At 43.3% G+C, this 130011-nt stretch overlaps 3 protein-coding genes and 2 long non-coding RNA genes across 10 annotated transcripts; 3 read left to right on the top strand and 2 right to left on the bottom strand.

Annotated features, from left to right (window-relative positions):
- The first annotated feature begins 10527 nt into the window (after positions 1-10527).
- On the top strand, positions 10528-35556 carry STAMBP (STAM binding protein). 2 transcript variants are annotated; one of them, XM_060657441.1, is made up of 10 exons: positions 10528-10634; positions 12460-12677; positions 22390-22465; positions 22752-22847; positions 23919-24285; positions 26625-26749; positions 27627-27764; positions 32541-32653; positions 33432-33531; positions 34895-35556. In XM_060657441.1, the coding sequence occupies exons 1-10, from the start codon at positions 10554-10556 to the stop codon at positions 34949-34951; spliced, it is 1371 nt and encodes a 456-aa protein (XP_060513424.1). In that variant the 5' UTR covers positions 10528-10553; the 3' UTR covers positions 34952-35556. The 2 variants fall into 2 exon arrangements, with proteins under 2 accessions (XP_060513424.1, XP_060513435.1); XM_060657452.2 differs by having other exon boundaries at positions 10633-10708.
- Positions 35557-65081: 29525 nt separating this feature from the next.
- Positions 65082-87268, top strand: ACTG2 (actin gamma 2, smooth muscle). The gene is made up of 9 exons (XM_060657468.3): positions 65082-65200; positions 73014-73175; positions 74011-74139; positions 79112-79222; positions 79470-79554; positions 81068-81229; positions 82006-82197; positions 84467-84648; positions 87047-87268. Exons 2-9 carry the CDS (start codon positions 73050-73052, stop codon positions 87188-87190), a joined length of 1131 nt encoding a protein of 376 aa, XP_060513451.1. The 5' UTR covers positions 65082-65200; positions 73014-73049; the 3' UTR covers positions 87191-87268.
- Positions 87269-92485: 5217 nt separating this feature from the next.
- On the top strand, positions 92486-122539 carry DGUOK (deoxyguanosine kinase). Of its 5 annotated transcripts, none has more exons than XM_078444609.2 (7): positions 93275-93501; positions 104512-104624; positions 112531-112718; positions 116176-116323; positions 121052-121167; positions 121777-121876; positions 122315-122539. In XM_078444609.2, the coding sequence occupies exons 1-7, from the start codon at positions 93360-93362 to the stop codon at positions 122339-122341; spliced, it is 834 nt and encodes a 277-aa protein (XP_078300735.1). In that variant the 5' UTR covers positions 93275-93359; the 3' UTR covers positions 122342-122539. The 5 variants fall into 5 exon arrangements, with proteins under 5 accessions (XP_078300738.1, XP_081651376.1, XP_078300735.1 ...); XM_078444610.2 differs by lacking the exon at positions 104512-104624 and adding an exon at positions 106814-106912 and having other exon boundaries at positions 93395-93501; XM_078444612.2 differs by lacking the exons at positions 93275-93501; positions 104512-104624 and adding an exon at positions 92486-92794.
- LOC132694288 (uncharacterized) lies at positions 100916-104517 on the bottom strand. Its single transcript, XR_009617243.3, has 3 exons — positions 103855-104517; positions 101615-101856; positions 100916-101031 (listed from the first exon to the last, which is right to left on the bottom strand). It is a non-coding gene; the product is annotated as an uncharacterized LOC132694288 (long non-coding RNA).
- Positions 121604-128301, bottom strand: LOC145715360 (uncharacterized). Its single transcript, XR_014137412.1, has 2 exons — positions 128184-128301; positions 121604-121838 (listed from the first exon to the last, which is right to left on the bottom strand). It is a non-coding gene; the product is annotated as an uncharacterized LOC145715360 (long non-coding RNA).
- Positions 128302-130011: the final 1710 nt, after the last annotated feature.

Here is a 130011-nt window from a genome sequence, read left to right as displayed (position 1 = left end):
ATTATGGTAAAATGTACACAACACAAAATTTACCATTTTTTAGTACACAATTTAGCCATTTTTAAGTACACAATTCAGTGGCATTAAGCACATCCATGATGAGGTGAAACCATCACCACCAACCACATTTAAAATAATTATGTCAAAAAATTGAACAGGACTCTAGAAAGATGGAACCAGCAGCATAGTTTTTGGATGTCCCCAGCCATCTCATGGAAATAGATAAAACAAAAACCAAATACCATTTCCAGAGCTTTTTTATCACCCCAGACAGAAACTCTGGAGCTATTAGATAATAACTTCCCTCTCCTTCCCTCCCTCACTCCACATTCTTTCATCTTTTACGTTGTTCCTTCTAATATCTTTTAGCTTGTTGTGAATTTTTTTCAATGCTTATTTTTGAGACAGAGAAAGACAGCGTGAGTGGGGAAGGAGTAGAGAGAAACAGAGAGGGAGACACAATCTGAAGCAGGCTCCAGTCTCTGAGCTGTCAGCACAGAGCCCGGTGTGGGGCTCGAATCCGTGAACCGCAAGATCATGACCTGAACTGAAGTTGGACACTTAACTGACTGAGCCACCCAGGGACCCCATCTTTTAGCTTGTTTTGAAATAGCATGTTCCAATTTTGATCTGTTTTGTGGTCCTGTCTTTTTGGACTTGCTTTCATTTTCTGAAGGGATGCTATTCTCATTTTCTTATGCTACCTTTAGAGGCCGCTTTTAGACAACAGGCTTGAGTGATGGAATGTAGAAAGGGCCCACAGTGACCACCTGGCGAAATAGAGACAAAAGGGCCCACAGTGACCTCCAACCCCTGGGCTGAATACAGACTGGCCCATCAGGTGACCCACATCAAAATATCCATAGGCCCTAACTAACATGTGGGCTACTTACAACCAAGCACAGTTAGCAAAAAGGAAAAGTTCCATATGTCTCCATACCTCCTCACCTTCCCCTTTTAAATACAGCCCCCACACACTGTCTCCTTGCAGACAGTCTCTCTTTTGCTGTCCTGCCCACTGCTCCCTTGTGATGTGTTCAATACACTTCTATCGCCTTTGTTCTGCCTCAGGTGAATCCTTTCACCTCCAGTGCCACCGGCTTCCACCTGGTTGTTGTCCCACATGTGGAGACCCCCCACCATTCTATTGTGTAGGACTTGATCTCAATCTCATTTCTGTTATCCGCTTTTTAAGTGAAATCAGTATTTTTTTTTTTTAATTTTTTTTTTTTCAACGTTTATTTATTTTTGGGACAGAGAGAGACAGAGCATGAACGGGGGAGGGACAGAGAGAGAGGGAGACAGAATCGGAAACAGGCTCCAGGCTCTGAGCCATCAGCCCAGAGCCTGACGCGGGGCTCGAACTCACTGACCGTGAGATCGTGACCTGGCTGAAGTCGGACGCTTAACCGACTGCGCCACCCAGGCGCCCCAAGTGAAATCAGTATTAATGCACTTTGAAAAGGAGTTGTGGTTGCGGATCACTTTCCTAACTTCACAGAATTTGTTTTTTGTTTTTTGTTTTCTCCGAATGTAGCGTTCAAAAATGGATGGCTTCTTTCTGAGGTTTCCTGGCTCTGTTCCCTTCTCCAGACTTTTATCAAGACATTTCTCTTTGTGTCTGTTGTTGCTGTGAGAAGTTTCTCCTCTGGGTGGGTCACATCTGGAAGGGAGCTCGGGCTGCTCCATTTCAAGACAGAGGTGGGGCAGGGCAAGAGCACCCCCAGTCCTTTAGACCCCCTCTGGGGCTCCTTGTACTTCCTCACTTTGTGGGTGGACAGGACTGCACCACCAGGTCTCAGCTGCTGTTCTCAAATTGCGAGTGAGTACCTGCTGGCAGGTTGAAGTGTTCCTGCCCTCAAGGCCATCAGATGCTTCCTCCAGTCTGCGACTGCCTCTGGTGCAGACACCAGAAGCGGGCAAGTCTGTGCCTGTTGATGGTACTCTTCCCCATTGTTGTGTGTAGGTCTCAGCCTGTCAGTAACCAATGTGGTTGAATCAGTCCTCTGGTTCTTACTATAATTTCAAGATGTCCTTTAGCAGCAACCACCAGGAATGTTTGAAAAAATAGAGGTTTATTCCTTACACAGTACACCTGGGGCCACACAGTGAGGTCTCAGGTAGAGACAGAGTACTGGGACCAGGGGTTCAAATCAGGACCAGGATCAAGGGTGGGGGCCTGGGGTTTCAAGGGCTCAGTCCTTAGTGGTGAATTTAAAATAGGAGTGGATGGGCATGAAGCCTACTTAAAAAAGGGGTGCCTGGGTGGTTCAGTCAGTCAAGCGTCTGACTCTTGATCTCAGCTCAGGTTTTGATCTTAGGGCCATGAGTTCAAGCCCTGGGTTGGACTCCATGCTAAGTGTGTAGCCTCCTTAAACAAAACAGAAAACATGGGAGTGGGGATTTAAAACACAGGGAGAAAGAAAAGACAAGTGGTCCCAAAAGTCAGTTATTGAAATTGACTGAGATTTCTACGTCAAAGAAGCCTCAGTTGGGGGAAAGTGGCCTGGCTATTTATCCCATGTATGGCTAGCACTGTGTTTACTGGGGTAGCTGTCTTTGAAGTGGATGCCTCTTTGAAATGAACAGGCAATCAAAGCTTAAGTCAGGCATTAACAAAAAAGGAAAAAAGCAACTGTTAGGGCTTATGTTACACCCACCCTTTTGTTTTGGGGAGTTTCTAATTTCACGGTAAATGCTACCAGTGGGCCTTTGGTTTTGATCTATTTCCATGAAAGCCTTTGGGGAGATTCAAAAACTACGCTGCTGCCTCGTCTTTCTGAAATTCCACTCCATCATTTGGCATAACTATTTTTAATTTGGGGGTTCTGTAATTTTCAGCTCCTCAAAGGAGAGCCCAATTTGCCCTATCCTCTTTAGGATTCTGGCTCGGACAAGGCTTTCTAAGTCTCCTCTGTCTAACATGGAACCTCATGTCTGTATTTGCTCAGTCCACGTTTGGAATTAGAAGTCAAAACATGGGTGGAGGGACATTTGACCACCATGAGAGTAGAGTAAGCAGGTGGAGGGTCTGGCGGCAGGCCCTAGTTGGGAATGCACGTATTTTCCTTCCCTTTTTTCTTTCTTTTTGTATTACTTCTCTAAACATGTACAAAACGGAACCACCAGTCTGCACGCGTCCCCAGCAAAAATTCTGGTCCGTGCACTGCTTTCTTCATCTTCATTTCTGTTTCCAGAAAAAGTATAAAGAGACTTTGCGGTCTCTCTTTCCCTTCCAACTGCACATCCAGAACGTCAGCACACTCCATCTGTCTTACCTTCAAATTGTATCTAGAACTTGTCTACTTCCAACCGCTTTTCTCCATTGCCACTCAAGTCCAAGCCCCCATCATTCCCTGTCTGGATTATTGGCAGAGCCTCCTAATTCAGAGGCTCTCAAACTTTATATATTCACAGAGCCCTTGGTGTCTCACCTATAGGCTCAAAGAAATACTTAACAGTCCCATTTATTAAGTAGTTAGGTGCCAAAAAGGTAGTAAGGATTTATGCCTGTAGTAGGCTAGATAATGGCCACCCAAGCTGATCAGGTCATAATCTCTGAAACCTGTTAATATCACCACCTTATTTAGAAAAAAAGATCTTTGTGTATGTGAGTAGTTAAGGATCTTGAAGAACGCCTAGGTTTAGCGGTTCCTGAGTTCAAGCCCCACATCGGGCTCTCTGCTGTCGGTGCGGAGCCCACTTCAGATCTTCTGTCTCCCTCTCTCTGCCTCTTCTCTGCCTCGCACATGCTCTCTCTCTTGCTCTCTCAAAAAGAAACATTTTTTAAAAAGGATCTTGACATGGAGAGGTTATCCCAACTTAGCAAGGTGAATCCTAAATGCAATCACATATGTGCATTTATATATGTATGATCTCTATGCCCAATGTGGGGCTCAAATTCATGACTCTTGAGTTTAAGAGATGCATACTCCGCTGACTGAGTCAGCCAGGTGTCCTTCACGTGTGTCCTGAGAAGATTGAGGCAGAAGGAGATTTGATACAGATAGCAGAGGAAAAAGCAAGGCGACCATGGATGCAAAGATTGGAGTGTGACAGCCAACAGTCACAAGAAGCTGCAACAGGCAAGGAATGAAATCTTCCCTAAGAGCCTCTGGAAGGAGTGTAGCCCTGCTTACACCTTAATTTTGTCCCAGTGACACTCGTTTCAGACTTCCGACCTCCAAAACTGTGAAAAAATTAATTTCTGCTTTACGAGGCACCGGGTTGTGGCAATTCATTAGAGCAGCCACAGGAAAAATGCTCCAGTAACACAGCACATTGTACAATAAGACAATGCTCCAACAACCGACTATTATTCTGAAAAATAATAGCTGTAGGAGAAAAGAAAGATATTCTAATTTCACTCTTAAATAAGCACATTTACTTGCTGATGGAGGGTGCGTGACTGTTGGGCACTGCACAACATCTCAAACCTCGGAGTTAAGTCGAACACTGCCAGCCTCATCTCCTGCTCCACATTGATTTTCAAAGAGTACTGGCTTTTTATTACAGGTACTGCCGAAAACCCAGCTTCAGAAAGATATGACAGCACTGAAAGGAAAATAGCATGACCTAATGTTGAAACTGTGAACCACCCATTAGCTGGAAGCTCACATGGTGTCTGACAGATGTCAAGTATTGCTGTGAACCCTTCAAAAATTTAGAAAATCCCGCTACACCCTGATGAATTTGCTGTGGCATCCTGGGGGCATCCCAGCATACCTTATGAACACAGTCCGTACTGGCTTCTCAGCTAGCACGCTTGCCTCTCTAAAATTTGTCAACACAGTCACCTTAATGATCCTTTCAAAACATAAGTCAGATCTTGTCTTCCTTCTGTGACAGCCCTCTCATGGCTTCCCATTTTTCTCAGAGTCAGACCCAATGTCCCCACAATGGCCTATAAGATCCAACCTACATCAGGGGTCAGCAAACATTTTCTATAAAGAGCCAGACAGTAATGTTTGTCTCTGTGGGCCAGATTGTCTCTGCCTCAGTACTCTGCGGTTGTAGCAGGAAAGCAGCCACAGAAAATATGTGAGCAAATGGGCATGGCTGTGTCCCAATAAAACTTCATTTACAAAGACGAGTCACAACATAGTTTTCTGACTCCTATCCTACAGGACCTACTGCTATGGCACCTTTTGCTCATCTCCACTCCACTCACTCCGAGGCCTCACTGTTCCTTATGTACACCAGCAAGCTCCTGGCCCAGGGCCTTTGCACTTGCTCTTTCTTCCCTGGAATGCTTTTCTTAACCTCCAAGTCTTCACTCAAAATTTTTCAATGAGGGTTTTCCTGACTACACCATTTGAATCGCAACTGCCTCCCTGTGCTTCTCTTTTCCTTCAGTCTGTTCCATTTTCTCCCATAGCGCGTAGAATCTTCTAACATACAATGTAATTTACTTGTTTGTTATGATCATTGTTTATAATCCATCACTCCCTCACCTATCACTAACGTGTAAGATCTTTGAGGGCATTGATTTCTGCTTTTTGTCTGCTTTATTCACTGATATATGTCCAAGGCCTTGAGCAATGTTTGGCACATAGTGAATACACAGTAGATATTAGTTGATTGACTGAATGGATACTTTTCAGAGTATAAACATAGGGGCATGCGATTTTTAATCTCCCATTCAAAGTTATAGTGCCGGTTATATGGCAGTATTTTTGCAAAGAAATGTATAAACCAAATACAAAATGATAAAATCCCTCAACCTAAAGTGTCCAATTCAAATAGCCCTATAATTTGTTATGTGATTTAGCCTTAGTTGAAATTTATAATCTTCAGATTGTCAATCTTAACCTAAAACAAAAGGCTTTGGGTTATTAGGAACCAAATTATATAACTCACAGTTAACTAACAAATACCAAAGGAATAAAATATGTCTAAAATTGATCCCTTATGTATAGATTTAAGCATTAATTATAACAATACACACACATTAAAAGCCTTTTCAAGCATGCATAAAACTCATTTTCCCAACTAGACGTTTTTCTTGGCAATGAAGATACCAGTCTTCAAACAAACTATAGGTGGCGCTCCAATCCTCAGATTCAGCTTGATGTTACCAATTTTACCACAGCTGTCTTCTCAAGGAACACCACTTCATCAGGTGATTCCAACTTCAGCTCAAAAGGAACACAATTCGCATGCATGTGCAACGTTGCGTATGTTGTAATGTGTAAGCTTTAAAGATCCCGGTACACTTGCTGCATTCCACCCCCCTTTTTTGGGAACACTTCTTTCTACATTCTACATCTTAAAAAAAAAAAAAGTATTTACTTTTAAAATTCTGTTTGCCATTTTATATCCCCAATGGGTTCACAGCAAAAATTTTAGCTGTGAACAATTTGTCTTTAGTACACATTCCATTTCTGCTTTCAAATCACCCCCATTCCCTAGCAATGCTCAAGATAGGCTGCTTCAGTGTTTCAGTGCATGGAGTTCACCTAGAATCCCCTCGAGAAACTTAATCTTTTAAAGATTTTTTTTTCTCTTCTGATGGCTTTGGGCTCTCATCCATGAGGGCCTTAAAACAACAGAAACTGAGTTTTTCTTGTTGTTATTGTAGACTCATTGCCTGACATAAGATTCATGAACATGATACATGCTCAATAAATATTTGCTCAATTAATGAAGGTGTCTAGCCTTGGAGGTTTTCTGTTCCTAGTTCTTCTTTGATGTTTATTTTTGAGAGAGAGGGATAGACAGAACATGAGCAGGGGAGGGGCAGAGAGAGAGGGAGACACAGAATCTGAAGCAGGCGTCAGGCTCTGAGCTGTCAGCATAGAGCCCGATGCAGGGCTTGAAGCCACGAACTGCGAGATCATGACCCGAGCTGAAGTCAGACGCTCAACCGACTGAGCCACCCAGGCTCCCCTCTGCTCCTAGTCCTAACTGCCTTTTAGAGAAGACTTGGTCCCAAGAGCATAATGGCCACTGTTTTTCATTGTTAATTTCATTATAATTGGCCACCCATCCTTGTAATTAATTTTGGGGACAGTGAGACAACATTTATTTTAACAATATTTGAACATTCAGCAATCTTTCTTGAGTGTCTTCTGGGTCCCCAAGCTATTCTAGGTACTGGGATTACATGTGTGAACAAGTAAAAAAAAAAAAAAAAAAAAAAGCTCCTATATTTCTGGAGATTATATTTTAGGGGGGAATTAAAGACAATAATCAATCCAGACCATAAAAGACCAAAGCAGACAGTGGTAAGGACTACAAAAAGAATTAAAACAAGAGTGAGTGGTAGAGGGTGATTGGGTGGCTACTTAGAGTGTGTGGTCAGAGAACATGACATGTAAATTGATAAGTGAATGTTAAGATGGAGTCAGCCAAGTGAAAATCAGGGTAAGAGCAGTCCAGGAAGAGGAAACAGCTGTGCAATGGAACGGCAGATGTTCAGACAGTGTGGTGGAGAGCAGTAAGCAAGAGGGAGAGTAGAAGATGAAGTCTGAGAGACAGCAGGGACTAAGTCACTCTATAAACCAGGGTGAGGAGTTTGGATTTTTTTAAAGTAGGTGCCACCCAGCATGGACCCCAATGTGGGGCTCGAACTCACCACCTTGAGATCAAGACCTGACCTGAGATCAAGAGTCAGATGCTTAACTGACTGAGCCACCCGAGTTTGGATTTTTAATTCCAAGTGCCATGGGAAGTAATTGGAGGGTTTTTAACCCAGGAGCAACAGAACCTGATTTTTGTTATAAAAGCGTATTAGCTGCTGCTGTAAGATTGCACTGAAGTAGGTAAGAATGGATGGCATTCCTGTATTAGTGAGATTGCCCCTCTAGGTATGTGACTCACCACAGGGGTAACAAGGAGGCAAGTGATACGTGCCTAGAGTCTTCCTTGTTTTTATCTTTCCCAGAAAGCCCATCTGGACATTTTCTCTCTACCCTGAAGCTATATATTGAGGTAAGAATTTTGCCTTTTAGGAGACTTTTGCTGCTACCCAGGAATGAGCAGTTAGGAATAAACAAACAGGAAGGCAGGAGTCTGTGACACCGAACTTTGCACGAGGTCATATGGAGAATGTTATATTCAGGGAAAATGTACTGACTAGGTACATCTGGGCACCAGAAAGAACGACCACCTCACTTCCTAGTTTGGCCTTGGCCCTCCACGTGAGCTGCCGAAGCCTAATTGCTGACAGAATAGCTTGATGCTTAGCCTCCAATCTTTGGGGCAGGAGTCCTCCTCAGTTTTGCCAAGAACCAACGGAATTCTTGTAGCATTAATTTCCTGGATGCACATACAAAATCGTCCAGTTTGTAGCTTTTCCCGTTAATCAGGAATGTCATGAAGAATGTCAGATGTTCACCTTGGCCAGGGTTTACTTGCTGTTTCTGATACGTCTAAAGCCAAGAGTGCTGACCAGTTGCCCCAGAGGCCAAAAATTGGTCAATATTTACAGATTCCCTTCCTGAATGAACCAGATCCTGCTTACTACATCCTCTCAGCCATTATCTTAAGAATTGCCATCACCTGGGTATATCTCCTTTCTAATATCAAGGACAACCTGTGTGTGGTGGTTGCTGTGTTTGTGATTATGCGCACCCCTCTCTTACGTGCTTCCCATTCATGGCTTCTTAAAGGCTTCTCATCATAGTCTTAACATATAGCATGTTTGTAAACTCTGTTAACTTGTTACATTAAACATTACAAAGAAAAACCACCACTTGGAAACGGTGCTTAATGGCAGCAGCTGCCCCTGTTCCCCACCCCACCAGCTCTGCTTCTGCCTGTACTTGCACCATAACAATATCCACCTACTGGATTTGTTCACTGCTGTATCCCTAACAACCAGAACAGAAGCTGGCACATAGTAGATACTCAACAAATATTTACTGAGTGAGAGATTGAATGTGTTGGATTTTGTCCTGTGTTCGCTCCTGCCAAGAGTCCAACTGCACTGTATGCCTTCACTATGACCAGCACCCTCAGTGCCTCAATTTCTTTAGGCTCTACCCACTATGTTTACATTCTGAAAGGAAAGAGTCAGTAGAGAAAGAGTTTTGAAGACAGAATAGTGCCCTTTACAACTGTCTTCCCAGAGTTATCTTCAGAGGATCCAGGAAAATTGATAGTGGATCCTTGCACTGACATGCCTATTTAATGTTTATTATTTTTGAGAGAGAGAGAGAGAGAGAGAGAGACAGAGACAGAGAGACAGAGAGCAAGCAGGGAAGGGGCAGAGAGGGAGACACAGAATCAGAAGCAGGCTCCAGGCTCTGTGCTGACAGCACAGATGCGGGGCTTGAACTCACAGACCATGAGATCATGACCTGAGCTGTAGTCAGCCGCCCAAGTGACTGAGCCACCCAGGTGCCCCTGACATGCCTATTTATGCTTTAAGGGAGAAAGAATCTGGCAAGTGCTTTCAGCCCTAAGTCTGGAAAGCCAATGACCACATAGAATCACTTTGGGAAAATCCCAGACACAGATACACAACAGAGGGCCAGAGAAATTAGAGATCCGGACACTGACCTGGTAGAAGGGCTAATACCGGTGCAGGGGCTTTAAGCTAGACTTTGAAGGATAGGTCAGGTCATCACATTAACGAACTTACAGACAGGGTCCCCAAATTTGGTGGGTAACGTATCCTCAGAGAGCACAAAGTTTCAGAGTGGTGATATAAAAAGTCTCCTGAGAGAAAATGAATAGCAGGCTTGAAGAACCTCTTGGGAAAGAGACTGTGCATATATTCATACATACACACATCTGTATACAGAATATGCCACTGTTTGGTGTAAATAACTGGTGTGAATAACTGCCTGTCCTGGCTGTAGGGGCAGGAACTGTGTCATACAGATCTTTGTGGCTCCATTGATTTGCACAGTGACCCTTGTAAACTAAACACTTGATTTCAATAAATTGTGTTCTAACATTAAAAAGTTAGTCTTGGGGTGACTGGGTGGCTCAGTTGGTTAAGCAACCGTCTTCCCTTCCAGTCATGGTCTCACCGTTAGTGGGTTCGAGCCCTGTGAGGGGCTGTGTACTGACAGCTCAGAACCTGGAGCCTGCTTTGGAGTCTGTCTCCTGCTCTCTCTGTACCACCCCCCCCCCCAAAAATGAATAAACGTTAAAAAAAAAAAAAAAAAAGTTGATGTTAAGGTTTTTTTCTAGGCAATAGAAGCCTGATACCTCACACTATCAATTTTGTGTAGGTAGTGACAAAAGCAAGCTGAAGTTTTAAGGAGTTTTTCTTTCATGGATTTAGAAACCCTGGTCAGGGTTTAGCCAGGTACTTGAATCAGTAATTCCCTCCTTGAATGTTGATTTGTGAATTTGTGTGAGTGTGGTATGGGGGCTATCTGGCAGGAAACTCGATCCCAAATCATTTTAATTCTAAAAACATAAGTTAGCTTGGCCATTGGTTCCTTTAATTACTTGGCTTTCTCTTTCTTCCTTGTTGCTTTTCCTTTACCAAGATGGCCGACGTGGAGCCCTCTTCTCATTGGTCGTATTTTCGCAGGTGGCGGCTCTAGCCCCGCCCACCAGCTTGCCGCCCTGGATCCGGTGTTCCTGAGAGTATAATGAGTAGATCAGCGGGAGTGGGAGGGGCGGGCGCCGGATGTGACGTTTCCGGAAGCTCCGAGTGTCGTCCGCGGGGACAGGTGGGGAAGGGTCCTGGGAATGGGGTGGGGTTGGGCCACTGAGCTTGTTCGGACTCTGAAAGGGAACGGCCGCCGTGAGTGTGGGGCCTGCAGCCTTCTCCCCCCGCGCCCTCTGCCCGGTCCGCCGCGCGCGAGGCCACTGATGGCTTCTGTCCCAGCCAGGCCCAGTGCATCCCTGCCTGCCGCGCTCAAAAGACCCGAAAACCTTGGATAATTTTGCCCTGGGTTGGCAGCTTGGGTTTGAGGGCCTTCAAGAAGCGGGCCTCAAGCAGGTGTCAGGAGGTCCCTCTTTACTGAATACACCACCTCTGCGCATTCCTGCTACTTCCCTAGATCTCCTCCTCTCTTCCCCCTTGTTTGCGGGTGCCGCATCTCCTCTTTGGAGTGTTGCTCAGCCCTGTAGTACTGCTGGCCTCGGGAGGGGGTTCCATCCGCCTAAAGATCCTCTTCTCAAAGCTACTGAGGCGCAACAAGCATCCTCTGCTTCAGTTGGTTTTAATGGGCTCTGGACTGAGTTTACTAATGAGGCAACCTAGGAAAGTTTTAGCAGCTTTCTGAGCCTCTAAAAAGGCTTTGGGGAGATGGAATGCCTCTGCATCCTTGGTCGTCCGCACAGCTTTTGGACTACTCGTAAGGGTGTCTAGATAGGAAGCTTGGGGGAAGTGTGACCTAGAGATAGAATTGGCCAAGAGAGACCTCTTGGGGAGGGACTGGAGTGGAAAACAGAAAAGCAGTGGCTAGACAAATGAAACAAATGTGTGGATTTCTGGACAGAATCCAGGACAGAATCCTGACTGGAGGAAAAAGATCTCTGTTGGGAAGGAGCAAATTTAAGATCGAAAGCAAAATGGGGCCAGTAGACTTAGGGCCTTGAATTCTAGTATATACAGTTTGTATATACCAGAACGTGCTGGCTAGGGTGTGCTGTAATTCAATGTGTAACAAATACCCAGATTCTTTTTGAAAGTGATGGTAGAGTGTTATCTGATTGGAAGTTGGAATCTGATTCTAACAGCAGAGTATCTAGAAAGATTGTAGAATTACTGCGGTTTGAAACACAGGAAGGGAAAACTCTTGGGGTTTTTGTTGATTTGTTTTTTGCATTCCCAGTTACCTTTGTGCCTGTTTGTTGTTTGAAGAATGTTTAGTCTTTGAAGATAGATTTGAGTAAATTGTTTTGTTTTGTTTAGATCTAAATTCCTTACCCTGATGTGATGAATGATGTTGTGGGTTGACTGGAATAGTGGTTTGGTGAGCAGAACTAGGATTGTGAGCGTTTGTTCCCAGACCAGTTCCCCTCACCTTGTATTCAGATGTGAAAAAGTACACCATAGAAAAATGTCAGTTACTCTCATTAAATACAAATGATCAAAGTTGAAATCAGTTAAAAATCTTCATGAAAGTTCATTGAGCATACAATGTCAGGTACTGGAGTAGATGGAAATGGGTAGCCGGTAGGAGAAATAATGCCAAAAATATAAGATACCATCCTTCCTTTTATGGCAGGGCCACCTAGTGGTAGAGAGAATGATTAACTTGAAGAGTAGAACCGAACACCCATTATAGTTTACTCCTTGTACCACGTAATTATGGCACAGAGATTGTAGGCTTTTGAGTCTGCCAGTACTTCTGTCATTGTGATGTGGGCTTCCTTGAGGGTCTCAGCTTTCCTGTAGGAAGGAGACTTTCTTTGATACAAGCCACAGCATATGGTATTTTTCTCTTAATTTCTTCATAAGGTAGAAGTTTGTGGGATAACCAGTTACTGTGTACTAGGCTGTGATGGGGACCATGGTGCTGATGCCACCTGTTTTTTCTGTCTCAGAACTTCTTGGTCCTGATGTCTGACCATGGAGACGTGAGCCTTCCGCCCGAAGACCGGGTGAGGGCTCTCTCCCAGATGGGTAGTGCAGTGGAGATAAATGAAGACATTCCACCCCGACGGTACTTCCGCTCTGGAGTCGAGATTATCCGAATGGCATCCATTTACTCTGAGGAAGGCAACATTGAACATGCCTTCATCCTCTATAACAAGTATATCACGTAAGACACCTCCAGGTTCCTTTTTCTTTTCCGGTGACTGATGCCTCACTCATTCTGCTCATGTGCTCATTTATTCTGCCCAGAATTGCTAAAAGTAGAGAACTTTACAACATCATTAGCATTAATCATTTTTGCAGGCAGCTCCTACATACCGACTGTCCTTGACATAAAGAGTCATGAGTACTGAAAGTGTTATTTTCATGACTCAGTGATTTCATGAGTAAGAGACCTAGCTTTTTTGGCCTGTGCCCACATAGCCCAGCTGTTAGACAAGGGAGATGATGGTTAAACTACACATGTTTTGTATTGATGAGTGCTTTTCCTGTCCTCTATTGAGGCAGCTAATCATAGCATTATTGCTGAGGGGTAGCAGAGCCAAAATTCCTCACCCCTACTTATTTTGTCACAAATTGAGTGATTCAAGAAAAAGGTTTTTCTTCTTAACCTTTATTATAGTCACGCAAATCATCAAATAAGTATTGACCGCCTACAGTTCATGTGACTCATCATAAGACCTTTCCCTTGAGGTACTTAGCTTCTTAGGGTAGGCAGCATAAATAGATGTCAGTATAATTAACAGGGGACAACTTCTAAATCCCCAGTGATAATGAAACGATGTCTAATTTAGGAAGGGAATACTGTTAAAGGATCTCATTTATAATCTCTGGTCTTGTTCTTTTATAATAATACCAAGGCCTTTAAAAAAATAATAACTATAATGTGTGTGTATGGCTCTTCATAGTTCCTAAGGTATTTCACCTGCATTATTCCATTTGATCTTCATAGCTGTGTGTGCATTGAAAGGACACATTGTCCTTCCATTCTACATGTGAGGAAACATACTCTGGGCTTAGTGATCTGCTTTGTTCCACACTTTAGAGTGACAAAACTCAGATTTCCTAACTCTTAATTCAGGATTCGGTCTACAACATAGGCCCTGTTTTTGTTTGTTTTTTTTTTTTTGGTAATGTTCTGTGAGTTGAAGCTAGAGTTGAGACCATAGTGTTGAGCCACACTGACTACTTTTGGTTATTTTTAGGTATTTTTTGAAAAGGTAACATGTACATGTGGTGGAGAATTCAGAAGGCACAAAAGGATATATATATTTAAAAATGAAGTCTCCCGATCACTTCTCTTTTCCCCAAAATCTCAGTGCCCCTCCCCAGAGATAGTCACCCTTACTAGTTTCTTATATGTCCTCCCAAAAGTAATCAATGTAATTCAATTGTATCATGTTAAGTTTTTGATCCCATACTACTCCGCAGCAGGGTTTGTCAACCTTGGTATTATTGACATCTGGGGTGGAATAGTTCTTTGTTGTGAGTACTGCCCTGTGCATTGTAGAGTGTTTAGTAGCATCCTTGGTCTCTGTCCACTAGATGCCAGTAGCACCCCTCCCCCTCACTGAATTGCGGCAGCAGAAATGCCTCCAGACATTACCTGATGGTCTCTAAGGGGCAAAATTGCCCTGGTTGAGAACCAGTACTCTAAAGAAAACTAGCACAGAAGCAGACTTCCTGGGATTCGTACTGTGATTTTAGAGTCCCTTTAGTAGAAAAGGGACTGCTGTTGTCTATTTTAAGTTTAGAAGTAGTGCCTGTGTCCTCAGAGATCGTGCAGTCCATCCATGCCATCGTGCCCTGTTGTGTGAACTTAGTGTTGATAAAGTTTCATAGAGTTATAATTGTATGTAATAATAATATATAATTATAATTATAAATTTTGCCTCTCTTTTGCTATTATGAGTTTTTTTATTCCTTGGCACAATGGGCACAAAATTTGTTTTCCCGAGAAATCTCCGTGACTACTGTCCCTTTCTTTTGCTGCTAGTAGAAATAATATTCCTGAATATTTCCAGTGATTTTGTGGAGAGTTCTTCCAGAATGAGGCCCCTGGGCACAATTCTTCAAAGAATCATAATTGAGAAAGTTAAGTAGAATCACAGAATCACTCTACCAAGTATTTTCTGAAGGACCTTCTGGATTCTGTTGCCCCTTGCCCTCAGGCCATATTCATTCAACAAATATATATTGCATACACCTGCTACCTGCTTGGCACTGCTCTAGGTCTTGGATATATAAGAAGTAAAATGGCCCCTGCCTTTACTGGTGTACCTTTCTAGTTATAGGAGAAGACAGTAAACAGGTAAGCAAATAAACATCTAGTCTCAAAGTAGGGCAAATGCTGTGAAAGGAACAAAGAGAGTGCTGTGACAGAGAATAACCAAGGGTGTCAAATAGAGTAAGGTCTGTCTGAGAAGGTAAGATTTAAACTGAAAGTTGAAGGATGCCATAGAGTTGGTCATTCCAAGAGCATACACCAGAATGTTTAAAGCAGGTGTAACTGCATTCAGAAGCTCTTGGGTAGGAATTACCTTAGTGTGTTCTAAGGATTGAAAGAAGATCATCATGTTTGGAGGGTAGCAGTTGAAGGGGGGAGAATAAGATGAGGCTGAGGGCAGGTGGAGCAGAATCATGCAGACCACGGTAAGGAGTTTGTATTTTATCTTGACAGCGTTAGAAAGCCATTGCAAAGTTTTAAGTTTTAAGAGAGGTTATGACCTAATCTTACTTATATTCTGAATATATAAATTGGGGCTGCCATGTTGCAAATGCTGAAGGGTGTGTTAAGAGAAGGCAGGGAGATTAGTTAGGATACTCTTAATGGCAATTTAAGAGAGAGGCTGATGGCTTGGAGTGTGGCAGCATGGAAAGAAGCAGGTGGATTTGTATTCTGGAGGTAGAGTCTATGGGACTTACTGACAGTTTGGGAGGGATGATGGTATCAAGGTTGATCTCAGGTTTCTGCCATGAGTAACTTAGGATGTGCTGGCCCATTCACTGAGATGGGGAGAACGGTGTAGAAAAGGGGTTGAGTAGAGAGGATATTCAAGAATTCAGGCCTGGTTTTTTTGACATGTTAAGGTGTTAAGTTTAGGAAGTTGGATGTACCAGTCTGAACTGAGGAGAGGTCTGGGTTGGAGATACAAACCTAGGAGTCCCCTGCATATAGACGGTTCTGAAGCCATGAGAACCGCTGAGATCTTCTGGCATATAGGTCTTAATCTGGGGTCCAGGAACCCCACAGGGATTCAGAGGTAGAATTTGGACTCCATGAATTCGGTTGGGAAAAACTTTTCTTGTTTCCACTAACCTCTAACTGAAATTCAGCATTTCCTTCAATTTTGCACAGTAATAATAATATTCACAATGTCACCAATAGAAATCACTATTTTTATATCACATTACAATTGATGCTGTTACCTCGAAATAGCATTTAACACTTGCCACTGCTTCTGAATTACAGTACTGTTATTGAAGCCACAGTTAGATCCTTTTAAAAATGTATTAATAATATATTAATAAAGAAGCACATGTTACAATTTTTATATTTTGAAAACTGTATTTCAGTAGAATTGGCTTCTTTTGTAATCCTTTATGTTTTGTATTATATCTTTAAAAAATTATTCTGTGGGGTCCATGAGCTTCATCAGATGCCAGAAGGATTCCTGACACATTCAAAGATCAAGAAAGCTTAATAATAAGACTGTAGAATAGGGGCTCCTGGGTGGCTCAGTCGGTTGAGCATCTGACTTTGGCTTAGGTCATGATCTCACCACTTGTAGGTTCGAGCCCCGCGTCGGGCTCTGTGCTGACAGCTCAGAGCCTGGAGCTTGCTTTGGATTCTGTCTCTCTCTCTCTCTGCCCCTTCCTAGCTCATGTTCTGTCTCTCTCTATCTCAAAAATAAAAACATTAAAAAAATTTTTAATAAAAATAATTAAAAAAAAAAAAAAGACTATAGAAGAGACCTGAGGTTGGTTGGGGAGGGAGGGCGGGCCAGCAGAAGAGACTCAAAGGGAGGTTTGAGAGGCAAGAGGAAATCCAGGAGAGAATGGTGTATTTGCAGGAGAGTGGCCAGGCTGTGTGAGAAAGGGTCAGATGGGATGGGTGAAGTTTTGGGTTTGGTGTCGTGATGTCATTGGTGATCTTGGTAAACAGTTTCACCAGAAGGACTAAGAAGACATTAGATTGGAGTGGGCCGAAGAGTCAGTGGACAATGAGAAAGTAGAGACCGTGAGTCCCGTCCAGAGGTGGGCAAATATTTTCGTAAAGGGCCAGATAGTAAATAGTTCTGGATTTGCAGGCCATTTGATCTCTGTCACAACCTCTGTCTTGTAGTGTGAAAACAACCATTAGATAACACATGCACGAATGGGTGTGGCTGTGTTCCAACGAAACTTCATTTACAGACACAGATGGCAAACCAGATTTGACCTATTAGCTGTATTTTGCCAAGCCCAGGCATAGATAACTCTTTCGAGGAGTTTGGTAGGAAGAGTGAAGTGAAAAAATGAGGAAGTAATTGAAGGGGGACAAGGAGTATGTGAATGTGTGGTGTGTATTTTAAGATGGGAGATTCTAGAGCATACTATTTGCTAATGGAAAGGAGCCTGTGAAGAAGGAGAGGCTGATGGTACAGCACAAAAAGAGAGTTTAACTATCGCAGTAAACTCTTGAATAGGCAAGAGGGGGTAGGATTAAGAGTACTTAAATTGATATTGTTCTGTGACTTGGGGTTGCTTTGAGTGACATGAATATCCATGTTAACGGCAAGATCGATATGGGGAGTCTGTCCCTGCACATGGTGCCCACTTACAGGACCATTTAATATGATGAAGTAGGCCCTGGAGGAGAGCTCAGTGGGAAGATGGTGGCATGAAGCAGCTCATTTACTTAATTTGCTAGATTCGGAGTTTAATTTGGGACTTTGTTGGATTGGCTTGACCTGAAGCGAAACGTGTAGCTACCTTCATTTTTCTTGCAGGTATCTTCAAGACCCTAATTCTGATTCTGTGAACTGACAAGCTGTAGGAGTTGCAAAAAAGTTCTGGCTTAATATTCTCAGTCTGTTTTTCCACCGCATTTTACTTGGTTAGATTCTTGTCAGTAACAGTGGCTCACTTTGGCAATTATTACTACTGAGGAGGGAGGAGGGAAGGGAGCAGGCATCTACCTCACCACTCCTCTGCCTCCCCCACTATTGCAAGTCATTGTTCTAGACCTTTTGTGGGTACTTCAATTCCGGATTTTAAAAGGCATGTTTGTTCTTTTCCCTGGGCAGTTCAGGCATCTTAATGATCTGAAGCACATTTCCCCCCCAGAGTAGGCATGCTTTGCCTTTTGCAGACCCCAGTATAGCAGGATCTTCAGCATATTAAATCAGTACATATTTTCATGATGAGCACAGACAATAATCCAGGCGGTGAATTCTTTCACAGCTTTTTATGGTCATTGACTAGGCTACACAGAAGGGAGTTACAGAGGACTTAGGCACTTCTCGTCTGCTGTGTGAACCTCCTATAACACAGACCTGCTTTCTGAAAGTCGTCTGTCACCTGCATTGACAATGTTTTCCATTGGGATTGGGGCTTACAGACTGAAGAGGGTTTTCATCTGTGATCGTGCTCACTTTGCTCAGTAACTTCTAAGATAGGAAGAAATAAGAGGAGAGTCTTTTAGCCATCCACGTTACAGAATTTCTGCTTGGCTTTTTAAATTAGTTTTTTTCTCAAACTATCCAGCGAGGGAAATATTAAAGCAAAAAGAAGAGTCACATCCCCCAGAGGTGACCACTGTCCTTTCTTGTGTGTCCAGGAAAATGTATATGTCTGTGCAAGCACATAGGCTCACACGTTTATCCTTTTTTTCTTAAAGCTTGAATGAGATCATACAATATATTCTGTTCTACAGCTTGCTTTCTTAGCAGTCATATCTTTCCATACTAGGACATACTGATCCATCTCATTCTCTTCAGGGCTATTTCTTCTGCCTGGAACGGTCTTGTCCCAGGTCTCTTTATGGCCTCCTCCCTTCCAGTCCTTAATTAAATGCCATCTTCTTGGCGATGCCTTCCTTAGCTGCCCTAAAATCTTACTCCTTCTCCTGTCACTTCCTATTCCCCTTCCCTATTAATGAGTTTCTCCTGGCATTGATTATATATATATTGTTTTGTTTTATTGTCTGTTCCCCCCACTATAATGCACACCCTCTGCTGGGAGGGATTTATGACTGTTCATCGCCAAATCCCCAGCCTTTACAGTAATACCTGATCCCATAGTAGATGCTCAGTAAATATCTGTCGAATGAATGAGTGAATGATTATGTTGTTTTTCACATTTGAGTGCAGCATAATTTATTAAATATTCCCCTATTGATGGGCATTTAAGTTTTCATTTAAGTTTTTCTCTACTTTTATGACCAGTGCTATATTGAATAGTCTTATATCTTTGTACTGTTGTGTACGATAAATTCCTAGAGGTGGAATTGTGAGTTTAAAGGATATACAAATTTTAAAATTTGAATAGTTGTCTCCCCTCCCCACCCCCAAGAAAATTACTGTCCTGTGATAATACAGCGTATTATCAAATTACAGCCCCGTTAAGGGTGTCTAAGGACACCCATTTCCCAACACCCTGTGTATACTGGTTATAATCAACCTTTAAGCCATTGCCAATCTGATATATGGAAATGGTACCTCATCTTAATTTGAATTTCTTTCATTATAAGTAAAGTTGAATACCATTTCATATACTTACCTTTTGTGTTTCCTTTTCTGCATATCTCTTTTTATCCCCATCGTCCTAATAGTTTGCTTTGCTTGTGTTTTTGCCAACACATCTTTGCTTTGGTACGTTTCCCTTTCTAGGCTGCAACCAGATCTAACCCAGAGAACAGTATACCTCTGGGCCACAGGTATTCTACACCTAGAACACTTCTAGCCCTGGTGTTCACATCTTTATCTGTTCTTCTTGCTCACAATTTTTGTTTATTTATTAGTGAAAAACAATCATATAGCATACAGTGCAATCATAGTAGATGTTGGCTAGGTGCAAGGCACTGTGCTCAGCACTTTTTTTTTTTTAATCTCTTTAAGTGTCACAGCAACCCTATCAGGTAGTACTAGTTTGTCTCCATATATATAACTCATATACATATATATATATATATATATATATATATATTATATATATATATATGTATGTATATAATATATATATAATAATATATATATATGTATATGTGTGTGTATATATATATATATATACACATATATATACACACACATATACATATACATACACACACACACACACACACACACACACACATACATATAAAGAAGGGTAGTGAGACTGAGTAACTTGCTGGAATTCACACAGCTTGTAATGGCCAAGCCAGGATTTGAGCCCAGGCAGGCTGCGAACTAAACGCTGAGCGCTATTGACTCCTGTACAGGCAATGGGCAACGTTGCCAGTTCTGTTTTCAAGAGACCCTTCTGCCTGTATGTTCCCCATTCAGAAAATTGACTACAGTTGTGGAAACAAGAGAAACGTATTCATGTACAGCTCTAGAAGTTTCATCTTATAAACTAGATTCCACTGCATGGTTCAAAATCAAAATGATAGAAAAAGGCGTATGGTGAGAGGTTTCACTCCCACTCTTGTCCCATCTGCTCTATTTCCCCTGCTGTCTACTTTCCTTAGTTTCCTGACTTACTGTGTACTTGGAAGTAAATGTATGTGTACGTACACATACAGAATTTTCCCCCTTTCATACTTATAAGATAGCATACTATATGTACTTTTTTATACTTTGGGTTTTTTTACTCAGCTCCTTCAAAGGTTTTAAGACCATTTTATTCCTCAGATATTTATTGAGTGCCTGTTCACCCAGGCACTGTCCCAGCTTTAGAGGGACATGCAAAGAAGCACAAGACACAGGAATCTCTGGCCTCAGGGACTTCACAGTTCTTCAGGCTGATAGCACAAGTGAATATAAAGTGTGGTGTTTATACGACATGGTACTATATTGGCTGATTCGGGCTTTCATACAAAGCACATGTAGCCTGCTAAAGTTATGAACAGGTACCTTGGTCTTTAGGGCCAAGGGAGAGTCATTGAATTATAGGTCTCTTGAACACAAGAACTAGTCTTACTTATCTCAACATCTTCTTCAAGACTCTATTGGTGAACAAACAAATCTGTATTTATTTTAAATATAGACTTCAAGGAAACTTTTATATCTTTTTCATGAACCCAAAGGGAAGTGTTTTAGAATCATTTTGATTTTAGAATTCATCCTTGGCTGAAGGGTCTTGTCAAATTGGATTGAAATAAAAATTTCATGTGCCTAGTATAGAACCAAGGGAGGAGTGCTCATCTAAAAAGAGTTTCCTTTGGGTGGCTCAGTTGGTTAAGCGTCCAACTTCGGCTCAGGTCATGATCTCATGGTTCGTGAGTTTGAGCCCCACGTTGGGCTCTGTGCTGACAGCTCAGTGCCTGGATCCTGCTTTGGATTCTGTGTTTCCCTCTCTGCCCCTCCCTTGCTCATGCTCTGTTTCTCAAAAATAAATATTAAAAAAATTTTTAAATAAAAAAAATGAAAAGAGTTTGCTTTGGGCTCCTGGATGGCTCAGTTAAGCGTCTGACTTCAGCTCAGGTCATGATCTCACAGTTCTTGAGTTCGAGTCTTGCATCAGGCTCACTGCTGTCAGCGCAGAGCCCGCTTCGGATCCTCTGTCTCCCTCTTTCTCTGCCCTTCCTCCACTCTTTCTCAAAACTAACTAAATAAAAGCATTAAAATTAAAAAAAAAATAAAAGGAGTTTGCTCTCGTGGGGGTCATCTTCTTTCCCCTTACTGAGCTGTCCTCCTCTGTTTACTCCCCGTGGGCAGAAAGTAGAAAAGAGTCAGTTAGTCCCAACTCTAGTACAGTATTTTAGAACTGTGGGCAAACTCCCCTCAATTGATTTGTTTTGGGCCTTAGCTTGTATATATTACAACGTACTTCTATTAAAAGACGTCTTTGTTCAGTACCCTCCCCGCCCCCCCCACAACAGTTCTGGACATTCCAGGACCATGTGGAGGCAGTGTGATACAGTGGTTAGAAGAGCAGACTCTGGAACTGGTCTTCTGGCTTTGGAATTCTTAATCTGCTACTTTGGGTTGTGACAAGTTGTGACAAATGCTTCTTTGTGCTTTTACTGTCCCCACATAGACATCATTAATGTTAGAGATCTGTGAATATTTTTCCCACTGAGCTTTACAGCCAGGGACAAAATGTAAAGAGAAAATCTAGCCCTTATATTTCTCTAAGAACTTTTTATCAGGACCATAATGCAAATTACAACGTAACACGCACATAGTATATACATAACACATGTACCATCTAGGCATCTTAGTGCTTAGTATGATGCAAGGAATATTCTGCTTTGAAGGAGGATGGATCCCAAAGAAAAAGAAGCCAAGGTTAAGGTCACAGGGCTAATCATAGAACATGGGTTTCCTGCCCTTGGCTGCCAAACTGTTATTTGAAGAAGAATTTGTGACAGAGGCCCTTTCCTTTGGAAGCCTGTCACTGTAATAAGAAAAGAATCTCTTTGGAGGTATATTTTTGGGCACAAGGTAGGTTTGCTTTTCTCCCCTCATCTTTTTAGTTGTGGGAGTCTAGTGCTTCCTGCGCACCTAATTTGGGAGAGGAGGGAAACATAGGGTTGGAGGTGGGTGGGGAACATGGTCACTGGGTGTGTATTATCCCTCCCCTGAATGTCTGGAAACCCGTCTTGCAGTGGGTGCAGGACAAGGGAGTCGCCTTGCTTCGGAGTCTGTTGGACATTTTCTTTGCATGATAATCATTCTGATCCGTTCCTTTAGGCTCTTTATTGAGAAACTGCCAAAGCATCGGGATTACAAATTGGCTGTCATTCCTGAAAAGAAAGACACAGTAAAGGTGGGTCTTCACTCTCACTGTTGCCCATCTAAAAGCTTCAAAGCAGCACAGACTAACTTCAAGGTAAAAGTAGTGGTGTCCGCATCTGAGCATCAAATCCGGCAACGGGAAATAAGGCCATTTCACCAGATCAGTTATGAAGTAGCAGGTATGGGACAGTAGGGGGTATTCTGCATTGTTTTTGGAAACGTTGTTGCCATTGCCAAGTTGTCTTAAGTCACTTTACTTCTCTACTTCATTAGCTAGGAATGATCCTAATTCTCAGTTTTTGATTTTTGTGTCTCAGAAGTTAAAGGAGATTGCATTTCCCAAAGCAGAAGAGCTGAAGGCAGAGCTATTGAAACGATATACCAAAGAATATACAGAATATAATGAAGAAAAGGTAAGTATATAATAAAAAGGAAATTATTTTGCTTTCTTAGGCTGTGCCCTAGGATTGCGATATGATATTTTAACAGGTCTTGTGATTTTAGTGTCATAGTTTATTTTTTTCAGCAAAGGCAAGAAACTCAAGTAGAACACAAGTGTTTAGGCTGAGGATTCTAACATATTTAGCCTGCTTGTCCTGGAGGGTGATTTGAGGGACAGAAAATCTGTTGCTTATGTGCTATATCTAGAGGGAGAACCTAAGAGCAGTGAAACATTTCACTGAAACGTAAGTTTTTAGATCAGTGAATTTTGGGGTATTGATTCACATTTGGTTATACCTGTTGATAATACTTGTTTTTCAAGCTATTTTCAAATGCTTCTTGTTAGGAAGAGTTAGTTAGAGCACGTGGAGAACTCCCAAGGCACTGCCTGTGGTCTGTGTCAGATGTGAAATTCGCACTGCCGGCAACTCCAGATTATTTTGTAGCGCTCTGCTGAGCCCTGTTCTGGACTCTGATGTTGAAAATCAGCAGAGAGGTAAACAGCTATGAGGCATATATTTCTAAGGTACCGAGTGAGTGAAAACCTTAATGAGGGTGATTGTTACTTGATGTTTCTTGTTAGTTTAAAATGTCACTTCGTACTGAGCTAGTCACCAGCTAAATTTTGGAGGCTTCCTTTTGGGTTAAAATTCTGCAAAGACCCCCTTACTTCGGATACAGAATGTATACATGGTAGAGTTAGAGAATAAGACTGTGTCTGATACAGATTATGCAGCGCGAACAGTAAGTTGCATCAAGATTTCGGTTAAGAAGAAAATGTCTTAGTAAGAGCCATTGGGGAAGGGTACTGAGGGGGTCGGGACCGTCACTGTCCTTGAAGAGTAGGTCTGCCGTGGCCTGGTAGACACAAGCGGTGACCACTTGGGCAGACATGAGCTGCCGAGGGAGGCACAGATTCCGTGTTGGGAAATTGGGCCAGAGCAGGGGCACGCTTTAGGAAATCCCTGCCGCAAAGCCTTGTCCCCCCTGAGATGTGAAGTCATCCAGGTGTCAATTGTTAAGCCTAACTCCTTTCTTTGAAGAAGAGGGAAGCGGAAGAGCTTGCCCGGAATGTGGCCATCCAGCAGGAGCTGGAGAAGGAGAGGCAGAGGGTGGCACAGCAGAAACAGCAGCAGTTGGAGCAGGAGCAGTTCCATGCCTTTGAGGAGATGATCCGGAACCAGGAGCTGGAAAAGGAGCGACTGAAAATCGTGCAGGAGTTTGGGAAGGTGGACCCTGGCCTAGGGGGCCCACTCGTGCCTGACTTGGAGAAGCCCTCCCCAGATGTGTTCCCCGCTGTACCTGCCACGTCCACACAGCCTGCGGACTGTAATACGGCGGGAAGGCCTGCCAAGCCACCCGTGGTGGACAGGTCCTTGAAACCTGGAGCATTGAGCAACTCAGAAAGTAGTGAGTCCGCTTGCTCGTGCCCTCTTCCATCTCAGGGGCAGCCAAACAGAGTGTCATTCTGAGGAGGTTGCCTAAGATTACCTCCATTATCCCACTCATCAGGCTCTGGTCACAGAAGCCCCTTTGATCGGTATTGCCATACTGTGTCCTGTCACGCTGGCCATAGTATGAAGGTGGCCTTTGCTTAAGCCGTGTAACTTACCTGGCACCAGGTTGATATTCGGAAGAGCTCACAATGTCCTTGAAAGTCAGACCCTCAGCTTTTAAGGATTATATAGAGACTCGAAATGTTCAATGAACCAGAGACCACTGTTGGTTCTCTGGAAGGGAAATTTCATAGCGCCACTTTACAATTCAGCAGTTGGCCTTTAAAAAGTGAAAAAGGGTTACCGAATGCTGTTTGCCCTGGAAGTGTTCCCAATCCTTAAGGAGCTTGGTCATGGTAAATACTATATGTAGTCAGCGATAATTCAGTCTAGTCATAACAGCTATTAGCAGTCTTTCCTCCTCTCACCAAAGCTTGCCTATCTGAGAAAATAACAATAGTGGCAAAATGATGATTATACCTTGATTATTAGAATAGATCTTTTGGGGAAGGAATTTCAAGTATCACATGAGGAAGTCAGCTTTGCAGAAGATCCACTTCAAAGGGCAATGTGAGAGTGGGCAAGGGATGCCAGACCCCGAAGCCTGGCCTTTAGGTTTCTCCCCACGTACTTGGCAGGCTAATCTCCCACCACTGCCTCTTCCTTCACATGTATTCCGTGCTCCAGTCAGATTGGACTCTCATGTTCCCGGAGCAGCCCCTGGACTAGCTTATCCAAAGAGGTGTGTTAATATTTGCCCTGAACCGAAAATCTCCTTTCTCTATTTCTGCCTTCCCTGCTCATCTTAAAGTTTTGCCAGGTCTCCTTCCCTTCAATGAAATTGATTCTGTTCTTGAAACTCTCAGGGCTCTTATTATCTGTAATGCAGTTGACATCATTTACCTGATAGTGTAGTCATTTTTCAGTAACTAGATTTTAACTTTTTACTGGTTAGGGCTTGAGTCTTATTCATATTTGTGTTCCCTGGAGGTTAAGCACAGTGTATGCACTGGAATGCACTCAGGAAGTGATTATGGAATTGAAAGGAAAGGACTGTGCCAAGCCTTAATTCAGAATCCTCAGATATTGTCATCAGACTATCATGTGACTGTGTGGTCCCTGGTTTGTTACCTCTCCAGCAATTCAGAGCTCGCTGTTGAATGTGCAGAAACAGAACATCCTTTTGCACTTAAAAAAATTTTTTTTGTAATTTTTATTTATTTTTGAGAGAGAGATGGAATGCGAGTGGAGGAGGAACAGAGAGAGAGGGAGACACAGAATCCGAAGCAGGCTTCAGGCTCTGAGCTGTCAGCACAAAGCCTGACTACAGGGCTCGAACTCATGAATGGTGAGATCGTGACCTGAGCCGAAGTCGGACGCTTAACCGACTGAGCCACCCAGGCACCCCATGTACTTTTTGTTTTTTTTTTTAAATGAAAAGTGACCATGAAAAACACCCCCTAATTTGAGCCTGTGGGCTCTCTCTCTCAGGGCTTCTCCGTGGTGTCCGGGGGCTGGGCCTATCCTTGGCATTCTGAACCAGGCTTATAAGCTGCTCTGTGCATTCATGCCTCTTTTGAGGACCAGAATGTGTTTTTTGTGGTTTTGTTTTGGCACTTTAGCATTCTTCTAAATGAATAAATTCAGCATTAAATAGTTATCCAAAGTATTTTCTGTTACCCAGGATATCTCTGGTGTATTTCTTTGTAAGTCGTACTCTCCAATATTCTTATCTGAGATAAAAGACTTAAAATAAAAATAAAAGCTCAGTGGAATGAGGAGGTTATTTTTTTTATCCTCTGTGTTAGACTGTGACAGAGAATTCCTGGATAGCTCAGGAACTTGTTTGTTTTGTTCTGTTTTTCAGTTTTTGTTTTAGTTTTAAGTAGGCTCCATACCCAGCATGGAGCCCAGTGTTGGGATAGAACTCATCACCCTGAGATCAAGACCTGAGCTGAGATCAAGTGTCAGATGCTTAACTGACCAAGCCACCTAGGCACCCCAAGAACTTGTTTTAAATAGTAGTTTACCCTCGTCTTGAGTGATTAAAGGCTGTTTTCTTAAAGTAATGTACTTGCAATGGCTGTGCCCACAACCCTCTTCCTTCTGTCGTTAGGCTGAGATCCCCACTCACTGCCCATAGTTCGAGGAACCCCAGTGATTTGGCTTTGCCCTCCCAGGACTGCCTACTCTGGGGCCTGCTTGGGAAGCCTCTCCCTGTGGTCTTACACTTTTCTCCTTTCTCCATTACAGCTCCTACAATCGATGGACTGCGCCATGTGGTGGTGCCTGGGAGGCTCTGCCCGCAGTTCCTCCAGTTAGCCAGTGCCAACACTGCCCGGGGAGTAGAGACATGTGGAATTCTCTGTGGAAAACTGGTAAAAAACAAACGTTTTCCTGAGCTGAGCCTGTTTCTTCCCCCTTGGCCTCCTGTGACTCTGGGAGAAGATATCCAGGGTCAGTTACTCTTTGCATCGATCCCTCTGCAGAAGGAACCATGGATAGCATAATGCAATGTTACTTTGGATTTGGTGACCTTGCATTTCATTGATTTTCTCAGTCCCTTGAATCGAACTGATTATTTTAATTCTAGTAGTAAGAAATAGCTAATTCTAAACTTGGAGACCAAGAGTCAGCGTTACCTATATATCAGTTTTTGAGTACCTGCTTTATGGTAGGCCTGGGAATATAACATATGTAAGGCTATGAGCCCAGCATGCGTCCACAAAACCTACCAAAGCATTTTGGAGCAATGGGAGCTACACCCCCAAAGAGAAATAGCATGCTGAATGGTATACGCAGTAGAGCACTATGAGTTGGGAGGAAGGAAAGATCACTGAATAGAGGCACTTGAAGAACGCATTACTAACTACTGAATGAATAAATGAGTGAAGGCAATAGACTAACACTGAGCCTTTGAGGATGAGAAGGACTAAGAGAAACAGTAAGAGGGAAGCTACCCTAGACATGAGCAAAAGAAGAGAAATGGTACTATCCTGGAGCTTCTTGGGAATCACAGGCAGACACTTGTGGCTGCAGCCAGAGGCACCTGTGGCTTTGCAGAGTGCCCTTTGCAGTGCACGTGAGCAGCTAAGGTTGGGAACCGCTGAGGTGAGGGACTCAAGGAGCACGAGGACTCTTGCTGGGGTGGGAAGGGCCTTCGCTTGTATAGATGTTTAACTTACCACAGCTGTGACCACGTGGGGTTGCACAAGTGCCAGGGAGTGGTGACAGGCTGTTTTTCTCCTTTGACAGATGAGGAATGAATTCACCATTACCCATGTTCTCATCCCCAAGCAAAGTGCCGGGTCTGATTATTGCAACACCGAGAACGAAGAAGAACTTTTCCTCATACAGGATCAGCAGGGTCTCATCACACTGGGCTGGATTCATGTAAGCAATTCCGAGCTCTCTGAGGGTTAGTCCTCTCTTCTCTCACCATGTTGTAAACACACTGCTTGTTTCTTTCTTTGAGCAAAGTGAATTGCATGCAGATTATTTAGATGAAGGTTTTTCCCTCCTTCAGATGCAGACTTGACGTTCCTAGCATACTTGACTGCTTCCACTCCAGTATTGATTTCTGGGAACTACTTAGGGCTTTTTCATTTTCTTCATTTTAAAAAAATGGTTTAATGAAAATGAACTTCTTTCCCTAAAGTCCCAGCTTCCTTGTGAGTGTGAATGGTGATAAAATGCTGGCCTAGAGTATATGTGGATATTGACTGTGGAGGTTCTGCCTACTTCATACAAATGGTGTTCCTGAAAATATCCTGAAAATATTTTAATGAACCAAGGAAGTTAATTAATTCAAATGCTTGCATTTGGTCTCTGTTAAAGCATAAAGCAAGCATACACCTTTATGTAAACCAGTAGGGTCCTTAATATAGTGGATTTTCAAGTGTCTTCTGTAGCCTTCTGGTGATATTTAGGTAAAAGGTAATTCTATCCCTAAGGAGTATTTCTGCATTTTCCTTCCTATTCCTTTTCAGCCGGTCACTCCACAAACCAAGCTACTTTTCGTGTTGTGTGATAGGCTTACATACAAGCAAGTCAGCTCATTTCTGGATTTGGGGAGATTACACATACCTGTATGTTACAATTTGGGAAATACTGACCTGGGAGGCAGTCCCCTGTGCCTCTGTCCTTTCTTCATTCTGTGACATTAATACTTGCCTTCTATTGTGTATCTTCCATTATAGTATATGGGAAGTAGAGAACTTTTTTCTTATCTGCTGGGGGATACAAATTTGAGAAAGACACGACTTTAGTCTCATAAAGTAGATTAGACAAAGAGACAAGTCTTCCCGGGAGGCAGAATGTGCCAAGTGCCTCGAGAAGTACAAACAGCACAATCAAATCGAGGAGGGAAGGACTGCACCTGGCAGGATTTACTAAGATTTTGACAAGATAGGCTAAGAGAGAATTCCATATGCAGGGGGCAGCGCTGGAATAAGCAGACTGTGTTCCTAAGACGTTGAGGTCCAGTTTGGGGTTTATGTCAGGAATCGTAGTAGATAAATAGGCTTTAATGTGATACATTGGAGCAGTGTTCTTGGGGGGAGGATCTTGGGTGGATAGGCAGAATAGTTCTGCTTTTTAGTAAGTGGGGAACTTTTAAAGGTTTTTGAGTAGAGCAATGAATGATATGATCAAAGCCATTCTTTAGTATATCTAACATAAAGGCAGTTTTAAAGTAGGTCGAGGCAGGGAGATCATTTAAGAGGTTAGCATGCTGATAAAATCTAATGATGAGAGCTAGGGTGATGACATTGAATTTGGGAAGGAGATGAATGTTGAATTTCAGAGGATGTGGGGAATGAGTGAGAGGATGATGAGTAAAAGCCAGTGATGACAGAGAGCAGGCCTGACTCACAGGGCTGGCAATGATTATCCCATAAGCAGAAACAGGGGCTCCAGGAGGATAGCTTACTTTGGAAGCAGGGCTAATTGTGTGTTCAGTTCTGAGCATGTTGAATTTAAAGTGTATGTGAGACATTTTGTCAGTGGAGGTAGTTATCAGGCAGTTGGCAGTGTGGCTGGCGCTGGGGGGCAGGGTCAAGGTGGGAAAGAGATCTGGGAGACCTCTGCATAGAGCCAACCTGAGAAGCCTTGGCACTGGAGAAGAATGGAGAGCAAGCTTGGGGGCAGGCCACCCAGGGGAGCGCAGGGAATAGTTGGTAATGAAGCAAAGAGGCGTGAGAGCAGGGCAAGGACAGTGTAAAGGCACAGAGCCAGAGGAGGAAGAGCACCGCAAACGTTTAAGAAGTAATGGGGATCGAGGATGTGGTCACGGTGAGATGGGCACTAATTTTTTTTTAAGATTTTATTTTTATGTAATCTCTAACACCCAACATGCGGCTCGAACCCATAACTCTGAGATCAAAAGTCACGTACGCTGCCAACTGCGCTAGCCAGGCACCCCTACACACCAATTTTTTGAAGAGTTTAGCTCACGGGGAAAGGAAGAAAATGGGATGGTGGCTTAAGGAGTAGCCAGGTTGAGAGAATATTTGCTTGATTTATGCTTTACCATAAAGGCTTGAACATGTGTTTTGATTTTGTTTTTTTGAAACCTTTGTATTTGAAATATATAAGAAAGTACATAAGGGTAAATGGATATTTCAGTGAATCATGAAACAAAACATCTGTGTACGTGCATGACGCAGGTCAAGAGATAGAACATTGTGAGAGGCATGGTCCCACCCCCATGCTCTTGCCCTGTCCGCTTCCCCTCTGATACAGGCAGTCTCTCTCCTGACTTTTCCACAAGTCCTTTGCTTTCTTTATAGTTTTACTACCCTAAATGCATATCCCTGAACTCAACAGTTTAGTTTTACCTGGTTTTGAGCTTTATATAAATAGAATTATATGATACATATTCTTCTGTATCTGGCTTCTTTTGCTCAACATTTTCAAGGTTTACTTACATTCTTGTATGTAGTTGTTTCAATATGTTTGTACACCCAGTGAGCCAGCAGAGCTTAGTGGAGCATAGTAGAGCCAGGAGAGGAGATGTAAAGGGGCAGAGACAAGGGAATGCGGAGGTAGGAAAGTATTAAATCAAAAGTACAAAAAGGGGGCTCATCTTCATATGGGGGAGAAAACACTCATCCCTCTGAGACAGAATTGAAGGAAGAAAGAAAGATACAGAGATTTTGGAGGTCTGTTTGGAGGGGTTGACGGAATTCCTTTCATTCAACAGTGTTGCAGTCTAGATTCACTGCCTGGCAGGAGGGAGACGGGTGGTTTTAGGAACTGGAGGAGATGGGGGAAAGTTTGGAATAATCCCGGTTTAGACTGCAGATAGAATTCAGCCGCAAATGAATAAAAGGATTTCTAAATCAGGGTTCAGCTAGGAACAAATTTAGAGCCGAAGTTTATAGTATTTCAGCTCTTTTCCCCTATGATAATTTCTGTGCCATTCCTTCCTAACTGGAGATTAAAAACAAACAAACAAGCAGGCTGTAAGGTTTGCTCAGATCTTAAAATTGGCAAGAGCATTATGCAGAAGATCAGTTCTTCCTTCTCCACTTTGCCAGCTGTAAAATCAGGTTCCCGGGTCAAAAAGTTTGTATGGTCATGTATTGATCACCAACTACTGTGTGAGCCTCCAGTCCAGTATTCGGGAGACTCCTTCATCTGGCTTCAGCCCTGCCTTAGCTCGTATCCCTGTCCTATGGCTGCTCTGCTCCCATCCAGGCACCGAGGCTGCCCCCAGCATCTGCTGTTCTTGTTCATTTCTGCTCCCTTGGTTTATTGTTTTCTCTTCATAAAAATGCCTTCCTCTGTCTCCAGCATGATGGACAAAACTATTTTTTTCAAGAAATCCAATTGTTAAGGGAAGGAGAAAGAGAAAGCACAATAGAGGGGAATAGAGACTCAAGACAGGGTTTTTTGATTTAGTTTAACAATTATTTATTGAGCTTCTATGTATCCCTATATTGTCTTTCTACTTTAGATCAGAGGCCTGGATCAGCTTGTTCCATGGCCTCGTTTGTTCCCAGTTAAAATTCTTTGTTCTAACTGTGGGATGAAAGGTGTTGGCACAGGCCTTTTGTCCCTAGCAGTCTGTAGGATCATATTATTAGGTAGAAACTATTTTTCCTTTGTAGTCACCAAAGTTCTTACCTGCCCCATGAGGATCTGCGTGTGGATTTGCTGTCAGCACTCAGCTAACACGTTCCTGTCCTGCAGGCCTCTTCCACAGTGAGCTGGTCACAGCATTCTGTGGGGTGGTGCTTCTCAGATGATGCTGCACATAAGAATCATTGAATGGCTTTTTTAAATTTCAGGATGGCTATTTCTAGGGGTGGGGCACAGGAGCCTGTGCTTTTGACCGGCTCCTCAGGAGCTTCATTTTGTACATGGCAGGTTTGAAAATGCTGATCAAGTACACTTATTTATTTTCTGTGCTTTCTGTCAGTGAAGGTTGGTGGTCTTTTTGAGTCATATTGGGTCGTCTTTTTCCATTCTTGTTCTCTACAGTCACACCCTTCTAAGATTAACATAAGGCATTATATGGTTATTCATTTGTATACGAAGAATGTGTTCAATAAAACATTAAATGATTGAAAACAATAGAAACTGAATGTACATTTCGATGGTGCTTTAACTGATTACCCTCAAATTTCAGTATCTTGGTCCTTTTCCCAAACAAGATAGGGTCCTTTGTATGATGTAACTACTATTGTCCCCTGCTTCTCCTATCCTTGGATGGTATGCTTTAGCCATAGGACAGCTTTTGTCATTGCCCGTAGAGCTCCACACTCATTCTTGACCTTTTAACACTTCTGTCTGGAAGAGGAATTGTTCATCCAACTGTGGTTTGTTAAGTCCTTGACTTTTATCATTTTGAAATATTGGACAGCATATACCATCTATTCCAGAATGGATGACTCTCCATTGCCCTGAGAGAGCTTGTGAGGGGCCAAATAAGTCTTGATGATCAATTAGAAATTATGAGTTTCCTCTCATACTCATGTTAACCTATATTTGTTTACAGTGCTCAAAAGTAATGAACTTCAGACATACCCCCTTGTGGCTGCCAGTGACTTTGTGCTTGTGAGGGGATTGTGGCCAGCTATTGAGAACCATTTGGGTCTGTTTCCTTTATGGGCCAGGCTTGGCTGTTTCACTCAGAGGGTCTCAGACATGTTTTCCTCTTCTCAGACTCATCCCACGCAGACCGCCTTCCTCTCCAGTGTTGACCTACACACTCATTGTTCCTACCAGATGATGTTGCCAGAGTCAATAGCCATTGTTTGCTCCCCCAAGTTCCAGGAGTAAGTACATAGATGTGGTTCTGGGCATTACAAGGAGACAGTGGGGAAAAGCCTCCAAGGAAAAGTTCTCTATTTGGAAGACCTTGTTCTGTGTAAAGTATATAGACTGTGGTATTAACTGGCTGTTCTAAAAGGTTTCCTTTTAAGCACCATATCCGGATGCTCCTACTATTCTTGTTTAAGAAGATATCAAAGGGGGCGCCTGGGTGGCGCAGTCGGTTAAGCGTCCGACTTCAGCCAGGTCACGATCTCGTGGTCCGTGAGTTCGAGCCCCGCGTCAGGCTCTGGGCTGATGGCTCAGAGCCTGGAGCCTGTTTCCGATTCTGTGTCTCCCTCTCTCTCTGCCCCTCCCCCGTTCATGCTCTGTCTCTCTCTGTCCCAAAAATAAATAAAAAAACGTTGGAAAAAAAAAAAAAAAAGAAGATATCAAAGCAACAATTTCAATGCTTTTCTAAGAAAAGAACATAAGAAATTTGAAGTGTTTGACTTGAAGCAATGGGAATTTCAAAAGACTGATGTCAGATTAGAGAATTTAAAATCAAACAAATTATCTCAGTTAAATTCTTTTTCATTCTAAATCCTGTTATTTACTATGAATTCTCCCAGCAAAACTAGTGTGGTGGCAGTGATGAGTCATTCCCTAACTCTGATTCATTCACCAGAAAAGAGACCTGTGTGCCAGCATAGTTTTGAAGCTGTCTCAAAATGAGTTCTGTGTGTGTGTTTGGGACTGGGTAGACACCTTTGCTTGATTTGGGCCTGCTTTTTCTTATTGCAGAACTGGATTCTTTAAACTAACTGACCATGGACTAGAGGAGATTTCCTCCTGTCGCCAGAAAGGATTTCATCCACACAGCAAGGATCCACCTCTCTTCTGCGTATGTATCTGTGTAGAAGAAATCAGGGCTGTGCTTCAAGCAGGGAGGACGGTCAGAGCTGATGAGGTGCATTGTCTTTTCTGACCCACATAGAAGATCAGCCTCGTCACTTATCTTTGCAAATCTTCCCAATAAGGACATACATGGGAAGCAGTGTGGGATAGCAGTGGATTTGAGTCGTAGCTCTGCCATCGAAGGACTGTCTGACTTTGATCAGACTTCATCTTCCTGGGCCTCAGCCTCTTATCTGTAAAGGGGAATGACAGTGATGGTAATACCTACTTGATAGGGTTATTGAGAGGATTAAATGAAGTAATATCCAGAAAGCACCTGGTGCAGGAGCTGGCTTGTTAAATGTTAGGTTTTTTCCCTTCGTCAACACCAGTTGCTAAGCCTGTACTTCAATAAGGGATTTGAATTCAAAGGAAAAAAGCCATTTAAGATAGGTAAAATATATTTGATTTTGCAATTTTGCTTAAATAATAGGGATTTTTATGACCCTTCTAGGAAGCTTGTTTTCCTAAGTTGTATTCTGTGAATAAAAAGTTTCAGTTGCTGTTAGAGCAGTATGTTTCAATTTGCCCCTCAAATCTAATGTGATAGGCTGCTTCACTCCTTCCTGGCTATGGGGTGTTATTTCTTTTGGGTTCATTAAAAAGTGACCAGTATGGAAAAGGGACTCAGAACCTTGTCACATAAAAGGAACTGGGGATGTTTAGAAGTGAAACCTCAGGGAGGCTCTGAAAACCGGCTTTAAGTTTCAGAAGAATTGTTGTATAGAAAGGTATCGAGTGCATTTCATAGGACTCCCAGAACTAAAACTAAGACCTCGTGGAATGAGTTTTCAGCTGAGCATGAGAAAGCACTTTCTGACAGATCTGTTGAAAAATAGGTCAGTCTGCCTTAGAATGTAATAAGTGTCTAGGTACCAGGATGATGAAACAGAGGCTACAAGAAAAGTGCCCAGGTTTTCTGTTATAAAGGCCTCTTTGCATGCCAAAAGTAAGCGTTCCCCATGTGTCAGTGGGTACGCTGTATTAGCTGGTTGACATCGTGACCCCCAAAAAACTAATGAACTCAGCAATTCTTTCAAATAAGTGTGTATTTTGTGAACGTCTCTAGAATATACATTCATTTGAAAAGTGAATGAAGATATATGGGCCCACATTGATTCAGGCTATGTACAGGTAGGGATTAGAAAGTTACTGATTCCCAGACCCCTTACAATAACTGCCATTTAAGTAGCAGCCTGGCTTCCAGACTGGGAACCACTGGTCAGAATAAGCATGTTAAGTAAGTTTTAAACAAATGACTTCTTAGAATTTTTTAGGACTTTCTCTTTCTTTCTTTTTCCCTGTTGTAGAGCTGCAGCCACGTGACTGTTGTGGACAGAGCAGTGACCATCACAGACCTTCGATGAGAACTTGACTTGAACACCTCCCAAGAATTATAAAACCATACCAGTGTACTGTAGCCCCTTAATTTAAACTTTCCAGAAAGCTCTGAAAGCTTTTTTAGACAGAATTGAAAGTGAGTATCACCTGGGGGAAAACTGATTTTCTATTTCTGGTTTGAAAAAAAAATAATTGGCTGTATTTCTTAGGCAAGTGTGGAGAATAGCATGACCATGCTAAGACAACTTTTCAGTCTGGCTGCAATTAAAAAATTAAGTTGTTAAAATGGTGTGGTGAACACTTACATACCCTTTGTTCTAGATTCACCAGTTGTTAACATTTTTTTTCTTCTCAGCTAGCCTTCTGGTTTCTCTGCCAACTTGTTTATTGTTTACCTTTGGAATTTTTAAGGGCATCTCTGCAGAAATTTGGAAGCCACTTAGAAAATCTTTGGGTTTTTCTGTGGTTTATGACAATATTAATGAAGCTTATTACGTGGATGAGGGACAGCCCACCTTGACCAGATGGTGGGGCTTGAAAACCCTGAAGAATGATTTTTGTCAGGAAGTATTGTTATTTAACAAATATTTCAGGATATTTTTTCTTCTACAATAAAATAACCATTAACTTATTTTGTGTGTGTGTGTGTGCTCTAGAGTGATCTGTTTGATCAAGTGTTGTCTAAACAGGCTAACTGAAAGGTCTGGTTGTTTGGGGAAAGGTGAGGGGAAAATGGAACTTGAGCTGTGCTGGTATTGAAGGTGTGTCCCAGTTCACAGTGAACTGTTGAGTGGTTTTTGTCTGCCTGTTGCATCTTCCAGGGCTGTGAAATTCTCTGTTCTTTTGGTGTTGTCTCAAGTGGGTCATCCCATTCACTTCCTCCGTATGCCCTAAAAGCTTTCAGCTAAAGATAATAGAGCCTTTGTTTGGAGTGCCAGGTTATACCAAATGAATGATTACATTCCCTTGCCACCCCACCCTACCGATTTTATGATGTTGTTTATTCTTTTCTGACTCGGGCAACATTTAGGAAGGGGTTTGACACTGCAGTTGATTCTATATTTTCCTTTCTATGAGCTGAGCCTAGCATTGTAAAGTGGCCTAGAAATAATGGTACTGCTTGTGACCCCTCAGGTGACGGCAAGAGGGTAAATACCTTGCATAAGAGAAACATGTTTCTTTTTATATTAAAATTCTATAGGAAAAATTCTGCAAATGTATGAAGTTTGGCTTCATTTTGAAGTTTTGTGTCCTGAATATATTAAGTTCTTTATCACTTAGGTTAGTGTCCTTGAACTTTTCCCCTGGAAGAACCAAGTCTCTATATTCTTCTTCTGTTGGGTTCTTAACTCCCAGGTATCAGAAATTCTTTTTTCTGTAGTTCCAGTGTAAGTGGGAACATGGGGCCAAGTGACTCTGGGAAGGAGGAAGAGTGCCTGTCCTATCACTGCCTTCCTTTCCCTCCAGCGGCCCCAGAGGCAGCCTGGGCTGTTCCACCTTGCCTTAACAGTCCTGTAATTGCCCCAGTTTGGTACTTTCTCGGAAATTCATCCTTTTCTTTCCATGCTCAGGGCTTTATTGCCCCTTACTTGGACTAGTGCAATAGTAGGTTTTTACCAGGTCTCTCTCCTCTCTCTCTCTCTCTCTCTGGTATTTCTTGACTCCAGTCTGTTCTGCCCAGTACAGTCAGGAGAAGCTTCCCATATTACAGCCATCCTCATGTTTCCTCTCTTGCTCCAAAACCTGCAATATCTTTGCATTGCCTAAGACCTAAATTTAGCCTTTACTCAGAACTTTCTGCATATGGCCACATAACGCTCTTGTCCCTGGCTACACATTCAAATACACATTAAAAAACTACAGATGCTTGTGCTCAACCCCACACCAATGAATTCCAAATCTCTGGGGCGGGGTCCCAGACAGTGTTTTTTGTTTTGTTTTTCTTTTGGTCTCTAAAGCTGCTAGGGTGCAGCCAGGGTTGAAAAGCACTGCAGGAGTCATAGTTCAGGGGCCACTATACCTAAGAATTGGGAGCTCTCTTATCCATCTCTACACTTCAAGGGCATTCTACAAAAGTTTGTTGAAACAAAGTGAACTGAATATGTCATGTGTCACAACTGCATTGATCATTTACTTTTTACCAAATGGCCACTTTTCTTTTCTTTCTTTCCTTTTTTTTTTTTTTTTTTTTTTGCCTCTGCACCTGTGTACAAGAAATCTCAGAGGCTGCCCAGGAGCAGAAAACCAGTCAGCAAATGCCCCCTTTGCACCTGCTGCAGTGTAGCCACTCTGCACAGGGTGATTTCAGTGTCTCTTCTCCTTAGCTCTGGGGGAGAGATGTGGTATCAATCCAGCACCCAAGGAAGCAGGGGGACAGGGCAGGTGCATGAAAGAGAAAAGGAGCCAGAGTTGCAGGGAAAAGGGGAAAGGATTCCATATTGTGAATAAAAGGGAACCAGACCATGAAACCTGAGGAAAGCAGCTTATATTGAAAAAGTAGCAACTGCTCAGTGGAGAGACTGATTCCTGAGCTCCTGAAAGACTTTCTGCTCTCCCAAGCCATAGGAAGGAGCACCATGCATACTGGTCTGGGCTGAGTAGGGAGGGAGGGCAGTGTCTGGTTGCTTCCCAGTTGGCTTCAGAGGCATAGACCCTCCCAAGTGCCATGGGCTGGGTGCAGACAGACTCTGGGGAAGCTGTCCTCCTGGGATTCGGGGCAGGGCTGTTTCTTCAGATGATCATTTTCACGTACTCCGTTAAACATCACCAAAGAGGAAGAAGAAATCACTTAAGCCTTTAAGAAAGAAATCACTTGCTTTGTCGGGTAGCAGTCACCTTAAAAGGCAACATGGGGAGAAGCATTCCCTAGTGGGGCTAGTGTGGTGGATATTTGTTGCTTTGAGAGGCTAGGGTCTCAGATTTCATTTTGGCACCCCCAATTTTAAAATCACGATGCCTACCCCCTTTGACTGTTGATTGCTACTTCAGGGTTTTAGCTGTCCAGGTGGAAGGAAAAAATTTTTGTGTGGGGGTTGGGAGAAATGGCGACCCCTGAGAATGAAGCTTTAATGGCGTGGAATCCCAGTGAATCCTGCAACTTTGGTCTATTTCAAATAGATTTTGAGAACAGTTTTAGGACCAAACCAGTTGTTTCCTAAAAAACATTTGTCAGTTGGTATTGTGTCTCCTGACTCCTCCCCCCCGGTATCTCAGCGTCTTAACGCCACCTGGGTTTGGAGACCAGTTTGTCTAAGGATCTTTCACACTTGTGACCAGGAGTGGAACTTCTGAGTCAAAGCTCATTTCTTTTTGTGAGGAGCTTGGCCTGGGCACTGAGAAGGCCTGTTTGGATCAGGACCACTGAGACATTATTCTCTGGAGAGGAAGTGCCACTCCGAACATTTAAGACCTCACTTTTAGGTCCAGCTCTTTATTCACCCACAAGTCACTTAACTTCCCAGACTTTTTAAAAAATCTATAAAATGGGGTCAGCCTGATAACGCCTACCCCAAATGAAGACAAAATGAAATCCACGTGCAAGCCCGAGAGCCGTAAAATGCTATAAAGATTGAAGGTACCTGTTTTTGGTGTCTCCAGAAATGTTGCTTCTACCTACTAGACTTTTATACCACACGACTTCCAGCTAGAAGACTCTTGAGCCAGATCCGCATTCTTTATCACTGGCTGGACCTAGGCTCCAAATAGCTTAACCTCCCACTTGGTTGTTCCAGCTACTTTTTGAGGTGAAAGAAGAGGAAGAGAACTTTGACCCTCTTCATGAAGTCTGCGTTCCTTAATCCAGGGTTGAGTTTTTGGGTTGACTTTAGCCTACTTGGGCTTAGAAGCGGGGCCGTAGGCTTATAGGCTGTGTCCAGTATCATTCACTGTGCCTGTTGGATCCAGAATCCAGGCCGGTTGCACTGCACAGCCATGGGCTCTTGTGTCCTTCTTTGGCGATCAAACCTAATTCCTGTAGGTCTTTGTTCAAGTTCTGCCTCCTCTAGCTCCTTCTCTCACTGGTAAATTCACTCCGAGGGTTCCTTCTTTGAACTCCAGTGGCATTTATAGGCTGTTTCCCGTAACTTGATTGCGGATTTTTTTGCTGTTTCGCAGTGTTTTCTCACTGTCTTCCTATGTAGGTCGTGTCTGAACTCACGTAAATTCTGTAAGGGCAGGGATCATGCTTGTTTTCCAGCACTGTGTTGAGTGCCTTTTTCAGTCAGCGTAGCACTTCCTTATTTTCTTTTGCTTAGCCCTTCCTTGAAATAGAGTCTTTGGTGTTGAATTGTGTGTTAGGAAGCCAGCTGGACCTGTGCCCTCATTGAGAAGATCTGTCTCCACTTTGCGGGAGGCCATCTTAATGCCTTGCCTCAGATGTTGCTTTTGGGGCCTGTGCTGCCACCCCAGTGTCACCTTGTGCCGAAGGTTTGAATATGAGCAAGAGCTCTCAGCAGAGGGAGCCAGCAGTTGAGCTCTCTTCCAACTGCCAGGACAGATGGTTATCCTGCCCAACAGGCTCCATTCTCTGGGTAGTCAAGAGAAGATGCCAGGAAGGCTGAAAGGGGGGAGGTCAGAGAGGCAGGAGGAGACCAGGAGATAGCGGCACCACTATCTTATCACAGAAGCCAAGGAAGGCAACAGTTTAAAACAAGTGGAGTCGCATGGCGCCAAATGGCTCAGGAGGGGTTTTCTGGGCTAACGACCAAGATGAGTTCATGGGATGTGGCAGTTGGCAGTGGTCTCCCCTGACAACCCCATCTAAAGCGCCTCCACCCCATCACTCCACCACACCTTCCTTTAACTCTCTGAGTAGCACTGTCATTAGCTAAAATCATCTTGTTTATTTCTAGCTTATGTATCTAAAGTATACTCCTTGAGAACAGCAACTTTGTCTTGTCCACCCTTGTATTCTCAGCTCCCAGAATAGTGGCTGACACTCAGAAAGATAGGAATACGTGCACAGACTTGTCCAAAGTCACCCGGCTACTAAAGTGGGACATCTTTGGAGGTGTTGGGGGGAACAGAGCAGTAAATGTGCATATGTTTTGAATACTGATTTTAAAGATTGTACGATTTAAAAATTCACAAGTTAATCATAGAAGATTACCTCTTAGAAGGTAAAAGAAGGAAAGCACGTGAGAATAAAATCTGCATATATAGCCATTTAGTTATTTAGAGATGAATGATAATGCAATATCATAGGTGAGAACATCTGGAATTTCTACAAAGTGTACAGAGTTGGAAATTTAGAACTTTAAGTGCTTTCACTATTTAATAAGAAAGAATAAAAAAAATGAATCAAGCATTTGATTCAAATGAGAAAAAAAGAACAAAATATATAGACCAGGAAAGCCAAGAGAAAAGAAACACATACCATAGCAGAAATTATTGAATTTTAAAATAGGAGAATTGGTAGATACATTCATAATGTCATTTTTTGAAAAAACAATGAAATAGTCAAAAAGGAAAAACACAAAATTAGAAATGAACAAGGGTATACAACAAATGTATAAGAAAGTACTATGTGTAACTAGGTTAATGAATTTGCTACTTAGTGAAATAGGTGATTTTCTGGTAAAAAAAAAATTATAAGTGTGAATGAAACCAAAATTGTCTTAATTATCTTAAGCTAAGTGGAAGACCTGAAAGATCAATAATCAATGAAGAAATGGAGAAAAGTGTACAAGTATTATCTCCATATGCTTCTATGAATGAGTTCTTTCAAACTTTCAAGGAACAGGTAATTCTCATGCCATTTTCTTTATCATATCACCATTCTGATTTATTTTAATTAATTAATTATTTAAATTGAGGTATAATTGACATACAACATTATATTAGTTTCAGGTGTACAACATACTTATTTGGCATTTGTATATATATTGCAAAATGATCCCCACAATAAGTCTAGTTAGCATCCATCACTATAGATTGTTAGAATTTTTTCTTGTGATGACAGTATTATTAATTATAGTTGCCACATTGTACATTATATCCCCATGACTTATTTATTTTATAGCTGAAAGTCTGTATCTTTTGACTCCCTTCACCCATTTCACTCACCCCCCCCTCCTCCTCCTCTGGCAGCCACCAATCTATTCTCTGTACCTATGAGCTTGTTTTGTTTTTTAAGATTCTACATATAAGTGAGATCATATGGTATTTGTCTCTTTCTGACTTATTTCACTTTGCATAATGCCCTCAAGTTCCATCCATGTTGTTAAATGGCAAGATTTCATTCTTTTAAATAGCTGAATAACATTCCATTGTGTATTGTGCATGTGTGTGTGTGTGTGTGTGTGTGTGTATATATTTCACAATGTGTAAATGATTATGTGTATATTACAATTTAAAAATTCTGTTTTGTGGCTGAATAATATTCCATTACAGATATATATGTATATGTAAAGATATATATATATATATATATATATATATATATATATATATATATATGTATATATTGTTTAATCTGTTCATCAGTGAACATTTAGATTGTTTCCATATGATGGCTATCGTAAATAATGCTGCAGTGAACATGGTGGGTGCATATATCTTTTTGAGCTAGTGTTTTCATTTTCTTCAGATAAATACTCAGAAATGGCTGCACTGATTTATATTCCCACCAACAGTGCACAAGGTTCCCTTTTCTCCACATCCCTGGAATAAACCCTACTTGATCATGGCGTGTGATTCTTTTAATGTATTGTTGAATTCACTTTGCTAATATTTTGTTTAGGATTTTTGGATCTATGTTCATCAGAAAATTGGCCTTTAATTTTCTTTTCTTGATGTGTCCTTGTCTGGTTTTGGTATCAGGTAATGTTGAACTTTGTAAAATGAGTTTGGAAATGTTCCCTCCTCTTCTGTTATTTTGGAAGAATTTGAAAAGAATAGGTATTAATTCTTTGAATGTTTGGTAGAACTTACCTGTGCAGATGTATGGTCCTGGAATTGTGTTTGTAGGGAGTTTTTAAATTACTGATTCACTCTCCTTACTAGTAATTAGTCTATTCAGATTTTCTCTTTGATTTGGTCTTGGAAGATTGTATGTTTCTTAGAATTTATCCATTTCTTTTACTTTGCCCTATTTGTTGATATGTAACTATAGTAGTTCTCGTGATCATTTGTATTTCTGTTATATCAGTTGTAACATCTCCTCTTTCATTTCTGATTTTATTTATTTGAACCTTTTCTCTTTCCTCTTGGTGAATATAGCTCAAGACTTATCAATTTTGTTTACCTTTTCAAAGAACCAGCTGTTGGTTTCATTGACTTTTTTTCTACGTCTTTTTAGTCTCTATTTATTTCTGCTCTGATCTTTATTTTCTTTTTCCTACTAACTTTGGACTTCATTTGTTCTTCTTTTTCTAGTTCCTTGAAATGTAAAGTTAGGTTGTTTGAGATTTTTCTTGTTTCTTGAAGTAGGCATTTTTTGCTGCTAACTTTCCTCTTCGAACTGCTTTTGCTGCATCCCGTAAGTTTTGGTATGTTGTATTTCTATTGTCATTTGTCTCAAGGTATATTTTGCTTTTGCTTTTGATTTCTTCACCAACCCATTGGTTGTTTGGTAGCATGTTGTTTATCTCCACATATTTGTGAATTTTCTAGTTGTCTTCTTGTAATTGATTTCTAGTTTCTTACCATTGTGATTGGACAAGATGCTTGGTATGATTTCAGCCTTTTTAAATTTGTGAAGATATGTTTTGTGGCCTAATATATGATCTATCCTGGAGAGTATTCCATATGCACTTGAGAAGAATGTGTATTCCATTGCTTTGGGATGGAATGTTCTGTATATATCTGTTAAGTTAATCTGGCCTAAGTTTTGTTTAAAGCCGATGTTTCCTTATCAGTTTTCTATCTGGATGATCTATTATGTGAGTGTGTATTAAAATCCTCTACTATTATTGTATTGCTGTCTATTTCTTCTTGTAGGTCTGTTAAAATATTTGCTTTATATATCTAGATGCTCCCAGGTTGCATGCATAAATATTTACATATGTTAAATTCTCTTGTTGGATTGACCCCTTTTATCATTATGTAGTGCCCTTTATCTCTTATTACAGTCTTTGTTTTAAAGTCATCTTGTCTGATGTAAGTATAGCTGCCCTAACTTTCTTTTGGTTTCCATTTACATGGTACATCTCTTTTCACCCCTTCATTTTCAATCTGTGTATGTCCTTGCATCTGAAGTGAGTCTCTTGTAGGCAGCATATAGAGGAATCTTGGGGTTTTTTAAATCCATTCAGTCACTCTGTCTTTTGATTGGAGAATTTTGCCCACTTATTTAAAGTAATGATTATTGTGGTAAAAAATCACATAACATAAAAATTGCCATCTTGACCATTTTTAAGTGTACAGTTGAGGACTGTTAAGTATATTCATATTCTTGTGAAACAGATCTCCAGAACTTTTATCACTCCTTTCCTCCCTCTCCCTCACTCCCTGGCGACCACCCTTCTATTTTCCACCTTAATGAATTTGACTTCTTTGGATACTTCATATAAATGGAAGCATACAGTATTTGTCTTTTCATGACTGATTTGTTTTACTTACCATAATGTCCTCGAGATTCATCTGTGTTGTAGCATGTGTCAGAGTTTCCTTTTGAGGCTGAATAATATTTCATCGTGTGTATATATCACTTTGTTTATCCACTCATCCATTGATTGACACTTGGGTTGCCTCCACTTCTTGACTATTGTGAATAGTGCTGCTGTGGACTTTGGTGTGTAAATATCTCTTGCTGTTTTAACTGTTGTAGAGCATGGGAAAATAAGAAAACCAACATAACTCATTTTTATGAACACAACCTAATCATGTACACACACATATATACACACTTCACACTGCACTCAGTAATATAGAATCCTAAATAAAGCACTAATGAATGTATCCTTATAGTAAAGGAACAATAACTACCAGCATTTATTGTCCATCCCGTGATGCATTAGACCTTAGAACACATTAGGGTTCTAACCACTGGGTGGTTCAGTTGGTTAAGCATCTGACTTCAGCTCAGGTCATAATCTCATGGTTTGTGATTTCGAGTCCCACATTGGGCTCTGTGCTGATGGCTCAGAGCCTGGAGCCTACTTTGGATTCTGTGTCTCCCCCTCTCTTTCTGCTCCGCCTCCACTCATGTTCTGTCTCTCTCTCTCTCTCTCAAAAATAAATAAATATTAAGAAAAAACTTAAAAAAAAAAGAACTTAGAACACATTAGGGACACCTGGGTGGCTCAGTCGGTTAAGTGTCCAACTCTTGATTTTGGCTCAGGTCATGATCTCACAGTTGTGAGATTGAGCCCCATGTCATGCTCTGTGCTGGGTGTAGAGCCTGCTTAAGATATTTTCTCTCTCTCTCTCTCTCTCTCTCTCTCTCTCTCTCTCTCTCTCCCTCTCTCCCTGCCTCCCTTCCTTCCTCCCTCCCTCCCTCTCCCTTTCCCTCTGCCTCTCCCCTGCTTATGCGTGCTCTCTCACTTGTTCTCTCAAAGAAAAAAAAAAAAAGAACTTAGAACCCAATACCTCACTCAGCTAGTAAGGCAGCCCAGATCTATCCAGCTCCAGAGCTCTGATGCATTTGGTGAGTTGGTTGAGAAGATAACGATGGCCCCATAAAAGAAATCCATTAATATCACATTTCACAGAAGTAGGTCAAAGGAAAAAAAAAACCAGACTCAAGAGTCTCTCATGGGTAATAAAGTATTTGAAGATGAAAATCAACACTTGTTCTTTATTTTTGAAACTCCCCTAATAAATTAGGAAAAAAAGAAGCTTTATTAACATAAATCTGAAAGAACACCCAGCATCATTCTTTTTTTTTTTAATTTTAATTCCAGCATAGTTAACATACAGTCTTAACATTAGTTGCAGGTGTACAATATTGTGTATAACAGTGATGCAACACGCTCAGGATGCCTCATTCTTAATAAAGAAATAATGTTGTCAGGGATAAGACAGACCCATTCCAACCCCTATTCTCTCACAGTATCCTGAAAGGATAATCGAGCCGATGTAATGAAGCAGGATAAAAAATTTACTACTGGAAAGGAGACACAAGTTTTAGCTGCAAACTAAGTATCTACCTAGAAATCTAGAGAGAATCAATCCTGAAAAATGGTTAGACCTAATCGAGAGCAGCAGTCGTCCCCTGAAAACGTCTAACATAGCTTTCCAAGCACAAGAAGCCACCAGTTGTGACCGAGAGAAAGAAATCTCATTCATCCTAGCAACCAAAACTATAAAATACCTTGGCACAAAATTAACAGGAAATGTGCAAGACATACAGGAAGAAGACTACTAAGCTTTGCAGAAGGACATGAAGAAAATAAACGGGAAGGCAGATAGGCCATATTCCATGAGGGGAAGACTTAGTGCTTCAAAGATGTTCATTCTTTTTTCATTGATCCGTAAATTTAAAATGCAAGTCTATAACAACCTCATTTTTTAAGACTTGGAAATATTAGTCTAAAACTAATCTGGAATAAGTGAAATAACCGTTTTTGAAAATTGAAAGAAGAATGTTGGGGGAAATTTTATTACTAGATAACTTACTATAAACCCGTAAGTTAAAGCAATATTGTCCTGGTGGTAGACTCATTTAAAAATTAGCAAACTTTAATGTTGAAGGAGTTAAGATTTAAAGAGAGAAGTTGCCAAAGACCACAGAACCTTAAATGAATGGTATCAGACTTTCAAACCCATACTCCTAACCACAATGCAATACTGCCTTCCTAAAACATACATAGATACACGTATTCATAAAACAACGAGAAAGAAGCACACCGAAATATTAATATTAGTTATCTGCAGATGAGAGAATTACAGCATGATTATTCTTTTTTTCCCTTTCTATCCTTTTCTTGAATTTTCCAAATATTCTGTGGAGAACAATATTGCTTTTATAATTGAACAAAAAGGACAATGCCTGCTATTTTCAGAAACCAAAGCTCCACTGCCCCTTCAATGTGGGAATTTGGCCAAGATCTTATTCTTGGACAGCATCAGTGAAAGGGCCTTGGGAGTGCTCTTGGGCGCAGCAGCAGAGGCATGTCATATATGGAAACCTTCCATTAGGATGACCTCACTACTGGAACCCATTCAACATAAACCTTGCCTGCAAGAGCTAGCAGAGATCTTTGGACAAAACCTGGAGGGTGGAGAGCTGAGAAAGAACTGACCTAAAGAAGAGAGAACTGGGCTTTTGGCCTGTAGAAGTCCTCTGTATCCATTCGGGCTCAGCAGGTCTCTGTGATTAGTTCCTAGGCAAGGATTACTTTCCCCATCTCACTCTTCTCCAAAAAAGAACTCCTGCAATGGCCAAAGGGTTATTTTGTCTTTTTCCTGGGCCTGAGTGAGAACGTAGGTTGTTACTTGTGTTGGAGAAACAGTAATGGGTTATTAGTGGGTGAAAGAAGTGGAAACATCACCTAGACTAAAGGAAGTAAGACTATTCTTAGATATTCCTCAGCCATTCCCTGTGGTTATTTCCCGATTCCTGGCAGTCTCCTCTCTTTACCTCTCCTTGCCTTCAAAACAGCACTGGTGCCTTTGCCACCTTGAACAGCTCTTAACGGCTCTGCTTGCCATGCTTAAACATCTGTGTCTAGAACTTGTCTCACTCAGCCTAATGTTCTATAATTTTCCCATGGCTTTGGAGTTAAAAAAAATTTTTTTTAAGTAGGCTTCATGCACAGCACAGTGCCCGACACAGGGCTTGAACTCACAACCCTGAGATCCCAACCTGAGCTGAGGTTTAGAGTCAGCCACTTGACCAACTGAGCCACCCAGGCACCCCTTATATTATTCTTAATTGAACCACAGTAGACTCAGGATAAGTTTATACAAATATTTTAGTTCCCAGTCTTAGTGTTGTTGTGTAAGCACAAGGCCTCTGATTATGGCCTTTGGAACTTAAGTGTGGCCTAGGAAGAAACCATATAATGAGAATGGAATCCTGTGTTAGTCTGAACTATTTTCATTCCACTGGCAGAAAGCTCAATTCAAACTGGTGTTCAGGCACAGCTGGATCTAGTGCCCACTGTCATCAAGATTCATTTTTTTGTTTTAAAGATTTTGTCTTTTTATTTTTTTTAATTTTTTAAGGTTTATTTACTTTTGAGAGAGAGAGAGAGACAGAGTGCATGCAGGGAAGGGGCAGAGAGAAAGACAGAGACACAGAATCTGAAGCAGACTCCAGGCTCTGAGCTGTCAGTACAGTGCCCAACGCGGGGCTCAAACTCATGAGCCATGAGATCATGACCTGAGCCAAAGTTAGACGCTTAACCCGCTGAGCTACCTAGGCACCCCAGATTCTATCTCTTTTTAAATGTTTATTTATTTGAGAGAGAGGCAGACAGAGCACAAGCAGGGGAGAGGCAGAGAGAGAGAGAGGGAGAGAGAGAATCCCAAGCAGCCTCTGCGCTGTCAACACAGCCTGACGTGGGACTTGATCTCAGGAACAGTGAGATCATGACCTGAGCCGAAATTAGAGTCAGTCACTTAACTGACTGAGCCAGCCAGGTGCCCCTGTTTTAAAGATTTTGTTTTATTTTAAAATCTGTACACCCAACATGGAACTTGAATTCACAACCCAGAGACCAAGAATCACATGCTCCACCAAATGAGCCAGGTTCCACCAAATGCCCCGAGACTCATTTTGAAGGATATACTCAGTGTTTGTTCGTTTAAGTAAGTTTTCCCAATGTGGTAGCTTTGATGGCTTATATACTCAGTGTTTGTTCATTTAAGTAAGTTTTTCTAATATGGTAGCTTTGATGGCTATAGGTTTATATACTATATAGGTTTATATACTATTGTTTTGGTGAGTCCAACAAGAAAAAGAAAACTTCTGTGTCCAAAAGTTCCCAAAAAAAAGTCCTGGAATTGAGTTGTTGGGTCATGGGTTTGGTCATGACTTCATCCTCGGACCAATCACCAGGGCCAGGGGGTTAGAATATTCTGATTGGCCAGTCCTGAGTCATGTGCCTATACACCATGTGAACCACGTGCACTGAGAGTAGGGGAGAATTCATCCTCCAAAGAAAAATCATGATGACATCAAGAGTAGAAGGAGGAGTGGATGCTGGGCGAGCAAAGATAACAGATGTCTGCAGCAGGTGCCTAGGAGAAAAAGCTAGGGCCTACCTTCACCACTGTGGGCAGTATGACCTAAGGTGAGCAAACTAAGATAGAACTGGAAACACCAAGTGCTACAAGCTTTAGATAATAGCACCAAAATTATGAGGTAGTGACCCCTTCACTCCCAAAAAGGCGTGTCACACATCCAGGCCATGAATCTTTCATTCATTTAATTTGCATTTAGTGAGCGCCTACTTTGTGCAGAGCACTGTTCAAAGTACACAGAAGTAAATGCTGTGCTCTCTGTCTTTAAGGAGTGAATAATGGGGTAAGACAAAGGAGCCGTACTCCCATAAAATAGCACGAGAGCAATATCTTCCTAACTGATGAGCATACACAGGATGGGCAGCCACTTCATGTATGGGTGTTGAGGGGACCCAAGCAAGGAAGAGATGAATGTTTTCACTTTATTTATCCTCTACTTTTATAATTTAACTCATACTCTTTATAATTTATTTGTACTCCACCTTTAACTGTTTCAATAAATATTTACCGTATGCCTACTAAGTGCCAAGTCCCCAGACTCTAGATACCAATAGAAAGGTTTTCCAGGATATGTAAAATATTAGAAAGAGAAAATAAATCGATTGAACATGGGAGCAAGTGAATATAGCATACAAGGACGCAACGACATGGATCCGGTAATAGAGCAAAAAATGTAATCTGTGATCACTTACATTCCCAGTATAGACGAGCCACATGATGTGTGATGTCACAAATAATATTAAAATGTGTTCAATGAACCCAAGCAACACAATAGGGTGTTCTGTTTTGCCATGTAAAAGATGGCACAAGATACAGTAAAATATGTGCATATTATATATATAACATAGTAAGGTACAATATGTAGTAAAGCACAATATATAGTAGGAAGTAATTCTGCTGGAACTCAGGTGGGTGCAGGCATTGGGGCAGTATATAGTTCAGCCCAAACAACTAGCTGTCTGCTAACCTAGCTTAACCTAGATGGTGGACTGCATGAATTTTAAACAACTCCAAGTTCCTTTTCAGTGACATTTTAATATTTAATGACAGTGAACTTGGAATTGTAATCTTTGGCAAGTGCTTGGGGGTGCAGCCGCCAATCTTTATTGGTGGCCGAGTAAGATCTGAGGCTCTCAACTTTCAAACTGTTTTTGTTTTGTTTTAACACAGCTCACCAAAGTTTTAGTAAGACAGCCTGTGGGTCACTTACTACATCGATTCCCCTTTCACAGCAGGAAAGGAACTGGCAGTAACCACAAAGGGTGTCTGTACAAGCCAATATGGGGAGTCAAAATTTGGACTATGTGGTTGTCTCCTTATTTATGAACTTGGGAAAAACATGGGAATACCTACATGGGGAATACCTACCCAAAACCAATCTTCAAGGTTTTGATCTTGTAGCCTTTCTTTCTTTCCATAATTGGCTAGCAGGGTCTGTTGTATATACAAACCATTCTTTGTCTAGGAAAATAAAGCCCTTGTCATCAGAGTAAAAAAGAATATCTTCCTTCCTTTTTGTTTTTTTTTTAATAGCAAGGGGCTATGCAACCGGCCCATCCAAAGATAGTATCAATTTTTTTTTTTTTTTTTTAATGAGTGGAAAAGTACTGGTGTCAGAATTCATCCTGGATCAGCCCTCAGGAAAACTGTCCTCCCCCCACCGCTCTGGCCCATGAAGTGGAATAGCAGTGCTGAATCAATTTGTCCATGGCCCAGACTGAGGAAAGGTCAATAAAAGTTGCAGATAATTTGATATTATTCTTGCCACTGTAGGGCAAAAATTATAGCAGTGACCTGTGGTGGAATTGCTTTTTAAAGCCTATCTGTTCCTTATATCCAATTCTCATCTGAGAATCCTGGATTTTCACCACTTGTTACAGAGCTTTATAGAATTAATAAATCGATGTTTTAAAAAAATTTTTTAACATTTATTCATTTTTGAGAGGCAGAGAGAAACAGAGTGTGAGTGGGGGAGGGGCAGAGAGAGAGGGAGACAAAGAATCCGAAGCAGGCTCCAGGCTCTGAGCTGCCAGCACAGAGCCTGAGGTGGGGCTCAAATCCACGAACAGGGAGATCAGAACTGAACTGAACTGAAGTCAGACGCTTAACTGACTGAGCCACCCAGGCACCCCACGAATCAACTTTTAATTTGAGTTAGAGGATGCCCAGGTTGTTCTCACTCAAGAAAGATAAACTGGATTCTGGGTTTAGCTCAACACAGCTAAGTCCAAAGAGTAAAAAAATAAATAATAAACACAATCAATAAAACTGGGGATGGGAGCCCATTGTTCAAGAGAAGTATTAACAACTCCAGAGCAAAAAGTTGCTCATGGGTGCTTTATTCAGATCGAGTTTTTAAATTGTCTGGGCAGTGAATTTGGCTCTAGTCAGAGATCGGCCTCATATTTATAAAAATTGGGACAGTTGACTTTGTTTCGTGAAAGCCAGAGGAAGTGAACTTCCCAGGTGTTTGGTCCCACACAAACTCAGTTTCCAGAATAACAGCTCAAAACCTTCCCGAGTCTGCTGTTGTTGCCAGAGTCCATTCTCACCACAAGGTGTTATTGAAGTAAAGTATTTTTAAGACGGTGAAAAAATGTATTCTAAACTTTAACTTTTATGAGGTCCTGAGTGGCCTTTTTCTATTTTGGGTTCTCACAGCTTCTTCATTTGATGTGTTAAAGGTTATTTCAGCTAGCCAAGAATTCTTGAACCAAATGTAGGATAAGCAGGACCTGCATTTGCTATAGCATTTTGAAATTAAGACTGATTCTAAATTATCTGCACAGCATTGTGATGAGAGAACCTCATCTTCGGACACTTCTAGTAGTTCTCAGCTAATCCCAGGTTGCAAGTATATTTTTCCCCTCCGCACTAGGGGAGGACGTAATGCTGAGGTTACGAGCAGGCTCCAGAGCCAGACTGACCTGGGATGGATTCCTCGTTTCCTCACTTACTGGCTATGTCATTTCAATAAGTGTCTTATCCTCTCCAGCTTCAAAGTCCTCAACTTTATGAAATGTGAATAATACCAGGAGCAAATGAGAGAATGCATACACACAGAGGCTTAGGACAATTTGGGGCACATAGACGCAACTCAATAAGGGGCAGTATTGATAATAACAATCATAGTAATAACGATGAGGCCTAAGCCAATAGTTTGCTGTGAATCACACTTTGGGGACAGGGGAAACATCTTTCTCTTGCCTAGAGAGATGGGCAGAGGATCCTAATACCCCAGGGAAATCATAGCCCCTGATCACAAAATGAAAGGGGACAGTTCCTGCTTTCATTTAAAAGCCACCCTTCTGGGTGGGCAGGTCCGAGTGTCAGGGAGATCTTGACTTTTAAAAGAACCATCTAGCAGGAAGGCTATCAATCCCTCTAGTCCCATCCATCCCCCCGTCCCTGCCCACTATAACTCTCCTCCAGCTCTTCCTATCTGGGGATGAAGGTAGGGACTTGGGGCACCACGCTCCAAGGGTTGATAGGAAGGACAGGATGACTGTAGGAGTCAAAGGAAGGCACTGCCTGATAATAAATAAAGGAAATAACGGGGATCCTGGGGGACTTCCCAGGCCAGCCCAAGGTTGAGACACTTAGAAAGTCTAAAGGGCTATAGTCTGTTTCTAATTCCTCCAGGGTCAGGGTCATCCCAGAGGGAAAAGGAAGGACATGTGTCTTTTTACTTAGATGTATGGTAGATTTCAACATTCTCTCCTTTGGCTGTTACTTCTCCATTTAGCACCGACTGTCAAATGCTGGCTTTCTCGTAACGATCACATGTGGAGTTTCCCGTGGGTCCCGTGCAAACCGCACCATTCCACCCAAGTTCACACTTCCTTGATATGGGAAGTCTGGCCTAGTTCAAATACTCTTATCCTCCCTTATCCCCACCTTCTCCAGTGATACACCCACATTCTTTCTCTTGGGTGGGGCATTGGCAAGAACACTCCAGTCCAACCACCTTCCCTGTGCCCATTGGTCCTAAGAGACACCCCAAAACTGAGGGTGTCCAGTCTGCTCCACACTTCCCCACTGTCTGCCCTATTACTGCCATCCCACTAGCATCTTCAGGTGGGCTCAAGGCAGATCAGTACAGCCACTGCCCCAGTAGACACCCAAATGGAAAATGCAAACTGTTATGGGCACCTGTATCCTCCAAACTGTCCTCTAGGAATTCCCCCTTACTTGTGGGGATACAGCCATCCTTCTCCACAGAATAATCGAAGAATCCATTATGTCACTGCTCTTCCCCAAGGCTGGGGACTCAGCTGGGAAGACTCAGTCTACTTCTTTCTCTGCCTTTCCCACATAGACACCTGGGGGTAAGGACACCAGAAAGTAAGTTGGCTGAGCTGCCTCTCAGTCAGCCCTGGGGGAGGTGCTGGGTTCCATTTCTGGCCATCTCCTAGAGCCTATTGTTTGCATTTGGGGCCATAGCAACAATTTCAGGGAAACAAAAATGTTCACTCAGCAGTCTGTACCAGATAAGATTTAATCCTGTTATTCAAATACTCTATATCTTTCTTGATTTTTTTTTATCTCCTTGTTCTATCAGTTACTGAGAAAGTTGTGTTACTTCCAGTATGATTGCAAATGTATCCATTTCTCCTTTTTGTTTAGTTAATTTTTGCTCTCTCTCTCTCTCTGTGTGTGTGTGTGTGTGTGTGTGTGTGTGTGTGTATGTGTACATACAAGTGCTACTAGGTGCATACAAATGTGGAATTGTTACATTCTCTGGTAGACTGCTGTCTCTTTCCTTCAGGACTACACCTTGCCTTAAAACATACTTTGTCTCATATTGGTATAACTTTCTTTTGACTAGTACTTCTTACTTTCAACTTTACTGAATCTTTGTATTTAAGATGCATCTCTTGTAAGTAGTGAATTACCAGTTTGATATCATCAAATATCCAAACTATCTTTAAGTAGGAATATTTACTCAATTTAAGTTTAGTGTAATTACTGGTGTATTTGGGTATAAGCTCACCACTTACAATTTGTTTTCTTTTTTCTCTCTTCTTCCAGGAAGATGTCTTCTCTGTTAAGGTCATTGCTGCCTGGATGAGACCCATCCCTTTTGTGGTAGATACTCTGCATAACTCAAAGACTACTGATTTAAATGTTAGTATCGTCTTTTCTTTCTTTCTTTTTTTTTTTTTACAAGATGCATACTAAAATTTTTTTTAATATTCATTTTATTTTTGAGAGAGAGAGAGAGACAGAGTGCGAGTGGAGGAGGGGCAGGGAGAGAGGGAGACACAGACTCTGAAGCAGGTTCCAGGCTCTGAGCTGTCAGCACAGAGCCTGATGCAGTGCTTGAACTCACACACCACGAGATCAGGACCTGAGCTGAAGTCAGACTCGTTTAACTGACTTAACTCGCTTAACTGACCGAGCCACCCAGGCACCCCACTGTTAGTTTCATCTTTAAAATACTTCCAGAGAAGGTCACCTGGGTGGCTCAGTCAGTTAAGTGTCCAACTCTTGATCTCATCTCAGGTCATGATCTCATGATTTGTGAGTTCAAGCTCTGCTGACCATGCAGAGCCTGCTTTGGCTTCTCTTTCTCTCCCTCTCTCAAAATAAATAAATAAACCTAAAATAATAATAATAATAATAATAATAATAATAATAAACCTCCAGAGAAACACCTACATCAATGTTTGGCCACATATCTGGGTACTGTGGCCTAGCCAAGATGACACATAAAGGTGACCATCAGGTCCCAGTGGAAAGAAAGCCCAGAGTGTTTGACAGGCCCCTCCCTACGGTGGCTCTGAACTCCCTAGCCCCATAAGTCTGCCAAAAACATTGATACGTTTCTTAGTCTCTTAGTTACTGCTTCTTGCTTAACTTCTTTTTTTTTTTTAAAGATTTTATTTTTAAGTAATCTCTTCACCCAACATGGGGCTTGAACTCACAACCCTGAGATCAAGAGTCACATGTTCTTCCAACTGAGCCAGCTAGGCACATTGCTTTTTGATCAACAACTTCTTCTTCTTCTTCTTCTTCTTCTTCTTCTTCTTCTTCTTCTTCTTCTTCTTCTTCTTTTTAATTTGAGAGAGAGAGAGAAAGAGAGATAGAGCACGCTTGCGAGCCAAGGAAATGGTCAAAGAGAAAGAGAGAGAATCTTAAGCAGGCTCCGTGCTCAGCACAGAACCTGATGCAGGGCTTGATCCCACGATCCTGGGATCATGACCTGAGCCAAAATCAAGAGTCGAACACTCAACCAAATGAGCCACTTCTTGGTCTCTTCCCTTTGCTGCTCTAACATGGAAGGATGTCTCCAGAGGAAGATGGCACAGAATATCAGATTTGCCCAAATGAGATTCCTCTCTCTAGAAGACTGGCCTTTTATGTCCTACCTGCTTTGGTAGTTCTGGGTGACTACAAACAGGTATGTTTTCATAGTTTATTTTAGTGGGAGGATCATTGAGATGCTGAAAAGGGCATTTTATGAAATCCAACTCCCAATGAATAGCTCTTAAACCTAGAATGGAGCAATATGTCCTTAAGATGAAAAACAATGCAAATTATATTGAATAATACTAGAGTAGGGTCCTCAGTGTTGTATTGGGAAAGAAGATGCTTCAATATTACCTGTGTAGCTAACAAAGCACAGTCACCTGGATCCCCCCCCTCAGACGTAATGAACCAAAACCTGTGAAGGTTGGAGGGGATGGGTTAAGAACACTGAACTAGACACATTTTCATTAAAGACAAGAATGCCATTTGTAAGGGCAAAACATTAAACATTGTTCTGAAAGTTCTAAATAGTGTAATAAAAATAAGAAAATAAATCAAAGGTAGAGATATTGGTTGAAATAAATATTTTCAGATGATAGATTATCTACCTAGGAAAGAAAAACTTCAAACTAATGAGTTTAAGATGACTAGATAATGTGTGTATAATATATATGTGTACATAATAAAATGTTTATATTTCCTATACATCAGTAATGAGTTGGAAAATATAACAAAAATGTATGGGGCACCAGGATGGCTCAGTCAGTTAAGCGTCTGACTTTGGCTCAGGTCATGATCTCAAGGTGTGTGAGTTCGAGCCCCGATAGGGCTCTGTGCTGACAGCTCAGAGCCTGGAGCCTGCTTGGGATTCTGTGTCTCCCTCTCTCTCTGGCCCTCCCCCGCTCACACTGTGGTGTCTCAGTCTCTCTCTCTCTCTCTCTCTCTCTCTCAAAAATAAATAAGCATTGAAAAGGAAATATGACAAAAATGTTAATGTAGTAGCAAATAGGGGTGCCTGGGTGACTGAGTCAGTCAAGCATTCGACTTCACCTTAGGTTGTGGTCTCTCAGTTTGTGAGTTCAAGCCCCTCATAGGGCTCGCTGCTGTCAAAGTGGGGCCCGCTTGGGATCCTGTGTCCCCCATCTTTGCCCCTCCCCTGCTTGTTCTCTCTTCCTCTCAAAAATAAAATAAACATTTAAAAAATACATATACAGATAGTAGCAAATAAAAATACAAAAACCTAGTTAAGGAAAACAGAACTGTGCAGGACCTATATGATGAAATCTTGGTGACGTTATTGAGGAAGATAAAGAAAGTTTTGAATAGGTGGAAAGACATAAGTGGAAAGTCCAACAGTATAAAGATATAAACAGTATATAAATTAGTATAAAATTTAGTGTAATTCCAGTTAGGATCTCAAATTTTTTAGGGGGGATTTGGTGAAAGAATTTCACAAAATGATTTTAAAGTTTTTCTGGAAGAACAAATAAACAGTAATAACCAAGAAATGTTTGAAAGAGAGTAACAATGCAATATTTATTTCTGCATATATTAAAACCTAGAGCTGAATGAAATAAGTCATACAGAGAAAGACAGATACCATATGTTTTCAGTCTTATGTGGATCCTGAGAAACTTAACAGAAGACCATGGGGGAGGGGAAGGAAAAAAAAAAAGTTAGAGAGGGAGGGAGCCAAACCATAAGAGACTCTTAAAAACTGAGAATAAACTGAGTGTTGATTGGGAGTGGGAGGGAGGGAAGAGTGGGTGATGGGCATTGAGGAGGGCACCTGTTGGAAGGAGCACTGGGTGTTGTATGGAAACCAGTTTGACAATAAATTTCATATTAAAAAAAAAAACAAAAAAAACCCCCACTGATTTAAATTAAAAAAACAAAAACAAAAAAAAACCTAGAGCTGTATTTAAAATGGTGAGATAGGGGCGCCTGGGTGGCTCAGTCGGTTAAGCATCCGACTTCAGCTCAGGTCACCATCTCACGGTCTGTGAGTCCGTGAGTTCGAGCCCCGCATTGGGCTCTGGGCTGATGGCTCAGAGCCTGGAGCCTGCTTCCGATTCTGTGTCTCCCTTTCTCTCTGCCCCTCCCCTGTTCATGCTCTATCTCTCTCTGTCTCAAAAATAAATAAACGTTAAAAAAAAATTTAAAATGGTGAGATACAGGGATGCCTGGGTGGCTCAGTTGGTTGTGCATCTGGCTCTTGATTTTAACTCAGGTCATGATCCTGTAGTCATGGGATTGAGCCCCGCATCAGGAGTGTGGGCCCTGCTCGAGATTCTCTCCCTCTGCCTCTCTCCCACACTTGCACGCTCTCTCTCTTTCTCGAAAAAGAAACAAACAAACAAACAAATAAATAAAGTGGTGAGGTGCTAACGCAGAAATAAGTAGGCAGATAAAGGAAGAAAGCAGAGTGCAGAAAGAACATTTCAAATCACGGAGATGGTGTTGACTGGTTTGTAAGTGATATTGACTAGTTAACAAATAGTGTTGGGTAGTAGCTCTTGGGGGAACAGAGAAGACAGGAAAGTCTGAACCTATCTCATAGTTTATATTAGAATAGATTTCAGCGGGATTCAGTAGAAGTTTCAATATAAGATATGAAATAACAAAAGTGTCAGAATAAAATGTAGGTGAATACTTACATAATTATGAGTTGAGGAATGATTTCTTTAAACATGGCCCAAAGGTACATACCATGAAGGGTAAGGCAGATATTTTTATGTCAGAAGTTAAAACTTTATCAGAGTAGTGTTTATCTTGGGAGGATTATTGACTGTGAGAAGTTACATGAAAATCTGATTTGGGTGTGGTTACGTGGGTGTAAAGACTCACTGCACACTTAAAATTCACTTGTCTGTATGTGTTATTCTTCAATTAAAAAAAATTTAAGTAAAACTTCTGGTTGGAAAATACCAAGAAAATAATTTTTGAAAAAATGATAAACTAAGAATAAATATTTGCAACATTCACAATATACAAAAGGTTAATTAATATCTCTAATATGTAGTTATTGTAAATCAATAAGAAAAGATTAAACACCCTAATAACAATTAAAAATGCACAAAACCTAATACATATTGACAACAAACAAGAAAAGATGTGTAGCTCATTAATAACCAAATAAATGCAAATTTAAACCCAAGATAGCATTATTTTTTACTTACTAAATTGCAAAGATTAAAAGGTTTGATGCTCTTTAGCTAGGTTGTAAGGAAATGAGCACTCTTGCGGCACCTGGGTGGCTCAGTTGGTTAAGCGTCTGACTTTGGCTCAGGTCATGATCTTACAGTCTGTGAGTTCAAGCCCTGCGTCGGGCTCTGTGCTGACAGCTCAGAGCCTGGAGGCTGCTTCGGATTCTGTGTCCCCGTCTCCCTCTGCCCTTCCTCTGCTCACACTCTGTCTCTCTCTCAAAAGTGAATAAACATTAAAAAAATTAAAAAAAGAAAAGGAAATGAACACTCTTGTACTTGAGTGGGAGAATAAATTGCAATTACTTTCTGGAGGTCTGGCTTAGCAAAATGATTTATTTTTTATTTTTTATTTTTTATTTTATTTATTTTTTAATTTTACATTCAAGTTAGATTTTTTTTTTCAACGTTTTTAATTTTTTATTTTTGGGACAGAGAGAGACAGAGCATGAACGGGGGAGGGGCAGAGAGAGAGGGAGACACAGAATCGGAGAATCAGAGCCTGACGCGGGGCTCGAACTCAACGGACCGCGAGATCGTGACCTGGCTGAAGTCGGACGCTTAACCGACTGCGCCATCCAGGCGCCCCTCAAGTTAGTATATAGTGCAACAATGATTTCAGGAGTAGATTCCTTAGTGCCCCTCACCCATTTAGCCCATCTCCCTTCCCACAACCTTCCAGCAACCCTCTGTTTGTTCTAAATATTTATGAGTCTCTTGTGTTTTGTCCCCCTCCCTGTTTTTATATTATTTTTGTTTCCCTTCCATTATGTTCATCTGTTTTGTATCTTAAAGTCCTCATATGAGTGAAGTCATATGATATTTGTCTTTCTCCGACTAATTTCGCTTAGCATAATACTCTCTAGTTCCATCCACGTGGTTGCAAATGGCAAGATTTCATTCTTTTTGATTGCCGACTAATACTCCATTGTATATATGTACCACATCTTCTTTATCCATTCATCCATCGATGTACATTTGGGCTCTTTCCATACTTTGGCTATTGTTGATAGTGCTGCTATAAACATTGAGGTGCGTGTGTCCCTTCGAAACAACATACCTGTATCCCTTGGATAAATACCTAGTAGTGCAATTGCTGGGTCGTAGGGTAGTTCTATTTTTAGTTTTTTGAGGAACCCGCATACTGTTTTCCAGAGTGGCTGCACCAGCTTGCATTGCCACCAACAATGCAAAAGAGATGCTCTCTCTCCGCATCCTTGCCAACATCTGTTATTGCCTGAGTTGTTAATGTTAGCCATTCTGACAGGGGTGAGGTGATATCTCATTGTGGTTTTGATTTGTATTTCCATGATGATGAGTGATGTTGAGCAGCAAAATGATTTATAATTAAAATGTGTATTCTACTTGACCAAGAAATTTCTCCTTTTGGAATGATCCAAGGAGATAACCCCACAGGTACACAAGCATAAGTAAAAACATACTTATTGCAGTATTGTTTATAATAATGACAGATTGGAAACTAGTTAGACAGCCAGTCAGAAAAGGACTGGTTCAAGAAATACATTGAAATATATACAGCCAGTAAAATAGATGTTGCTGAAAATATATATACTTATGGACACAGAAAAAAGAAATTCCAAGACATCGTGTTAGGTAATAAAAGTGGGATTTGTTTATTTCTTCATGTAACAGATATTTATTGAGTGCCCACATATGTCAGGCCTTCCTCTAGTCACAAGGGATACAGCAGTGAGAGAAAAAAAGTAAAAGCAATTACTTCCTTCCTGGATCTAATATTCTAGTGGCAAATGAAAAATAATAAAAACTGAAATAAATTATGTAGTTATAAAGCAGCGTGTACAGTACAATAGCATTTTTCTAAATGTGTATTTGTATTGAAAATGTCTGCAAAGAGTTTAATTCATAGTGGCTTTCTGCATGGTGGGGATTTTCATTTTCCACTTTATACTTTTTTTTCCCCTGAAATGTTTTGAGTGAGTATTCCTTTTTAATCAGAAGAAAAGCAATGAATTTCTAGTTTGACAAAAAGAAAATGGCAAAAGAGTGTCTGAATAAATTATATTTGCTATTTCCTTCCCCACAAGAAATGAAAAGATCAACAACTCCCAAGTGGAAGAAACTTTTTGACATTAGAAAGAAGTGCTCAGTTACATATCAAAGCCACAGTGATATGGACCGACATTGCTGCTGGGAATGCAAAATGGGTACAGCCATTGTGGAAGGTTGTTTGGAAGTTTCTTACAAAACTAAACACACCCTCACTGTATCATCCTGCAGTCACACCACTTGGTATACAAATGGGTTGAAAATTCATGTCTATACAAATACTTGCTCAAGGGTGTTTGGAACAGCTTTAAACTGGGAAGCATCTAAGATGTCCTCCAGTGGGTGATTGGATAAATAAACTTGTGTGTCCATCCAGACAGTGGGGCTGTTATTCCTTACTAAAGATAAATGAGCTATCAAACCATAAAAAGACATGAAGCAACCTTGAATGCATATGATTAAGTGAAAAAAGCCAATCTAAAAAAGATTCACAAAAATAAAATAAAAAATCAAAAGGCTACATAGTGTGTGATGCCAACTATATGACATTCTGGAAAATCAAAACTATGGAGACAATGAAACAATCAGTGACTGCCAGGAGTTGGAGTGGGTGAATAGGGATGAATGGCTGGAACACAGAGGATTTTTAGGACAGCAAAACTATTCTGTATGACACTGTAATGATGGATACGTGTCATCAGACGTTTGTCAAAACCTATGAAAGGCACAGCATCAAAAGTGAACTCTAATATAAACTATGGTCTTTGGGCAATAATAACATGTCAGTGTATGGTCATCAATTGTAACAAATGTACCAATCTGGTTGGGGATGTTGACAGTGGGGGAGGCTATGTGTGTGGAGGGGTAGGGGATATATGGTAAATCAATGTACTTTCTGCTCAATTTTTCTGTAAGCCTAAAACTACTCCCCAAAATAAATAAATATTTGTTGTTGTTGTTGTTGTTGTTATTATTATTATTATTATTTGGAAGACACAAGAGATATCACCTCACACCCATTAGGACAGCTGCTCTCAAAAAATGTGGAGAAATCGGAACACTTGTACACTGTTGGTGGGAATGTAAAGTGGTGTAGCTGCTGTGGTAAACACTGTGGTTGTTCCTAAAACAAACAAAATAGAATTACCATGTGATCCAGCAATGCCACTTCTGGATATATACCCCAAAGAATTGAAAGCAGTGTCTTGAGGAGGTATTTGTACATTCATGTTCATAGCAGCATTACTCACAGTAGACAAGAGGTAAAAATAAACCAAGTGTCCTTCAATGGATGAATGAATGAATAAATGTGATATGTACATGCAATGGAATATTACTCGGCCTTAAAAAGGAAGGAAATTCTGACACATGCTACAACATGGATGAACCTTGAGGACATTATGCGAAGTAAAATGAGCCAGTCACAAAACGACAAATGCTGTATGATACCACTTACATCAGATACCCAGGGTCGTCAAAGTCACATGAACAGAAAATAGAAGGGTGGTTGCCAGAGACTAGAGAAAGTTGTTGTTTCATGGGTACAGAGCTTTATTTTTGCAAGATGAAAACGTCGTGGACATCATTTGCACAGTAAAGTGAATATACTTAACATTACTAAACTGTACACTTAAAAATGGTTTAAGATGGTACACTTAATGTTATGTAGAGTTTACCACAACTAAAAATAAAATAATGAATAACAAAAAAAAAGAAGCACCCAGCTTTCCTGAGAATGTTATGAAATACAGACAACAAAAAGGAAAGACCTCTGATTAAAGAAACGCCAATAAGGTGCATGCTGCCAGACAAAATCAAAAGGCAAATGTTAAACTGGAAGAAAGATACATATTTGCAACCGATGGGATAGGCTAAAGGCTAATGGTAATCACTGATGAAATGTACCAAGAACTCTTATAACTCAAGAAGATTAAAGTGAACCATCCAATGGAAAAATAGACAGACATGAACCAGCCACTCTCAGAAAGACCAAAAAAGAAAAAAGTTAATAAATGCCACATGAGTTCATTCTCATTAGTTATTAAAAAAACTTACATTTTAATTTTAGAACAAGAAGGTGCCAGGGCACCTGGCCGGCTCAGTCGGTAGAGCATGCCACTCTTGATCTCAGGGTTGGGAGTTCAAAACCCCACATTGGGCATAGAACCTACTTAAAAAAAAATAAAAAATAAAACAAGAAGGTGCTAAGTTTCTCCTTTTGGATTGGGAAAAATTTGAAAGATGGTTCTTTAGGGCACAAGGAGATCCAGAGAGGCTCAGCTGGACAACTATCCACTAACGCAAACAAGATGCAAACATCTATTTCCAATTTTTCTTTAAAAAAGAAAAAAACATTGTATTACTTTTATAAGCAGGCGGGAAAACAATTCTAAGCTGAAGAGTCATAGGAAGATTAGCACGTTTTCAAATGTAATAAACAAATATAATGGACCAAAAAAATAATTGAAAAACATCATTGATACTCAGTGTCTGGTGTGTGAAGAAGGAAGTGGTCTCAGACACTCTTGGCAGGAGTGTAGACTTGTCCAACCTTTTCAGAAAACAGTTTGGCAGTTTCCACCAATATTTCAAATGTTCTTGTCTAATCAAATAATTCTGCTTTAAGAAAATCATCATATAGATACACACACACATGAAAGCACATAAAGTTTTACTAATTTCGGCGATGTTTATGTAAGTAAGAAATTGGAAATGACCCAAGAGCCCATCAATAGGATATGTTTAAATAATTTATAATATATCCCTACTGCAGAAAACTATGCTAACATTTAAAAAATTACCTGAACTGATTTGGAAAGACATCCAAAAATATTAAGAGAACATGGCCAGTTTCAGAACAATTGTAAAGGGGCACCTGGGTGGCTCAGTCGGTTGAACCTCCGACCTTGGCTGGGGTCATGATCTCCCCGTTTGTGAGTTCAAGCCCCACATCAGGATCACTGCTGTCAGTGCAGAGCCTGCTTCTGATCTTCTGTCCTCCTCTCTCTCTGCCCCCACTAGTTGTAAAAACATGTTATAATTCTATTTTTATGAAGTGATATAAAAATATAGAAAAATCTAAAAAAAATTAGCAGGAATACACATCATACTGTTAACTGTGGTCATCTCTGATTCAGGTCTGAGATTGCAGGAGATGTTTGCTTTCTAAAATACACATTTTTGTACTCTTGAGGTTTTTTGCATTGATTTTTGAAACGAGGGGTAAAAAACAAATCTTCAGGGTAGGTTTCCTCATACTACAAAAAATTGAGTACCTCCAGTACCTGGTCTAGCCTCCTGCCTCCCATACCCCTCCTTCTCTCTATCAAAGTCAAGGCAGACTGCACCTCCCTAAGAATTTTCTAAGAGCTTCAATTTATTCAGATAGCATTCCTTTGTGATCTCTGGGCTCTTTGGACCCTGAATCACAACAAACCCCTTTGGATCATAGACTCTTTATTGTTTATCAGCTGACTGTGCCAACAAGGTGTGAATGTCTGGCCTCAGTGCTAAATGCTTAGAAGGAAACAGAGCCAACCCTGACACTGCAAAGGGAAACGATGCCCCTTTAGATTCCTGATCAGGGTGAGAGAGACTACTGCCCTGTCCCCACCCAAGGAGGGAAACTCGGAAGAGGAGCTCACGACCTGGGCATTAGCTCTCAGCTGCCTCGGCCAGTGAGGACTGACAGCACTCTGTCCCTGCTGGACAGCTCCCACTTTATCCGCTGCTTTGCATGCCCCATCCTCTAGTGAGGGCTTTTCCAGGAACCTGAAAGGCTCGGGGAAAACTTCCCATGGGGCCTGGATTTAGACTTCACACTAAGCACTCAGTTTAATTGTCAAAAGGTAAGTATACCTCATGATGGCTACAGTGTCCCTTCTCCACAGGGGACAATCACAAGCCCTCAAGTCAAGCCTTCCCTAACCTATCCTCTGGGTTTTTTTTTCCCCCTCCGTATCTACACTTCTGTTAATCCTCAGTTAATGAGGAAGACAGACCTGCACCAGTCCATTGCACCAGGTCACCCAAAACCATGTAGAACTCCCATACGATGGCCCCAGAGTGGGTGCAGTTGTGCCCGTCTGTACAGCTAAAAGCTGAAGGAAAATGCCATTCATACCTGGAAGAGAAATCCTGTGTGCCCTGCTCACCTGCTGCCCACCCCCCACAAGCTCCTTAGTCTTGGGCTGAGTCACCAGGTGGGGGTGGGGGAATGTTCCTGGGGACGCCTTAAGCAGGTATTTGATGCACGCTTCTTCTGATGAAGGGTAGGTATCCTGGGCACCCCCAGAGTTTCTGATTCCATCCATTTGGGTGAAGCATGAGAATGTGCATTTGTAACGGATTACCCAGTCATCTGGGTACTGCCCTCCAGTCAGGCTGGGGCACTTGGGAATCACTGGGTTTGAAGATGGGGCAGAGTCAGGAAGCTGTGTCAGGACCAGAGCCTGAAGCAGAGTGGGGCCAGCAAGGGTGGGAGGGAGGCAGCAGAGCTGAGGGACATCTCCGAGGGGAGGGCCACCGGGAAGGGAGCCCAGTTGGCTGCAGAGCATGAGGTGGGGTGTCTAGACTGACTTGGGGTTTCTTGCCTGAAGGACCAAAGGGGAAGATTGTGAGGTAGGGAACCCAGGAGGCACAGTAGCGTGAAGGGAGGGGATAGGAGTTCAGGTTTGGAGGGTCATCTGGGTGGAGATGTCCAATAGGCACTTGGTCATTTCAGTCTGGATTAGACATCAGGTGTGAGGACTGTGGGCATATGGGAGCAGAGGGTACTTGGGACAGAGCTGATGGCTGGTAGTGTAGGCAATGAAACAGCTATCCAGGGAGAGTACATGAATTATGAAAAGAAGAGCAAGAACCGCAGGACTGTGGAAACTTCTACAAGCCTGTGAGTCTTATCAGGTGTGTTAAGACAGCTCCCTTGGTCTGTAATTCCCCCAATTTAGGGACCAACAGAGGAAATCCAGCAAGGTAAGGGAAACGATAGGGGACAGTGAAGTTCCAGAGGTGGCTGAAGGTATCCTGGGACACCCAGGTTGACTCAGCCCAGCATTTAGTAGCTCGTGTGATGGGCAGCGGGTAAGGAGGGCACACGGGATATCTTTCTGGATGGCATTTCCCTTCAGCTTTTAACTGTCCTGGGCTTGCACCAGACAAGGCACGACTGCACCCACTTTGGGGCACAGCATGGGTGTCCCAGGCCGACCCAGGGTGGGGTGGGGGGGCTGCAGGCAGCAGGGCCTAAGGAGGGAGGTGTGGAGGGAGGAGGCCCACTGCCATTCTTGGTATGGTTCTCTTTCCAGGAGCAGAGTTGTATCTGGCCTCACTCTGGGCAGCTTATAAGGCCTGGTGTGAGTTTTGTTGATGCAAGTGCAGCATAAAAGGAACAAATCCGCCAGCACCAGGGCTGTTGCCACTGGAGTCCTTTTGCATACATTTCTCAAATGATAATTCACTCTACCCAGCCCCCTTCCCCACCCCCCTAGGCCGATTTATTGAAAAAACCACCTTATATGGTAATATTGTTAACACACCGTCAGCTGGCCTTTTTAGGGACTCTGTTTAAAGAAGATCCGCCTCTGGGGTTTTATATTGCTCTGGTATTTATGCCAAAGACACACCAGCTCTCCGTCACTGGGAGAAGGACCTCTCGTATACTCGGTGAGTACTGCACACACAGCTTCTGCCATCCCTTCCTTTCTGAGGCTGCCTGGCCTCCTGGGTGCGGGAGGTGCCTCCAGATTGGCCTGGCTTCCGTGACGCTGGCCCAGCTCACATGTCAAGGCGCTCGGTGGGCAGTGGGGCCTCCGGGCATGCTGCTGCCTTCCAGGAAAAGGCATCTCTGGGCACGGGGCATGCTGGACAGCCCTGCAACTGGATGGCGGGTGGGATAAAACACCTGTGGTCTCTACTCACCCTGCTCACCTGGGCCACTGCAGATCTATAACCTCATGTCCTCTGTCATGGCTCAGAATGTCTGAGAGGCTGTTTTAGGGAAGCGGATGTTTTGCAGGAAAACAGCTTCTTCTCGGGGTATTTGAATCAAAGCCAACAATGGTCCCAGGATCCATGCGATGTCTGTGTTGGGAATGGAAGTGTGTTTTCTTCAGTCCCCTTGTGGGTCTCACTCTCCTCTGATTCATGCTTGGCTGAGATGAATTGAGAATTTTCTCAGTCCTTGAAGGCTCCAGGGTCATTGGGGGATGTGGAAACTCAGGGTTGGGGCACGGGCAAGTGTCCTGTGGCATCATGCAGGTTTAGGGCTGGCGGGAACATGACAGTCATCTAATTCATTCTGAAGACACTGAGGCCTAGAGAAGTTAAGTGACCTGCCCGAAAGGCTCACACCCAGCTGTGAAACCACCTACCAATGCCTTCATCCTCCCCTCCGATCCCCTGCAACACATGCACGCACAAATAATTAAGAGGGAAATGAGACCAAGGGGCTGTTTCCACTTTTGTGATCAGAGTTGTGAACATCTGTTTGTGGCTGAGGCAGCTTGGTGCAGTGGTGGAGCCCTTGGAGGCAGACTGCCCAGCTGCCAGAGTTACTTGGTGACCCCAATGTTCTCACCTGTAAAATGGGAGTGCTAATACCTACCTGGTATTATGGGAGTAATAATACCTACCTGGCAGTGTTGTTGTGGGGATTAAATGAGATAATACATTTATAGGGTGCTCAGCTCAACACTGTTAGGGCCTGGCCCTGAGTGCTTTAAGTATCACCTGCAGGGCTTGTTAAAACACAGATTGTCCTCCACCCCACCCCAGATTCTGATTCGGTAGGCTGGGGTGGGGTCTGATAATCTGCATTCCTAATAAGCTCCCAAGTGATGCTGAAGCTGCAGTTCTGGAACCACACTTTGCACAGGGAGGCACTGAGGGCTTGCTTTTTACTATTCGAACAAGTTTAGACTTTGAGGTTAGCCTTTGAGCGGAAAAGAAACTGAGCTTCCTCTGGTGGAGATGGATAGGTACTTGGAGAAAATGCAATGAGCAATGTGATACTACATGCCAGGTCTGGGATACCAAATGGGCAGTATGACATCATGACTTTGAGGCTAGAGTTCTTTTCTCCTTCCCTTTGTTCATTGCACCAACATTTATTGAGTACTTTTTATGTGTCAGGCTCCTGCTCCTTAGGGACAGTGTAGAGGCTTCTGCAATCACTAGGAGAGATGAGCAAACAAACAGATAAAGCCCGGGAGGGGCCGTCACCCAGTCCTGGAGTTATCTGGGAAGGCTTCCTGGAGGAAGGGTACCTGAGCTGGGTACTGATGTAGGATTAGTCCCCAAATCAGGGAAGCATGGTCTTTGGACTGTTTAAGTGGCTCAACTCCACTGAATTAGATTTCAAGACAGGAAGCAGGGACAGTTTAAACAGAGGGGCAGGCAGCGCTGGATTACTAAGGCTTCATACACTAAAGGGTTAGGCAATGGGGGACCACAGAAGCGTGACGGCAAGAGATCTGCCCTTTGAAGGGACTGCTCTGTCAGCGGTGAAGAGAGTGGACTGGAACAGGGCGAGAGCGCTACCGGAGTGTGCAGAGGCCCTGAGCTGGAGCGCCGCGGTGGCGCGGAATCAGAAATACAAGACCCCAGGATTGGTTGGAAGGGCAGTGGGAGGAGTCGGGTCTTGGGCGTGGCCTCCAGAGTGGGCGGTGCTCTTCTCTGTCGGGCGGTTCCAAGTAGAGGATGGTGATGAAGGCCGCAGTCCCGGAGGTGGAGTCGAGGTGCTAGGGGTCTGGGGTATAGATGCCCTGCAGGCAGTCTTCTAGAGCCCGGGAGAGGGGTCTGGACTGAGCGGATCCGGCAGAGCAAGAGAGAGAGAGGCTCAGGTAAAAGAACAGGCCCAAACGGCAGATTCCTGAGGATAAGAAATATTACTAACCAGAAGTCATTTTTAATTTAGTTAAGTATACCAACGAAGTCAAGATAACAAAGTTGATTAGAGGTGCTGCTGCTGGAATTTTCCACCGCAGGAGTGTTTTTTGTTAAATTATTTCTCTCTGCCAGGCTAATTGTATGGATATGTGTGTCTGCAGATTATTATAGGCAGCTGCTTAATGTCGTTTGAAGCCCTCACTGCAAAATATTTCTCCAACTATTGTTTGAGGTCCCACCATCTGAGAGGCCTTCCTTTTAGGACTTACATTTTGTACTGAAATGAAAATGCCTTTGGAAAGTGGTGTAAGTTCAGTCTTCCCTTTAGTAATCATTGATTTGTGAAGTGGATGGTTCAACTCCTTCCAACATGACAGACTTCATTATGGGAGCAAGTTCTGATAGAGAAGAGTAAGAGAGGTCATAAGAACTATGATTTTTGCAGCCCTTTGCAACAGGGTTTGGCAAACTTTTTCTGAGGAAGGCCAGATAGTAAATATTTTATGCTTTGCAAGTCTAAAGGTTTCTGTGGCGACTATTCAAGGCTGCCATCATAGGGATAGCAGCCATAGACAGTATGTAAATGAACAGGTGTGGCTGTGTTCCAATAAAAGTTTATTGATAGGCTCTGAAATTCAAATTTCATATAATTTTCTCAAGTCATAGAGTATTATTCTTTGGCGTTTTTTGCAACCACTGAAAAATGTCAAAATCATTCTTAGCTGGTGGGGCCCACGAAAACAGGCATTAGTTTGCAGATCCTGATTTACAATTATAAAGCACTTTCGTTTCCACTATTTCTTTTTTTTTTTAATGGTTTTTTTTTTTTTTTTGAGAGAGAGAGAGACAGAGCATGAGCGGGGGAGGGGCAGAGAGAGAGGGAGACACAGAATCTGAAGCAGGGTCCAGGTTCCAAGCTGTTGGCACAGAGCCGGACATGGGGCTCAAACTCATGAACCATGAGCTCATGACCTGAGCCAAAGTCAGATGCTCAACCGACTGAGCCATCCAGGTGCCCCACATTTCCATTATTTCATTTGCTTCACAATCCCAGGAGACAGATGCTACCCTTTCCAGGAAACTGAAGGCCAGAGGGGGATTCAGGGGAAGGGGCCATGGGAAGGGGATACCCTGAGGGAGGAGAAGGGGAAAGAAAGGGAAGCTGGAAAGAACTCTGAAGCCAAATCTTGTCTCCTTCAGAGTGACAGGTTGGGGGGCTAACATCTCTGCCCTCATGTTTGCCTGAGGGTGGCCAGGGAGATGAGTGAATGAACACATTTTTTGGCACCCATTATGTCTTTGGGTTTTGACCACCCTGAGGGGCGGGGTGGAGCTGGGTTTCTAACTCTGAAATCCTCAGTGAAGACCAGATGTGCCGAAAGAGCCAGAATAATTCTGTTGGCTTTCTGTGAGCACAGAATGGTTGTGACCCCGGGAAACCACAGTGACTTTGGCTTTGGTTCAGCTGACACACTCAAGCCTAGTCACAGATTACCAGCAAGCAGCTGAGAAAGGTCTAGAATTTCTCTTGGCAAAGACATTCCAGGAGAGCCTGGCTTCATGGTGAAACCTTTCTTCCCAGGCAGTGTGGGACCCCGTGGAGGCCCCACTCCAGGCCAGCAGCCCTACCCCTGTCTTTACCTCTGTCACTTCTCATTTGGTTCTGACTTCAAAAAAGCAGATTTAAATCCAGCTAAAGTGCTGCACAATGGCATTGTTGACAGCTTTAAGTTGCTTTGTGGCTTGTCTCAGCTGCTGCTCAGCTTGGGAAACAAAGTCCAATCCTCTCCTTCCGTGTGTGGGGAACTCAGCGGGAGACAAAAGGGTCCATTGAAAAGCCAGACAGGCTTGAACTACAAATCACACCAGAGAGGGATGCTGAGGGGACCCCAGAGGGAGATAGTCACAGAGATGCAGCTTTTCCTCTCGGCCACCTTCTAGCTTTTGAGGTGCTTTTCCCTTCCTGGTGGACCACCTGCTAGAACAGGGCAGCACAACTGGTAGCCGACCAGCTTGTGAAGAGAAAACTGTCTCCCTGTGATTCAAATCAGGCCCGTGTGAGCAAGCTGTCAGGAGACTGGACTGTGGGGACCCAGGGATCCCAGGGGCAGGGCAGATCAGATCTGGAAAGGGGCCACTCAGGTGGTGGGGGGGGTCACCCACTGTTTATTGAGCACCTACTGTTTGCTAAGCACTGAGTTAGTTTTGAGGGCTGTAAACATAAACCCAGACTTAGTCCTGGCATAGGAGGGGTGCAGAGGCTCAGAAAGAGAAGTGAACACAGATCCTTTTGTTTCGGCCTTTTGCTGCCAACGGCTCTAGAGAGATGGAGAGACAGAGGTAAAAACACCAAACATGGAGAAGTTAGGACAGTTTCACTAAGGAAGGTGTAAGCTTCCGGCTTTGGAACCTGTTCTGAGTTGATGCCAGCCCTGCCTCTTCTTGACTGAGAACTTGGGCCAAGTTCTTTCCCTTCTCTGAGACTTGGTTTCCAAATCTGTAAAATAGAAATAAAAACATTTTCCCTTGGGGCTTTTATGAGGATTAAATAGATAATCTATGTGAAGAGCCCCACATTTTTTAAAATTAAAAATACATTTTTACCAAAAATGGAAACATGGACAATACTGGTATGTTTCACCTAGCAATGCAGCTCACCCCTTTTCTGTTGCATTAACTATTCTGCTCTCCCCATTATACAAAGGTTTCAGGCAGTTTGTTTACAAGCCAATTTATTATTCGACAACTTCCTTTGATATTACGTGGCTTCTAATTTTGGTTATTTTAAGCGGTGATAAACTAGCCCGTAGCCAAATCTTTGCATTCACCCATGAGTGTTTCCCAAGCATAAAATCCTGGAAGTGCCTTTGTGGAGTCAAAAGTTACATTTTTAAGACCGGGGACAAGGATTTTCGAATTCCCCTTCTGAAATGCAGTGCAATTTGGCACACCTTCGCTGTGAATGCAAACCCACCTCCCCACACCTTTGCCAGATGCGGGGAGGGGGCGGGGGGCAAGCATCGGACCTGGTGTTCCAGCTAGAGGTGGTGTTAGCTTTTAGCCTGGCCCCAGAGTACTGCTCCCTCTTCCCAAGACCCCATGTCTCGCTTACAGATGCTAAACAAGAGCTATCACAGTTTGCTTATTTCGACCCACGTGCAAAACCTCGTATTTACCCTGTTAGGTTTAATATTATTTGACTTGGCTCATTTTCTCTGTTTTTTCAGATCATCTTGGGTTTTGATTGTTCCATCCAACACATTTAATATTATACTCTCTTCCAGCTCTGGAAGTTTGATCGGCATGTACCCCATATTTTCATCCAACGCATTTATAAAAATGTGTGACAGAGGACTGAGAGTGGAGCCTGGAGGAATGTTGCTGCCTCCAGGTTGATGTTGACTCATTAATTAACACCTTTCAGTGACAGTAATTCAGGCAGCTGTAAATATGCCTAACTCATTTATTGTTCAGCCCACATGGCTTTATCAATAGGGATATCACAGGAGACCTCGTCAGATGCCATGATCAAGTTAAGGTCCAAGGTCTCCCACCTTCTTCTGCATTCCCAGCCCACAGCAGTCCCGGGGAAAAAGGGGAGGCTGTCACTCTGTCAACATTTGTTCTTGGTAAACCCTTAGTAATTATAAGAAATCACTGCTTCTTTAATAATGCTTTCTTCTTTAACAGTGCCTTCTGGAAACCTGCCTACCTTGCATATCAAGATTAACTGATGTTTGAGAAATCTGCTTTCTTTCCCTTTTTGAACATTAGAACAAACTTTGCCCATCTTCAGTTTTCTGACATCCCTTCATTTCCCACTCTTCTAACATGGTAGGAAGTTAGGATCTTCTCTGCAGTCCAGAAACTGCTCAGACCAGAAACTATTGTTTTAAGCAGCTAGGGGAGGGTGCTGTCCTTCAATCTCCATCTCATCTCACACCTTGAGTTCCTCTTACCAGTGTTTGGTCTATCTTTGTTACTCTGAAAATCCTTCTCCTTGACTCCCATTGATTAATTCACTCCTTCATTTTGATGACAAACATTTAAAAGCACACTCTGTGCCAGATATTGTGTTGGGCACACTGAAGAATCGTGGGGGGAACAGGACAGACCCAGCTCCTGCCTTTGCAGAGCTATGAACGAGCCGGGATGTGCAGAGTTGATCATTGCTCATGCAAGTTCAAGGTGCTGTGGGGCCAAGAAGAGGGGATACTGACAGACTGGTGGGCCAGAGAGGCCTCATGAAAATGCAGTGTCCATGCAGAGGCCTGGCAGGTGATAGGAGTTAGACTAGCAAACAGGTGAGGGGAGGGTGCTCCAGACCCTGCGTCTCAAGGTCCGGCAGGGAGAGAAGATGACACAGTTCAGAGAATGGAAAGAAAGTCCATATAGGCAGAGTGAGAAGGCCAAGAGGGGGCAAGAGGGAAGGTGAGCCTGGAGACACAGGCCCGGCCAGACCCTGGGGAGCTCTGTGGCCTGAGTTAGAGGGCTGGGACTTGATCCATAGCCATGGGGAACCCCAGGGGGAACAGGGACAGAGGCAGAGCTGGATTCCAGGAAGTCACAGCAGCTTCTTCCCTGGTGTCCACTCTGCTTTGAATGTAACAGGGAAGAGCTTCCTTTTAGCCTTAAAGCGTGTTACTAACCTTCTGCTCAGCCTCGACTTTGCCTTTCTGACCTCATATTCACAAGCCTGTGTCTCTGTCTCCTCCTTGCTTTGTCCACCTTTGATGTGAGGTCACGGAAGAGCCAGGGTCACAGATTTCCATAGCATTTATCTCCTTTCCCGGCCTGTGGTCAAATGTTCTGAATGAAGCTTCCAGGGGCCTTCCTCCTCAGCAGCCACCTGTTTTTCCTGGACTGCTGAGAGTTAACCTCCCTGAGCCCAGGGCCTTTCTGTCTTCCACCTGTCCCCCTGGGGGACCCCCAGGCCAGGGGGCAGTCTGCACACCCTCCCCTGAGCTTCTGTTGTTTCTTCTTTGTCACCGAGCGCCAACGAGTCGTCAGCTGTTGTATTTTAGCCTCCCTGAAAGAAAGAAAACCTGCAACAGATGTGGGAAAAATGAACTCCCTCACCACTTTGCAGCCATCCCAATGCAGCGATGAGCATCAGCGGACGGACTGCTGCTTTCTCCACCCGAAGAGCCAGGGACTGGGCTTCCTGTCCAGAATCCTCTCTCCTCTCAGGCTGCCCTTCCTCCCCGAGCCGCTTCTAATGTCCACATCCTATAAAGATATCCATCCTATTAGATTAGTCCCATTGAACACCAGTCATATTAGATTATTGACTTCATTCTGCCTTAATTACCTGTCTAAAGACACTATTGCCAAATATGGTCCTGCTCTGACACGCTGGGGGTGAAGACTTCAACATATGACTTGGGGCGGTGGGGACACAATCCAGCCCGGGACAGCAGGCTCCAGGGAAGAAGTCCAACTGCCAGGGAGTGGGAGTTCAGGCCCATGTCTGCTCTTCGTGGAACTGGGCCCTGGTTGGAGGTGGAGTCAAGCTTCAGAACCAAGAAGCCTGTCTCCAGCATGATTTTGACAAGGCGCTGACTAGTTCTCTTCTCCCCCTGCCCCGAAGGTGCTCCAGCCCCCGGTTCACTCGGCCACACTCACCATGTGTGAAGAGGAGACCACTGCGCTCGTGTGTGACAATGGCTCTGGCCTGTGCAAGGCTGGCTTTGCTGGAGATGATGCCCCCCGGGCTGTCTTCCCCTCCATCGTGGGCCGCCCTCGCCACCAGGTATGTGCTCATCTGGACCCAAGGCTTTGAGCCTCTAGGAGGAAGCGCTGCATGGTGGAGACTACCTGACGTGTGTGTGTGCGCGCGTGTGTGTATGTGTGTGTGTGAGCTTTGTGAGTGCATGTGTTGGGGGTGGGGGGGGGACTCGCTTCCAGTTAACTAACAGAGCAAGACCCTTCAAATAGAAATATCCAGGACTAAACCCAACATAGCCCAGGCATGCAGGGATGGTATTATGTTTGGCTTAAGTCTTTGGAAGAAACTTGTAAAAAATACCTGCAAGTAAATAAGAACTTTGCCTTTAAGAAATGTACACTCTGTGAACTAACTTGAGATCACAGGCTACAACAGAGGCAAAATATTTCACCAGGAGGAGCACAAAGGAGGGAGAGATTAAATATGAGTGGAGGGACCAGGGAAGAGAGGCTTTGCAGAAAAGGGAAAACTGAGGATACGGAGGATCTCCTCATATGCAGAGAAGAGCAGGAGCCAAGATGTGGGGACGTCAAAATGTAAGCAGAGGGTATCTGAGGAGAGCAAGTGTGAGCCCTGTGTGCGTGAAGTGAGGGAAGAAGCGCATGGAAGGCCCTGCTCTCTCGGAAAATGACGTCTTAGGAGAGAGAAGAGAGATGAGCCCACAGGAAACCCTCCCCCTTCTCTCCACGCCACCTCCACATTCATCAGTACCTGCCTCACCCATGTCTCATTCTGTCCTGTCTCCAGGAAGAAAGATATCTTTCCCATCTGTATCCTTCTTCACAGCCCCTCCAGTGCCTAGATCCCCCTAAGTGGAGCCCTCAGCCAATCTGCTTCTTCCTTGTCTTTTGCATTACAGGGTGTAATGGTGGGAATGGGCCAGAAAGACAGCTACGTCGGGGACGAGGCTCAGAGCAAGCGAGGGATCCTAACTCTCAAGTACCCCATTGAACACGGCATCATCACCAACTGGGATGACATGGAGAAGGTATTGGTGGACTCCCCCCTTTTGGTATAATAATGCACCGTCATGACCCTCGTCTCCCACAGGCCTCTGTCCTGTCAAGTGCCTCTAAGATGTGTCTCATATCCTTCCTTCCTTCTTCGTCCATCCCCCTGGTCACTCCCCGTGGGGCTGCCAATGGCTCTCGTTGGACGGCTGCAATGGCTTCCTGATTTCTTTGTCTCCAGCCTCACCATCCAGTGAATTCCCTGCACTGCTGCAAAGCCAGTCTCCCTAAAAACAGATCAGATTGTGTCCCTCATCTTCTCGAGAAGCTTCGGTAGCTCCTCATTAACTGACAGTAGCTTCCTAACTCCCTGTCTGGGGTCTGAGGACCTGTCCTACCTAATGCCCAGCTTCATCCTTTCAAACAGTTTTCGCTCTAGCAGGTGCTCAATGCTGCTGCTGCCTCTACGGGGGCAAATGGCTTCTCTCCCTTTCATTTTTTCCTGTCATGACCTCAGGGAGCTGCATTAATGCCATGTCATTATGATGATTCTCTAATGAAAGTTCTAAGTAGGACTCTCTAGGGGTTTCTAGAAACGTGTGTGTGTGTGTACGTGTGTGCGCAAGAAAATGCAGGGGTAAGGGGGGGATTTTTAAATGGTAGTTTGTGATCAACAAAATCACGTGTGGGAAATGCTAATAGAGCCTTCCTAATATTCTTTTGATATGTTCTGCTGACATTTGTCTGAGAATCCTTGTTTTTGCAAGGAGTGCCTTTTGAAGTGCCATAGAATGCTTATCGAACAGACTGCGACCAGAGAGGAGGATGTTGCTGTGAAATCTGTAATACACTCTACTCTTGTCTAAATCCCAGATTCAGTTATTTGGGGTGTGAAGCTTTTACGCTGTGCAGTGGCTAACAGCACAGACCCTGGAGTCCGTGGCAGGGAGGTCTGGCAGTGGGTTCTTCCTTTTGAGCCTCAGTTTCTCCATTTGTGTAGATAAAAATACTTACTTCATTAGGGTTGCTTTGGAGACTGAATTAGGTACTCAGTATGATCTCAAGGCATGGAACACTGTACTCAGTAAATGGCATCTATTACTCATAGTATCTAACAGAATCTAATTCAAAAACATAATAGACAAAATATTTTGGTATAAAAATATTTTAGCAGTAATTATTTTCGTAGTAATAATGTGTGACCTCTTTAAAGAAATTCCTGAACATATATTATACACCTCAAAGAAAAATAGAATAGGGGAAAGCTGTCAAATCTTCCCAAATTCATTTATAGGCTCATTGCCTTTCTAATAAAAAACTCACAATTTTTAAAATTGTATATATATATATTTTTAAATTTTTTTTAACATCTATTTATTTTTGAGACAGAGAGAGACAGAGCATGAATGGGGGAGGGTCAGAGAGAGGGAGACACAGAATCCGAAACAGGCTCCAGGCTCTGAGCTGTCGGCACAGAGCCCGACGCGGGGCTCAAACTCACGGACCGCGAGGTCATGACCTGAGCCGAAGGTGGCCGCTTAACCGACTGAGCCACCCCGGCGCCCCTAAAATTGTATATATTTAAGGTGTACAAGCTGATGGCTTGATACACATTTATATATGTAAGAGCCACCACATTCCAACTAATCAATGTACCTATCACCTCACATCGTGACTTTTTTTTCCTCGTACTGAGAACACTTAGGATTTACACTCTTAGCAAATTTCATATACACAGGACAGTAGTGTTACCTATAGTCACCATGCTATACATTAAATCTCCAGAATTTATTCATCCTGCATGAAGGCTTTGTACCCCTTGACCAGCATCTCCCTGTCTCCCCACCCCCAGCTCTTGGTAACTACCATCCTACTTTCTGCTGCCATGAGTTTGAGTAAAAAAAAAAAAAAAAAAAATCACAATTTTTAATTCTGCAGGGTAATCATAAATAATGTACGTTTGGAGAAATAAATAAGGCAAAATTTATGAGAACACAATGAGTAAGGAAAACTATGAGAAGCTTGCCATGTTCACATATTAAAATATAATATAGTATACAAATTAAAATAGTTTGGTACTAGCACAAAGGTAAAGAGGAAATACATGATAAATGAAACTTTGAACACCAAAGGGAGAACAGGGTTGGTCAACAAATTATTCCAGAACAACTGATGAGTTATTTGGGGGATGGGAAGTCTTTATGGCCTCTACCATACACCATTTCACCAAACACATATAAACTGAATATAAAAGTTAAATATAAAAATTCAAATGGTAAAGAAATACAGCATAGTAAGCATGAGCATTTATCAAATTTCTGGTGAAAGAAGTCATAGAGGGGAAAAATGACAAATGTGATTTTCAAAAAATCATGGCTTCTAGTATGTGAAAAACATAACCAAATGTAAAAGGCAAACAATAAGTTGCAAAAAAATTCACAAGAGCAATGAAGATTAATATAAACAGCCAATGTAAATTGATGACTAAAAATACAAAGTCTCCACTGGGCAAATAAATAAAGGACATGAACAGATAATCCACCAAACAGAAATTATAAAAAGTTGCAAATCTGAAAACACTTAAACTCATTTGAAACAAATGTAAATTGTCAAAGTAAAACAATGAGGTATTATATTTCCCTACCAAATTATTTCCTATATTAAGAGTGAGAACCCTGGATGCAGGTAGGGGAAAAATGGGCTTTCTTATTCTGGAGGAAAGAGTGATTTAGCCTCTTTGTTGGTAAAAAGAAATGAAAAGGTCTTCTGGGGTGCCAGAGTGGCTCAGTTGGTTAAGCATCCGACTCTTGATTTCGGCTCAGGTCATGATCTTATGGTTCGTGAGTTCGAGTCCCGTGTTGGGCTCTGTGCTGCAGAGTCTCCTAGGATTTTCTCTCTCTCTCTCTCTCTCTCTCTCTCTCTCTCTCTCTCTCTTTCCCTCTCTCTCTCTCTGCCCTTCCCCCATCTCTTTCATAAATACATTTTTTAAAAAGGTCTTCCAATCACCATGCTAATAGCCTAGTAATTCCACTTTTAAAATTCTTTTCTTTCGAAATGCCCTGAATAGAAAAAGGAAAATACAATATGTGCAAGATAGCTATGATAGGATTATTTATAAACAAAAATCAAAGATACCATGAACAGTAATACAATTAAATATACGATAGCATATGATGAAATGTTGTATAAGCATTAAAAATAAATGTTCAATTAATTAAAAAGAAATATTTACTATGAAAAAAGAAATTATTTATGTTACACTCACCAAACAGTGGCAGGAAACAAGATTGAATGTAAAAACATAAAAATAGTGTAACAATAAATAAATACAAGTACATGAAATAAATAAGTCGTGATAGTAATAAATTTGAAAATGCTCAAAGGTGAAAGATTAGTAAGAAGAAAAAGCCAAAGTGTTAACTATTATTAGATGATGGAAATGTGGGAGACTTTTACTCCTCTTAGAAATAGTTCTATAATTTTAAAATTATCAACATCTCTAAGTTTTAAAGTACTTTGTAAAAGCTCTAAAAAGTTAAGTGAAAATGAAGTGCAGGTAGTTGGCCTCAACAGTCATGATTCGGATTCCTGGACCTGGGGTCCAGCCTGGGAACCTGCACCAACAGCAGTCACCCCAGCTCGTTCTGTGATAAAGCGTCTGGGGCCCAAATTTGAAGAAATACTGACATCACTCAATTAAGACTCATTGCCATTCATATCTCTGTTGTGAAACTTACATAGACAGGGCCTTGGCTTCTGCCATGTCCTCTGCCTCAGATGCCCTTCTCAGCCTCTGGAGACCTTCCTTTGCCTGCAGGGCCAACTCAAATCCCCCAGATAATGAACTGCCTCCTCTTTTACTCAAAATGTGGATATATCTTTCTATTTTGTCTTCTTGGGTGTTTTACTCCTCTCTGGGCCTTGAAACCAAGATCAAGGGACCATGTCTGATTTCATATCTGTCCTCACTACAGTTAGCACCATCCTAGCACAAAGCCGGGAGTCCACAAATATATGGGTGCAATGGAAGCAAATGACCCTATGCCCCGCCTCTGAGGAAATCAGAGCCCTATGTCCCTGCCACTCTGCTGAATCCCTCTGAGATGTAGAGTCCTATTTGGTTGTCTTGGATCATTGGACACGGTGAGAAGAAATAGCTTCCTCTAAAGCAGTGATTCTCCACAGGAGCAATTTTGCCTCCTGGGAGACGTTTGGCAATGATTGGAAACATTTTTGCTTGTCATAGCTGGAGAGGTGCTACTGGCATCTAGTGGGTGGAGGCCAGGAATGCCGAACATCCTGTGATGCATAGTTCAGCCTCTCACATCGTGGAATTACCCAACCTGAAATGTCAAAGTGCTGAGGTTAGGAAACCCTGCTCTAAAGCACCAGCCTGGCCAGTAATAGACAGTGACAGTTCAAGCATATCTGTCAGGTTCCCATAGAGAGGTGTGAGCAGGGGGAGGGAACCAGGAAGAGATGTTGAGGCACCCAAGTACTAGGAACAGAGGAAAGCTCTTACACCCGAAGCCTGAAAGGTGGGTTAGGGGCAGTGTCACTAGAGCTGGAAGAGGAGCCACCCAATAGGAGCCGGGCTCACAGTGAGCCACACCATTGCTTGGAGAAACACCCTGACCTCTCTCCCTCTTCCCACTCTCCAGCCTCTTGCTGATGTCTTCCATCCGCCAAGCATAGCCAGAAGCCAGGAAGCAAGGAATACTGAGAGATGCAATGGGTCTTCTTCTTCTACAGAAGAAGAGTAAAGAGGAGGGAATTTCCTATGGAAATAATCAAGACGCTAAGTATATTGGCCCCAGATCTGAGTCCTGTCTAGGGCCCTGTTGAAAAGGAATGTAAACGCCAAAGGTTAAGCAGAAATTCCCAGGACTGACAGTCTTCTCTTCAGACCCATCCCATGCTGTGGACATTGTGTCATGCTCCCCCAGCATGTACATGCCAGTGGAATTTTATAGGAGACTCCTCACCTCGTTTGACTTTTGTCTCAACCAGATCTGGCACCACTCCTTCTACAATGAGCTGCGGGTAGCACCTGAGGAACACCCCACCCTGCTCACAGAGGCCCCCCTAAATCCCAAGGCCAACAGGGAGAAGATGACCCAGGTAAGAGGCCAAGAAGTCTTAAGCATGACACAAGAAAGCAGCATGGATCCCTTCTCCCTTTCACACATCAGTGCAGCAAAAATTTTTGAGGACATGCTATGTGTATAGTCTATGTCAGGCCCTATGGGAGGTGGGGTGGTGTAAATAGGCACAGCCCTTGCCCTAAATAAGGTTACAAACCATCCCATGAGCCAAGAGGTGCTGTGATTTCTGCCAGATCATCCTTCATTCTTCATTGTCCTTTCAGATCATGTTTGAGACCTTCAATGTCCCTGCCATGTATGTCGCCATTCAAGCTGTGCTCTCTCTCTATGCTTCTGGCCGCACAACAGGTGAGCAGCCTGTAATCTGATCCCTTCCTGACTTGATGCTGTAGAGAAAGCTGGGCTCCTGCAGAAATTCCTGCTCAGAAGAATCAAAGGGACAGTCAAAGTCCAGGGAAAACCCTGCTTAGGGATAACAGAAGGGAAGCCCATGTGGAATGCATTCAGGTCTACCCAGTAGAGCTGGCAAGAATTTATATGAATGAAGCATGACAAGTACATCCAGCAAGGGCTGTTTCCCTCACAACAGTCAGTCCCTGAGCTTACATACACTTTCTAGCAGTATTGGAATGTTTCTGCTCATGCGCCTGTGATGGTGGACATGTATGTGCCCTTGGTATAGAAGGGTGCTCAGGGAAACAGAAGGAACTTCAAGATAGAGCAATTTGTAATGGAGACTCGATAGCTTCCATGAACATTGTTCAACATTCATTCATTCAAGTATTCATTGATTCAATGAAAGATTGATTGATTGATTGATTGATTCATGCATTCATTCATTCTTCAGACATTTCCCATTACTCCCTACCAGATGCCAAAGACTGCACCAGGCCATGGGCATACAGTGACAAATGAGACAGCCCTGCCATCCCAGAGCTAATGGTCTAGTGGGGGAGAGGCAAAATGAAAAGATTGTTTCACTGCTGATGACAAGGACAGTGATGGGGAATGTATGATGGTTCTATAATTCACTTATTTGTTTTACCATTTCTCTACTGCTGGACTTTTAGGTTGTCTCCAGTTTTTATTTTTTATTGTAAAATATGCTGTGATCAGCATCCTTGTACAAGTGTAAACTACCCGTCTCTGGATGTTTATTTTGTATCGAGCCCTTACTGAGCCATCTTATTAGCTCTAGCCATGTCTCAGTTGACTCTCTTGGGTCTTCTAGGTGTACAGCCTCATCATCTGTAAATAATGACAATTCTGTTTCTTTTTGATAATACCTCTTATTTCTATTTTCTGTCATATTGCATTGGCTAGAACATCCTCGACTGTATTAAATAATAATGATACAATAATAATGTTAGTGTTTCTCCATAGATTATGATATGGATTGAGATTTATTACCGTGTTGAAAAGCTCATTTCCCTCCATGGTTTAATAAGTTTCATCAGTCAAGAATGTTATTTTTTTTTAATTGGATGGTTTTTATGGTCCCTTCCAGATCTAACATTCTCCATGCCTGTGCATATGTGTTAGTTTAATGCCAGCAGGATGTGCAAATTATCCAGTCTCCTTAAAGAATGTGCAATTGAGATGCACACTGACAAGTATGCATTACCATGAAAGTGTTTTAAGGAATACAAGAAGGGAAGATGTTTTACTTGCCTTCCAGAAAGCTACCTTCTCATTTTGGAGAATGAATTGATGTACACAAAAAATATTATTATTGATCCTTATGGTGGGTGAATTTTCTTAGCTGCTTAAGAAAAGTATGGTAATTGAGGGTCATTTGGCAACTGGTCCCAGAAAGATGAAAGACAAGAAGTTTTCATGGGTCCTATCCCTCTGTCCATAGGCATCGTGCTGGATTCGGGGGATGGCGTCACCCACAATGTCCCCATCTATGAGGGCTACGCACTGCCCCATGCCATCATGCGTCTTGACCTGGCTGGCCGTGACCTCACTGACTACCTCATGAAGATTCTCACAGAAAGAGGCTATTCCTTTGTGACCACAGGTATCCAGCCCCTTCCCTGATTCTCACTTGAGCTCAGAATGAAATCTGATCTAGGACCAGGTGTTCTTTGATGAGAAGTCTGTGGCCCCCTGCCCTCAAACTCTCCTGGGATAGATGAGGAGGCCCCTAGGCTGGGGCTGGGCCTCTGGACAGGACCAGGTAGTCAAGGCGGCCTTACTTATGGAGGAAGGTTCCCAACCAAGATGCCCTTGGGAGGGCGATAAACCCTCCTAAGTGCCCTTTCAGAGCATTCCCTGCTTCCCCAGGGACGTGCTACCTCTGTCCACATCCACACCAGGATCAGAGATGGTTTTTACAGTGCTAAATGGTAGCAAAAATCTGATGATGCATTTTGTTTCTTAGGGGCATTTGTGGTTTGTCTGAGGAACATGGAATAAATAAGGTCTGAATTTCTAAGGGGAAGTTGTCATGCCTCAGTGTCCACCCTGGACAAGAGGAGATCTTAGGCAGGGCCCTTCCTAGATTCTGTAAGATCACAGCAGATTCTCCTACATCTAGCCGGAAATGTGTCCTGTAAGGCCCTCGGGAAGGCCTGTAGCTTTGTCAGGGCAGAGTAAAGATGGCAAGGAGAAAAGCCCATGCGAAGTTTTGCCTGGGAATCAAGATTTTGAACTTGCACTTTAGGAAGAGGAATGAAAAATTAACATTTATCCTAAGAATGAATTCAGAGTAGAGGAGGAGGTTTTCACGGAGATCAAAATAGGACAAACTAACAGAACAGAGTATCTGCTTTCTATCATTTCTCCTCTTACTAGCTGAGCGAGAAATTGTGCGAGACATCAAGGAGAAGTTGTGCTATGTCGCCCTGGACTTTGAGAACGAGATGGCCACAGCAGCCTCCTCTTCCTCCCTGGAGAAGAGCTATGAGCTGCCAGATGGGCAGGTCATTACCATTGGCAATGAGCGCTTCCGCTGCCCTGAGACCCTCTTCCAGCCTTCTTTCATAGGTGAGGTGTTGCCCACTGTCCCTGCTAATCGAGAGTGGGGATGGGGGGGGGTGAGGTAGAGGGGTGGGGGGACGGAGGGAGAAACACCAGGAGCCATGCACACTTTGTTTATGGTTTATACATAGCCCACATTTTTCCAAGAAGAACCAAAAACACATCAACAATACAACTAGATAAAATCTAATTTTTTAAATGTTTATTTCTTTTTGAGAGAGAGAGACAGACAGAGTGCAAGTGGAGGAGGGGCAGAGAGAGAGGGAGACACAGAATCTGAAGCAGGCTCCAGGCCCTGAGCTGTCAGCACAGAGCTCGATGCAGGGTTCAAACTCATGAATCGGGAGATCATGAACTGAGCCGAAGTTGGACGCTCAACTGACTGAGCCACTCAGGTGCCCCGATAAAATCTGATTTTAAATAAAAGTATAGGAAAATCAAAATAAAGGAAAAGCAGAATAGGGAATATAACATAAAACTAAGAATAAGGTTAATACACAAAACACTTCTTGGATGGCCCAACATTTAGGTCACTGGGACCAAAACCCACAGTGGTAAACAGAATGGGTCTGGGGGCAGACCTGGTCTCAAGTCCTGATTCTGCCCCTTCAGACCCTGTTACCTTGGATGCGTTACCTTCTTCAAACCTCAGTTTCCTCATCTATAAAGTATAAATAATGATAGTACCTACTAGATAGGGTTACAACAAGGATTAAATAAGAGAATATTTAATACAAGGACAACTACTTTTTTCGAGGAGCGTATAAGAAGAGATGGGCCTGTGAGCAAATGCTGATAGATGGTGTAGTGTTACATACCAACTGCACAAAGTGATAGAAGCCTAGGAAATCAGTGAAGGCTTCTTGGAGAAGGTGAACATTTGAACAGAATCTTGAAGAATGAGTATCATTTGATGGTATCTGGGGACGGAAGGAGTGCAGGATGGGAATGGCCTGCAAGGAGGATGGAAGGCTACCTATAAAGACATGGAGGTGTGAAAGGTCATGTTGTTATTTGGGACATGATGGGAGAAGTAGGTGTGTGTGTGTGTGTGTGTGTGTGTGTGTGTGTGTGTTTGCACACAGGGGAAACTGGAAGGAGTTGCCAGACCCCACAAAGAGCATGGTGTTTAATCATACTAGCAATGAAGATCCCTGCAAGTTTTTAGCTGGCAATGTAGTAGGGTCAGGTTTGTATTTTAGGAAGATTCCTCTAACCTCAGTGTGAAATTCTGTTACATGGAAAAACTACTAGAGGTGGGGGAGACTAGGTAGGTGGGCACGAGCTGGTTGGGCATGCAGGCCTTTCACTGTGGAAAGTCTTGGTGCCAGGCTAAGGTAGCTAGATGTAACCTGTAGGTTAGGGGGCTGTCAAAGACGATATGACAGGTATATCCATGCAGTGGAATACTGTTTAGCACTAAAAGAGAATAAAGAACTGACACAGGCTGTAACATGGATGAACCTTGAAAACATTATGTGAAATGTTAACATTAACATAACGTTAAGTGAAAGGCGCCAGACACAAAAGGCTACGTATTACATGATTCCATTTATGTGAAATGCCCAAAGCAGGCAAATCTATAGAGACAGAAAGTAAATTCGTGGTTATCTAGGGCTGGGCAAGGGGTGACGGGGGAGATGGCAGTGTCTGCTAATGGGGACGGTGTTTCTTTTTGGGGTGTTAAAAATGTTCTGAAATTAGGTTTTGGAAATTAGAGTTTGCACAATCTGTGAGTATACTAAAAGCTACTGAACTCTAAAGGGGTGAAAACTATGATATATGAATTCTAGCTCAATAAGGCTTGAAAAAAGACGACACAGTGGAATGTTCCCTTAGAACTATATCTTGTGTGGGGTTCCTGGGTGGCTCGGTTGGTTAGGCATCTGACTCTTGATTTCAGCTCAGGTCATGTTCTCACACTGTGTGAGTTCAAGCTCCACATCAGGCTCTGTGCTGTCAGAAGCACAGAAGCCTGTGCTTCAGATTCTCTCTCTCTGCCCCTCCTCCTCTAGCATTCTTTCTCTCTCAAGATAAATAAACTTAAAAAAAAAGAAAAAGAAATGTATCTTGGGTGATAAATGTGACAGGTCAGTCAGAATAGGAAGAACCGAAGGCCAGTTAGAGGTCTAATCCTGGGAGGCGATTAAGGGTGTGTACTAAGGTCTGCACCTTAGTACTGTTGGCTGCACCAACAGAAGGGTCACTTGAGGAGCTGGAAGTGTGGGTATTTATGACGTGATGGATGTTGACAAGATACTATGACCTGTACTAGGCATGGAGTCTGCCGGGATTCATGAAACCACCTACAATTCCATCATGAAATGTGACATCGATATCCGCAAGGACTTATATGCCAACAATGTCCTCTCCGGGGGCACTACCATGTACCCTGGCATTGCTGACCGGATGCAGAAGGAGATCACAGCCCTGGCCCCCAGCACCATGAAGATCAAGGTGGGTCCTGTCCCAGTTCCCTCCACCCTTTGGGAAAATACAAAGGTCCCAAAGACCTGCCTACTTGGGAGATGCTCCAAGTCTGTCTGCCCCGCCCATAGCTTGGTGGTCTCCTGGGCTCAGCATCGTCCTGGTCTAGGGCAGATTTCATCTCAGGGGATTATGCTCCTTGGGCACTGGTGAGCTGGAGACATGTTTAGCATGGGATCTCAAATGTAATCACATGATGTCACATGAGAAGGGGGTGAAAGAGCTTGGGATGACGAGAATATTGAGGGAGTTGAGGATGCAATCAGGAGGAGGGAAATAGAGGGAAAGAAAAGAAGGAAGCAATACTACAGCATCTTTAGACTTTAAAAGGGCTGTGTTGCCCCAGAGGAGGGTCAAAGTTTCGGAGAGAAAGTGTGGCGTGGGTCAGGCTGCTGGTTCACTCACAGACACATCACTTGATTCCTGGGCAGCCTTTGATCTGTTGTCTCCTCTTGGTTCCGGTCCTCCCCATGTGGCTGCTCACCAGGGCGGCTCACCTCACAGGCCTCATCAGAACAGGGGCCCACCTGTCTTCTGCTTCTCCCCAGCCTCTGGTCCCCAAGCAGCCATACAGAGCTTTTAGGGCTTCGAGGAGATTTGCTGCCAGCAGGTTTAGAAAAAGAGTTGGGAATTGAATACAGGTAATGAATAGATTAAAAGTTACAAAGTCTCACAGTCAAGCTGGTCTCTGGGAGTAGGCCTGATCTGAGGAAATGTGTTCTAAGAACCTTTTTCACAAAGGAGGGCTGCCCTAGGCCTTCCCCCTTTCTAGCATATGGTGCTCAGCACAGGGAAGCAGAGTAGGTGACCGGGAGCCGCTGGAGCCACCGTACTTACTAAGGCCTGCCATACCGGGGGCATTGTGCCAGGGCCGGGGCAGGGGCTTTTTACCAGGACCATGTGTCAGGATCCCACACCTCGCCTCACCCTCAGATTCTGGCTCAACAGATTTGGGGTGTCCCATCACCTACATCGATAAACGAACACCAGCGTTTTGATGCATATCCCAATTTGTGAGCCACTGCCCTGAGTGATTCGTAGACATGATCACGGAGGGTGACTTAAATAAGACAAGAGGAGGGGAAAGGGCACTTGAAGCAGGAAAAATACAGAGCACAAAGGTTCCCCATGGTGTGTGTATGCAGGGACAAACACCCCGAGCCAAACTGGACAGCAGGATTTGTACGGAAGAATTGGGGAGATGAGACAGGCTGCAAGGATGTGGAAGAAGAGATGTGAGACCAAGGACACCAGCCCAGGACAGCCCAGTGTTTTCTCACAACCAGAGTGGCACAGCAATAAAGTGGCCATGCTGTCCTTGAGGTGTCAGTCTAAAGAGTGACCAAGTGACCTTTGTCTGACTGAATAATAAGATAACTTCTAAAGACTCTTCTTCCTCTCCAATTCCATGATCTCTGCAATTTAGGAAATATGTAGAGAGAGCCTAAGTAGACAAAAAAAAAAAAAAAAAAATCCAGTGTCTGGTTTCTTCTAGCACTGAATTCTTAGACCCTTTAATAGCAGTCTTTCTGGATCTGCCTTTAGGTGGAGTTCAAAATTGTTTGACAGGACAACCAATTTCTAAAGGCTAAGCTCAGGACTTGCAGGGGCAAGGATGAACCGTGTGTGTATGAACTTGAGAACTTGTCAGATATAAGTGGCTGTTGACAGATGAAGCTCAAGACAGGGTGTGAGTGGACCGGCTGGCTCGGGATTGGAAGACTCAGACTGGCTGAGCTGCCCTTGCATCCGAACTCCAGGCAGGAACAGAGCAGCACTTTCCCTGCAGGTGTTTGCACGGGTCATCTATGGCTGAGGCACAAGCAACTGCGAAATCCCAGGGACATAACACTAAGTGTTTGTTGCTTGTGCATCTGCAGGTCAGCTGGGAGTCGGCCAATCTAAGTCAGGCCCGGCTAGGCAGCCCTGCAGGTCTAGCCAGCTCAGGTCAGGTCCATATCTCATTGTGGGGCCCAGGCTGAAGGGCCAGCAGCTTCTCGAGGGAAGCCCTTCCCCTGAAGGTGGCAGAGGCACAAGAGAGCCTGCCCGGCTGCATGCCTGAAGCGCATTTCAAGCTCCCGTTTGTATCACGTCTGCCTAAGTCCCATTGGTCAAAGCAAATACAAGGCCCAGACCAAAGCCACAGGGTGAAGCAACGCATCCTTCCCATGGGGGCGGGGTGGGGGGGGGGAGAGGGAGGGACAAAGATTTGAGGAACAATCTAATCTACCACAAGGTTTACCCTGTTTGTTTCTGACCGTGCGGCTGTCCTTACCTGGGGCAGCCCGCTCTGTAATGAGAGGATTCCCAGACCACCTCGCTCTTCCCTTGGGGACTGACGGTGATTCACCACATTTATTCTTCGCAGATTATTGCTCCCCCAGAGCGGAAGTACTCAGTCTGGATTGGAGGCTCCATCCTGGCTTCTCTCTCCACCTTTCAGCAGATGTGGATCAGCAAGCCTGAGTATGATGAGGCAGGGCCCTCCATTGTCCACAGGAAGTGCTTCTAAAGTCAGAACAGATTCTCTGGGGATCCCCTTGAGACTGCTCTGTTACTAATCATGAAACATTAAAACCTGCAAGCCTTACTTCTCTGCGTGGGGCTTTTTCTCTTCTCCCCCCTGGGCTTTTACGTGGTGCTAAGGACTTTTCACACCTTATTTTTAATCCACACAATGATCCTGTGAGATACACATATCCCCATATTATGGATGAGGAAATTGAGGCTCAGAGAAGTTAAGGACTTGCTGAAGACCACAGAACCAAGATTAAAATCCAAGTGTGTCTAACTCTAAAGCTAGTACTCTCACTCTACTGCCTTGTTTCCTTTGCCTTCAACATGAGTAAGAATGAGGGCTAGATGACTCTTGGGGGGGGGCGTGTTAAGAAACAAAGGCTTTCAGAGACGTACATCCTTTTACTCAAGGGCAAGACACAGAGAACATGAACACAAAGAGAAACACAAGGATTATAGGGTGTGACATATGAATGGTTCAAACACAGTGTTTGAACTTGTGTGGAGGAAGGTCATAGTGGCTTAAGGTCTCTATGAAGTCCTTTGTTATTGAGCATTAGGCTGTATCTTGCCCTGAAGCTAACTAAGAAAGGAGCAACATTCTTAGGAAGAATATGTTTTTCTTTCTTTTTCTCCTTTCCTCCTTCCTCTTCTTCTCCCCTTCCCCCTTCTTGCTCTTCCCCTCCCCTTTTTCTTCTCCTTCTCTTCCTTCTGCTCCTCCTCCTCCTTCTTCTCTCTCTCTCTCTCATTCTCTTTCTTTATTACTTGCTCCCCACTCTCTGCCCTCGGTCGATTCTGTTTAATTTCACAAGTATTGACTGAATTTTCGGCATCTGCTATTACTGGGTAAGCCCGCATGGAACTTATGTATCCAGCAAAGATGATTCCTGCCCATCAAAGTCTCACTGCATAAAGTGGGAGAAGACATATGCAAGACAATGATTTGAGGTGAAATGGAAGCACCCACAGAGTACTACGAGAAAGTAAGAGATAATAATGATAGCTAACATTGGTTGTGTGCTTACAATACATGAGGCCCTAGGTTAAGGGCTTTACGATGATTTCCTCATTTGCTCTTCACCATAACACTACTAGCCGGTACCAGTGTCATTCCCATTTTACAGCTAGTTTACAAACTAACTCACCCGCCTAGCTAGTTAATAGCAGAACTAGATCCCCACTTTTGCCTGGCGCACCCTTCACCCTCTCTGCCTACCCAAGTCCCATCCTTGCCGCCCCTGAGCAGATCCCACTTGGCTGGGAGCCTTCCCAGACACACCTACTTGGAGACAGTGGACCCCGGTGGAGGTGCACAGACCTCAATGGCAGGCACTCTTCCTCCCCCATCCCCACACTTGTCCTCTGGGGTGGAGAAGCATGTTCTGCAAAAATCCTTAGTGGACTCATGTTTTAGGACAGGTTTCCCAGAAGCAGACCCTGAAGTAAGGCTACACAGGCAAGCGATTTATTAAGGAAGCGCTCACAGGGGAAACCAGTGAGCAGAATCAGAGAAGCAGAACAAAAATGGAGAGGAAGAGCAGCAGGGGAGCTCTCAAAGTCCCCCAGAGGGTGGCCTCACCCTGATTCCCAGGCAGCTGGGTATAAAAGCCTAACAGGATATAAGTGGGCTTTCACACTAGCCTATCAGTGATGAGTGAAGATGCACTCTGGGGGGTGGGGGGGGAGGAGGGGAGGTAAAGTCCCAGGCTTTCCACCTGTGCTGGGAAAGGGCTTCAGTAGTATGAGGGCAGTATTGCAAAGAAAAGCTGCCAGAACTGGCTGTTGGGAGAGAGAGCCAGGGGAGGAGGCCAGAGGGCAGCCACACACACACACACACACACACACACACAGGATCTGAGGAAATGTGGAGCACTGACCATCCCTGCTGCAGAGGGGTGCATCAGAATCTCCATGTGGGGAAAGAAGGGAAGCTGACTGGTTGTTCCCCACCCAGTCTTGCCCCACTTCAAGAAGTGCTGTCCTAGAAGTCTTCAGTGGAAGTCAACTATGGGCTGATAGTGAGGGGGACATGGGTGGGTTACAATGGCTTGAGGAGAGACGAAATACATCAGGAAATCAACTCAAGATAAATATAGCAATAATGTCCCAGGCACAGAAGGCCAAGCCGAAGGCAGCCATCACTTATCACGTAATGTGTACTGGGTGGTAACCGTGTGGCGGGAGGTAAGTGCTGCTTGTGGATTATCTTTCTTAACCCTCACCCCTGGCTATCTAACTGCTCCCTAAATGCCTCCTAACCGCTCCCTAAATGCCTCCCTTTATGATTAGGTATATCAGTCAGAGTGCATTCAAGGGAGCAGAGCCACCATGCACATTATGGGAAGAAGGGGTTTATTATAGGAATGAGACTTTACCTGAAGGTGGGAAAGCTGGGGAAGTGAAGTTCTGGAAACAACTGTAGGATGATCAGGAAGGAGACACTAGGGCTTTGAGGACAAGCTGGGATCTCTCTGTGAACTCATCTGTCTGTCACAGTATCTGAAAGACATCTCCCCAGACGATGGCTAAGACTCTGCCTTCTGAATCTTACACCTGGGCCTCTTTCGGCCGACTCTAACTCAAAGCCCTGTCAGGAGAGGATTCTAGAAGCATACTTCCCGGCTTAACCAACCTGACTTAGCATCATCTAGCACATTAGAAAATCTTCGATGTAGATGAGACTATAACTGACCAGACATCCAAGCAGCAAAAGAAAGTCAGGGTCACATTGGCATATGTTTACCTTCTTATTTTTTGTGGCTATGTTGTAGCATTTTTGTAATATGGATCTGTATCTATTTGTCACAATAGCACTTACAAACATTTGAAAACAGTAAATCCTTCAGATCTGTACTCTAAGGACTAGAAAGAGTGCCTGATAACATAGTAGATGCTCGGCAAAAATTGGGTGAAGAAATGGATGCTGAATGACAAGAGTCCGTGTAGTGTAATCAACCCTTATTCATACATCCCAGCAGATATCTGACAAACTCTAGGAGCGTAAAGCGGCCTTACTCCTGTAGACAAGTAGGATGTAATTCTGTTCACCAAGACACTGCTGCTTTTTGTGTTCTGGCCATCACCTGAGGGGGGGATGAAAACACCCTGTTTGCTCCTTCCAAGAGGGACCGATCACTACCTTTTTGGGTGTCTTCCTTGCTCATGATGATCCCTTTAATTGCCTTCCTTCTTTATGCATGGGGTGGGGCAAAATACTCATGTTCATTCCATGAGAACTTCATTTGGGGGCACAGCTGGGCCAATTAGATTCTCTCTCTTGGGAATTTGGAATTAGGACCAAGAAAGATATGAATCCATGATATAACATAATAACGAACACTACAAAATAAAAGGGAATAGAGGGGTCATCACTGATATTGGGACAACTGACAGGCATTTTAGGCCATTTTAGTTTTTTTTTTATTATTATTTTTTATTTTTTTTTTAACGTTTTATTTATTTTTGAGACAGGGAGAGACAGAGCATGAACGGGGGAGGGTCAGAGAGAGAGGGAGACACAGAATCTGAAACAGGCTCCAGTTTCTGAGCAGTAAGCACAGAGCCCGACGCGGGGCTAGAACTCACGGACAGTGAGATCGTGACCTGAGCTGAAGTCGGATGCTTAACCGACTGAGCCACCCAGGCGCCCCAGGCCCTTTTAGTTTTTTACTTATAGTGAACACCAAGGAAATTTGAAAGCTTTTTAAAAGCAAGGAACAGAATGAGAGAAAATATTCATAAAGGACTTTATATCCAGAATGAACAAAGAACAGTAAGTAAAAGACAGATAGCCAATAGAAAAGTGGGCACGGGACTTGACTAGGTCCTCCAAAACAGAAGTTACCGACATAGCCAATAAACATAGGAAAGAGTGTTTCACTTCGTAAATCATCAGGAGAATGCAGATGAAAACTATATACAGCATATTGGACAAAATGAAAAAGCTGACAATACCAACTGTTGTTAAGAATATAGGATGACCAAAAAAAAAAAAAAAAAAAAAAAAAAGAATATAGGATGACCACAGCGCTCACCCATGATGGTGTGAGTCGATTGGGACAAACACTATAAAAACTACCTACTATTTGGGAATATTTACTAATGCTGAACATACAAATAACCTATCACATAGCAATTCCACTCACAGGTATTACCCAAGAAGACTGCATGCTTAACTTCACCAAAAGACATATTCAAGAATATTCATAGCAACCCTATTCATAATAGCCCAAATCTAGAAACTCATAAATGTCCATCGATAGTAGAATGGAGAAAATACATAGTGGTATAGTGACATATTGGAATACTGCACAGAATTGAGAATGAACTACAGCTACATATATAGCATGGATAAATCTCATAGATATTAGGTTGAATAAAAGAAATACTATATGATTCCATTTATCTAAAAAGCAGGCAAAACTATTGTCTGCTCTTAGAAGTCAGGCTATGGATTATTTGGGGTGGGTAGTAACTGGCAGGGCAAATGGATTCAGGAGCTACTAGCAATGCTCTATTTCTTTATCTGAATCCAAGGAACATTTTAGGTTTGTGAGAAATTCATTAAACTGTACACTTATGATGCATGAGCTTTTCTTTACTACTTATTACACTTTACTATAAAGTCTAAAAAAATAATAACTTTTAGGAACAGGTTAGTTGCCTGTCTGCACCTAAAGTGGCCGACAACATCATCATTTAACTTTCCCGATATCCCAGATGGCAGTGAGGGCAGGGAAACCTTGGGGGCTCAGAGAGCCTCTCAAACTTGTTTGGATGAATATTTTCCAAGTCTGAGTTTACATAGCTAAAGAAATGTAAGCAATAATTTGACACGGAGGTGCCTGTGAGAGTAGGAGCAGAGGATGGGACTGACTTTAGCTGTTCCCGTATCTATCAGTGCTCCATCCAGGTCATCCTAAATAAATTTATAATCTATATTTAAAAATAATGTGCTTAATAAATGAACATCACTTCAATCATCTCATATAAACATCAGTATAAGAAAAGGTCCCGTGCTTGTTATGCAAGACAGGTGTCCCAGCCACGAACCCTTCCCCAACCCCTCGCAATCTGATCCCCATTTCCTAAAACCTCCCCCCTCTAAGGTGTTGCCTGAAGGCCGTTTTAACTGTTGGACTCCTGGTTTGACTCTTGTGGTTTCAACGATGGAAAGTGGAAATACCCTCTGACAACATTTCATAACTCGTTAGTTCTGAGGTCGTTATGACAACGGGGTGGTGGTGGCAGGACAAAGCCAGTCAAGGCCTCACCGGGTGGCAGCAGCTCAGAACTGTCCCTGACCCTCCACAGAGCACAGGTCTCCACCGACGGCAGGACTACAGGTTTATACACCAGCCAAGTCTCTCTCTACTCTGGCTCTGCTCATCCTTTTACAAATCCCACTCAGATTCCCCACCGCCCCACGCTGGCCTGCAGCTCACCCTCGCCGTGGTTCACACCCACAGAGCCCAATCTACGGTTTAAACGAGTTCCACTCACATCCTGAGCCTCCACCCACTTTATCCTAATGGGATTTTTGGCTGCTGTACAAATCGACAGAGTGAACGTTTATTTCATTCAAGAGACAAAATAAGAGGTGGGATGTAATGAACTAATTTGTTGATTTATTCAGTCATGTGCCAGCATTGTGCTGCGCGTCACCGTGAATGGGAAAAAGTTAACTGTGTACATCATCAGATTGCGTCATTTTCCTGCTTAAAATAGTCCAATTTCTACCCAAGTTAGAATAAAAAGCAAACACCTGGAAAAGCCTCGTTTAAAATTACAATTACTTTGTCTTTAGTTATGACTTATTTGAAAGTTACACAAAAATACAAAGGTGAGGAGATTGTTGAGCGTATGTCTCTTTCACAATGTTGCTCTTCCGACAAACAGCGAGAAGGCAAGCCACCCAGACAACCGCAGTTACTAACGCTCCCGCACCCCCGCACTAGAAATCTTTTCCACCTAGCGTTGCTTTGCTACAAATTTCGCGAGAACACAGGGGTCCCTTCGGCCCCTCCCCGCGCGGCCAGCTGAGCTCCACCCACTGCTTGCCCGGCGATCTCCTGACGTCATAGGCGCGCCGGAGCGCTCGCACAGCGGAGCCGGGGGCGGAAGTGCTATCGGCGGAAGTGATAATTGCGCGAGTCGTGGGTGGGATGACCGCGGGTCAGCTCCTTAGAAGGCTGTTGCGAGCACTTTCCAGTTCCATGGCTCAGAGCCGAATCGGTGGCGTGTCCCCCTCCAGGGGCATGCACGCGAAGCGCGGGCCTCGAAAGCTCTCCATCGAAGGAAATATTGGTAAGGGCCGGAAAGTGGCTGCCAAGCCTTTGCCTCCCCCGAGCTGGTGGCCGAAAGGCTGGGAAAGGGAGCTGGGCCAAGACCACCCTGCCCCCGCGATCTGACGTGACGGGGCCTTTCCCTTCCCAAAGAGGCCTCTTTGATTTTTAGGATGTCAGGCCTCAGTACTCTCCCACAGTCACGAAGTCCGTAGATAGCCAGGAGTTCCACCAGCTTGTTCTGATCGCAATGAATGCGACAAGGAGCAGGGTGTAATTTCTTTTGTTCTCCTAAAATAGGGATGTCGGATTTTGGGGGGGGGGGGGGTGAAGTGCCATTTAAAATAGGATTTCAGATTTTAGTGTGTGTGTGTGTCCTATGCAATATTTGGGACATGCATTAGAAAAAATTATTATCTATCTACAATTAAAATTTACTGGCGTCCTGTATTTTATCTGGTAGCCCTACCCTGAGAGTTCTTAAAGTTCAGTCATTCAGATACCACTTAGAGTAATTTTACCATGTCTCTCTTCTAGTCCCATATAATTTAACATTTTTCTTAGAAGAAACTCACTTTTTAAACTTAAAACATGTTTTAAAAGTAACTGTTACAAGAGTAGAGACCCGGTATCTTAGATAAAAAGGAACCAAAAAAACAAAGCATAACACTTCGGTTTTTTGTTTTTTTTTTTAATGTTTATTTATTATTGAGAGAGAGCATGAGCAGGGGAGGGACAGAGAGAGAGAGGGAGACATAGAATCCGAAGCAGGCTCCAGGCTCTGAGCTGTCAGCACAGAGCCTGATGCGGGGCTCGAATGCACAAACTGTGAGATCATGACCTGAGCCGAAGTCGGGCGCTTAACCGACTGAGCCACTCAGACGCCCCTGCTTCAGTTTAACGTTAATAAGTTCTGACTTGATGCTTTTACCTGCTGAGGTGCTGAATAAGTGTTGAAAATTGAAGACAGCCTAGAAGCCAACTGAGAATTTCTCATTTTATTCATTCGACAAATAACCCTTTGAGCAACTTCCATATGCTAACACTGTTCTTAACCCTGAGGATATAGCACTGAACAGAACAAATAAAAATCTCAGCTCTCACGGAACTCTAGTAGAGGTAAATAATAAACAGTATGAATTAAGTAAACAATATATTAGATAGTAATGAATGTGATGGGAGAAAATTCAGGGGTGAGAGATTGAGGGAGGTTGCAGTTTTAAATAGGTTAGTCAAGACAGGCCTCACTGAGAAGGTGACGTTGAGGCAACAACCAGAAGAAAGCGATGCAACCATGTGGATAACTGGGAGACTCTTCCAGGCAGAGGGAAGACCAAGTGCAAAGGCCCTAAGGTGGATAGCATGTTCAGGGAACAAGAAGAAAGCTGTTGTGGCTGGAGTGGAGTAAGCAAGGGGGAGAATGGGAGGAGATGAGGTCCAAAGGTAAGGGGTGACTGGATTGCATAGGCCTTGTAGTCCATGTTGGACTTCTACTTGCCACTGGAAAAGATTTGCGCTGTCACATGACATGATTTGACTTAAATTATAAGAAGGGGTGACTTTAGCTGATATGTTGAAAGTAGGGGTCAGGTGGTTATTGCAATGGTGAGTTGCAGTGAGTTCGAACAGGGTGGTGACCGTGGAGGTGGTAAGAAGCAGTTGGATTCCAGTTACATTTTAAGGCAGGGCAAACTGGATTTAGTAGCAGATGTGGATGGAGTATGAGGTAAAGAGAGGTCCGTGATCACTCCAATCATTTTGGCCTGAGCAACTCGAAAAATGGGAGTTCCAAATTTTCATAAATGGGAGAAGAACGAGAAGAACAGACTGAGCACAGAGGATGGTTTCAAGATTTTACCTTTAGTCGTGTTAGGTTTTTGTATGCTTGGTAGATATCTGAGTGGAGATGTTGACGAGGCAGTTTGATATATAAGTCTGGAGTTCAGAGTCTCCCTGGACTGGAGGTATAAATGTAGATGGTATTTGAAGCCAGGAGACCTTGTCGTGTTGATGGAAAGGACTAAGCCATGGGGCAGTTAGATGGAAGAAGGAATCAGGCAAAAGAAACGGAGAAGGAATGACTACTGAGGTAGGAGAAAAACCAGAAGAGAATGATATCTTGGAAGCAAAGTGAAGAAGGTGTTTGGGGAGTGGGAATGTTCAACTGTGTAATGCTGTTTAGGTAATGGAGCTTTTTGGTGAACTTGAGAAGAACGGTTTTTAGGGGCAGTAGGGGTGAAAGTCTGATTGGCATAGGTTCAAGGAGAATGGGAGGTGACAATGGATTCAGACAACTACAAGTTTTCTTAGAAAGGGGAGACATGGGGTGGTAGCTGAAATGGGAAGAAGGTTTGAGGGGGTTGTTTCCATTTTTTTTTTTTTTTTTTTTTGTAAGAGGTATTGGATCATATTTTTAAGCTGGTGGAAATGGTCTAGTAGAGAGAGCAAAAAAATTCATGAAGCAGGAGACAGGATATAATTACTGGAGTGATTTTAGTAAGCAAGGAGTGGAATCTCTTGCCGAAGTGGAGAGAGGTTGGCCTAAGCTAGGAGCAGAGTTTATCCCTCGGAACAGTGTGCGTGGCAATATAAATGAGTACTGACTCGAGTAGGTGTGGTGGGAACTTGGGGAAGGTCTTTTGGTTGTTTCCTCAGTGAAACGGGAAGAAGGGTCAGCTAAGCAGAGTGAGTGTGAGGAGAGAGGCAAGACATGAATTAGTCTAGTGAGTGAGCAAGAGAAATGTAGAGTTGCTAGGCAGCATTAAGGACCCACTTGGACTTAGTGGTCATGAGTTTAAAGTGAGATCAGTCACCACATCTGTGTGTGTTTCTGCAGCCAAATCAGAAACATCAAAAAGATTGAGAAGGGAGGGTCCTGACAGTGTTCAAGATGTTCTGCCTTTGGGAAACGTGCCTCTAAGGGAAGCTCTGTTCTCAGAGCCCACAGAGGTACCAAAGTACTTCACAAAAGAAGTACTTGGACAGGCCATGAGGTGAAGTTTGATTTTCCTGACCAATTTTCCTGACCTTTGCTTCTTAACCTTTGTAGATGGATGTGCTTCTGCCTTGGTTTCTCCTGAACCAAGACTTACCGAATATGTGCTATGAGGGTAGACTCACATGTGATACAGTTCCTGTCCTTTAAGAAGCTCATAGCCAGGTGGGAGGAGCAGACTTCTAAACATCGTTCCTGTACCATGTGATGAGTGCCATGTTTGCTTGGGCATGGAAACTCAGAATCTCTGGGGTAGGAATTCCCAAGGGGGAGATGAGAAAGGAATGTTCCAGGTACAGGAAGTAACACTTGCCAAGGCAAAGCCTGAAGAAACATGCGGTTTTAATAACAGGGATGTACCTGTGTGGCAGAACAAGAGGGTGGAAGGGTAGACTTGCCAGATGTCGAACAACCTTGTGGACCATGCTGGTAGAGGGACCGTGCGGGGGAGGGTACGAAGATTTGAGGCCGGGATGTGTCACAACCAGATTAATTTTAAAACAGAAATTGGCCAGAATGAACAAATAGGAAGGTCCATAAAACAGGCACTTTCTTTATATGTCTTGTTTGCTGCACTACCCACAGTGTCTTGTATCATTGCTCTGAGTGAATGAGCAGGAACAGAATTTGGAGTAGCTAGACTGGTTTTGTGGCTGCTGTTGTAGTAGTGGGAGTGTGGGAAGATGCCGGCCTGGACAGAGGGAATGGAAGGACTGAGAAGAATGGAGTCATTTGAGAGAGATTCTTAGAAGTGAGATTGACAGGACTAGGTGGCCACTTCTAGTGTAGAAGATGACAGTGAGGCTTTTAGTTTGGACACTGACCGGAAACTGAAGATGGGAATAAAGGAAGAGGAAGTCTGGGGAGGTAAGAGTGACATGTTTAGTTATCAGGTCCCTCTGAGGCATACAGAGATAGATGTTCTGGAGTAGATTAGGACATGTGCCTGAAATCCAGAGGGATGGGACTGAGCTTTCAGGTATGGAAGTTGTTGATGGTGGGGGTAGCTGTTGAAGCCTTGGAAGTGGATGCACTTGCCCAAGGAAAGTGTGACTAATGACAAGTGGACTGGGGGACCCTAATCTGGCTGTTTCTGGTTTTACCTCCTACAACTCTCCATCACCCCACACAGCCTGGTGACTGTCCTCAGGCGGAATTAGTCACTGCCTCCTCTGTGTGCTCCCATAACATTTTGTACCCACAAATGCTGCAGCACTTGACTTCTGTTGAGACCTTCCCTGGGTTGGCGGCTTGGTGTTTTGCTCATCTTGGCATCACCAGCACTTAACCCCTGCCTGACCCATTGTATTTTTTCAGTGTTGACCACATGTTTGGCTCCTGTGCTTTGACATCCACGTGAAAGGTAGTCACTGGTGCCCACGGAAGGAATATGTCAAACTGCTTTACAATCCTAGTCAGGACTGAGCTTGTTCTCTAATCACAGGTGGCATCCCCAAATAAATGAGTACCCATCCAGGAAACCTGAATAGAGGAAGGTAAAGCCTTGTCCTGACTGAAGTTAGATATGTTTAGAGGGGCTTTTCTAGTAGTCCTGCTGCTCCAAGTCTTGTTGATCTGATCCTGTAAGTGCAGACACCCTGCTCATGTGTCTGGTATGAGCTGTGAAGCCATCTGCCATGTGTGATGGAACGTCAGAAACTTGGTGCCTGAACAATGCCTGAAAATCTAAGAAATACTTAGCCTATCTTCTAAGTGTATTCATGGCTACGGTATATTATTGCCTCCCAAAGCCAGTTATTTTGTAATTACAAACCTCAGTTGAACAAAGGATTACCATATGAAATACTGGCAGTGAGTGATCTCAGACCATTCTCACTTTGATTTTCAAAGACCCAACCGAAGCAGAAGAAACTTCATCACTTTTACAGTCTAGAGGCTTGTATATAAAGCAGCGGAGAGAGCTTCCCTAATAGCATGTTTCCTGCATTCTAACATCACTAATGCTCATCTTTTGCTTTTATTGCGTGTAAACAACTGGGCAAAGAATCCTAGCGGAAAAGAGACTATTTATTCTAAACGTTGTATATTGGAGTGTTTGTTTCTGTGATTCGCCTCGTTCCATCCATCTCCATTCCTAGGACCTGGCTAGGTACTCAGGATGCAAAGGGAACAAGGCCAGTCTGTGTCTTCAAAAAGCAAGTGGAGAGAGTGATGGGTCAACAAATAATTACAACGTAATACCTTGGTACATCAGAGAAGGCAGTAATTAGCTCTGCCTCCGGGTGACGTGGAGCTGGAGAGAGTTCAGGAGGGTTTCACGGAGAAGGAGGGAGTGAAAGGATGAATCCTGTAGTGGGCAAAGTGGGGGAGGAAGGTGTTCCAGACCAGTGAGGTCTCATGCTGAACAGAGTGGTTTGGATTGTTCGGATTGTTTGCTGGGAGCTGGGAGCAACTTTTTTTTGGTAAACATAGTTTTCCCTAGGAAAAACATTAAAAGGAATGAGGGCAAAAGTGTATTATGTTTCTTTTAAGCCTGCTGAGTGATTTTTGTTACGTTTGCCCAGCGTGCTTTTAGGCTCAGAGCCTTTCTGAACCTAGGTACTTTGTTTCACCGGTGGATTATGAACTTTTTGAGGGCAGGATCTCAGCCTAGTTCATTTTATAGTACCTACTAGTTAGTAGCGATTCCATAAACATCTCATAAACATCTGGTGAGCGAGTGAGTGAGAGGTGAATGTGGCATCACATGCAGTTCCTGAAGTAAAGGCTTTCAATTTTCTTTGGAAGACTTTTGTGTTTAAGATAGACGGTTTTATATATATTGCCTTTGTTTGCTTTTTGGTAAAAGGTTTCAGAATTGGATTTTTGCCATGTTTTTCATTTTGTTCAGGAGAGGAAAATGCTTGGAGGTGATGGTATGTTTAAGAGGCTCACATGAAATACAGCTGTATTAAATTTAAAATAATACATTATTTTGGACATTACTCTCTGACTGCTAGGTTTTAGCAGAATGTAGCAATAGCAGGCATCATAGTTTATAGAAAAATTTGTGGAAGAGAGAAAGGAAAAGATGGACATTAGCAAGAGAACTCTTTGGTGCAGCTTGTGGAATGACAGTCTTGGTGCTAATAAAAATCAACATGTTGAACTAATATACTCTAAGAAAGTACCTTCCGCCCTTTTTCAAGTCATGGCGCATATAGTAAAGTTCAGTAATAGCCAAGGCCTGAAGGGAAGGTTTGATTCTGCGATCTGATACCTCCCACGTTTCATGATATTAAAGAGTATATTGAAAGATAACAGTGAACCTGGGATCCAACTATCGTGATAATGATATCATAAGAAGCTGGTGCTCTGCACAGAGACCAGACAAAGGGAGGACTTTTTCTTGTTTGCCCAGTGTTGCATAAAGAGGAATGGCTTTTGGTGGACATGAGTGTTCTGCTTGCTAGGAGGAGGCCAATGTAGCAGGAAAGAAGCAGATGTCACCACTCTTATGAAGCCCCTGGAACACTTTAAAACATTTGTCTTAAAAAAAAAAAAAAACAAAAAAAAAACTAACACAACACCCAAAACCCCAGCAGGAAGAAGAAAAACCTGTTATGATTAGGTATTATATCACTAAAAAAAGTTATGTTGTGTGTGCTTTTAAAATAAATATATAACTGAATTATCTTTTAAAATTATTCCATATTTGTGGCCTATGCCTGGCACAGCTGAGTTCCATTAGAACATGGTTTTAAGAACTACTGCCCTATGGCAAATGACCCCGGCTCTCTGAGCCCTAGAGCAACATGGATGGCACAGCTCTTAGGACCTGCCACCACCATTTACTGTCATTCTTTGCTGAAGCCAGCTTCTGATTACTCAACTGACTTTCCAGAAGCTTTCGAATGGGCACTGGGGTGCAGGGTAGAGCTGTTGTCCTGGTGTAATTATTCCAGTAATTGGAACTGTAGATTTCCCATTACATCAAATTTGTTGCCATTCTGGGTTTTGTGTGCTTAAATGGCCTGAGTCGATTTCTCAGAGTCCTGACTGCCCTTAGATGAACTAATAGTGTCTGATCTCAGAGGTGAATTTGACATTTTCTAACCCTGAGGGCCCTTCCTGTCCATCTGCAATAGTTTTTTAGATTGTTTTTAACGTTTAAAGCATTTAATTCTAACAGTCACTTAATCCCAGCCATCTCAATTACCTTAATCTTTTCCTGTTAATTAAAATAGCTTTTCACTGATAGGCAGGAACCATGTTCTAGATTTAATCAACAACCTGCGATCTAAATATTGACCATCTATGCCAAATATTTTAAGCTAGAGACTTTTTAGGGCAGGCAGACATCTGATAATATATAAACTCAACCAATTTGTAATTCCTGTCAGTCTCTTAGGTACTTCATGATAAGCCTGTAGGCTTTTATTCAGTAGTCTGGTATGTGGTTTTAGAACCTATATTAAAAAAAAAACAAAAACTACCTCTGTTGATTTTGAACAGATTGTAATGGACAGCAACCTCAAATATAAGTATGCATCAGGATCACTTTGGGGCATACTTACAAATGTGGATTCCTGGGTCCCAACCCCAGAGAGTCAGGTCCTGTTAGGAAACCAAAAGTAAGACCCATGAAGCAATCAAAACAATTGAATGCTAAACATACTTTATTTTTTAAAAATTTTTTTTAATGTTTATTTACTTTTGACAGAGAGAGACAGAGCATGAGCATGGGAGGGGCAGAGAGAGAGGGAGACACAGAATCTGAAGCAGGCTCCAGGCTCTGAGCTGTCAGCACAGAGCCCGACACAGAGCCCAAACTCCCGAGCTGTGAGATCGTGACCTGAGCCGAAGTCGGACGCTCAACCGACTGAGCCACCCAGGCGCCCCTAAACATACTTTAAGCAGTTAATAAATATTTCTTATTTGATTCACTTGCCCCATATGGTAGAAATTCCATGTGAACTAGAGACATTCTGAACCCATGGAAGAGGTGGGGCCTTGGCCTTGGTAGGGGAAAGGATTTAGACACAGGCCTGGAAGAGCAGGGGAAGGCATTTATTCACTGAAGTGTGGGAAGAGCAGAGGCTGGGCGGATGTGCAAAGGCACGCATGGGCTGGGTGGAGGTGGAACTGAGAGATGAGTGTGACTGTACAGAACACACAGGTTCATGATGTTTGTTCTTACCCTGTGTTGTTCAGACAGGAGTTGGAGTGGTGTGTAATCGATGGCACATGTTGGATGTGTGGGCTCTTCTGAGACAATCCCTTCACGCCTGATCAGTAACCCTGGGTGGCTGATAGAATTGACTTGAAGGGCACCTCCCTTCCTTCTCTTGGTTCCATTAAATGTTTCACTCAGTCAGATCATTATGCTGGTTTGTGGTTCCAGTTCCACTCTGTGTGCCCTAGAGGAGCCCCATCTTCTACCTGCAGAAACAGAATTACAATTGCAGTGACAGATTCTTACCCAGAAGGCCAGACCAAGTGTAAAGGATGATTAGCTGATCTAGCTCAGAGTAGTCAGGGTCTGGAAAAGCTTCGTGCAGGAAGTACATCTGAGCAGAATCTTGAAAATTGAGTAGCGGGTTGACCAGGTGAGGGGAGAAGATGCTCCAGGAAATGGGAGCACATTTGCAAAATCACATTTGCAGGGAAGAACATGGCATGATTGGAGTTTGGTCAGCAGGAGCTCAGGGTGCCTGAAGGAAGCTGAGGCCAGAGAGGTATATGCAGGTGTTATGTCGCGTAGACCATGCTAAAGGGTTGGATTTTGTCACAAAAGCAATAGGGAGCTGGTAGAGGGTTTTAAGCAGTGTTATTTTGTGTTCAGTGTGGCTGCAGTATGGATGATAGATTAAAGAGGGCAATGCCAGAGTCAGAGAGGCAAGAGATGAGAGCCTGATGAGCTTGGAGGTGGGAATGGAGAGAAAAGGAGGGATGGGGAAATTTTAGAAGGCAAGTGCAAAAGGACTTGGTGGCTACTTGAGGTTTGGCAGAGGAGGGACAAGCCCTGACAGTGAGTGGATGCTGCTGCCATACCCGGGTCCAGGATATGGGAAGAAAGTCATTTTGGTGGGGATGATGATGACTTCATGTAGGGAGCAGACTGATTTTGAGGTATTTGTGGGACATCCAAGCGGAGGTGTCTGGAGGGCCCTTAGCGAGTCTGGAGCTCAGGAAGGTATAGGCCAGACATTGGTGTAAATGGAAAAAGATAATTTGTTGTACTAGGTTGGTTTCATCTCCAGAATATTTCTCAAAAGCAACCACAACTTTCCACGTCCTCTGCCATCCCTTGGTTCAGGCTACTATTATATTCTAATTGGTGTGGCTACTTCTGTTAGCGGTCTGTTCTTTTTTTTTTTTTTTTTTTTTAATTTTTTTTAACGTTTATTTATTTTTGAGACAGAGAGAGACAGAGCATGAACAGGGGAGGGGCAGAGAGAGAGGGAGACACAGAATTGGAAGCAGGCTCCAGGCTCCGAGCCATCAGCCCAGAGCCCGACGCGGGGCTCGAACTCACGGACTGTGAGATCGTGACCGCGAGATCGTGACCTGAGTCAAAGTCGGACGCTTAACTGACTGAGCCACCCAGACGCCCCGTTAACGGTCTGTTCTTACACAGCTGGCAGAGTGATCTTTTAAAAACGAGATGGAATCTGGGGCACCTGGGTGGCTCAGTCGGTTGCACGTCCAACGTCGGCCCAAGTCACGATCTCACGGTCTGTGGGTTTGAGCTCCACATTGGGCTCTGTGCTGTCAACTGAGAGCCTGGAGCCCGCTTCAGATTCTGTCTCTCTCTCTCTCTCTCTCTCTCTCTGCCCCTCCCTGCTCATTCTCCCTCTCTCTCTCTCAAAAAAAAAAAAGAAAAATAAATAAAAAATGAGATGGAATCTTTTCATTTCTCTGCTTAAAATACGTTGCCACAGATTTCCCATTGCTCTTAGAATAGATTCGAACTTTTTTTTTTTTTTAATTTTTTTTTTTTTAACGTTTATTTATTTTTGAGACAGAGTGTGAACAGGGGAGGGGCAGAGAGAGGGGGAGACACAGAATCTGAAACAGGCTCCAGGCTCTGAGCTGTCAGCACAGAGCTTGACGCGGGGCTCGAACTCACAGACCGTGAGATCATGACCTGAGCCGAAGTCGGACGCTTAACCGACTGAGCCACCCAGGCGCCCCTAGATTCGAACTTCTTACCATGCTACGAGGTCTTGCCTGATCTGGTCCAGCCTGCCTACCTGCTCCTCCAAACATCTTGAGCCTTTGCTTGACCATGTCTCTTCTAGGCCACAGGCTTCTCTTCTGTCTTGTCGTACACCAGGTCCCCCCACACCCCCCAGCCCTTGCTTATGCGGCTCCCTTTGCCTGAAATACCCTTCCCCCATCCTCGGCCTGACTAACTCCTCACCTTTCAGCTCTTACCTCAGAGAACATTTTCTTCAGAGGAACCTTCCCTGGTCTCCTGTGCTGTATTAGAGCCGTCCTGCATTTTTCTTTCCGACCACTCAACACCATTTGTTATTGGTTACTTCCGTGTTTGTTTAGTGTCTCCCTGCAAGCTCTGTGAGGGCAGAATCCATCCTATGTTTTGTTCATCACTGTACCCCAGTGCCAGATAGTCCTGAGCCCATAGTAAGCACTCCGGTAAATACTGATTAGGTTTGTTGAGCGAATGAGGGTCATCATCTGAATTTTCTTTCTTGAAAAACTTGCAGTTTTTACAGTCACAGAATATGATTCACGCATTACAACTTAAGTAGCTGATTTCATCTACTTCTGGTAGTCTTACATTTTTCAAGGTTATTAAATAGTTTGCCTCTGGGAGGTTGAAGCATTAAAACTGCAAGTCATATCTGAAGGGTATTTATCTTCCCTAATGCCCGTATTCCTTATGGCGACTCTGGTTAGCAGGGCCTGACCTATCCATTGGCCGTCGGACAGTCGTATGGCACTGAGTTTTGAAATTGGGAAACCTGGTGCTTGTTGCCTTAAGTTGGGTCTTTGTGGCAGAGTTTAGTAGCAGCGTCTCCTTCAGCCCTCATTTGGGAAGTGTCCCAATACGTGCTGTTTGCGTTGCAGCTGTGGGAAAGTCCACCTTTGTGAAGTTACTCACGGAAACTTACCCAGAGTGGCACATAGCTACAGAACCTGTAGCAACATGGCAGAATGTCCAGGCCGCTGGCACCCAAAAAGTAAGTTTTGAGTTGTGGTGGGTAGTTGGCAGGCATGGGTGAATAAACTCATTGTAATAATCTAATTTGCTCTGAGTTGGTGAAATAGCCCAGTTTGAGTCTCTGTTTTAAAATACTTTCATTCCAGAAAGCAGACCGCATGTGCCAGAGAGGATATGATTTGTTTGAATATGTTTAGTTTTGATTTTTGTGGTTTTTACATGTCTACATAAGTGACTGCCTCTGTTCTTTGTGGTTTCCCAAAGCATGTCCAGCCATCCTGGCTTTGTCATTCCTACCCTTAAGTGTATTACTGAAGCTGGCCATCAGGATTATTAATAGTTAATTATAGTGATCTTAACTTATTTATGAAGTCTGAGAAATTGGAAGGGACTTAGCGAACATCTTGTCACACTCTGAGTCGATGCAGAAGTAATAGCTGACGTTTATAAGGCACACTCTGCCACTTACTATGCCAAGCGCGGTGCATTTCACTTATGCCTCGTGGCGTAGGACCCAGTGTCACGTCTACTGCTTTGGGAGAGGCCGTAGGTTTGGTTTCAACACCAGCCACATCAGTGTGAGTAGGGAAGGACCAAGTTAGACGTGAACCTCAGAGGTAGCCCAGGGAATGGCACCACCTTGCCTCAGTCTCCACACACTCCTCCCACAGCCACCGGGAACATTCGCCGAGCAGCTTGTTCTGGGTTTTAACAACTCTAATTGTTAGAAAGTTCTTGTATGAGCCACTTTGCATCCCTGTGACTCTGACTCATTGATTCAAGTTCTGCCTCTTAAGTGTTTTGACTTTCCCACATGACAACGCTTCATATAGTTGAAGGTAATGATTTGTTTGCTCTTTCTCTTCCGTGAGTCTTTCAAGCCAAACACCATTTTCCTCCAGACTCTTCCTCATTCCGAAGTAACTTTGTCTAGGCGATAAGCTCCACTTTGTTAGTTTTCTGGTTAGAATTTACTAAAAGTAGTACTCTAAATGGTAAAATATAGAACTTGTTTCAGGTGCCATTTTTCTGTTATTCGAACTCAGAATTGTATTACCTCTTTAGGCAGGCACTTCATGCTTATTGTGGATATATGTTTTTTAAATTGCCTCTTCGTGTGTGTGTGGGGGGGGAGTATTTATGAAATTAGCTTTCCATTTAGAAAATAAATTACCTATCTTTTTCTGAGTATGCCGCAGGTCACCTGTTACAGGGATTTAAAAAATACGTCCACAAATCGGTGGATGAGCTTTCCTTTGAGAGGTAGACCCAAATTCTCTCCTTGAGTGTGGGCTGGACTTAGGGACTTGCTTCTGATGAATAGAATATAGCAGGAATACAGTGGGACTTTCTAAGGTAGACCATAAAAGACATTGTATTTTCCACTTTGTTCTGTCTTGATCACTTTTGGCTCTGGGGATGCCGGCTGCCATGTCACGAAGCAGCCTTGTCTGTGAAGAGGCCCATGAAGCAAGGGATGATTGAGTCCCCTCCTGCCAACAGAGTGTGAGTGAGTCTTCTTAGAAGTGGATTGATCCTTCAGCCCCAGTGAAGTCTTCAGATGACTGGCCTCCACCAACATCCTGACGGAAACTTTTTGAGAAACTCCAAGGCAGAACCAGGCGCTAAGCTGTGCCCCAATTCCTTGCCCGTAGAAACTGAGATAATGAACATTCTTTTTGTTTAAGCCACCAGACTTTGGCACAGTTTGTTGTGCAGCAGTAGAAAATTAATACTCACGTAGTCCCATTATCCAGAGGGAAATAGTTAACATTTTTGTTCTTTTAGATTTCTTTCTAAAGAGGAGAAAATGTATATATTTATATACACCTATGTTAATATGTTAATACACCTATGTTAATGTATTAAAACATATATACATTTCCTTTTTTTTTAAGCAAAAATTGTAATTGTTACCTGCATGGCTTTTGATATACAAGGTCTTCCTTTCATAGTCATTTTAACGATCGCAGTTTACTGCATAATATCATAATTAAAAGACTTAATTTAATACATAATATTACATGTATTAACTTCTTCCTGTTATAAGCAGTGTTACAATGATGAATATCCTTGTAGCTACATCTTTTTTTCTTTTTAATAGCTAAATTTTGTGCACTTTTGTGTTTTCTTAGGATAATCTACAATTGGAATTTTGATGTCCAGAAATTACACATCTTGTTGACACTTGTTATATATACTTTACAGAATTTTCCTACAGAAAAGTTGTACTACTCTCCCCATAGTTTTTGGCGACACTGGGTGTTACTGTTTTTCATCCTTTCTAATATGAGGGACAAGAAAATGGTGTGTTACTTTGTTTTACATTTCTTTGATTACCAATGAATTCAACATCTTTTTTATGTTATCAGTCATTTATTACTATTCTTTAGTGAATTGTCTATTCAGACCTCTTGCTTTTCTTTTTCCTATTGAGATCTTCACATTTTTGTAATGGCTTCATAAGAACTCACTGTATGTTAAGTATCTCAACTCTGTCCTATATTGCTGATACTTTCCCCAGTTGGTCATTTTTCTTCTATCTTTATATATGATCTGTTTTGCCATATAATGCTTTTAAGTTTTTATGTAATAAAATCTTCTTGTAATTACTGCCTTTGATGTTAAAGTTTAAAAAGGCCTCAATCTGAGATTATAAAAATCTTTGCCTATGTTTCTATCTCTTTTATGGTTTTATTTTGCTCTCTGTGTGACTTTAAAAGTTATACGAGGCTAGTTTTCCCCCCAAGTCGTTATTTACTTTTCATAATAGTATTCTTGTTTAGTTTATTCCTGAGTGGTTATGTATTTTCTTATTATTGTGACTGGGATCTGTTTTCCCATCTTTTTCAAAGTTATTACTGTTTTGAAGGAAAGCAGTTAACCGTATTTGTCTCATGTGACTTAATTTTTGTAACATTATTGGTTTTTTTTTTTTTTTTTTGCTTTATCTGCTTGAGGTCTTAGAAAATAATAGTTTTCTCTAAAAACTGATCATTTGTAAGAGTTAAGAGTTCTCCGATATCCATACTTCTGTTTTCTTTTATTGGGTAGAAGTTCCAGAACAATACTAACTGTAGCAGCACTGACAGTTAGTTAGCCTTATCTTGTTTTGTCTTTAATGAAACGACATCTGGCGCATCAGTGTTCAGTTCTGTGATGGTTAATTGTTTCAGTAGATCATGTGCGGCAAGTGCCCTTCTAATTACTAGGATAGTAACATTTTCCTCAGGATCAGATGTTGAATTTTCATCAAAAGCCCTTTTAGTACCTAGTGAGATAATCATGGGGTTTTTCTTTTTTTAATCTCTTAGTAGTAGTCAATAGATTTGATAGTGGTGCCGTTTGTACATTCTAGAATGAACCCTTTTGATCATGGTATACTGTCCTATTAATTTGCTACTAGGTTGTTTGAAATTTTGCATGTGTATTTATATATTTAATTGGTATTGCTATTTTTTTTAACAGGTTTTACCATTAGGGTTATGAATGAATTGAGAAGTTTTATACTGTTTTAGCATAGGAATTATCTATTCTTTGAAGGTACGATAGAAATCATTTTTTAAATAATATGGATCCAGTGCTGTTTGGGGGGTAGAGTTACTGGACAACTGTTTCTTTCTCAATTATCATTCAGAGTTTGTGTTGTTTTAGGTATTTTTCTTTCAAATAGGATTTTTAGTTTTTACCCAGTGTTAGGGTTTGCCTTTCCTGGGTATTTTCTCTCTTCTATCACCTTATTTTATGCTTTCATCTTTTTTTTTTTTCCTTTTTGCTATATTTAATATTCTCTTTCATTTTTCTCCCCTTTAGTCACACGAGAAACATACCATTTTTATCCTAACAGCGGAAACGTTTAAATTAAAAATGTACATGTGCTGTTGAGTCTGGTGGCTTTGTCGGTTAAGCGTCTGACTTCAGCTCCAGTCAAGATCTGATGGCTCATGAGTTCGAGCCCTGTATCTGGCTCTCTGCTGTCAGTGCAGAACCTGCTTCGGATCCTCTGTCTCCCTCTCTCTCTGTCCCTCCCCCCCCAAATATATAAACATAAAAATGTACATGTTTAAACCTATCTTTTAATGTTAGTGGAGTCTCTGTGAAAGGGAAAAACAAACCAAAACAAAACTTTTTTACTTTTTTAAATTATCTTCTTCTCCAGTATATTAAAATTATCTGAAATTTTGTAGATCCTGAATGCTTTTCCATTGTGAAATGTCTCTTTTAACAATAGAAATTTGGCACTCAGTTTTATACCCATTTAAATAATAGTTCCTTAGTTACATTTCACTCTGTTCTACCAGTTGATCACTGACCACTGTTTTCTCATTACCACATCTTCCCATTTTGTAATTTTTCAGTTGGTTGGAATATATTTTAGAGAATTTTTTTCAGAAGGGGTATGTGGGTGGTATAATTTCTGAGTGATTGCTTGTCTAAAAAATGTCTGTTTTTTTGCTCTGGAATATGAAAGGTAGTTTCTGTTGTAGAGAAGTATTTTATATGGTTCTGATCCTTTTTTTTTTTTAATTTTTTTTAATGTTTATTTTTTATTTATTTTTATTTATTTATTTTTTAACGTTTATTTATTTTTGGGACAGAGGGAGACAGAGCATGAATGGGGGAGGGGCAGAGAGAGAGAGAGACACAGAATTGGAAGCAGACTCTAGGCTCTGAGCCATCAGCCCAGAGCCCGACACGGGGCTCGAACTCACGGACCGCGAGATCGTCACCTGAGCTGAAGTCGGACGCTTAACCGACTGAGCCACCCAGGCGCCCCTTAATGTTTATTTTTGAGAGAGAGAGAGAGAGAGACATAGAGTGCAAACAGGGGAGGGATAGAGAATGGGGGAGACACAGATCTAAAGCAGGCTCCAGGCTCTGTCTGAGCTGTGAGCACAGAGCCCAATGCGCAGCTCGAACTTACCAACCACATCGTGACCTGAGCCAGAGCTGGATGCTTAACTGACTGAACCACCCAGGTGTCCCTGATCCCCCCCCCTTTTTTTTTTTAAATAAGTAATTTGTGTGATTCCCCCTTGTTAGGTTTTTGTTTTATTTTTATGAATTGTCGACATTTTGGCAGGATAGGTCCAGCTATGGGTTCGTGTGTGTGTGTGTGTGTGTGTGTGTGTGTGTTTATGCTTATGAAAGCTATATATGTAAATATATATGAAATCTCTTATGGTACTCAGTGAATTTCTCTGGTGGAAAGTCTCATGTCTCAGAGCTTTTCTTTAATTTTTTAGTTTTAGCTTTTCTATCTGATCAGTTCCTTCTTACTATAACTCCTAGTTGTTCCATGGTTTTAAACTGTTCTCAAATACCTAGAGATCCTACATGTTTCTATTAGATAGCGATTCTCAGTGATGATGAAATCTGATGAGAGGGAGACGCACACCTTATGAGTAGGGGTCTTCCTCTGCTCATCTCTTTGTTGGGGGTGGCTTTTCCCCTCCCTGTGGTGGACTCTTGTCTCATAAGAAGGAAAATCATCTCCCTAGATAGCTTTGTCTGAGCTACAGGTACTATGGAGTTCTGGATCATTTTAGCTCTTGTTTGGAAAGTTGTTTGATACAAAATCATATTAATTACTGTAAGGTGGAACACAGGTGACATTACATCCTGATCTATCTTTCCAGAGGAAAGACAAGGAGAGGCTCAAAAAAGCCCTGCCACGATACGACAGTGCATACTGGATCTCTTCCTTCTACCCTGCGTGTCTTCATTTCTGTCATCCTTTTCTGGTTTTTTTTTTTTTTTTTTTCTCTTAGTTTAAGGACAATTTCTTGAGCCGATTCACTAATTAGGTTTACTGCAGCATACAGTGTGCTAGTTACCATCTTCATTGAGTGCTTTGTTATGGCAATTTCGTTTTTCTCCTCTAAGAATGTTCTTTTCATATTGTTCCTTTTTTTTTTTTTTTTTTTTTTTTTAAATGACAGCCTGTTCTTATCAGTGTGGCAGTCCCTTAACTCTCATTGAGATTTTTCTGGCAACAGCTCTGTCTCCTAAGGGGCTGCTTGTCCTGAGCACACACATTGGCTTTCTCCTTTTGAATTGCTGAATATTTCTATATCCAGTTATTTCCCTCTCTTTGTTTCTATGTTTGAAGGGATGTCTGCATTTGTTCTGTAGCTGAGGTGGGTTCTTTCAGAAATGGTGTAGACCCTGTACAGTTTTTTGTTTTGGAATGGCCTCCCTTTGGTAGCCCAAAGCCTGCCGGTGGAATAGCTCCCACCTGGTCCACCTAGTACATCTGTACTCACAGCAGCTCGCTCCACTCAGTGGTCTTCTGCGCAGTCTGGTAACTGTGCCACACCCCAAGGGCTCCCTACAGTTTCTGGTGACACCATCAGAGACTCAAGTGGATTCTAATTCATCCCCCTGCTTCTACTTCCAGCTCGTAACCAGGAGCCATTTGTGAGGCTGCTGTGTGTTTGCGGATTGGAGGATTGAAAGGAGGGAAAACATGTTGTGATCCATTCTGCTTTACCTGCATTGCTCCCAGTGAAGCCTTTCAGAGAGCCGGGAGCCTTCTGTGTAATCTAGGGTTGATCCTTAGCCAAACTGGACCACTTACGGTTGTCTAACCTTTTACACCTCCTATATCTTTCTCTCCACCCAAATGCTTTTTTTTTTTAATTTTTTTAAATGTTTATTTATTATTGAGAGACAGAGAGAGAGACAGAGCATGAGCATGGGAGGGGCAGAGAGAGAGGGAAGCACAGAATCCGAAGCAGGCTCCAGACTCTGAGCTGTCAGCGCAGAGCCTGATGTGGGGCTTGAACACACAAACCACGAGATCGTGACCTGAGCTGAAGTCAGACGCTTAACAGACTAAGCCACCCAGGCACCCCCCGAAATGCTCTCTTAATCCCCATTTCCATCTGTGGAAATTCCATGTATCATTGACCTCCAAGCTTATCTTTATATAGAGAAACATTAGAATGAAGTTAGAGGAAGCCAGGTTTGAGTCCCTGTTCTGCACTTACTCACCTTGAGACCTTGGACAAGTAAGTTACTTAATTAACCTTTCTGAGTGGACTTGCCTTTCAGGAAAATGAGCATAACAATAGTTCCGTCTTCATGAAGCTGTTTTGAAGATTAAATGAGATAACAACATAGTGAACACTGAAAATAAATCTTAGTTTTGTTTTCTGAACCCCTTACAGCATGGAGCCCATCGAGCCCATGTAGCGTCTCATCCATGCAGGCCCTCAGGTAATGCAGTTGAGTGAATGCAGAGCCAAAGGGCTTTGCATAAAATTCACTTTGTGCCCAGTCAGTGGCAGAGCCCAGGAAAGAATCAGGGCTCTCGAATATCTGACCCATGTTCCCACCTGCACGTGCCACGTAGGGGTCTTTAAATATGTTTCATAAAGTCTCTAGAATGGAGGAGGAAGGTTTTGCTTGGCTGTTTTAATCCCTTCATTGAGAGGGAAAGAGAGAGAGAGAGAATTCTCTTTGGTTGGTTAGTTGGATTTTCGAATAATCCGCTGCTTCCTTGTCTGGGTTGGAGTTGTAGAAAGAAATAGCCAGGGATGGAAGCTCAGAAGAGAGGCAACATAGTGTTACAATGGAAAGATTTGATTCCAAGTAGTTGTTGTTGGAGAACTCTTCATCAGACAGACTCCACAAACCAGTCAGTGAATGTGCTCATTCTGCATGTGGTTCTTCTTCTGCTCTTCTCTGGTATGCTGAAGGTGGCATGTCCTCTCCCTCTCAAATTCTCTCCTAATCAGGTAGGAAAATCTCTTCCTTGATTATGTGGCTTTGAATAAACTGGGGGATATGATTACATTTTTTTAGAAGGAAACTTCTGTAATTGTTTCCCTCATTGATATTAAACCATGGGTGTGGGGAGCAAACACCATGAAGTAAATGTACCTTCTAGGAAATTCTCCTCTTTTGTAATTTCCCTTTAGGCCTACACTGCTCAAAATCTGGGAAACTTGCTGGATATGATGTACCAGGAACCAGCACGATGGTCCTACACATTCCAGACATGTTCTTTTATGAGCCGCCTAAAAGTACAGCTGGAGCCCTTTCCTGAGAAACAATTACAGTCCAAGAAGGCGGTACAGGTCTTTGAGAGGTCCGTGTACAGTGACAGGTAAGACCCCGAGCCCTCCACTGGGCACAGGCCCCGTGCTCAGCACCGCATGTTTTCTCTTGCTCAGACCCTGCTCTGCTGTGGTTTTTGAAAAGTATACTTTGAAAAATGCTGCTTTTTTCTTTTTAAAATTTTTTAAGTTTATTTATTTATTTTGAGACAGAGAACACAAGCGGGGGGGGGGGGGGGGGGGGCGGAGAGAGAAAGAGAATCCCAAGCAGGCTCCATGCCCAGTGCGGAGCGCGACGCAGGGTCAGTCTCACAATGGTGAGATCATGACCTGAGCTGAAATCAAGAGTCGGACACATAAGTGACTGAGCCACCCAGGAGCCCTGAAAAATGCTACATTTTCATTGCCCATTTACTTCTGAAGATGTAAGAAATAGTTACCCATTTACTTCCAGATTAGACAAATCAATTCTACTTCTTGGTGTTCCATAAAGCCTCATGTAGGAAAAAACTACGGGTACACTTGTAAATGTCATGTAATTTTTAATATCTCGAAACGCAAGATATGTCATGCAAGATATGCAAAACAGTGCAAGATACGGGCTACATATTCCTTCTCTACCCCAAGAGAGAGCCTACTAAGGGGCACCTGGGTGGTTCAGTCAGTTGAGTGTCCAACTTTGACTCAGGTCAAGATCTCACGGTTCATGGGTTCGAGCCCCACGTTGGGCTCTATACTGACAGCTCAGAGCCTGGAGCTTGCTTTGGATTCTGTGTCTCCCTCTCTCTCTGCCCTCCCCCGTTTGTACTTTCTCTCTCTCAAAAATATTAAAATTAAAAAGAGCGAGAGAGAGCCTACCCTTTATAAAAGCTAAATATGTGAATTATAGGTAGTTGGGCTGTAGATTTTGGTTCTTTTCATTTGTTGGGTATACTACTGTATATTTTTCTCTCCCCTTTCCTAAGCCATGCCTCTTGGACTGGGAAGATGACTTACATACAACAACCCTGGTTGCTTGGAAACATGTTCACCATGGGTTTTTTTTATTTCCAGCCCTTTAGTGAAGTAGGCATATGAGAGACCCCCTCAGAAAAAAGAATACTTGGTTTAGAAGGTATAAGATCTTAACATTTACTTGTAAAGGAAAAGATGAGAACTGCTTTTGCTATAGACAGCTATACATTCTAGATGTTTTCTTCAGAGGGGGGCATTTTTGAGGTAGAAAAGATAATTCATTTAATCCTAATGGTAACTTAGGCCTTTTCCCCTTTTTTAATTTTCTATTTTAGAGAGCGTGTGCTAGCAGGGGATAGGAGTAGAGGGAGAGAGAGGGAGAATCTTAAGCAGGCTCCACGATCAGTGTGAAGCCTGACACGGGGCTTGATCCCACAACCCTGGGATTATGACCTGAGCTTAAATCAAGAGTCAAACGGACACTCAACCGACTGAGCCACCCAGGCACCCCCAGACCCTTTCCCCTATTTAAAGAACTCATTCACTTGAGGCACCTGGGTGGCTCAGTAGGTTGGGCATCCCACTCTTGGTTTCGGCTCAGGCCTTGATCTCACAGTTCATGGGTTCAAGTCCCACCACATCAGGGCTCTATGCTGGCAACGCAGAGCCTGCTTGGGATTTTTCTCTCTCTCCCTCTCTCTCTGCCCTTCCCCTGCTCACGTGCATGCTCTTTCTCTCCCTCAAATAAACATTTTGAAAACATTCATTCATTCATTTGCTCAAGCACAGATTTATTAAATCCCTGTATGTTCAGACACCAGGCTGGATCCTGGGACTTAGCAGTGAGCAAAGGAGACCCAGTCCCTTCCTTCAGGGTAATCCTACTCTAACGGGACTCTGAGACTGCACACGTGCACACGTGTGTGATGTGTGTCTCAAAGGAGGAACACAAATTGTTTGGGAGAGAGGACGACTGGGAGGAAGAAACCTAAATCTTTTTGGTTTGAGTTAAAAGGAACAAAAGCATGTGTTTTTAGAACAGGGGCCCTGATGCCTGGGTCCTTACGCTTGTTCTTTGCGGCACCTACATGCAGTAGTTCCCTCCCTTAGCCCAACCTTCTCCCTCTCTCCCCATCAACACCAGCTGGGAGAAAGAAGTGCTCATCCTCAAGAAAGATGAGGATCCCTCGTAAAGGCTTATAACAGATATGTTTTTTCTCTTTATAAGATTTTAGTTTCTAAATTGTGACGAAGCTGAAAATATTTTTCAGAAATTGAGTTACAGAAGTCATCTTTTTGTTGCCTTCGGCTAGACCATAGCTAAACCATTCCAGACTGGGAGAGTTGACTTCTGGAGCTCCCAGATTAATTTCTTTACAGCCTAGCAAAGAAGTAGGTATAGTAACAACTACGATGTCTTGAATACTATGCACCGGTCACTCCAGCAAGCACCTTGTCCTACAAACAGTCAACACAACAATTCTGAGTTGGGTTCTACTGTTACCCCTTTGTGTAGAGGAAGAAATGGGCTCAGGGAGTTTGATGGCTTGCCCATGGTAACACAGCTTATGAATTTGGGGGCCAGGCTCACACTCAGGAATGTGACACTGCAGCCCATTCTTTTAATCGCAACACTTGCGGCCTTGTGGTGTATACTTCCCTGGGCCATTCGTACGCAAGGATTCTGAATTTCATTTTCCCAGAAGTGGCCAGTTGCTAAGCGTTGCCTTAGAAACTGGTGTTCACTGTTTAGGATGTAAATTGTGTTTTGTATCAAGATGCCTGACGTTTGAAAGCAGAATTGACCCTTCTGAAGCAGTGGGTTTCTTGTTAGCTCTGATCTCCTATTTACCAGATGCTCCTTTTGTTGTGGCAGTAAGCAAGGCTCAAGCTAGCTTGATTTTTAGATTTAGCTTCCTTGTACCTGGATTAGAAGCTCAGCAACAGAGGAAACAAGTAAAGAAGAGCTCATGTGTGCTTGGGGGAAGGTCTGCTCTCTTGGTAATACTGCAGTTAGTGAGAAATGCATTTCCTGCTGCATGGGTGACCCCACTTCAGTACGTTTCCTTCTCCGCTTGTTAGCTGTATGAGAGGATGGCTCAGCAGCCTTGGAGACTCAGAAGCCCTCACAAGCCCTAGGTTGGTTTTTTGTTTGAAGGCTTGCTACAATAATAATAGAGAAATCTCAAAAGTTTCAGTTTTCATGCACCATATGCTGTATGTTCTGACTGGCTTCCAACAGGGAAAATTGCTAGCAACCAATGATATTCTTTTCCAGTGCCCCTTTTCTCCCAGTGGATCAGTCCTGTTGGAGAGCTGTGATTTTGGCTTCTAAAGTCTAGATGCTATTTCCCATCTTGCTGTGGGACAAGGAAGGAGATCTAGGTTAAGAATTCAGATTTCTTAAAGATTGATGAGGAGCTAGAAAGGTTAAGTGGTTTGAACAGACGTGGAACAAGTTGGTTATTGATTTTTCTGCTTCTCTCCCTTTTGCCTTTTATTCCCTTTCCCATTCTTCTCCCCTCCCCCAATCCCACTTACATTTCCAACCAGGTATATCTTTGCAAAGAATCTTTTTGAAAATGGTTCCCTCAGTGACATCGAATGGCATATCTATCAGGACTGGCATTCTTTTCTCCTGCAGGAGTTTGCCAGCCGGGTCAAATTACATGGCTTCATCTACCTCCAGGCTACTCCCCAGGTAATGCAGAACTTCAAGCCTTAAGCTTCCCAGCCATATGAAACCTGAGAGGTGACATTCTCCAACCCCTGATTTTCTGGTTGGAGAAATTAGATTGTGGGTATTATCTGGAGCGTGGTGGGTAGAGGGTAAACACCCTCCCATTCTGGCATCGAGTACCCCATTTCCCACAGGCTTCTGCAGTAGAGGGCTAAAGCAAATGACTGAAAGGGACTCTCTCAATGGAGTAACAACACAGAGAAAATTGGGAATTGTTTTTATCACCCAGGGTTTGCAGATTGGCTCCTCTGACCAGGTCACCTGTACTCCGTTGCCTCAACTTTCCCTTCTCTCCAACTGGGTCATCCATCAGAGTCTGGGGTGGTCTTGATGGTTTCCTGAATAGGATGCTGGGATGCAGTGGAGAGTTTCCTCACCTCACCCTGATACTACTGTAATTTATAGCTGCCTTTTTGTTGTTGTTGTTGTTTTGTTTTTAAATTTTTTTTAATGTTTATTTATTATTGAGAGATAGACACAGAGCGTGAGCAGGGGAGGGTTAGAGAAGGGTGGGGAGACACAGAATCTGAAGCAGGCTCCAGGCTCTGACCTGTCAGCACAGAGCCCGACGCGGGGCTCGAACTCACAAACTGCGAGATCATGACCTGAGCCGAAGTCGGTCGCCCAACCGGCTGAGCCACCCAGGCGCCCCTATAGCTAGCTGCCTTTTGAACCTTGAGAATGGACTACAGAAGTTACATTTTATGACTCTCTGACTTGGACCCTGGAGCCAGCCTAGTATGCAATAGGGTGATATCATAGAAGGAGCACCAGGAAGGAGAGTCTTTGACCGACAGTGACCCTGGACGCCTTTCCCCTGGAGGGGTCCTTGTCTTTTAAATCCAGTGGCTGAGACTAGTGGTCTCCAAGGGCTCTTCTGGAGTGGGATTCTGAGTCAAGGCTGGAGGTATTTTTTGAGAGGTGTGTTGCTCTCGGCTTTTGAGACATATGTAATGTATAGTCAAATACCAGATACACTGCATAATCTTAGGAGGAAAGCTCCTTTCTGATTAGAGGCCATGCTTTTTATTTTTTTTATTTTATTTTTTCTAGAGGCCATGCTTTTTAGAGATGGGACTGAGCCTTGTGGACAGGGGCAGGCCTGAGAGCAGACTGAGCAGTCAGAAGATAGGTAGGAGAGCCCATCACACAGGCTTGCAGGAGCTGGAGAAAAGGCCAGCAAGAGTCTTCCTCACTTGCTTGTGCCCTTTGGAATGACTGTGAGAAGTGATGGTGACGGTGGTGGTGGTGATGATGGTGGCCGCGGTGGTGGTGGTATGACTGACACACCTTCCTGGAGAGACTAACTGAGCTCCTTCAGCAGGGGTGGAATGAGGGGGGTTGTTGAAAAAAAATGAGGGGCTTTGAAGGTTTCTTGCAACTTAATGGTAGAAAAAGCAGAAAAACTTTAAGACTGGTTGTGGATTTTGATGGTCTTTTGATGGTTGTAGAGCCAGAGACCCAGGAATGCTGATATCCTTCCCCAGAGTCACCCCTGACCCCCTCCTGTGAGATTCAGAGGTGACCATATCCGAGGGAAGAGAACAGATGTGAACACGTCTGCATGTGAAAAGCCATGCGAGTGCCCAATACTGTAGTACAAAGCCCTGGGAAAGAAATACTGAGTTTAGAGCATGTGAGATGGACCTCAGTAGGGCATTTTGCTCCTTTCTACCTGCTCTTCCTTAAATTCTAAAACACAGGCAAGCCAACCTAAAAAACAGTCAAAAGAGAAATGTCTGTTCCTCAGTGTCCCACCCAGCCCCATGGAATCAGGAAGAGAGTGCAGCCCTGCCGGGGACTGTCGGCAGCATGGAGCTAGTATGCCGGAATTTCCTGGTACCTGTGGCACCCAGGCTTGGGCTTGGGAAGTAGAGTGGCCAGGCCCACTAGCGGTCACAGTCCAGTGTCCAAGCAGCCTCTCTTCCTGCGGTGGTTGGTCAAGGGGGCAGATCAGCAAGAAGGTCCCCACTTGCTGTGTGCAGCTACACTGCCCTTCTTACATTCAGGTGTGTCCTTTCGTGAGGACTGAGATCAAGAGACACAGGTCTAAAGCACTGCTTGCATATGACTTTTGAAGAAAAGAATTTGTTGAGGGGCATCTTGGCGGCTCAGTCAGTTAAGCGTCTGATTCTTGGTCTCAGCTCAGTTCTTGATCCTACTGTCATGAGTTCAAGTCCTACATTGGGCTCCGTGCTGGGTGTGAAGCCTACTTAAAAAAAAATTGATGTAGCCTTACCAGTAAAATAAGAATTTTGCCGAATGTTCGAAGTAGGAGTTTACCTGTTAATCACGCTCCTTGGAATTTATACCATAAATATGCTCCCAAATGGACACAATGGCTCATGTGCAAGACAGCAGTGTTTGTAAATAACAGATTATTGGAAACAACCCAAGTGGTCATCGGTAGGGATCAGTTGAATGTATTGTGCTCTATCCATACATTGGAAAACTCTAAAGCCATAAAAAAGATGGGAAAACACTAATTGTTAAGTGAAGAAAAGCCAGCACAGGGGATGTAGTGGGACACCTTTTACAAGTACGGTGTTTTTTTTTAAAAAGTGGTGGTAAGAATGTGTATATGCATAAAATATTTCTGAAAGTATACAAAATTAACATTGGTTGCTGTGGTATCGAGAACTGGGCAGCTAGAAGTTGGGGGTGTAAAGCTGTGTGATGGGGAAGGGAGGAGAACAAGGGGAAATGTCTTGAAGCCATCAGCAGTAATGGGGGGGTGTATAGGCAGAAAGAGGAAGAAGAAAGCAGGTTCACGGTGAAAGAAAGTAGAAATGGAGAAGATGAAAGCAGGAGAAAAAGGTTAACAGAGCCAGGGAGACGAGGGCAGAAATGGACTCAGCGAACGGCGGCAGGCAACAGAGTTTTCACTGACCACTGGCTGTGCCAGCCCAGCGCTCGGCCCTGAACAAGACAGGCTCTGGCTCCCAGCCGCTGTGCTCTCAGAGCTCCCTGTACACGCCTCCCTCTGTCTCCTGAGACAGCTGAAATGCCACCGGCGGCCTGTGTTTCCCCAGGGCCTGGCACAGCGCCGGCTCTCCGAGTGGTGCTCAGGAGCTGGTACTAGAAGTAAAGGGGGGGGCCCTGCCTCCTCCAGGGAACACCTCTCTGACTCTGGGGCACAGCTGCTCCCTCCCTCATCTGAACTGCTACACTGAAGAAAGATCCAAAGCTCACAGTTTAGCACTTGATTCACTGTTTTGCGTGTTGGTTTACCTATTGTCTAAGTAAATTATAAAATCCCAAGGACAAGGACTTCATCTAAGTTTGGGATGATAGTTGATTAGGGGAAAAGATTGGCGAGAAGGAATGGGTGCTAGAAGTATTAACGTGTCAGATCTGTCTCTGTTAATCAGTTTGAAAAGTTGGACATAAGCTCATAAATGAAATTTGTTTACATGATTTCGTTCCCTTAGAGGAAGGGCTGAGCGAGAGGGAAACAGCAAGGACTCTGTGCGTCTTTGGGAGTATTGTGTGCTTCATTTGCAGCTAAAGTTTACATTTGGGATAAAGTTTTTTAAGTGTTTGAAAGAGGGTAGTCCTAGATCAGTGGGCTACTCCACCGGTTCTTCCCAGGACAGGTGACATTGAATGATGAAACGTTTGCCATGTGGAAAGAGGAAGGAAAGCAATCAGGCAAAACAAAGATTGGGAGCAAAAGTCTCAAGGTGGTAAAGAGCTCGGCCTGTCCTGCGGGTCCGATCTGGCTAATGGCACTGAGTCCAGGGAGGTGCTAAGGATGAAGGTGGAGAGGTAGGAGGGGTGGCCAGGATCTGGGATGGCCTTGTGCGACAGGTAAAGGAGGAGAAGACATTCTCTGGGCCAGTGTGCTTCAGACTTTTCTACCAGGTGAAGGCAGAGTGGAATCATGCACTCTCTGGAAAGGGGGAGGGAAGGAGAGTTAGTCTTAAGCCTCACTTTTTGTTTACTTCTTTGTTTTATCTTTGACCTGGGCAGAGTTTGCATTCTGCTGCAGACTCAGTGAGTGAAAGGATATGAAAGTCGTGTTTCAGATTTTCCATTTTGTAAATATGCTCCTCATGCTTCCTTGAACCTGGGGCTCTGTGGCTGTAGGTAGTACCGAGCCTGGGAAGTGTTCGCAGCAAGGAGCGCACCGCCACTCTCCTGCAGCACTAAGGAAGGGTGGGTGGAGGGGTCTCACTGGGAGGAGAGAGCAGCTTTGGCCAGGAACTTGACATGCCTTACCTTGGTGAGTCCTCACCAACTCCCCATGGGGTGAGTGGAGGGGAGGAGAGGGAAGCCCACAGAGCTTGCACCACTAGCACAAGGCGAAGACAGGAATCGAATTGTGGGTTTTCTGACTTTAAGGCCTGTGCTGTTCCCATGCACTTCACCGCCTCCAGAACGCAGAGAGCCAGAAGGCTCTTGCCACCATCTGAGTGAGAGGTGATAAGGACCTGACTAGGACAGAGGTGAGAGAGATTAAAGAGAATTTAGGGACTTCCTGGATGGGATTGGGAAGAAGAAAAAAAAGGGTTGATGAAGTTTGCCATTACCCTGTGATTGAATAAGAAAACCAGACAGTAGAAGCAAAGTCATGGCTTACCGTTCTCAGGATAGACATCATGAGTTGAGTCAGAGAGCCCCTGAGGACTGCATTGTCACAGCCAGGATAACACATGAGCTCAGCAGGGCCTGGGGATTGTCTTTTAGGTTTGCTGGAAGAGACTACACCACAGGGCCAGGGAAGAGGAGAAAGGAATTGAGCTGGCATATCTCGAGCAGCTTCACAGTCAACACGAAGCCTGGCTTGTTCACAAGACAACCAGGTAAGCAGAGAAGAGGACAGCACCACACAGACACCTGCCTCCCTACAAGCCAGTTGCCCAAACATGAGTTCAGCACGCAGCCCCATAAGAAGGTTGAGAGTGTACCGAGTGGTTGGAAATGCCAAGCATTATCCAACTCAGAAACTTAAATGTTAGATGTAATCTGTATATGCTAAGAGACTTTTTATCAGATTCTGTTTCTCACCTTTTTTGTTTTTTAACATTCCCCTAGATTGAACATTGTGATTGAGGATAGTGATATAGTTAGCTCAGGGTGAAGGTCTGAAAATTTCTGGAGAAATTGTCCTTCTTACTAAGTTGACAGTCCTAGTTTTGGCCTCTCCTTCCTTCGGGCTCGGCATGCTATCCACTTGAAATGTGTAGGGCTCTGACCTTCCGTATCCATTTCAAGACTAAAGAGAAATTTCAGCCTTCCTCTTTCTGGCCAACTTTATTAAACTCTTTTTCAAATTGCTATTTACATGCCATTTCATTGAGAAGCCATGTGACTTTAGATCTCTTCTATGGATTACTAAGACTTGGTGAGTATGTGAAGGTTGGCTCAGCTTTCTTTTTTCTGTCCCCTAAAACGTTCATGCTTCTTACAAGGCTCCACTTTGAGGCTCTGCTGAACATTCCAGTGCTGGTATTGGATGTCAATGATGATTTTTCTGAAGAAGAAACCAAACAAGAAGAACTCTTGAAAAAGGTGGGGAGGATCTTAACTCCTGCATCTCGTGATTTTCCTTTATTGCACTTTTGTCTTTGCTTCAGACTTCAGAATGATGGTCTTATGCTTTGTGCTTCAAATTGCATTTCACACTCCAAAGCCCGTGGGACCTTGTACATGTCACAAATATAATCCCTATTCTCTAAAGTATTTGGGCTAATAATTGTTAAATAATTGACTTCCCAGCTAACTTCCTCCTCAAAGGTATTTTAGAACTGGGGAAATACAATTTATGGATTCTATTCCCAGCTCTGCCACTTGATACTGTATGACCCTGAGCAGGTCCCATTTCTCCCCCATGCCTATTTTCCCTTCCTCACAAAACCTCGTGGGCTCGGCTACATATGCAGTGTGGGTGGACTGTTGTAGAGCGCTAAAAATGTGAAATATAACTTTTGGTTTTTCTCTTTCGCACAGGTAAACACCTTTGTAAATAATCTGTAACCAGTCCCGGGATGTTCTGGCTCTCTGAGTTTCTAAAGCTGGAAAAATCCCAAGTCATGCACCTTTCCATCGCCTTTTGCCCCTAGAGTGCTCTGACACTCAGGTGCATGGTTTGGGTTAGCCTTCGACTTTGCAGTTACTGTCTTTTATGTCTCAAAGGCTTCTAAAATAAAGTGGAAGTTTTGCTTATTCTGTTAATCCAGTTGTTGGTTTATCCCTGTGCATATTTCTTGGTGCCCGCTCTGAATCTCCCTCTAGATGAGCCATTTTCACCTGAGAACAGCCATAGCTTTTCTCCTGAATCCTTCACCACCTAGACTTCCCTGTGTGCTCACTTGTTCCCTCTGATGCGCTTGGGCTGGGATTGTTCCCAGGACTCCCATCCAAGCCCTGCCCTGGGCACGAAGGAGGGAAGTACAGAGGTTCGGGAGAGTGTGGACACTCAGTGCAGGCCCCCAGCACTAGAGAATGGAACCCGAACTCCAGGATGCTCCTGTCTCTTCCCATCCAGCACTTTTGTTTGGGGGTGTGGGGTGCTCTGACCTTTGTGCTAGAGCTGAAGAACCTGGGCCAGAGGAAGATGGAGGGAGGGAGAAAACAAATCATGAGCCCAAAAGTCCCAGCATCTTGCATTTAGGATTCAGTCATCCTGGCACTCTGGCCTGCCCTAAATATACCCAGTGAGTTTCAGGTGATCTTAATGGAGTGACTGTGCTGGAAAAAGAATTTTTTGTGCTGCACTTCAAGCTCCAAGGACAATTTATTGTCAAGAGAAAAATGCATGGCTCTGTAGAATCGAAATGCTCCATTGCAAGAAGCCTGCACCTCCATGAATCCCTGCACTGAGCCCTTAACAGTCATGCAGGCACACAGGAAAACGAATAAGCTCAGAAGTCAGCGTCCCAGGAGACAGAAACCTGTGTTTCTCTTTATGCTTGGGGAAACGAGTGTGAGATTGGCTTCTGACAAATGTATGCTGTCGTGAAATGGAAGCACAGCATTTCTTTATCATACTTAAATTTTTAACCGTTTTATTGAGATACGATTCACGTACCGTACAATTCACCTAATTAAAGTGCACAGTTCAGTGGTTTTTAGTATGGTTGATAGGGTTGAGCAACCATCACCATAGTCAATTCCAGAATGTCTTCAGCACCCCGAGAAAAATTGCCAACCAAGTAGCAGTCACTCCCTGTTCCCCATCACCCTTACTTCTTCCACCCCAGTGCAGCTCTAGGAAGTTACCGGTCTACTTTCTGTCTCTAGATATGACTCTTCTGGAGATTTCATGTAAGTGGAATCACATAATAGGTAGCCTCTTGTGACTGGTTTCTTTCAAGGTTCTCCACGTTCAGCCATGTTGTAACATGCATCAGTACATCGTTCTTTTTTGTGACGAAATATTTCATTGTATGGATATACTACATTTTGTTTATCCATTCATCTATTGATAGACATGTGGATTCCATTTTGGGGCTGTTACGAATAATGCTATGAAAATTCATATACAGATTTTTGGATTTTAAATTTTCTTGGATATACATCTAGGAGTGGAATTACCAGGTCAAATGGTAACTCTGGAGGAACTGTTAAACTCTCCAAAGTGGCTGCACCACTTTACATTCTCTGCAGCGATAAATGAGGGCCCCAGTCTTTCCCGGTCCTTGCCAAAACTTGCTGTCATTTCGATTATAGCCGTCCTAGTATCCTATCCTGGTTTTGATTTACATTCCCTGATGGCTAATGATATTGAGCGTCTTTTCATGTTACTATTTGTTATTTGTATTTCTTCCTTGGAAAAATACCCAAATCCTTTGTGCTTTCTTCAGTTATTTGGCTTTTTATTATTGAGTTGTAAGAGACTTTGGATATTCTGTGTACAAGTTTTTACCAGAGACATGATTTATAAATATTTTCTACCATTCCCTCGGGTGTATTTTGATAGTGTGCTTTGAAGCGCAAAAGTTTTGAATTTCGACCAAGTCTAGTTTGCCACTTGGGCTTTTGGTGTCACATCTAAGAAAGTTTTGAACAATCCAAGGTGACAAACATTTGCTCCTAAGTTTTCTTCCAGGAGTTGTATAGTTTTGGCTCTTCCATTAGGTCTGTGGTTCATTTTGAGTTAATTTGTGTGTGTGGTGTAAGGATTGACTTCGTTCTTTTGTATGCACATATCCAGTTGTCCCACCATTTGTTGAAAAGATGATTCTCTTTTCCCATTGAATTCTCTTGTTAGTGTTGTCGACCCCCTTGTTCTTGTGTTTGTTTGCCGCTTCAGGCTTTGGACAAGACCAGGGATGAACATTGGATGGTAGGTATGTTTTAGAAACTCGGTGCTTTTGGTTCGTTAGCTTTGAGGGGCCCAAATGTTTAATTCCCATTTACATTTTCAGGAACCACTAATGTAAAGCCAGAATAAGAGCACTGGGACCCCACCCTTCATTCGTTTAATCAGTCATCAAATATTTGTGATTATCTCCTGTATGCTAGAGACCAAGGAGATAACAGCACAGCGGAGGCAGGCTGTCGTTACCTTGCAGAATTCGCCATCGGATGGTGAGGGTGAAAGAGCAGACAAGTAATTGCTTATGTGGTGAGCGGTTCAAAAGGAAACATACGGGTGTTCCGTGGGGGCTTATGGCAGAAGGAGCCAACATAAGCTGGGACAGCCCCCCCTTAGAAAGTGGCAACTGTGGGGCGCCTGGGTGGCGCAGTCGGTTAAGCGTCCGACTTCAGCCAGGTCACGATCTCGCGGTCCGTGAGTTCGAGCCCCGCGTCAGGCTCTGGGCTGATGGCCCGGAGCCTGGAGCCTGTTTCCGATTCTGTGTCTCCCTCTCTCTCTGCCCCTCCCCCGTTCATGCTGTGTCTCTCTCTGTCCCAAAAATAAATAAAAAACGTTGAAAAAAAAAATTTAAAAAAAAAAAAAAAAAAAAAGAAAGTGGCAACTGTTCCGAATTCTGAAGAATTAATGGGGCAGGGTATTCAGGCAGAGAAAAAGTCACGTGGCAATGTCTTTGTGTGAGAATGAGGCATTAGGCCCAGCTTCTCAAAACCACATAAGACTAGTGGGTTTAGAATTTAGGAATACGCTCCTATCCTTCACCTTCTTCACTTAGAAAAAGCCTGAAAATCTAGAAATTCAGCATTTCTTTCCCTGCATAAACTTTGCCCTTCAGAATGTGAATGTTCCGGGGGTGCCTGGGTGACTCCGTTAAGTGTCCCGACTCGATTCTGGCTCTGGTCATATTAACACAGTTCATGGGATCAAGCCCTGCATTGGGCTCTGTGTGCTGACAGCACGGAGCCTGCTTGGGATTGTCTCTCTCCCTCCCTGTCTGCCCCTCCCCCCTTTCAAAATAAATAAATAAACTTAAAAAAAAAAGAATGTGAATATTCTGTAAGATAGCACCATGGACAGTCTACCTGGGTAAAATAATTTGCCATTTTCCAAATTGGTAGTGAGATGGTCTAGAGAGACTGTTTTAATGAGGACCTTAGCATTCGAGGAGGGACAGGTCTGGGAGGAGTGTTTAAACACGGAGACCCAGCACAGCACAGTCACACCAGGCCGGTGACTGTCCCACTCCCATTTAGGCTGTGCTCCAATGTCAAATAACTTAGATTAGCACATAAAAATAGAGTTCATTCTCACTTGTGATGTCGTAAAACCTACTCTTCCCGAACCGGAATATTACCTTGATGGGTTTGTAATGTGAATTGAGATTGTGAAAGTTCTCAAACTCTCCGGCTTTTCGCATGAAAGGAGAAGGTGGTGGTTTCAGGGGAAAGGCTGTTTATTTTATGAAAATGCTAGAATCACAGGACGATGAAGCAGGGGAAGAACATGTGCTTTAAAACTGCAAGACTGCTTACCCTTCAGCCTTCACTTTTAAGGAGTGGGCAGTTTAAATCTGGACCACTTTCTCCTTGGAACTTTCTCCTTGGTCTCTTCTGTGTTCCGCTATTTGGTCCCTCCCTTTCTGTGTCCTTAGCTGACTCCTCATTTCCTCCTCTCCTCTCAAGTGTTGGCGTCCCCAAGGCACCCTTGGTTCATTTCTGTCTTTACCCACTGTGCTGAGTGATCTTGTATTCCTTTTTTTTTTTTTTTTTTTGCTGCCATATCAAGTTACCACAAATTTGGCTTAAAGTAGCACAAGTTTATCTTCTAGTTCTGTAGGTCAGAACTCTGACGTGGATTCTCTGGAGGACAATCTGTTTCCTTACCTTTTCTGTCTTCTAAAGGCTTCCCACATTCCCTGGCTTGTGTCCCCTTCTTCCATCTTCAAGGCCAGCAACTACGTCTCTGACCCTTCTCCCGTGGTCACATCTCTCTCTGACCACAGCCAGGAAAGTTTCTCTGCTTTAAGGCAGAGTACTCTCCCCATCTCAAGATCTTTAGCCTTAACTACATCTGCCAGGTCCCTTTTGCTATTAAGGTAACATATTTACAGGTGCCGGGGGTTAGGGTGTGGATGTCTTTGGAGGGCTGTTAACTCACCCTTGCAGAGATCTCAAACACCATCATAGCTCCTATTGTTATCATGGGGTGAGTACTTCTCAAGAACTTGGAAACGTGGAAAATGTGAATCATTTGCAATAGCAGAGGGAATAGTGCAAAGAACTGTATCCCCATTACACAGACCCAATCAGCCTCAGATCACCAGAAACAAGCCTGTAGTTTGACAAAACCAGATTTATTAATTCATTGTGATGAAAGGGACCTCACCAGAGTAACTATGGGTGTCTTACCAAACGGGAAAAGAGAATTAAAGGATCTGGGGGAAGGATAGAGTTTAGGTAAAAATGTAAATGAAGCAGTGCTTTGATAGGCTCAGAGAAAAGCAGGTCTCCGTATACGGGAGTCAACGCCTGCCTGGTCTGAACTGCACTGCAGGCCCAGGTTCATTTCCTTCAAAAGCACAAAGTGAATGTTGTGTTCAGAAGCCCCTTATCTGAAGCTCCAAACCTGAATTGCAAATCAAGACCGTTTCTCTGTGTCAAAGTGACTTAGATCCTCCCAGCAACAGGAGGGTGTTTCATTTTTACTGATAAAATTTCAAACGGCAAACTTTCTGACGGTCCATCATTTCAGAGAACAAGGTGAGCTCAGTGACTCAGAAAGCAGTAGCCACGCAAAGAAGGGGGTGGTTATGACACTTTAGCAGCAGCGTGCCCTTGGGAGGAGTAGTGTTTCATGGCAGCTTTGTAGCTGGCCTTACCTGTGCCGTCTTCCCCGCCTGAGATGGTAGCACGGCTTTTGTTTTCTTAGTCTGAGCTAATTTTTACTTTCTCACCCACTTCAGTTATTTATTCAGGGCCAGTTTTGTGTCACCTGTAGCCAACCCACCACTCAGATTGTTTTGAAGCAAACCCCAGACTGGAGGGTGACGTTTAAAGCTAGATCCGTGTGGACTTCTGGGTGTCATTACCTGGATCTCCCTTCTGCTCAGTGTGTGCAAGACAGAGTTCTCACCCCACCCTGCCCCTTCCCCCTCCCCCGGGACAACAAAGCCTGTTTCTTCACGAGGTTGACCACGTTAGAAGCCTTGGAGTCATCCTTGCCCTCCAGCTCTCTTCCAATCCCTTTCTCACCAAATTCTGAAATCTCTCAATCTCTGAAATCTCTCAAGTCTTCCTGCACCTCATTGTCTGCTCTCTAGTTGAAGGTGTAGTGGGCATTGCAGTCGACTCCCCCAAATGCATTCACCCCGCCTCCTTTTTCCTAGCGGTCACATGGCTCCCTTCCTCGCATGGCCATGCCAGGAGTGGCTACGATGCTCACTCCTTACCCTGCCCGCCCATTGCTACTACCAGCGACCATCTGTTCCCCAGGCCACCTCACCTTATTCCCGGCCCTTATCTGCAGTTTCACTTCCCGCAGCTCAGTTACCAGCAGTCAGCCATTGTTCTGGAAGCAGATGATCCTCCTTCTGACGTCTTGAGGGAAAGTCCATAGTAGCCTATTGCTGTGTCATAATGCCTGTCATTCACCTCACTTCGTCTCATCACGTGGGCATTCTATCATCTCCCAGCATCACAAGAAGAAGCGTAGAGTACGGCACAATAAGATATTTTGAGAGAGAAGGGGCATTCACAAAACTCCTATTACAGTATGTTGTTATAATTGTTCTAATTTGTTAATCATTATTGTCAATGTCTTACTGTGCTGCTTTATAAATCGAGCATTATCACAGGTATGTATGTGTAGGAATAAATAGAGTATGTTTAGGGTTTAGTACTATCTGTGGTTTCAGGCTTTCACTGGGCATCTCGGAACGTGTCCCTCTCAGATAAGGGGGAGACTACCGTACAGAAAACCTGTAGCTGCTGTGTAAAAGCATAGCTTCAAGTCAGGTCTTCTGCCAGCCCCTGCCACCAGACAGCCGCCCCCCAGCCCTTCCTGTGTGGAAGTATTAGAGCTGCCATGTTTTTGTAAGTTTACCTCCCACCACTCATACCTTAAACCCCACAGGACTACCCGTGGGTCCAGACGACATCTTGTGTTTCCCACATAACGCAATGCTTCTCTCTCGTCTTCTGCTCTTTTTTTACCGAAAGGGATACTGATTCTGCCAGTCCCAAGTCTACTCCTGTCTCTGTGAGGCTCTTCCCTCGCACCACCCAGAAGGAACTGGTGTTTGTGCTCTTGGACACACTGCCGATTCAACTATGTCCGACCGTGTGCCAGACCTGATTGAAAGTTGTCTGGAGACCAATGGGCTTTGCCATTTTTGACACAGACCATGTCTTGGTCACTTAGCACAGTGCCTGGCATTTCTCTATTTACTGCTATTTGGTGATACAGACTTGCCCGATATAGACTCGCTAAATAAGTGAATGATGTAAGTGGAGACATGTTGTGCCCTTTCTGGGGCCATTGGATTTGTGAGCTCCATAGTATGGTCACCAAATTATGAAGTGTCTTCTGTGTGCTAAGCACTACAAGGATATGCAAAAAAAATTCTGAGCCCAGATCCCATCCTCAAGTTGTCAAGGGAGCTGATGATTGCTGAATGCCTACTGTGTGCCAGATGCCCTAGTGAACCCTTCTTAAGTGTTGCATCATCCTCTCATTAATCTTATGAGGGAGGCTTAAGATCCCAGTTTTTACCAGTAAGGAAACTGAAGCTCAGGGAAGTTCAGGAACTCACGCAGAGTCCTGCTGTAAGTGGTGAACCCAGGACTCAAACCCAGGTCCTTCCTGACTCCGGAGTCTGTTCTGTTTTCACAACAGACTGCTGGTTAAGGGAGACAAGACGAGACTTGCATGCATTTCCTTGGCTGCCTTTTCAGATGTACCAGTCCACTTTTGTTGCCCAGGCAGGAAGAACTGCTAGCTTGCTAACCCTGCTGGGTGGAGGCCCCCAGGTGCATCCTAAATGTGCCTTTGGCCCAGTGGGTCCTGAGCAGGCAGACGTGCTTCCAGTGGCCCAGATCTCCTCTTCCTGGCAACTGCACCTTCAAGGTGGTGAGCCCCTTCAGGCACCAGGCACTGAGATGCATTTGGAAATTTGGTGAAGGTTCTGGAATGCCTTTACAAATGCCTTTCTACCCTACATCCTGTTCCAACCTGGATGTTCCATCAGACGATTCTCCTAAAACAGCTTTAATCATATTTAATATTCTCCTGTAAAAAGATTGGCATCTAAATGCAAAGTGTATCCTGGATT

The sequence above is a fragment of the Panthera onca genome, chromosome A3 (genome assembly GCF_046562875.1).
Source record: "Panthera onca isolate mPanOnc1 chromosome A3, mPanOnc1 haplotype 2, whole genome shotgun sequence".
Classification (NCBI taxonomy): Eukaryota; Metazoa; Chordata; class Mammalia; order Carnivora; family Felidae; genus Panthera; species Panthera onca.
Note: the sequence above shows the minus strand (reverse complement) of the source record. Positions and strands in the feature narration are given on the sequence as shown.

Excerpts from the sequence above, each read along its gene's own strand:
- STAMBP (XM_060657441.1), top strand. The coding sequence starts at position 10,554 with ATGAGTAGATCAGCGGGAGTGGGAGGGGCGGGCGCCGGATGTGACGTT. Across the intron at positions 26,750-27,626 it reads GAATTCTCTGTGGAAAACTG|ATGAGGAATGAATTCACCAT; the intron begins GTAAAAAACAAA and ends CTCCTTTGACAG. Across the intron at positions 33,532-34,894 it reads AGGATCCACCTCTCTTCTGC|AGCTGCAGCCACGTGACTGT; the intron begins GTATGTATCTGT and ends TCCCTGTTGTAG.
- DGUOK (XM_078444609.2), top strand. The coding sequence starts at position 93,360 with ATGACCGCGGGTCAGCTCCTTAGAAGGCTGTTGCGAGCACTTTCCAGT. Across the intron at positions 112,719-116,175 it reads AGGTCCGTGTACAGTGACAG|GTATATCTTTGCAAAGAATC; the intron begins GTAAGACCCCGA and ends ATTTCCAACCAG. Across the intron at positions 116,324-121,051 it reads ACCTCCAGGCTACTCCCCAG|GTTTGCTGGAAGAGACTACA; the intron begins GTAATGCAGAAC and ends ATTGTCTTTTAG.
- ACTG2 (XM_060657468.3), top strand. The coding sequence starts at position 73,050 with ATGTGTGAAGAGGAGACCACTGCGCTCGTGTGTGACAATGGCTCTGGC. Across the intron at positions 73,176-74,010 it reads TGGGCCGCCCTCGCCACCAG|GGTGTAATGGTGGGAATGGG; the intron begins GTATGTGCTCAT and ends TTTGCATTACAG. Across the intron at positions 84,649-87,046 it reads CCAGCACCATGAAGATCAAG|ATTATTGCTCCCCCAGAGCG; the intron begins GTGGGTCCTGTC and ends TATTCTTCGCAG.